The 144,179-nt window shown below is 41.8% G+C and overlaps 2 protein-coding genes across 4 annotated transcripts; both read right to left on the bottom strand.

The window, feature by feature from the left end:
- Positions 1–3,773: 3,773 nt before the first annotated feature.
- elovl6 (ELOVL fatty acid elongase 6) lies at positions 3,774–35,624 on the bottom strand. Its single transcript, XM_024383111.2, has 4 exons — positions 35,343–35,624; positions 14,578–14,709; positions 14,119–14,270; positions 3,774–5,435 (listed from the first exon to the last, which is right to left on the bottom strand). Exons 1-4 carry the CDS (start codon positions 35,423–35,425, stop codon positions 4,972–4,974), a joined length of 831 nt encoding a protein of 276 aa, XP_024238879.1. The 5' UTR covers positions 35,426–35,624; the 3' UTR covers positions 3,774–4,971.
- Positions 35,625–59,657: 24,033 nt separating this feature from the next.
- LOC112221043 (pituitary homeobox 2) lies at positions 59,658–123,031 on the bottom strand. 3 transcript variants are annotated; one of them, XM_024383109.2, is made up of 4 exons: positions 122,923–123,031; positions 66,933–67,001; positions 62,093–62,295; positions 59,658–60,836 (listed from the first exon to the last, which is right to left on the bottom strand). In XM_024383109.2, exons 2-4 carry the CDS (start codon positions 66,976–66,978, stop codon positions 60,273–60,275), a joined length of 813 nt encoding a protein of 270 aa, XP_024238877.1. In that variant the 5' UTR covers positions 66,979–67,001; positions 122,923–123,031; the 3' UTR covers positions 59,658–60,272. The 3 variants fall into 3 exon arrangements, with proteins under 3 accessions (XP_024238877.1, XP_024238876.1, XP_024238875.1); XM_024383108.2 differs by lacking the exon at positions 122,923–123,031 and adding an exon at positions 69,656–70,034; XM_024383107.2 differs by lacking the exons at positions 66,933–67,001; positions 122,923–123,031 and adding an exon at positions 63,007–63,621.
- Between the last annotated feature and the right edge of the window lie 21,148 nt (positions 123,032–144,179).

The raw sequence follows: 144,179 nt of genomic DNA, 5'->3' as shown, positions 1-144,179 counted from the left end.
AAACATATTTCAAAACATATTCATGAATGGGGCAAACTGCAGTTGCTGCATCAATTTTTGGACTTATAAATTAAAGGGCGACTGCATTTATTTATGTTTTTAAAGTGAATCACGTTTTTATTTGGCGTACCCACGGCGGCATTGCGTGTACCCCTGGAGGTATGTTCAATCTTTTGATGTTAAAGTACTGCAAAGTCTCTCTCTCTCTTATAACACTCAGACATTCCATTCTCAATACTGCAAAGGGAAGAGAGAAAATTTACAACAAATTTACAAAAAAAATATGGCAAATTGAAATCACAACTGGATGGTTTTCACAGATAGATGGGAGGGGTTGAGCGTAGCTGAAGGATGGGACTAAAAACAAACAAAAGATAACTAATGTAAAATATACTGTTCTTGTAAAATGTATATAGTATGTATAAGATGGAAGTAGGAGCCTAAGTGTTGTTGTCCATTAGTTTACTCAAATTGGGGGAGGGTGGTAGGGTTATGGGAAAATAATAACGATACCAAAAATAATAATAATAATAATAATAACAAAAAAATAAGCTATTTATGATTATTTTTGAACAATTTAATTGAAATCAATCACAGTAAGAAATGATTTGATATTGAAATAAATAAAAGAGCTGCATTGGAACTTTAAAGTATTTTTAAAAGATATTATTAATGTTACTGTCCCCACTACAACAACAAACACACTTAAATACATTTTGTCCTTGAAACATTAAATTGAAATACTGAATTCCGTTCATTCCTATGGGGAATGCTCCAACTGGGGAGTACCAATTTGGCCGCCAGTGACTTTAAAGCCTCTCATTGGGCAATACATACCATGAGCAATCCAGGGTTATAAAGACACTGAACAAAAATCTAAACATAACACGTACATTTTTGGTCGCATGTTTCATAAGCTGAAATAAATAATGTAAAACAGAAAGGAAAACGCTGCACACTGCTGCTTATGCTCCCAGGGGATTTTATTTATAACAAAGTTTTGACCATTGGGGCTTCATCAGGCGTCCATATCGTAGGTGGGGGTGGAAAGTCCTGTATATAGGGGCAGTACTCAGTGAAATAAATAATACATGATGCTATAAATGTTACATATGCACAAAAAGCTTATTTCTCTCAAATATTGTGAACAAATTTGTTTACATTCCTGGTAGTGAGCATTTCTCCTTTGCCAAGATAATCCATCTACTTGACAGATGTGGCATATAATTTGATTAAACATGATCATCACAAAGGTGTGCCTTGTGCTGGGGACAATAAAAGTTAGTTTTGTCACAACACAGTGTGCAGTTTTGTCACACAATGCCACAGATGTCTCAAGTTATGAGGGAATGTCCGATTGACATGCTGACTGCAGGAATGTCCACCAGAGATGTTGCCAGAGAATTTGATGTTTGTTTCTCTACCATAAACCGCCTCCAACATCGTTTTAGAGAATTTGGCAGTACGTTCAACCGGCCTCACAACCGCAGACCACATGTAACCACGCCAGCCCAGGACCTCCACATCTGGCTTCTTCACCTGTGGGCTCGTCTGAGACCAGCCACCCAGACAGCTGATGAAATTGAGGAATATATTTGAAATAAAGTCCTTTTGTGGGGAAAAACGTATTCGTATTGGCTGGGCCTGGCTTCCCAGTAGGTGGGTATGTCTTCCAAGTGTGAGGGCCTATGCCCTCCTGGGCCCACCCATGGCTGCGCCCCTGCCCAGTCATGTGAAATTCATAGATTAAGGCCTAATTAATTTATTTCAATTGACTGATTTCCTTATATGAACTGTAACTCAGTAAAATCTTTGAAATTGTTGCATGTTGCATTCATATTTTTGTACAGTCTTCTACATTATTGGTCTCTCCTCATGTTCACAGTAAGTATCGGTAATGTAATCCATTTCTAATGCATCTCGGGTGAAATGGTGAATTCATTCTAACTCAGTTAGTTAACTAGAGTTAGTTAACTCTAACTCATTCTCATCTTCCATAATTGTCCATAGTCCTACATATTGAAGTAATATGTTGATCCAGTTACTGCTATGTTGAAGATGCAAGATTTGTTAGACAAGCGTAAGTATACATTGAGCAGTCTGGCTGAACATACATTGACTTGATTGAATTGTTATGGCTTCATCTTCCTCACCTTACTTGAGCCTTCTCCCCGATCAAATTAGCCAATGTGGAGTAGTCTTATGCAGAGTAGGCCTATATATGAAAAGGCTGCACTGTATGATGCTGTAGGAGTGCCAGAAATGCACACCTGTACACACAACGAGACACACACACACACACACACACACACACACACACACACACACACACACACACACAATACCCTTATCTCAACATTGACCAACTCTCTAAAATGCAGTGTTTATGATAACACCAGAGATATGGCGGAATAGAAAGGATATTGAGCTTATCTGACATGAATTTGCTTATCTTAATCTCTATGATGATAGCGGCCTAATTCCACATGTATGGTATGACTGCTTATCACCCACCTACAGCTACTGACCATAATTGCAGGTTGATTCACATGTGACTATAATTGAACCAATAGCAGGGTTGATACACATGTGACTATAATTGAACCAATAGCAGGGTTGATACATATGTGACTATAATTAAACCAATAGCAGGGTTCATACATGTGATGGCCAAAGGTTACAGTGTTATGGCACCTATACAGTACCTGATTGTTGCTTGTGACACCAGTGCAGACAGATATGCTTGTTGCCATCGAGTGTTTTCATTCTCTTCAGCTGTAATGAGCAATGAAATGTTCTCACTTAGGATATAATGACATGTTTATTTTGTTATAGAATAATGCATGTTTCCAATTACTTCCATTGACATTTGTGAGAGATGCAGTTACTTCCGGATGTGATTAACAATGTTTCCTTAACCTTAGGTCATTTAGTTCCATCTAAACTTTAAATAACCTCATTTGTTTTGTACCTATGATGCATGTTTCAAGGTATGTTCTGTGTGTGAAGCTGTTTTCAGTATCCAACAGACACTAGAACCATCATCTATTATGATGCTGTGGCTTTGGATTCTCAGCCTAAACTAGCAGGTGGAATCTCTGCAATTTTTTGGTCAGACCATGCTCCAGGTATGCAACCAGTTTAGCTCTTGGTTAAAGGCCCAGTGCAGTCAAAAACATGATTTTTCTGTGTTCTATATATATTGCCACACAATGAGGTTGGAATAATACTGTGAAATTGAGAAAATTATGATAATGCAATTTGTTAATAGACTAATAAGAGAGTACCAAACCTCTCTGCCAATAACAGCTAGTTTTTAGACAGTCCTAGCAAAATTATTGTTTGAGAAATTGCTCTTTGCTAAGAAGCTATTTTAATTTAATTTGACCATTTAAATTGAAAACAATCACAGTAAGGTACTTAATTGTTACCCAGAAATTATGCGATATGAGGATAAAAATGGCTGCAATGGACCTTTAAGATGTTATGCAAAATAGATTAGGTGCAAAACCTCTCTTTCTCACACTCTCATACACATGCAGCTCTCACACACATGTGCATGCACACACGCACACCTTTTCTTCATACTGTGAATAAACTCCAATGAAATACAAGCTGCTAAGGGCTGGGGCATGATTTCCCCTTGATTTGTACTCTTCACTTTTACTGACATAAAACTAAACCACAATCACTAATTGATATGGAGTAAATGGTATATGTGATGCCAATGCCAAGACAGTCGTTGCTGAGATTAAAATAAGCAGACATGACACTGTAGGCATAATAACACTCCTTGTTTGCACGCTTGGTTCTTTAGCGACAATGATTTACATTGATACAGTGTGAATGCACAATAACATGACAGACACCATTAAAAGATACAGGTTACTTAAAGTTATAACATAGAATTTTGACAATTGCATGTTGTTTTTTTAACATAAATATGTTTTAAATTCAATACACTTCGATGTCCACTGGTCTTGAGGCATTTTTCCGTTACCGTTTCTTTCATTAAAGTCTTTGGAAATGTATAGAGTCTCGCTTTCAAATGTGGTCTGTGACTTTGTGAGGTCATTACTGGCAGGTGAACAGATCACTGTCAGACTCCGTTTCCCATCATGCCACACATTGAATCAGTGTGGTCACAAGATTCATTTTCTCCAATGGGCCTTCAGATCAGATGTTTGTATGTATAACTAAGCAACCTTCCCCTTTGATGCCTTTTGGCAGCCCATATCTGACCTTTATCAAGATCTTTATCAATAATTTTTTTTTTAATATGCATATAATATGAAAAAATTGAGGGAAACCTAAAACCTGAGAAAATATTGTGTTGCAATGATGGGTACAGAAGTTACAGTGTCATTCGCTCCATCGGCACACAAAAGTCGCACAAAAATCTACCCCTCACACACTCCCAGTGTCTAAAACGATTCAACAAAAAACAGAAAAGCAAAGGACAATGAAGAAATGACAAAAAACACCTAGATGGATTCAATCATACATTTAAGTCCCCGCATTCTTCATAAGTACCAATAGATTTCCTATTTATCAAGTAACACCTTTTCAAGTAGATGTACTTCCTTTATCAGGTAAAAAATTAACTGTCCCATTAATATGGAGAATCAAGTGGGAGCCAAAGAAACATCAGATAAAGGACACACTGACTGTTTATCGTCTTGGTAGGTAGTGCTTCCTTCCTCAGTGCAGTCTTGAGATGGCACCTCCGTCAAAGTGAAGGATTTTACATCTGCGCGTTAGTAGTATGCTCAAGCACAAATAGACAGCAGTCCCACCTTTTGTTCCCTCGTGTTCTACCCCCTCTCCCCAACCTCCCTCTTTCATTCCTCCACCCATCCGTCAAATCATTCATCCATCCATTTGCCGATAATTCTCCCCATCTCCTCAGTCCTTGGTCCTCGCATTTCGTGTCCATCAGTCTCCCTTCTATCTTTCCCTCTCAAAACGCATCTACTGGGCCTTCCTGGTGGCTGCGGCAGCGGCTTCTGCTCTAGCTGCTGCGGCCTTCTTGGTCTTGTCAATGTAGGCCTCGTGGAAGAACTGGCAGAAGAGCACAAAGTAGCTGAGGTACATAAGCGAGGACCACACAATGTTCTGCACATGAGACGGGCACTCCTGACCCTGCTGCATCCACGAGTACACCAGGTAGTTCACCACGCAGCCAACCAGCATCTGGGTGATCTGCGTAAGTGTGATGAACATGGCGAATTTCCTTGAGACCTTGAAGCCGGCCGCCCTCAGGGCGTAGTAAGAGTACATGACGGAGTGGACGAGGTAGTTCATGGTCATGAACCAGCCGCCGCCAGCCACCATGTCCTTGTAGGAGTACCAGGAGTAGAGCAGAACAGTGATGTGATGGTACCAGTGGAGGAAGATGAGCTTCTGCTTCCGCAGCACGATGAACAGGGTGTCACCTGCATGGTGGGTGTGGAGAGAGAGAGCAAGAGAGAGAGAGAATGTCAGTTACAAATGGAAAGGAACCAAAGCGCACACCTTTAAATAGCAAGTCATCAATTTCAGGTAACACTTATTTCTAGCATTAAATGCTATTTAAGCGTCATCTTCTAATAACCTCATGTTCTTGGTAAATCAATGTTAAAAGATCATGATGGCAACATTTAGGAGCGATAAGACAAAGCAAGGACCCAAATAAATATTTTCAGTGCTCATGTTTAATCAAATTTAATCACAGATAAATGCACTGTGGGTTCTCAGCATTGTTATGCTGTAGGTGTCAACATACAATAACAATATGTGTGAGCAGAGCAGTCTCCAGGGTGTATCTGTTTTAAAGCAGAGCAGTCTCCAGGGTGTATCTGTTTAAAAGCAGAGCAGTCTCCAGGTTATATCTGTTTTAAAGCAGAGCAGTCTCCAGGGTGTATCTGTTTTAAAGCAGAGCAGTCTCCAGGGTGTATCTGTTTAAAAGCAGAGCAGTCTCCAGGTTATATCTGTTTTAAAGCAGAGCAGTCTCCAGGGTGTATCTGTTTTAAAGCAGAGCAGTCTCCAGGTTATATCTGTTTTAAAGCAGAGCAGTCTCCAGGGTGTATCTGTTTAAAAGCAGAGCAGTCTCCAGGGTGTATCTGTTTTAAAGCAGAGCAGTCTCCAGGGTGTATCTGTTTTAAAGCAGAGCAGTCTCCAGGGTGTATCTGTTTAAAAGCAGAGCAGTCTCCAGGGTGTATCTGTTTTAAAGCAGAGCAGTCTCCAGGTTGTATCTGTTTTAAAGCAGAGCAGTCTCCAGGTTGTATCTGTTTTAAAGCAGAGCAGTCTCCAGGGTGTATCTGTTTTAAAGCAGAGCAGTCTCCAGGTTGTATCTGTTTTAAAGCAGAGCAGTCTCCAGGGTGTATCTGTTTTAAAAGCAGAGCAGTCTCCAGGGTGTATCTGTTTTAAAGCAGAGCAGTCTCCAGGTTGTATCTGTTTTAAAGCAGAGCAGTCTCCAGGGTGTATCTGTTTTAAAGCAGAGCAGTCTCCAGGGTGTATCTGTTTTAAAGCAGAGCAGTCTCCAGGGTGTATCTGTTTTAAAGCAGAGCAGTCTCCAGGGTGTATCTGTTTTAAAGGAGCGCAGTCTCCAGGATGTATCTGTTTTAAAGCAGAGCAGTCTCCAGGGTGTATCTGTTTTAAAGCAGAGCAGTCTCCAGGTTGTATCTGTTTAAAAGCAGCGCAGTCTCCTGGGTGTATCTCGTTTAAATCAGAGCGGTCTCCAGGGTGTATCTGTTTTAAAGCAGAGCAGTCTCCAGGGCGTATCTCAGAGCAGTCTCCAGGGTGTATCTGTTTTAAAAGCAGAGCAGTCTCCAGGGCGTATCTGTTTTAAAGCAGAGCAGTCTCCAGGGTTGTATCTGTTTTAAAGCAGAGCAGTCTCCAGGGTGTATCTGTTTTAAAGCAGAGCAGTCTCCAGGGTGTATCTGTTTTAAAGCAGAGCAGTCTCCAGGTTGTATCTGTTTAAAAGCAGAGCAGTCTCCAGGGTGTATCTGTTTTAAAGCAGAGCAGTCTCCAGGGTGTATCTGTTTTTTAAAGCAGAGCAGTCTCCAGGTTATATCTGTTTAAAAGCAGAGCAGTCTCCAGGGTGTATCTGTTTTAAAGCAGAGCAGTCTCCAGGTTGTATCTGTTTTAAAGCAGAGCAGTCTCCAGGGTGTATCTGTTTTAAAGCAGAGCAGTCTCCAGGGTGTATCTGTTTTAAAGCAGAGCAGTCTCCAGGGTGTATCTGTTTTAAAGCAGAGCAGCAGAGCAGTCTCCAGGTTGTATCTGTTTAAAAGCAGAGCAGTCTCCAGGGTGTATCTGTTTTAAAGCAGAGCAGTCTCCAGGGTGTATCTGTTTTAAAGCAGAGCATTCTCCAGGGTGTATCTGTTTTAAAGCAGAGCAGTCTCCAGGGTGTATCTGTTTAAAAGCAGAGCAGTCTCCAGGGTGCAGAGCATCTGTTTTAAAGCAGAGCAGTCTCCAGGGTGTATGTATCTGTTTAAAAAGCAGAGCAGTCTCCAGGGTGTATCTGTTTTAAAAGCAGAGCAGTCTCCAGGTTGTTTTAAAGCAGAGCAGTCAGGGTCTGTTTTAAAGCAGAGCAGTCTCCAGGGTTGTATCTGTTTTAAAGCAGAGCAGTCTCCAGGGTGTATCTGTTTTAAAGCAGAGCAGTCTCCAGGTTGTATCTGTTTAAAAGCAGAGCAGTCTCCAGGGTGTATCTGTTTTAAAGCAGAGCAGTCTCCAGGTTGTATCTGTTTTAAAGCAGAGCAGTCTCCAGGGTGTATCTGTTTTAAAGCAGAGCAGTCTCCAGGTTGTATCTGTTTAAAAGCAGAGCAGTCTCCAGGTTGTATCTATTTTAAAGCAGAGCAGTCTCCAGGTTGTATCTGTTTTAAAGCAGAGCAGTCTCCAGGGTGTATCTGTTTTAAAGCAGCAGTCTCCAGGTGTATCTGTTTTAAAGCAGAGCAGTCTCCAGGTTGTATCTGTTTTAAAAGCAGAGCAGTCTCCAGGGTGTATCTGTTTTAAAGCAGAGCAGTCTCCAGGGTGTATCTGTTTTAAAGCAGAGCAGTCTCCAGGTTGTATCTGTTTTAAAGCAGAGCAGTCTCCAGGGTGTATCTGTTTTAAAGCAGAGCAGTCTCCAGGGTGTATCTGTTTTAAAGCAGAGCAGTCTCCAGGGTGTATCTGTTTTAAAGCAGAGCAGTCTCCAGGGTGTATCTGTTTTAAAAGAGCAGCAGAGTCTCCAGTTTAAAAGTAGCAGTCTCAGAGCAGTCTCCAGGTGTATCTGTTTTAAAGCAGAGCAGTCTCCAGGTTGTATCTGTTTTAAAGCAGAGCAGTCTCCAGGGTGTATCTGTTTTAAAGCAGAGCAGGGTGTATCTGTTTTAAAGCAGAGCAGTCTCCAGGGTGTATCTGTTTTAAAGCAGAGCAGTCTCCAGGGTGTATCTGTTTTAAAGCAGAGCAGTCTCCAGGGTGTATCTGTTTTAAAGCAGAGCAGTCTCCAGGATGTATCTGTTTTAAAGCAGAGCAGTCTCCAGGGTGTATCTGTTTTAAAGCAGAGCAGTCTCCAGGTTGTATCTGTTTAAAAGCAGCGCAGTCTCCTGGGTGTATCTCGTTTAAATCAGAGCGGTCTCCAGGGTGTATCTGTTTTAAAGCAGAGCATTCTCCAGGGCGTATCTGTTTAAAAGCAGAGCAGTCTCCAGGGCATATCTGTTTTAAAGCAGAGCAGTCTCCAGGGCGTATCTGTTTTAAAGCAGAGCAGTCTCCAGGTATCTGTGTATCTGTTTTAAAGCAGAGCAGTCTCCAGGGTGTATCTGTTTTAAAGCAGAGCAGTCTCCAGGGTGTATCTGTTTTAAAGTCAGAGCTGTTTTAAAGCAGAGCAGTCTCCAGGTTGTATCTGTTTAAAAAAGCAGAGCAGTTTCCAGGGTGTATCTATTTTAAAGCAGAGCAGTCTCCAGGGTGTATCTGTTTTAAAGCAGAGCAGTCTCCAGGTTGTATCTGTTTAAAAGCAGAGCAGTCTCCAGGGTGTATCTGTTTTAAAGCAGAGCAGTCTCCAGGTTGTATCTGTTTTAAAAGCAGAGCAGTCTCCAGGGTGTATCTGTTTTAAAGCAGAGCAGTCTCCAGGGTGTATCTGTTTTAAAGCAGAGCAGTCTCCAGGGTGTATCTGTTTTAAAGCAGAGCAGTCTCCAGGGTGTATCTGTTTTAAAGCAGAGCAGTCTCCAGGGTGTATCTGTTTTAAAGCAGAGCAGTCTCCAGGGTGTATCTGTTTTAAAGCAGAGCAGTCTCCAGGGTGTATCTGTTTTAAAGCAGAGCAGTCTCCAGGGTGTATCTGTTTTAAAGCAGAGCAGTCTCCAGGGTGTATCTGTTTTAAAGCAGAGCAGTCTCCAGGTTGTATCTGTTTAAAAGCAGAGCAGTCTCCAGGTTGTATCTGTTTTAAAGCAGAGCAGTCTCCAGGTTGTATCTGTTTTAAAGCAGAGCAGTCTCCAGGGTGTATCTGTTTTAAAGCAGAGCAGTCTCCAGTGTATCTGTTTTAAAGCAGAGCAGTCTGTATCTGTATCTTTTTAAAAGCAGAGCAGTCTCCAGGGTGTATCTGTTTTAAAGCAGAGCAGTCTCCAGGGTGTATCTGTTTTAAAGCAGAGCAGTCTCCAGGGTGTATCTGTTTTAAAGCAGAGCAGTCTCCAGGGTGTATCTGTTTTAAAGCAGAGCAGTCTCCAGGGTGTATCTGTTTTAAAGCAGAGCAGTCTCCAGGTTGTATCTGTTTTAAAGCAGAGCAGTCAGATCTGCAGTCTCCAGGGTGTATCTGTTTTAAAGCAGAGCAGTCTCCAGGTTGTATCTGTTTTAAAGCAGAGCAGTCTCCAGGGTGTATCTGTTTTAAAGCAGAGCAGTCTCCAGGGTGTATCTGTTTTAAAGCAGAGCAGTCTCCAGGGTGTATCTGTTTTAAAGCAGAGCAGTCTCCAGGGTGTATCTGTTTTAAAGCAGAGCAGTCTCCAAGGAGCAGTCTCCAGGGTGTATCTGTTTTAAAGCAGAGATGTATCTGTTTTAAAGCAGAGCAGTCTCCAGGGTGTATCTGTTTTAAAGCAGAGCAGTCTCCAGGTTGTATCTGTTTAAAAGCAGAGCAGTCTCCAGGGTGTATCTGTTTTCAGAGCGGTCTCCAGGGTGTATCTGTTTTAAAGCAGAGCATTCTCCAGGGCGTATCTGTTTAAAAGCAGAGCAGTCTCCAGGGCGTATCTGTTTTAAAGCAGAGCAGTCTCCAGGGCGTATCTGTTTTAAAGCAGAGCAGTCTCCAGGGTGTATCTGTTTTAAAGCAGAGCAGTCTCCAGGGCGTATCTGTTTTAAAGCAGAGCAGTCTCCAGGTTGTATCTGTTTAAAATCAGAGCAGTTTCCAGGGTGTATCTATTTTAAAGCAGAGCAGTCTCCAGGGTGTATCTGTTTTAAAGCAGAGCAGTCTCCAGGTTATATCTGTTTAAAAGCAGAGCAGTCTCCAGGGTGTATCTGTTTTAAAGCAGAGCAGTCTCCAGGTTGTATCTGTTTTAAAGCAGAGCAGTCTCCAGGGTGTATCTGTTTTAAAGCAGAGCAGTCTCCAGGGTGTATCTGTTTTAAAGCAGAGCAGTCTCCAGGGTGTATCTGTTTTAAAGCAGAGCAGTCTCCAGGTTGTATCTGTTTAAAAGCAGAGCAGTCTCCAGGGTGTATCTGTTTTAAAGCAGAGCAGTCTCCAGGGTGTATCTGTTTTAAAGCAGAGCAGTCTCCAGGGTGTATCTGTTTTAAAGCAGAGCAGTCTCCAGGGTGTATCTGTTTAAAAGCAGAGCAGTCTCTGTTTTAAAGGAGCAGTGTATCTGTTTTAAAGCAGAGCAGTCTCCAGGTTGTATCTGTTTAAAAGCAGAGCAGTCTCCAGGGTGTATCTGTTTTAAAGCAGAGCAGTCTCCAGGTTGTATCTGTTTTAAAGCAGAGCAGTCTCCAGATTGTATCTGTTTTAAAGCAGAGCAGTCTCCAGGGTGTATCTGTTTTAAAGCAGAGCAGTCTCCAGGTTGTATCTGTTTAAAAGCAGAGCAGTCTCCAGGGTGTATCTGTTTTAAAGCAGAGCAGTCTCCAGGTTGTATCTGTTTTAAAGCAGAGCAGTCTCCAGGGTGTATCTGTTTTAAAGCAGAGCAGTCTCCAGGTTGTATCTGTTTAAAAGCAGAGCAGTCTCCAGGTTGTATCTATTTTAAAGCAGAGCAGTCTCCAGGTTGTATCTGTTTTAAAGCAGAGCAGTCTCCAGGGTGTATCTGTTTTAAAGCATAGCAGTCTCCAGAGTGTATCTGTTTTAAAGCAGAGCAGTCTCCAGGTTGTATCTTTTTAAAAGCAGAGCAGTCTCCAGGGTGTATCTGTTTTAAAGCAGAGCAGTCTCCAGGGTGTATTTGTTTTAAAGCAGAGCAGTCTCCAGGTTGTATCTGTTTAAAAGCAGAGCAGTCTCCAGGGTGTATCTGTTTTAAAGCAGAGCAGTCTCCAGGGTGTATCTGTTTAAAAGCAGAGCATTCTCCAGGGTGTATCTGTTTTAAAGCAGAGCAGTCTCCAGGGTGTATCTGTTTAAAAGCAGAGCAGTCTCCAGGGTGTATCTGTTTGAAAGCAGAGCAGTCTCCAGGTTGTATCTGTTTAAAAGCAGAGCAGTTCCAGGGTGTATCTGTTTTAAAGCAGAGCAGTCTCCAGGGTGTATCTGTTTTAAAGCAGAGCAGTCTCCAGGTTGTATCTGTTTTAAAAGCAGAGCAGTCTCCAGGGTGTATCTGTTTTAAAGCAGAGCAGTCTCCAGGGTGTATCTGTTTTAAAGCAGTCTCCAGGTATCTGTTTTAAAGCAGAGCAGTCTCCAGGGTGTATCTGTTTTAAAAGCAGAGCAGTCTCCAGGGTGTATCTGTTTTAAAGCAGAGCAGTCTCCAGGTTGTATCTGTTTTTTAAAGCAGAGCAGTCTCCAGGTTGTATCTGTTTTAAAGCAGAGCAGTCTCCAGGGTGTATCTGTTTTAAAGCAGAGCAGTCTCCAGGGTGTATCTGTTTTAAAGCAGAGCAGTCTCCAGGGCGTATCTGTTTTAAAGCAGAGCAGTCTCCAGGGTGTATCTGTTTTAAAGCAGAGCAGTCTCCAGGGTGTATCTGTTTTAAAGCAGAGCAGTCTCCAGGGTGTATCTGTTTTAAAGCAGAGCAGTCTCCAGGGTGTATCTGTTTTAAAGCAGAGCAGTCTCCAGGGTGTATCTGTTTTAAAGCAGAGCAGTCTCCAGGGTGTATCTGTTTTAAAGGAGCGCAGTCTCCAGGATGTATCTGTTTTAAAGCAGAGCAGTCTCCAGGGTGTATCTGTTTTAAAGCAGAGCAGTCTCCAGGTTGTATCTGTTTAAAAGCAGCGCAGTCTCCTGGGTGTATCTCGTTTAAATCAGAGCAGTCTCCAGGGTGTATCTGTTTTAAAGCAGAGCATTCTCCAGGGCGTATCTGTTTAAAAGCAGAGCAGTCTCCAGGGCGTATCTGTTTTAAAGCAGAGCAGTCTCCAGGGTGTATCTGTTTTAAAGCAGAGCAGTCTCCAGGGTGTATCTGTTTTAAAGCAGAGCAGTCTCCAGGGTGTATCTGTTTTAAAGCAGAGCAGTCTCCAGGTTGTATCTGTTTAAAAGCAGAGCAGTTTCCAGGGTGTATCTATTTTAAAGCAGAGCAGTCTCCAGGGTGTATCTGTTTTAAAGCAGAGCAGTCTCCAGGTTGTATCTGTTTAAAAGCAGAGCAGTCTCCAGGGTGTATCTGTTTTAAAGCAGAGCAGTCTCCAGGGTGTATCTGTTTTAAAGCAGAGCAGTCTCCAGGGTGTATCTGTTTAAAAGCTTTGGGAACATTTTTCAGCTTTGCTCTGTGAAATGGGGCCCACAGAGTACACTTACATCTGACGTCTCAGCTACAGGTTATACAGGAAAACCACCTAACATATAAATGCAATGCATTCAAGGTGACCTTACCTCTTATCATACCATACCTGACTAATTGGTGAATCCACTGCTCGACAGTGGAACACCACCAGAGAATTCAGTCTGTGTGTGAGAGTGTGTTTGTACAGCATCATTCTCTCTCTGTCTTTCTCTCTAACTCTCTCTCTCTCTATCTCTCTGTAAAATCTCTCTCTCTCTCTCTCTCTCTCTCCCATATGTGACAGCGATCAGTGTCTAGGCCAGCAGGTCTGTACTCCACCCCCCAACAAGAGAGCCAGAGCCAGGCAAGGGGTAGGGGCTTCTATCCCCCTCCCTGGGCCCCTGAGAGGGGGCTCCTGCTCTGGGCATCGTACTCAGAACTGACAGGGTGTGGAGCCCCAGTGACGGCAGGACTGGGCAATAACAAAAGGGCCAAACAGGCAGAAAATGGATTCCCAGACACAAAAAGGCCAGACTCTGGGTACGAGGGAAAGGTCACTAAAACTAGGACCGGTTGGGGTGAGATGACACACATGTCTCTGAGGTCATTGGAGGACAGAATTCCAGATTCATGCCTAAAGATCCGTGTGCCGATGCTTTCAGCCAACGGGAGCAGAGATATTTCATGGGTATTATCTCAACATACTATATGGCCAATGCCACAGTCTCATAAACCTTTCTAACCACAATGGACACTATGGACAGAAAAAAGCACATGTAAAACATATTGATATATTATAGATAAGGATAGTAGTAGTAGCAGCAGTAGTAGTAGTAATAATAGTCGTAATAGTAGTAGTAGCAGTAGTAGCAGTAGTAGTAGTAGTAATAATAGTCGTAATAGTAGTAGTAGCAGTAGTAGCAGCAGTAGTAGCAGTAGTAGCTGTGTTAGTAGTAGTAGTAATAGTAGCAGTGTTAGTAGTAGTAGTAGTAGAAGTAGTAGCAGCAGTAGTCGTAGTAGTAGTAGCAGCAGTAGTAGTAGTAGCAGCAGTAGAATCAGTAGTAGTAGCAGCAGCAGTAGCAGCAGCAGTAGTAGCAGTAGTAGCTGTGTTAGTAGTAGTAGTAGCAGTGTTAATAGTAGTAGTTGTAGTAGTAGTAGTAGTAGCAGCAGCAGTAGTAGTAGTAGTAGTAGTAGTAGTAGTAGCAGCAGTAGCATTAGTAATAGTAGTAGCAGCAGCAGCAGTAGTAGCAGCAGCAGCAGTAGTAGTAGTAGTAGCATCAGCAGTAGCAGTAGTAGAAATAATAACAGTCAACTTACCCAATTCTGGTGCTTTACTGAGCACAAAGGCGTAGGCCCAAAACTTGCTGACAGGCCCGTTGTAGAAGCTCTGATCACACACTGACTGCTTGAGCCCTTTAGTCATCAGAATGTATGTCATGTAGCTTCCAGTGCGAACAGCACCAAATATACTGGACAAGAAAGAAAGAGAAAGAGAAGGAAAGAGAGAGCGAGAGAGAGAGAATGGTGTAAGTGAAGCCCCAGGACTCTGCTATACAGTCAAGCCCCAGGACTCTGGTATAAAGTCTCTCTCCAGTCTCTCCTGCCACAGCAATGTTTGTGCAGCATTGTTGTTTGAGTGTGTAATTCTGAAAAGTGGCAGCATGACTTCTTTATTCCAAACTATCCTGACTGTTCCTTTAAGAGGAACCTAAGGCCACACAATGCTTACAGTATGTGCATTGACTGGACCAGTGTTGTAAATGTCTGCCCTCTTACCTGAACACTGCGAGGGTGAGGGACCATAACACCAGCGGTTTCCTCAGATTAAATTTCTCCCTCTGTTTCATTACATGGCGGCCGCCTAGAATGCAGGCAGCATAGAGGGCTGAGAAGAGGAAGGACTTCTTCCTGTAAAGGAAGGATGGAGTTTGGTGAACATAATCAGCACTTACAAGCGTAAAATAGTGTAAGAACAGATGGCCTAAAATATACAGTATAAAGTACACAGTATAAAATATACAGCAGCGCAACATTAGATCACTTTTGGGGTAATACGAAAGCTTCTAACAAACTTTGATTTTGGAGCAGACTACTCCATTACTTCCACACTGATCACCAGCTGATACACCGCCTGGCCAGTTGAGCTACATACTGAAGTGCTCAGCATTATCATCTGAGGGGTTGGATGCTGAGAGGCCCAAAATAAAGTGACGTTTCAAAGTTTTTGTTTGGTCCCAGTGGGCTCAGAACGAGACTTGAGGTCTAATCAATCAAATTTGGGTGGCTGATGATGCAACTTATGCAATAAATTACTATATATAACAAAGTGATGTTAACTATAAACCAAGAGGTACCCAGAATTTGGGCTCCCATATGTTATAACCAAAACCCTAAAGATAACTCCCCTTTTCCATTCTGCAACCTCAGCTTCATATGGTGACAACGGCACTATTTCTTGCTCTTTTCAGCTGACTAGGTGGGTCTACAAGAACTTAAAACCAAGAGGTGCTTTTTTTAAAACGTTGCTTCCCTGTGAAAAATGAAGAGAGGCAAAAAGAGAGCTTATTTAGGATAATAATGATATATTGAGGAAGAAAATGTGGCTTGTCATTATGCTTGAGTTTTATAACTCTATGATAGCATAGACTTTGCCTCTCAGCCTCTCTGCCATTCCCATTGGCCAGATTGGAGTTGTCTTTTCATTTGTCATCGCAATGCAGCAATATTACCTAAAATCCCATTCATACCTCTACCTACTTTTCCCTGGCCATCCTTATAAAACTGTTTAAGACCTAATTCTCAGAAGCAATATAGGGCTAAGCAAGTTCATGCCCCATTTCTTGTCAAGGCACTTCACCCCACATAACCTCTATCATCTTTCCCTGAACCAGAGGTACCTAGCATATTGGAAGTAGGGAAGTTTACATTTGGGTACTATATCTGATTCTGGTTAGATCTACTGAAAAAAATACGCAACATGCAACAATATCAACGATTTAACTCAGTTACAGTTCATATAAGGAAATCAGTCAATTGAAATAAATTAATTAGGTCCTAATCTATGGATTTCACATGAATGGGCAGGGACGTAGCCCTGGGTTGGCCTGGGAGGGTATAGACCCAACTTCTGGGGAGCCAGGCCCACCCACTGGGGAGCCAGGCCCAGCCAATCAGAAAATGTTTTTCCCCACAAAAGAGCATTATTACAGACAGAAACACTGTTCAGTTTCATCATCTGTCCAGGTGGCTGGTCTCAGACAATCCCGCAGGTGAAGAAGCCGGATGTGGAGGTCCTGGGCTGACGTGGTTACACGTGGTCTGCGGTTATGAGGCCGGTTGGATGTATTTCCAAATTCTCTAAAATGACATCGGAGGCGGCTTATGGTAGAGAAATTAACATTCAAATATTACGTAACAGCTCTGGTAGACATTCCTGTAGTCAGTATGGCAATTGCACGCTCCCTCAAAACTTGAGACATCTGTGCATTGTGTTGTGTGACAAAACTGCACATTTTAGCATGGCCTTTAATTGTCCCCTGCACAAGGTGTAATGATCACGCTGTTTAATCAGCTTCTTGATATGCCACACCTTTGAGGTAGATGGATTATCTTGGCAAAGGAGAAATGCTAATATGGACGTAAACAAATTTGTGCACAGAATTTGCGAGAAATAAGCTTTTTGTGGGTATGGAAACTTTCTGGGATATTTTATTTCAGCTCATGAGACATGTGACCAACACTTTACATGTTGCGTTTATATTTTTGCTCAGAATATTTTCCTTGAAGAAACGTAAGAAATCTTCAAAAAAGGGTCTGCAAACAAAGTAAATCTAACATTATAGAAAAGTAATAGATCCTAACTTCCTATAGTGAAACTCACTAGCTTGTGTTGACCAGAACTAACACTTCTGAACAACCTCACCAAGAACAATATCCTGAAAGAACATTACTGTTGTTGACAACGAGTATCTCCTTTGTGCAAAATGCAAATAATCAAACAGCTAGTGTGTTTGCTTGCAGGCTTGATAACTGATTGAACAAAGGACAAAGCAGTGCAGTGAAAATCCAAAGAAGCTGCTGTCACACAATGATAGCACAGTTCAGAGCGCAGAATGACATCTTTGTTCCAAAGAAAATAAACAAGGGTGAAGAATGGAGAGAGTCAGAGTAAGCACCTTATAGTGAGGCAGAGCGAATTCCAGACAAGCAACAAGCCCACATTCCTCAGACAGTCTTCACAGCCAAAAAGGTTAAAGGTCACAATGATAAACAGATTCATCAGAACAGTACAGTTAAAGCTTCAGAGATGTAGATACTAGGAAGTAGAGGACCAAGTACCCTGTTCACACCATCGAACCCAAACCAAACTGTGCTGGTTGTGATCTTTTCACGCGGTCCTATTCAGCACAGTTCCCAGCAACTATGGTGAATGCTCAACCAGGTCAGCACAGTAAAACTTGGTTTTGTTCAGCTTGGTTTGTCTCAGTAGTTTGTAAAGCCCTACAGAGTACAGTCTGAATGAGGTACAATAACATGGACCAAAACCCACTAAGGTCAGAGAAAACCTGGGGCATGGTCAAAGTTGACAAATGGGTTCGAGGGCTGTCTCTCTCCTTGCTCAATTGGGCCAGCTGTAGCTAAGCAATGCCTCCAGGAATGGGAATTCATTTGAGACGTCAGTGTGAATTCACATCATGCCTCCGTGCCTCATAATACCTGCATGTGGCAAGAGCATTCACGTCGGAGCTTCGGTTAGGGGCTGGGGGCTGAAAGTGTCTCTTGCTGCCTCTCTATACATAGGTCTAGGGGTCAGAGGTCATCACCTAGATGCTGATCTATGGTCAGTTTTGCATATTAAAGATTGACTGCCTTTAAAAAGCAATGAAACCCTTTGAAAACGGCCTATGTGGCATCAATATGAGTCAGAAACAGTTATTCCAGTGTCGAAACAGAAAAACAAACGAGCAAATCGATGAGTTCAGTGGCTCTTTAATAGTTAAGGTCATGATTGGCGGAGTATAAATTAATCCTAGATCTGTGCCTTTAAGCGACTTTTAAAAGAGAAGCTCTGTCAGGGAGGGTTATAATCAGAGATATGCAATCGTCTCTGAATGACGGCATCAGGGATGGTGGACTAATCCAAGAGATTAATCTTCACCTGAAACAAGATTTATACACAGCACTTCAATCAACTCCAAGACATTAGACTCTTGGCACTGGACTCATTTCTTCACATCTGATTTATTTGATCTTTACTCCCATCCAACAATAATGAACCACAAAGTGACCTGAGACAGGATATATTTAGATGAAAACTCAGTTTGGAGTCAGAAACCCCAGCACTGAGTGTCTGCTAAAATGTAAATGCAATGCTATTTGGAAAACCCTAACAGGAAACTACACTAGGAATGCTGTTCCTGACTAATGACGATGGCACAATGTATCAGTGGATGGAGTACTACTGTTGCAAGTACAGTAGAGCAATCAGAAGAGACTTCTCACACTCTGCACGTTCTGAAACCTTACTTTATTCTTCCAGCTGAGATTTGTTCAAAATACCTTTACAATTCAACTCAGCTTCAAGGGCAGTTTAAAGCACAGCCTAACAGTGATTCCAAATGAATAATAACTGTGAAAATAGTAAACGTCACATAGAGTAAAGGTCGAACATTGAGTGGGGACATATTTGGGACATATTTACTATACATTTTCCTTTAAAATGGAGTTGTGTCTCTTTTTCTTCATTATTATATTGTACCTCTCACATCCCTGAGAGCTATCCAACAGAGCTGCAGACTGCTCCATTTTGCCAGTCCTCATCAGCATTCGTGGAGAGCAAGCCACCTCCCATGCATTCCCTTATCACTGAGTGAGACTTGTTGGGCGGTGGCCGAGTCTGTACCAGAGCCTTTGCTGGAGCTAAGCAAACATTAGGGGCTGATCTAATGCTTTCTGATAGAGCGAGCAAAGCAGTGGCGGCCTTCCGGGGGATCTCATTCCCTCCTATGTCTGCACAATGTATCAGGTCATCCTGCCAAACAGAGCTAGCTAGTGGCTTGAACTATAAATATTATATTTAATATGGAGGTCACAGAACTAATGACTGAGCCTGGTTATAATCATAATGTAGGATTGCACAATATTGTACCTGTGTGCATTTACTTTTGGAATAATATGTCCCCTGGTTTAGGGCTTGTTTGAAAAATCATTGCAATAGGTATCTCGCTCTGTAAATATTTAACAGTGTAAGTGGCCTATTTCAGAGAGAGATTAGATAGGGAATGTGTGGACAGATCTCTAAACAAATCTTACCTGAAGGCATAACTCACACCTGATCATGAAATTGGACCATGGCAGGAACTATTTGACTCAACTTTTCTTGCAAAAGGAGTCTTTCAATATTGATGGCTGCATGCACCTTCTAATGGTTGGGCTAACCTAGTGTTAGCAGTTCACGATAACTAGGCTAGTCACACTTGTGGCCCTTTCCCTTCCCCTAGTTGTTTTGGTCAAAGCTGCTGGCTAACCTGATGTGTAACTTGGATCTGTATTAGCTGGAGCAGGAGATTTCACCCCTTACGTAACACTGACTATAAGGATGAGTGTGTGTGTGTTCGGTCTGAGAGCTGCCTTCACAGTAAAGCAACTCAGTTCAGGGTGAATGGCCTTGTCCTTTGGCTTGTTTTAGTTGTTTGTAGGTTGCACAGTAGCAGTGGAATCAGTTGTGGCGTCAAGGCTTACCCTTGAAGTACACCAAACTTTAGGTTCTGTAACAAAGTGCTACATAAGGCCAAGATATATATAGGCCCTGGATATAACAGATTAGACAGTCCGGTAAGAACCACCCTGATGCCCGATGTCCACCAGATGAATATGCGTTTTGTTTTGCTGGATGTCTATCCTGCATTTTCCGTGTTTGATGCACACGTGCTTCTCTTTTCAACTCGCTAAAAGCTAGCTAGTTGGAGTCTGTGTGTACCTCCATTTGTACCACTGCACGGTAAAAGCAACGCACGAGTTGAAAATATTGAACACATGCGGTACACAGAACTCACCGCCGCCTAGTACGGCACCCCCAATGTAGAGCTGCAGACGGCTCCATTGACAATTAATGACTTCCGCCGGGAATGCAAAGAGTTTGATGCATCTGGTGGACTTGAGGCGGGAGTCGAATTCAGTGGTGAACAGAGAACTATAAATCTAGAACTGGACATACAGCAAGAAACATAATTGTTACATCATACAAAGCCTAACACAAAAAAGTGTTACCTCTGGCGCTAGTGTTATGATACAGTTTAAAACATTTACGCCAGTGTATTCAATGGGAAGAATGAGTTTGATAATGATACATTAAAATGTGCACTGTTAGTTACACTGCCTATTTCAGTTGAGCTGATAATAACTGTACAACTAGGCAAATTATTTTGTTTGGCTCTGGTAGATAATCGTTTCAGCTTGTTAAGGGATTAAAGTGTAATGGTGAGTGGCTGGTTTATTTATAGTAGGAAGAGAATGAAAGCTTTAGAAGGTTTGAATGAGACGTATTGCATTTTGCCAAGAGTAGATCATTAGCGAATAAAAAGATGCAAGGTGAGCAGTGCAAATTAGATGTATATTTGACCTCATGGCCACTTGAGCAAATGCAAAAACACATTTCATTTGATACACTGGCAGGTTGAAAATGAATATCTGCCTCTGCAAAAGCTATTTGATGAAATACAATGGAATGACTGCTCTTTCCTCTGTCTGCATCCTGACTCTCAGCTGACACTTTGACAAGATGACAAAGTCACCCCACATCTCCCTCACTGTATCCTCCATCCAGATGTACTGCTGGGTGACAACATCAAGCCAGAGGTAGGCTCTGGGTCGATGCAGTCAGCAGCAATCACCATCATCGCATCCTATCCTTCTGGGAAAAGCAGCATGTAAAACATCCCTCCCAGTAGTCGATACCATAACTCATTGGGGACCAGCTAGCTGGCCTAACCGTTGCGAAAGGAACATTCTAACCTTTGTCAGAAAGTCACAATCAGTGACGATGTAGTATTAGCTACTGAGGGGAGAGTAAGGTTCCTTAGGAAGTTGGAATGTGATGGCAAGATAATACTGGGTATTGTCCAAAGACTAACCCTAGGAACTGCTGTAGGTCTGAAACAATTGGATGGATAAGCAATGTGCGTTGCAGTTCTTGACAGAAACCGTTGCGCCTGGTACCTACTTCCATACCCGGTTCAAAGGCACTTAAATATTTTGTCTTGCCCATTCACCCTCTGAATGGCACACATACACAATCCATGTCTCAATTGTCTCAAGGCCTAAAAATCCTTCTTTAACCTGTCTCTTCCCCTTCATCTACATTGATTGAAGTGAATTTAACAAGTGACATCTATAAGGGATCATAGCTTTCACCTGGATTCACATGGTCTGTCAATGTCATGGAAAGAGCGGGTGTTCTTAATGTTTTGTATTCTCATTGTATGTCCATGCAGTAAGCTAACATGGTATCTATCTCATCACGTTTTGTAGAGGTCTACAGCTCTTCCTTCAGAATTGCATAAAACAACTGATCCTACAATGACATGCAGTGGCCCAAGAGGATGGTGTCCGATTGCTTGGAAGTCCACTGAGGGTTTCAATGACTGAATACACTACACAACCTGAGCAACCATCACTGACTCTGAGCAATGGTGAACTTTGTGGGGGGATTGACTGGGAATGACTCAGCAGGTAAATGGAATATATGTGTACTTCAGTGTCAGGCAGCCACAGTGTGTCGGACATTAAGACCAGCCAGCTGTACTGTAAGTAGACAACATTATGGACTGATCTGTGTGTTGTTTGGTAACTTGCTGGCACAGAGCCATACACTCATACTTATACTCTTGCTTACACAAGCACACACATGCACACACACAAAGGCATACACACAGGGGCCTACACACACATAGGGGCCAAGGCCGTAACTACATATGAGGACACCGAGGACCGGACCTCTGTAATTTTTTCTAATTTAATTTTTATTATTATTTTTAAATAATACAAATATATATTTTGTACACAATCATAAAAAATATATAGATCAACATCTAAATATTGCTCCCAGCGTCAATCAGCTCAGAACGCTTATATTCTTGATCTGACTAAGTTCAAGTTGCGCCTACCTCTTTGCGAATGAGTGGATAGTGGTGTGTTTGTTATGTTCGCCTGCTTCCCCTTGATTTATCTTTAGCAGCACATTCAACACTCTCTCAAATGGCTAACTCCACCCTCTCGTGGCACAGGCCGAGGGCCATAGACATGAAATTAACTACCCTAGCACGGAGTCGGTTCAAGCAAGCAAGCAGAGAAGTTTCTGACAGTGTATTTGCGAGATGCCGGACAAAATGCAATTTTAAAACCGTCCTGCGCCTCCGCCCGTGTCTATAGACATCCTCCAAACAAACAAAAACCGGCTCTCGGAGAACAAGTGCACAACTGGTAAATAGTTGCTTATAGATGTGGCAGTCAGTCAGGTGGCTAGCTTCCGGCAGAAACTTATATTGCAGTAACGTTGAAGGGCTCCGGCTATGTATTAGCCAGCTAGGATGAAGTAAGAAGCTAACATTAAACGGAGTCTACCTCAACAGGAGTAAAAAAAGAGGCTACTAAGTTCTCATAATACCTGGCGAGGCTGAGGCAGGCTGCAATGCATTCAGGAGGAAGCAGAGGAGACATAGAGCGAGAGGAAGCAAGTAGAGAGAGAGAGAGAGAGAGGTTATTACAGTGGTTCCCAAACTTGGGGTCAGGGCCCCATGTACTAATCTGCAGGGGCAGTATTAAGTAGCTTGGATGAAAGGTGCCCAGAGTAAACCGCCTGCTCCTCAGTCCCAGTTGCTAATGTATGCATATTATTATTAGCATTGGGTAGAAAACACTCGGAAGTTTCTAAAACGGTTTGTATGATGTCTGTGAGTATAACAGAACTCATATGGCAGGCAAAAACCTGAGAAGAAATCCAAACAGGAAGTGGAAAATCTGACGTTGGTCGATTTTCAACCCAGCCCCTATTGAATACACAGTGGGATATGGATCAAGTTGCACTTCCTAGGGCTTCCACTATATGTCCACTGTCTTTAGAAACTTGAATGAGTCTTCTACTGTGTTGTGGAGCCGGATGGAAGCTGTTTGAGTCAGTTGTCTGGCAGAGAGCCAGGTCCTGGTCACGTGAATTTCACTTGATAGTGACCTGCATTCCATGGCTTCTCTACAGACATCGTAATTCTCCGGTTGGAACGTTATTGAAGATTTATGATAACAACATCCTAAAGATTGATTATATTGATTCTACAAGTTTCTTCGACCTGTAATATAACTTTTTGAAGTTTTCGTCCGACGTTCGGATGGACCTGCACGAGCGTTTTGATTTGTGTACTAAATGCGCTAACAAAAGTAGCTACTTAAATAATGGACATTATCGAACAAATCAAGCATTTATTGTGGAACTGCGATTCCTGGGAGTGCATTCTGATGAAGATCATCAAAGGTAAGGGAATATTTATAATGTTATTTCTGATTTCTGTTGACTCCAACATGGCGGATTATTTTATTTTATTTCTGAGCGCCGTCTCAGATTATTGCATGGTTTGTTTTTTCCGTAAAGTTTTTTTGAAATTTGACACAGCGGTTGCATTAAGGAGAGGTATATCTCTATTTCCATGTCTAAGAATTGTATTTTCATCAACATATATAATGAGTATTTCTGTAAAATGATGTGGCTCTCTGCAATGTCACCAGATGTTTTTGGAACTAGTGAACGTAACATGCCAATTTATACTGAGATTTTTTAAAATATGAACTTTATCAAACAAAACATACATGTATTGTGTAACATGAAGTCCTATGAGTGTCATCTGATGAAGATCATCAAAGGTTAGTGATTCTTTTAATCTCTATTTGTGCGTTTTGACAGAAAGACAAGCATGACAGAAAGACAAGAGGCAGCTGAAATTTTGCGGGTGGGGAGAGAGTGAGTGAGGGTGGAGGAGGAGGCTTGGCTTGAAGCACTGGGCATCTTGTTATGACATGCATCATTTGAATTAGGCCCACAGCATTATACCTACGGAGGAGCGGCTTCTATGGAGGAACTTTGAATGTCTTTCAACTTAAGAGTTGACTTAACGTTGGACCAGAGATAGCTAGCTAACAAACAAGCTTGTGTGGTCAGAGCAGCACCTAAATTAAAAACCTGTCTTACATTTTTGTAGTCAATAAATCCAATGTCAACTGTGATAACTATGTATCCCTAACCAGTAGCAGTGCATGGTTAAAATCACGGGGGGAGGCAAGCCAAAACAAAAGCCATATTAGAACCTGTGTTGTGATAATTGTGTTGTTTGTTCTATAACCTGTTAGTTCATATGCCTTGCCACTGTGATATATAGGATGAAGGCTGAGACAATAAGAAGACACTATGGCAGAACAAATTAAACCACACCTTTGATCACAATACTGGAGAGCAACCACTGTCCAGTGAAGTCTGCAAAGCATATTGCATGTAACAAACAGTTACATGACCTATAACATGGGCAAGCAAGCTAATGTATCCGACATTTTCGGACCACTAAATAGCTTTTAAAATAGAACCACGGAGAGTTACAGCAAGTCGCAAAGAAAACAGGAGCTGCCTCCACTATTCCAGCACCATTTCCACATTTCAACATCATCAAATCACCTATGCTCAGTCTAATACAGTGACAACTAAAATATACCAAAAACTATTTAGTCCAATCAACATAAGCTAACTATGATGTGTCTGTCCATTGTTCTGATTTGTGTCTCTGTGTGTGTGTGTGTGTGTGTGTGTGTGTGTGTGTGTGTGTGTGTGTGTGTGTGTGTGTGTGTGTGTGTGTGTGTGTGTGTGTGTGTGTGTGTGTGTGTGTGTGTGTGTGTGTGTGTGTGTGTGTGTGCAAATAGAAAAAAACATGTTGTCTCACCCTACAGGTAGAGAAACGCCAATGCCATCCTTCTCTCTTTTGTGTTGCTTAAAAGGTCTATGGCTGTCATACAGTACACATTTTTATTTTTTGTTGTCCTAGGCTACCTGGATAAAATGCGTTAGCTAGTTACATATTGAAAGGCTGGTCATGGCTCACATCAACACCATTATCCTAGAAACCCTAGACCCACTCCAATTCGCATACCACCCCAACAGATCCACGGATGACACAATCGCTATTGCACTCCACACTGCCCTTTCCCACCTGGACAATAGGAACACCTACGTGAGAATGCTGTTCATTGACTACAGCTCAGTATTCAACACCATAGTGCCCTCAAAGCTCATCACTAAGCTAAGGACCCTGGGATTAAACACCTCCCACTGCAACTAGATCCTGGACTTCCTGACGGACCGCCTCCAGGTGGTAAGGGTAGGCAACAACACAACATGGGAGCCCCTTAGGGGTGCGTGGTTAGGCCCTCCTGTACTCCCTGTTCACCCACGACTGTGTGGCCAAGCATGGCTTAAACACCAACATTAAGCTTGCAGACGACACAACAGTGGTAGGCCTGATCACCGACAACGATGAGACCTGGCAGTGTGGTGCCAGGACAACAACCTCTCCCTCAACGTGATCAAAACAAAGGAGATGATTGTGGACACGCCCCCATTCTCATCGCCGGGTCTGTGTTGGAGCAGGTTTAGAGCTGTCCACATCACCAACAAACTATCATGGTCCAAACACACCAAGACAGTTGTGAAGCAGACAGGACAATGCCTATTTCTCCTCAGGAAACTGAAAAGATTTGGCATGTGTCCTCAGATCTTCAAAAAGTTCTACAGCTGCACCATCGAGAGCATCCTGGTGGCATCAGAGGAAGGCCTTAAAAATTGCCAAAGACTCATGCCACCCAAGTCATAGACTGTTCTCTCTGCCACCGCACGGCAAGCGGTACCGTAGAGCCAAGTCTAGGTCCAAATGGCTTCTTAACAGTTTCTACCCCAAGACATAAGAATGCTAATCAAATGGCTACTTGAACTATTTGCATTGACCCCCCTCCTATTTATTCATTTCTTACGCTGCTGCGACTCGCTGCTAATTATTGATGCATAGTCACTTTACCCCTACCTATACGTATAGTTGAAGTCATACGTTTACATACACCTTAGCCAACTACATTTAAACTCAGTTTTTCACAATTCCTGACATTTAATCAGAGTAAAAATTCCCTGTCTTAGATCAGTTAGGATCACCACTTTATATTAAGAATGTGAAATGTCAGAATAATAGTAGAGAATTATTTATTTCAGCTTTTATTTATTTCATCACATTCCCAGTGGGTCAGACATTTACATACACTAAATTAGTATTTGGTCGCATTGCCTTCAAATTGTTTAACTTGGGTCAAACGTTTCGGGTAGCCTTCCACAAGCTTCCCACAATAAGTTGGGTGAATTTTGGCCCATTCCTCCTGACAGAGCTAGTGTAGCTGAGTCAGGTTTGTAGGCCTCCTTGCTCGCACACGCTTTTTCAGTTCTGCCCACACATTTTCTATATGATTGAGCTTTGTGATGGCCACTCCAATACCTTGACTTTGTTGTCCTTAAGCCATTTTGCCACAACTTTGGAAGTATGCTTGGGTCATTGTCCATTTGGAAGATCCAAGCTTTAACTTCCTGACTGATATCTTGAGATGTTGCTTCAATATATCCACATCATTTTCCTTCCTCATGATGCCATCTATTTTGTGAAGTGCACCAGTCCCTCCTGCAGCAAAGCACCCCCACAACATGATGCTGCCACCCGCATGCCTCGCGGTTGGGATGGTGTTCTTCGGCTTGCAAGCCTCCCCCTTTTTCCTCCAAACATAACGATTGTCATTATGGCCAAACAGTTCTATTTTTGTTTCATCAGACCAGAGGATATGATTTGCACTTTTCACACCAAAGTACGTTCATCTCTAGGAGACAGAACGTGTCTCCTTCCTGAGCGGTATGACAGCTGCGTGGTCCCATGGTGTTTATACATGCGTACTATTGCTTGTACAGATGAATGTGGTACCTTCAGGTGTTTGGAAATTTATCCCAAGGATGAACCAGACTTGTGGAGGTCTACAATTTGTTTTCTGAGGTTTTGGCTGATTTCTTTTGATTTTCCCATGATGTCAATCAAAGAGGCACTGAGTTTGAAGGTAGGCCTTGAAATACATCCACAGGTACACCTCCAATTGACTCAAATGATGTCAATTAGCCTATCAGAAGCTTCTAAAGCCACAGTCAACTTAGTCTATGTAAACTTCTGATCCACTGGAATTGTCATACAGTGAATTATAAGTGAAATAATCTGTCTGTAAAAAAATGTTGGAAAAATTACTTGTGTCATGCACAAAGTAGATGTCCTAACCAACTTGCCAAAACTATAGTTTGTTAACAAGAAATTTGTGGAGTGGTTGAAAAACAAATTTTAATGACTCCAACCTAAGTGTATGTAAACTTCTGACTTCAACTGTAGATATTACTTCAATTACCTTGACTAACCTGACTAACCTGTACCCCCGCACATTAGCTCGGTAACGGTACCCCCTGTATATAGCCTCGTTATTGTTACTTTATGTTTTTACTTTTGTTTATTTCGTAAATATTTTCTTAACTCTTATTTTTCTTAAAACTGCATTGTTGGTTAAGAGCTGGTAAGTAAGATTTTCACTGTAAGGTCTACACTTGTTGTATTAGGCATATGTGATAAATTAAATGTAATTTGATTTGATTTGAACTTCCATCCTCTCAGTCCAGAGGCACAATGTATGAATTTATGGTTGGATCAGAATCACCGTTATAATCACAGGCCAGAACGGAGAATTAAGTAAAAGTCCAAATCCCTATCTCCATCCATGGCTAATTTAGGAAAGGGATAATTCAAGCTAGCTAGCTAGCCACCGGAGGACAATACATCGAGATGCAAAAAATCAAGTTGTTTCTGCCAATGACATATTTCTTGCAATGTGATGTGATAGGAGTGAAGCCAAATCCAAACTGGCTTCCCTTGACACTTTTTTATGTGTGCCAGGACAATTCACAGTTGAGCTCACTAATTTAAGCTCAATGCTGATTGGCTATTATTTTATTTAAAAAATTATCAAGGGAGGCCAAATGCTCACTGGCTTCCCTTGCATTTAATGCAACAATGTCATACTCTTTTTGACCAGACAGCATCAGATAGATGGCCTACACATACAGAGACTGAGGGGAGCTATTTCGCTCACTCAGATGCTTTCTCTGGTGAGATACATTCAGCCTCTTGCAAATTGAAGACAAATTATGAAACACAGAGACACGAAATATAAATTATGATATGTTTTTTTCTATTCCATTTTTTAGGGAAGCCTGGCTTCCCTTGACAGCCATGAATACACACCACTGTCCCTAACTATCATTGAAAAAGTTAATCCATTCTTCTATAATAAAAACATCTCTCTCCCTATCTTCTGAATCACACTTGTAACATCAGTAGGCTACTGCTATGCTTTGGAAGGGGAAAGGCAGGTTGCCTAGACACACACACACTGGCAAAGATTTTCAACTGGCAGGAAGACACTGGAAGAAGTTCCTGATTGACAGAGAGAGGGCTTTGCATAGGCACTTTTTTCATATTTTGTGGGACTGGGAAAAAAATGCCCAGAACTAAAATAATGTTATTAACGGGTTTAAAATAATGGTTCTGTTCCAGAACAGTATACTGTAGATCACTTTCATTCCCGGTTCTGATTCTGTTCCTTTAAAAATTGTGTTATTTTTCAGTTTTCGGTTCTGTTACCTGAACCAGTTCCATCCTCTAGAAGAAGGTGCTCTGGTGCTATAGGGTTTGAGCCCGGAGGGAATGTGATTGTTAATAACGCTATGCTGAGCAAAAACAGTCCCTTGTTTTTTTTTTCTCTCACTGGGCAATATCAGGTTTATACTTAAGACCACACAGAGAACAAACAGCGTCCTCTATATAAACGTAAAAATATCGAGACATTTGAATGTACAATTATTTTCAGTTATAGCCACATCGTGCATTCTATTGCCACTGAACAGTGATCTCAAAGTGATCTTGTGAATGAATCTGTTTAATGTCAAACCATCATCAAAATGTCACAGTGCCACTTTGTTGACTAACTCCAAAAGAACAAGTGTCTGTTGCCAAAATGCTGTATGTGCCCAGGACTGAGATTCTTTGTTTGTTTCAACATCATTTGTCAATGTAAGTCAAAGTAAACTGTTGTTTTAAGGTTGAAATTTTAACCACAGAATTATGTCATCATGGTAACCAAATTTCAACATAGACAATACGTAAAATGTGTACCTTCATTAAAACAACATCAGATCATTATATCCACTATCAGAAAAAAAAACTATAGGCTGGGCAACACCTACTGTCGAATTCATCTATCTACAGCTACCATTTGGTCACTCATCCAGGGTTTTAACCAAGCCCTGTCCTGCTTAGTTATGATATTTGTCACTATTACAATGTGCTATTATAAGAATGTTTGTTGAGATATCTCCTCTTAAAAACTAAATAGATTCACTGTTGTTATCCAAGTCATTCCAAAGGGTAGGTTTATCAGAGCAAATGAAATGGGACAATACTTCATCTCTCATATATCATAAATGATACTATTTTAGGTCATCAACAGCTATTGTTCCAATTCAACCCAGAATTCAACTAAAATAGACAATACAATAGGTCTAGAGATTTAAGCTCTGGTTGGCTTCAAACCTCAAAATGTGGCCATGAATGTGTTACTCATTTTAAGGTTGAATGTTACTTACTGTTATTTACTGTATAACATTGATACGTTGGATTCACGTCTCCGTCTCAATCAAAAATCTAAGTTAAAGAATCGGACTAAATCCAATCAAATTTGATTTAAAGTGCATTTAACTTTTGATTTGATTCTTTTCTTTAACTTTGATTGTTGGTTGAGATGGAGACGTGAATCCAACATATCAATTATTAATTTCTTGAAAAACTGGAAATAAAGACAGACTAAGTCAGTGGCACAGATGGAACTATCCAAGCAGAAAATAAATCCCCTTTAAAATTATGATATTTGGTTGTGTTGACAGCCAAACATAATTCAATATTACTTTTGAAATCACTTCTGAAATACAATAAATAGCCTATTAACTTGTCCACAAGTTAAAGGAATACTTTGGGACTTTGACAATGAGGGCCTTTATCTACTTCCCCAGAGTCAGATGAACTAGTGGATATAATTTTTGTCTCTAGCATCCTAGTAAATATCCACAGACTTCCTAATGCTAGTTAGCATTGATGCGCAAAACTACCTCTAACCTCCTTCATAATGGACACAGACATAAAAATGGTATCCTTTAGTTCATCTGACTCTGGGGAAGTATATACAGTGCCTTCGGGAAAGTATTCAGACCCCTTCCCCTTTTCTACATTTTGTTATGTTACAGCCTTATTCTAAAATGGATTAAATAAAACATTGACATCAATCTAGCACAATACCCCATAATGACGAAGCTAAAACAGGTTTTCGAAATGTTTGCAAATGTATTAAACATTAAAAACAGAAATACCTTATTTACATAAGTATTCAGACCCTTTGCTTATGAGACTTGAAATTGAGCTCAGGTGCATCCTGTTTCTATTGATCATCCTTGGAGTGTTTTTACAACTTGATTGGAGTCCACCTGTGGTAAATTCAATTGATTGGACATGATTTGGAAAGGCACAGAACCTTCCAGGAGAATAACCATCTCAGCAGCACTCCACCAATCAGGCTTTTATGTTAGCGTGGCCAGACGGAAGCCACTCCTCAGTAAAAGGCAAATGACAGATCGCTTGGAGTTTGCCAAAAGGCACCTAAAGAACTCTCAGATAATGAGAAACAAGATTCTCTGGTCTGATGAAACCAAGATTGAACTCTTTGGCCTGAATAGCCAAGTGTCACATCTGGAGGAAACCTGGCACCATTTCTACGTTGAAGCATGGAGGCGGCAGCATCCTGCTGTGGGGATGTTTTTCAGCGGCAGGGACTGGGAGACTAGTCAGGATCCAGGGAAAGATGAACAGAGCAAAGTACAGAGAGATCCTTGATGAAAACCTGCTCCAGAGTGTTCAGGACCTCAGACTGGGTGGAATGTTCACCTTCCAGCAGGACAACGACCTTAAGTACACAGCCAAGACAACAAAGGAGTGGCTTCGGGACAAGTTTCAGAATGTCCTTGAGTGGCCCAGCCAGAGCCTGGAATTGAATGTGATCGAACATTACTGGAGAGACCTGAAAATAGCTGTGCAGTGACGCTCCCCATCCAACCTGACAGAGCTTGAGAGGATCTGCAGATAAGAATGGAAGAAAATCCCCAAATACAGGTGTGTCAAGCTTGTAAGTCATACCCAAGAATCAATCAAATGTATTTATAAAGCCCTGTTTACATCAGCCGACGTCACAAGGTGCTGTACAGAAACCCAGCCTAAAACCCCAAACAGCAAGCAATGCAGATGTAGAAGAAGACTCGAATCTGTAATTGCTGCCAAAGATGCTTCAACAAAGTACTGAGTAAAGGGTCTGAATACTTACATAAATGTGATATTTCAGTTTTATATTTTTTATAAATTTGCAAAAAAATCTAAATCCCTGTTTTTGCTTTGTCATTATGGGGTATTGCGTGTAGATTGATGAGGGGAAAAACAATTCAATCAATTTTAAAATAAGGCTGTAATGTAACAAAATGTGGAAAAAGTCAAGGGGTCTGAATACTTTCCGAATGCACTGTAAATGGCCTCATTACCAAAATTCAAAAGAATCCCTTTAACAAATGATATGTTGAGTGGAAAAATATATGGCAGCTAGACTGTATGGTCTTCAGAGATAGATGGGAGGGGTTGAGCTTAGCTGACGGGTGGGACAAAAAAAAAATATATATATATAACTAATGTCAAATATACTGTCTGTGAAATGTGTGTAGTATGTATAAGCTGGAAGTAAAAGCATAAGTATTGTTGTCCCATTTGTTTACTCCAATTAGGGGAGGGGTGGTCGGTCGGGTTAGGGGAAAATAATAAAGAAGGAAAATATATATTTTTTTAAATGTACAGTACCAGTCAAAAGTTTGGACACACCAACTCTTTCAAGGGTTTTTCTTCATTTTTACTATTTTCCACATTGTAGAATAATAGTGAAGACATCAAAACTATGCATTACACATATGGAATGATGTAGTAACCAGAAAAGTGTTAAACCAATCCAAGCCACAATCTATTTACAACCCCCCCCACACACACACACACACATATAAAAGCAAAATAGAGGAAAATAGATTATAACTCAACCACAAGTTAAAGAATGGGATGAAGCCAAGGGCTCAGATGGAACTATGCAAGCAGTAGATACATCTCCTTTAAATGTTGATATTTGGTTGCATTGTCAACAAATACAATTAAATACTACTTTTGTAATACAGAAAATAGCCTTAAATGAAGGCTCTTACAAATTAAAGTAACATTCAACCTTAAAATGAGAAACACATCCATGGCCACATTGAGGTTACTGTAACTATAAAGGTATTCTTATGTAATCATATAAAGTGTGCATGTTCAAGATAGTGTGCATAGGTTGTTGGAGGTCTGTGAAAATCTTCACAATTGCTGTAATGATCTGTGCAGAATCTTGAACGCTATTGATCACTTGCACCATGTACTTTTAATGTAATCTCAACTGCAACACAGGTCATGTGGTTGTGCTATTAGATGAACAGTGATATCAAAATTTGTTGTGTAAATAAACAAAATATCTGAAATTGTATTCCCATTTGAGTGATTGTAATCTCATTGATCAACATCGCAACCAAATATTACCCAATTATCCACCTTGAAATGACATGGTGTGCCCAGTGGGAGATTTTATAAATTCACTGAGTTTCAACCAAAAACATTTGTCCTGAGGGGGAGAGTATTTGCAGGAGCTAATGGCAAGTGAGGGTAGTTTAATGAGCTATTATGTGAGGGTAGCTATATGCTGTTTTTCAAGTTAAGCACACTGCACACTGCCCCCTGAAGCCGAAGCAGTGATTTGAAGATCAGATGCAATTTCCAGACATGCTGAGTCAACCATGACATTTTTCTCCCATTTGGATTGAACACCCCAATAGCAAAGAGCAAGCCTTGTTATAACAACGAGGCAAGGTTTGCGTAAGCTTGATTCTTTGCAGTCATTCCCAAAAGAGCTTATCATCTGTCCTCACTTTCCCCAGGGGTTTTGTCCTCGCTGGACTAAGGTGCACTTCCTCTGAGTTTGTTAGTACTGGCAGCTACAGAGGCCGTCCCTGCAACTATTTCATCACACAGTAGTCAATAGACTGCAGCAGCCTACCATTAAAACTTTCCTCTATTTCCCATTGGTATTTGGTAGGCCTCAACATACAGTAGCCCATTCAAGAAATGTGATGAGAGAGAGAGGGAGGTCACCTGCATAGTGAGAACACATGCTTCAATTGCAATGCTGTAGAGTTCGAAAGTGTTGTTTTGATTAGTACATGCATCAGAAAGTGCCATTATGGTATTTTGTTTCATTGAATAGGGCCCCAACGGTTAAAGGCAGTTGAAATGTGCCAGACAATCACCCATGAAGCAATGCATTGTTATTGTATCTGTACGGCAGAGAAAGAAACAGGTTGGTTAGCATTCAATTATGATTTTTCTCTTTAGGAGTTTAGGCTGAAGGGCTGCACCTATTTATAACTAAGTTGACTACTCTATAACATATCTCTCAAAACATGTAACATGTTCATACACCTATTGTGTAATGTCAATTTGGGTGAATATAACTAACCACTCATGAATTTGTGCAGTGGTTATTTCCTCTCAGAACCATGCGGTATGGTCTTGTCAGAGCAGACATCCCTGCTGCAGTGCAAACGCTGCCCAGAAGAGTGGGCACAGATCATGAGCTGCGATGTCATTGGCTAGCACTCTGTCAGCAGACATCATAAGATAATTTCTATTGGTCCGTTGGTAGCACCAACTTATGGGCAGCTCCTGCACAATGTTTCCACACGCTTGATTCTGAAAAGGAACACATTGGACTTCTGTAAATTGTTCCTTTTTAAAGACTGTTTAATTGCAACATAAATGTTTCTACTATTACAAATTAACACACTTCTTTTTGCTATTTCCTAGTTCTGTAGCCTACCAATAAACCAGCATGTGGCATTAGTGTAGGCTGCTGTTGCATTACAAATTAGATTTTTACCTGTCTATTGAAGGTTTTTCAACAGGTATAAATACTTTAATCATTATTTAAGTCAGCTAATAACCAATGCATAAGTGGTAACCTCCCATAGGCTATTACAATGGTAAACACAGGAGACTAATTAGACACTGATGGTCATGGATAACAGTCCATTATAAAAATGATATAAAAAACCATAATGGTGATTTATTTCCTAGACACTTACAGGTATTAGTAGGGTGTGATTTCAGAAGGAGCATAACCTGAGAATAACCTGATTATGGCCGTGCTCATCACCTGCATCATCCGGCATCAATAGGCATTACCAAGACAAGTTTTGTTAGTTTTCTATTTATTCAGTCATATATAATGATCTTACCCTGTCTTTGGTGAGCATATGTCTATGTTAAGGGTTTGGCCAGAACATGAACATATAGCCTATCCAGGCAGTGATGTTATTTTGAGTGTTTGCCTATAATTTGGTCATCTTTTCTTTAGGAATGTGTTTGTAATGGTTAGCACCTTAGATTTATAGGCTAGGAAGGGTAGAGCCACAGGCACTGGTGGCTTTGTGTCAATGAATGAACACGTTTGTTTAGTTATTCTGTCTGTTTGGCCAGAGAAACGAGACTACAGACTCCAAACCGGTATTGTGCGTATTGTAGGTCTAAATGTAATCAGTTTTTGGAGCGCAAAGGACTTGACAAAATAGTATGCTGATAAACGAAAGGTCTACCTCTGTCAACTCTCGGCATGTGGGATTTATTTCATTCATAGCGTACCGGTTGTAATACAGGGCTATTGGGCAGCGGTAAATGTAAGAGGACGGAATTATCTGGTCAGCAGACAGATAACAGTAGCGCCACATCACCTTGAATACCTGGAATCTGATGCCTAAAAATAAACATTCTACATACGCAAATCACTGAAAGTCACATCAGAAGGCAAGGAAAATGTAACGAGATGTAGCCTAATAATAGAGTGAAAGGTTCAGTTGGTAGGCTTTTCACCAATGGGCACTTTCTTGATTCATTGTAACTAATTCACAGCCAGGCCTGCATATGTTGTGAGTAGGGTAGCCTACTGTCTGTGTGCGGATGATCCTCTAGCTGCTTTATGAGAAAGATGTTATTATAGGAAAGCCTAAGCAGACCACAACATAAGCTATTTGCAAGCTTAACGTTAGCAGCATCCAGAATATGCTATTCTTATTCATTCATTTCCTGTTTCTATTAATACGAGTATGAGGAAATTGTGTCACATATACACAAACAATCCTCCCCACATCAATATGATATTTCATAGACTATATCTACCAGTTTTCTTGCATCCATCGTATGGCTTCGTCCTCGTTGAACTGTCTCTCAAATTCGTACTCTTGTAGCGCCAACACCGACATGTTCACTGTGCGCTTTCCTGTAAACGGATACAAAGTTATATTCTGATTAGGTGTTATATTTAACTGGTTTCCTCTTTATCTCTCTATCTCATCTACACTCCTTGTCTTGCATCGCTCTTGCCACTGCCAAAAACTATCAGACTGAACGCGAACGTCCGACTATATGACAGCTCGATCCGGCATAGGCCCTCTCCACCAAGGAGGTGGATTCACGGTCCTAAAGCCTGAGGTCGCCGAGTTTATTATGCAAGTAGATTGTCACTGTGATGCCTCGTTCACGTTAACCATAGGAACCCCGTTAAATTGCGCAGGATGTCATTCATTTAAATGGGGACGTCCACAACAAAGTGGAATCGCAACGCCCCCGTGCGGTTGAAGGCTCTGCTGGGAGAAGGACGGCGCACACTTAAATTTTTCCAAATTTTGCACTATCTTCAGTCCAGCCAGAGTCCGTGAAAGAACAGGAAGTGACCAACCACAGAAAAATATGAAAATGTGTGGTTTTTGGTGATGGCTATACGGGATAGCTAGCAACTTGTAAAAAATTACCCATTCGTATAGGGTACTAACGTTAGGGGGTAACTAGCCCGTTGGGTAGCCCGTTTGGGTAGTTACCAAATACGTTCTCCTCTGTGTCTTCACAACTTTTGGACATATTTCAACAAAACTATTGTGTGGTAAATGTATCCATTTTTTTTAAATTTGAAAAAGTTGTAGATATAACGTTACTCCATTTAAATTGGATCTATAATTTTAAATGTACAAGCCTTAAGATAAATAATCCTCTTGTTTAGAGAAATATTTAGATAACTTTTAAATAATGTTGGATGAGTGTTTTGGGGGCTAGTTACCCTTTTACGGTTATGAATGTTTCTACCTGTCATTTAGACAATGACTAGAACAGTTAGCGCTAGCTTATGCTAACTTGCTAGCTAGCAACTTCACTAGCAGTAAATGCTAGCCAGCTAACTAGTTAGCAAAAGCTGCTAGGAGTGCTAGCTAGCAACCTTACTACCAGATCGTCTGAGGTAAAATACATTAAAAAGATAACGTAACTTAATTTCAGTTGTAAATGACTGATAGTTTTGCAGTTAAACTTACTTTATTGAATTTTTGTTATTTTACACAGCATTTTATGTCATATAGCTAGATAGCTAGCTATGTTTTTAAGAGAGAGCTTTTAAATTGGCATATCCCCATTTTCAGTCACAGGTGGGGACTGGATTAGGTTGGAGCATTGCAGGAGGTGGGCTCATGAGTTGTGCTCCAATTTGACTGGGGATAGCTTTATTTGTGACCTATGTACAAATTAGAATCATGCAATAGCAGAGCATAAGAGAGTTTGCACATCAATGTCACACTGAATTAATGAGTTAAGTTATTGTTATTAAATGTTATATTCCAAAGTTATTAAATGTTATTAGTTATATTCCATTCCAATATTATATTCCAAATAATATATGTTTTTTTATTAATTAAAAACATCTATTGAAAACCTTTTGCTCCTGAATGTCATTTTAATGACTGCTGGGATTGAACATTTTGCATTATTCAAATAATATTTAGTGGAATTGTACATAATGGATTGTATGGAAAAGGGACAGCAAAGAAAGAACAAAAAAAATGTGCAGGTGTCACACACTGACCATAGAGAGCCATTGGGGTTCTCTATGGTGCAATAGGTCAGAGCGTGACTAGGGGGTGTTCTAGTCTTTCATTTCTATGTTGGTGTGAGTATGGTTCCCAATTGGAGGCAGCTGATGATCGTTGCCTCTAATTGGGGATCATACTTAGTATGGTCCTTTTCCCATCTGCGTTTGTGTGATATTGTTTCATTTGGTTTAGTGCTATGTGCGCTACGGATATGGGTGGATGCGAGACCCTTCCTTGGCGGGAGTCGCCAAGGAGTATAGGAGGACAGTGACGACACTGGGGTCCGCGGCCACAGAAACTGCAATATTTTTGGGGGGGGGACACAAGGGGCTGTCGGTCGAGCCGAGGAGAGAGCCAGAGGCCGTCGGGGAGTCGATGGAGCTGTTTTAGGAGGGAGATCGGAGAGAGATGTTGGTTAGGTGTATTCTGCAGCGCATTCGCCCTGAAAAGCGCCTTCCTAGCCCGCGACGTGCCACCTGTGCCACCTGTGCCGGCTCCACGCACCAGGCCTCCAGTGACCTCCCCAGCCCGGTATGTCCTGTGCCGGATCCCCACACTCGCCCTGAAGAGCGTGTCATCAGTCCCGTGCCACCTGTGCCGGCTCCACGCACCAGGCCTCCAGTGCGCCTCCCCAGCCCGGTACGTCCTGTGTCGGCTCCCCACATTCGTCCACCAGTGCGTGTGCACGGTCCGGAGAATCCATCGACGGTCTACACCCCGGAACCTCCAGCGACGGTTCACAGTCCGGAACCTCCAGCCACGGTCCACGGCCCGGAGCTTCCTGCGCCGGTGCCCAGTCCAGGCACGGCGTCCAGTCTCACTCCATGGCCGGAACCTTCTTCTGTGCCAGTGCTCAGTCCAGGCACGGCGTCCAGTCCCGCTCGATGGCCGGAGACTTCCTCTGCTCCGGTGTCGGTTCCTCGCACTCGCCCTGAAGAGAGTGTCATCAGTCCGGTGCCACCTGTGCCGGCTCCACGCACCAGGCGTTCAGCCCGGCTTCAGGGTCAGATCCGCTGTCTGAACGGGGAGGGGGTAAAACATTTTGGAGGTGTCACACACTGACCATAGAGAGCCCTTGGGGTACTCTATGGTGCAATAGGTCAGAGCTTGACTAGGGTGTGTTCTAGTCTTGAATTTCTATGTTGGTGTGAGTATGGTTCCCAATTGGAGGCAGCTGATGATCGTTGCCTCTAATTGGGGATCATACTTAGTATGGTCCTTTTCCCACCTGCATTTGTGGGATATTGTTTCGTTTTGGTTTAGTGCTATATGCGCTATGAACTGCACATTCGTTTATTATTTGTTGTTTTTTGAAGGTTCACTTTAATGAAACAGCCACCACTAACATTGAGTGGCTGCTGCCAACACACTGACTCAACTCCAGCCACTTTATTGATGGGAATTGATGTAAAATATATCACTAGCCACTTTAAACAATGCTACTTAATATAATGTTTACATACCCTACATTATTTATCTCATACTTATACGTATATACTGTACTCTATATCATCTACTGCATCTTTATGTAATACATGTATCACTAGCCACTTTAAACCACGCCACTTTGTTTACATACTCATCTCATATGTATATACTGTACTCGATACCATCTACTGCATCTTGCCTATGCCGCTCTGTACCATCACTCATTCATATATCTTTATGTACATATTCTTTATCCCTTTACACTTGTGTGTATAAGGTAGTAGTTTTGGAATTGTTAGCTAGATTACTCGTTGGTTATTACTGCATTGTCGGAACTAGAAGCACAAGCATTTCGCTACAATCGCATTAACATCTGCTAACCATGTGTATGTGACAAATAAAATTTGATTTGATTTAATAAATATGTGGAACTCTTCTCACGCTGCGCCTTGATCCGCTCATTATGTATACGACGAACGTGACAGCAGGTAAGTAAAATGACTTTACATCAAATCTCCTCATAGTGCAGATATTAAAGGTGACATGTGCAACACCCTTTCCCTCCCATATTTTATTTAAATAATAAAAATAAGACAACTACACTTAGCTTTTAAGTATTACTTACAAATTATTCTAAATAAAAGTGATTCAATGGATTTTAACACACTTGTGTGAAACCCTATGCTATAATCTTCTACCTGGGTAACTGGCACCCCCATGCATTGGGCCAGTAACCAAAAGGTTGCTGGATCCAATTCCCGAGCTGGCAAGGTACAAATCTGTTCTGCCCCTGAACAGGGCACTGTTCCCCGGGAGGCCGTCATTGTAAATAAGAATTTGTTCTTAACTGACTTGCCTGATTATGTAATAAATAAATAAATGTTCACCTAAGCATGACCTTCATCCAGATGCCACATTTTTTCCAAACTTTGCATTTTTTTTGTCAGGAATTAAACGTTGTTCTTAGGGGGGGCTAGTTACCCCTTAGTACCCTAAGTTAGTACTATTTTAATAGTAATGTTAAATAATACCCATTGGCTGTTAATCCTATTAAATTATATGACTGTTGCAACCCATTTAAATCAGTGTTGGTAATTAAGTTTGTTTATGATAATTATTAGGTGGGGTGGAGGTCGCTAGCTAGAGTAGTATCTTCAAGCTTGCCTAACGTTTAGCTAGCTAGCTTGACTTGCTACAAAGTTAGAGAAACAAGTTGAAGAAAAAGTAACTAAACAAAACATGTTTTATTGTCACCTGAGGCAATATTTTTCCCTGTCTTGAATGAAAAGGTCATATTTTACAATCTCCCAAAATAAATGCAATATCCACAGAGCATTACAGCCAGTAAATTATAACACTGCTTCCTAAGGTGTTATTCAGTCTGGCCATAATGCTCTGTGGATGTTATAATGCACTACATGAAATGCTCCACAGGTGGGTAATGACATCAGAATCCATGCAGGAGTTCTGTATTCAGGTTTGCAAGGTTTTCAACTTGTTATGCCTTTATGAAGCAGTATTATAATGCCCTGAATTAAATGCTTTACAGGGGTGTAATGACTTCAGAGACCATGCAGGAGTTCCATATTTAAGGAGTTACATTAAATGCACATGCTTGTCAGTGGTGGAAAAAGTACCTAATTGTCATACTTGAATAAAGGTAAAGATACCTTAATTGAAAATGACTCAAGTAAAGTGATTGTGACCCAGTAAAATACTACTTCAGTAAAAGTCTAAAAGTATTTGGTTTTAAATATTCTTAAGTATCAAATGTAAATGTAATTGTCAAAATATACTTAAGTGTCAAAAGTAAAAGTATAAATAATTTCAAATTCCTTTTATTAAGCAAACCATGTGGCACACTTTTCTTGTTTTTGTATTTATTTAAGGATAGCCAGTGGTACACATTTACCAACGAAGCATGTGTGTTTAGTGAATCCGCTAGATCAGTGGCAGTAGGGATGACCAGGGATGTTTTCTTGATAAGTTTGTGAATTTTCTCTTCCTGCTAAGCATTTAAAATGTAACAAGTACTTTTGGCTGTCAGGGAAAATGGATGAAATAAAAAGCACATTATTTTCTTTAGGAAGGAAGTGAAGTAAAAGTAAAAGTTGTCAAAAATATAAATAGTAAAGTAAAGTACAGACACCCATAAAAACTTCTTAAGTAGTATTTTAAAGTATTTTTACTTAAGCACTTTACACCACTAATGCTCATTAAGTGATATAGTGTCATTCCACCTTACACACGTAACTGCCTTAAGAGCCAAAACCTGAATACGGAACTCCTGCGTGGATTCCCAAGTCATTATGTGGATCATCTCATACAAGGCATTTTAACACCAATTCATGAGGCATTATAAGCTGCTGGTTCTATTCTGCTCCTGGATGTCCCCCAAATTCGCAAACTTAGAGTTAGGGCTTATTAGCTGGGTGGTAGGGTGTGGAAGGTTGCTGGCTGGAGTATCATTGTGAATTGCTCCATCAGTTTGCACCTGAATACGTGTACAGTAGGCTGTTCTTATCTGAACTTATCTCAACTATTGCAATCAAAGAGCGGTGTTTCCCAAGCCACCAGGTGGCAGATCGCCACACACACACACATTCTGTTATCCAATATGGAGTGGACTCCCACAACCTTGCCCTAGATTTGAAAGGGGTAGGTTATATCACCTGATGTAGAAATACTGTCATCCTCAGTGTGTGATAATGTGGTAATATTTCTGTCTGCACATATTGAGTCATCAGGTGTTTCTCAATATGCATACTACCATGCTCCACACGCTCATGCTCTGAGTGCATTCTCCAATTACTTTCTCTTGAGTATGTTCTTCTAAGGTCGAGAGTGTGGAGAACGCATAAAACATTACATTTGAGAAGCACTTGCACTCTTCCTACTGTATTACCTCACGCTTTACCTCCCCATTCACTGAACCTTCTCCCAGCCAAGACAATGGCAACAACATTTACACAAAGCAAATGTCTACCTAGCCAGCTAGTTAAACAGACAAAAATGACCTTAAAGTAATGTTATGCAAGGTAAACGTAAAAGAAAATGTGGGCTAGCTATTAGTAGTAGCTAGCCAGTTAGCCCTATTGACTTATTATGGGCTTGCGATCTTCAGTACGTAGGCAGGTAAGCGTTCCAAAATTAACACAGCATGTATTTATTAACGTATCAAGATAATTATAGGCAACATTTCATTCTGAAGTCGGAGTGTATTTTCTCTAGATTTAGCTTAAATAGTGTCCGCCATTGATTTGAAAACATTTTGCGTCGTTTTTTTGCATGGTAGCATCATATTTCTTAACATACTTTCAATTGAAGCTTGTATTGATACATGCTTCTAAATATATACAAATGGAGTACGCATTTGAGAAGTGCCCTCTGTGCTCTGTTTCCCATACTTTTATTTGGACTCATACTCCGACCCTCCTGTGCTCCAATCTGCGTGTTCGAAGCACGGTAGTATGCATTTTGAGAGTTACCAATCGTGTCTGTGTAACGGAGGAAGTACTGTAAACCAAGCTCGCCTGATGAATAACCTCGCCTGAGACCTGAAGACTTGCATTAGCTCCCTGAGCTAGTCCCTATGCTTTAACTCTGTGGTCTAACACAGTTCTGTGACTCATAAGGAGTCCTGGATTCAGGGTGGTGTACTGATGCACCTTCCTGTAACTGTGAAAAGAAACTCAATCAAAGCAGTAATGACTGCATGGCTGCATAAAAGTGATGACTGTTTCAGTGTATAATGTGTACCATTACATTAAGGACCCCCCACAAAGCTATATGACCCTCTGCCTGTCAGTGCCCGAGCTCATTTGTCACGTTCTGACCTTTATTTCCTTTGTTTTGTCATTATTTAGTATGGTCAGGGCGTGAGTTGGGTGGGCAGTCTATGTTTGTTTTTCTATGTTTTGGGGTATTTCTATGTTTCGGCCTAGTATGGTTCTCAATCAGAGGCAGGTGTCATTAGTTGTCTCTGATTGAGAATCATACTTAGGTAGCCTGGGTTTCACTGTGTGTTTGTGGGTGATTGTTCCTGTCTCTGTCTCTGCACCAGATAGGACTGTTTAGGTTTTCCATGTTTATTGTTTTGTAGTGTTCATGTGTACATTTACGTATTAAAAGAACCATGGACACTTACCACGCCGCATATTGGTCCTCTGATCCTTTTCGCCTCTCCTCTTCGGAAGAGGAGGAAATCCCTGACATCATTACATTAAGGACACACTACAAAGCTAGATGACCCTCTGCCTGTCAGTGCCTGAGCTCATTACATTAAGGACACCCCACAGACCTTAAATGTAACCTTTATTAAACTAGGCAAGTCAGTTAAGAACAAATTCTTATTTACAATGACAGCCTACCCCAGCCAAACCCGGACAATGCTGGGCCAATTGTGCACCGCAATATGGGACTCCCAATCACGGCCGGATGTGATACAGCCTAGATTAACATACCTCATTACATTAAGGACCCCCCACAAAGCTAGATGACCTGCCTGTCAGTGACTGAGCTCATTACATTAAGGACACCCCACAAAGCTAGATGACCCTCTGCCTGTCAGTGACTGAGCTCATTGCATTAAGGACACCCTACAAAGCTAGATGACCCTCTGTCAGTGCCTGAGCTCATTACATTAAGGACCCCCCACAAAGCTAGATGACCCTCTGCCTGTCAGTGCCTGAGCTCATTACATTAAGGACCCCTACAAAGCTAGATGACCCTCTGCCTGTCAGTGCCTGAGCTCATTACATTAAGGACCCCCTACAAAGCTAGATGACCCTCTGCCTGTCAGTGCCTGAGCTCATTACATTAAGGACCCCCCACAAAGCTTTCTACTTGGATTGTGTTTTTTTCCTTCCTTAGAGATAATACAAGTGCACATCGCTCTTTCATTTCAAGTGATCATTAAAATGTTTTTATTTTTATTTAACTAGGCAAGTCAGTTAAGAACAAATTCTTATTTACAATGACAGCCTAGGAACAGTGGGTTAACTGCCTTGTTCAGGGGCAGAACAACAGATGTCAGCTCAGGGATTTGATCTAGCAACCTTTTGGTTACTAGCCCAATGCTCAAACCACTAGGCTACCTGCCGACCAAGCTTCAGGTACAACTCAACAGGAGGATCAAAAAGGAATGAAGTTGTGTTCATTGTCCAGGGGAGGATGAACTGGTTTGGTGTGTGTGTGTCCACTTGTTTTTGTGGCCTTTGCCTCGAGGGAGTATCCAGCTTCTCTGGTCAGTCATGCCAGGCATCTGGGCCTTATTCTGCACAGCTGGGATAGGATAACCCTCAAAGGTACTCTGGGGGATAGGAAATTCATCTGGGTGTGAGAGACAGAGCGAGAGAGGATGTACATGGAGACATCAGCTAACATCTGCTCACATGAATGTATTCAGTTATTTTCTGATATCAAGAAAGGGCAAGAGAGTGCTAGAAACAGAGAGAGATGAGCGGATGTGGAGAGAGAGAGAGAGAGAGGGTAGAGAGAAACAGAAAGGCCCCTTGCCTTCTCAGCAAAAGAGAGGGAAGGAGAAAATGAATAATGTGAAGTTAAATAATACTGTATTGCTTTCCCCCTCTGCTCATTTAGCAGACACTCTTATCCAGAGTGAATAGCACATCAGCAGATTTAGTCAGCTCGGGGATTCAAACCAGCAACATTTCAGTTACTGGCCCAACACTCCTAACCGCTAGGTTACCTGCCACCCTACAGATGCTTAAGTGGACCATAGGGGAATCTACATACTGTGTGTTTGTTATGCCCTTGCATTTGTTTGTACTGGGCACCTCTTTGTGGATCCTTGAGGTGGCACTGAGGTGGAATTGTATAGAGACCGTGTAGAACCGATGATGTCATACTCAAACTGAGGTATAAATTGAAAGTCAGAGATTCAAGATTACACAGCACTCATATGTGGAGAGAGTCAGAGAGAATAGATGTGATAGGTGTTATCTACTTGTAGAATCATCTCCCGGATGTACAGAATATTGGTACAGAAAAATGTAAGTCTCGGGCCAAACAACACCCGTGCCAATATATCCTCCAAACACCGTCTTCTCAGGCATTATCACTTAAATACACTACATGGCCAAAAGTATGTTGAACATCTCATTCCAAAATCATGGGCATTAATATGGCTCGCAGTTGACGTTCCAATTCATCCCAAAGGTGTTCGACTGGGTTGAGGTCAGGACTCTATGCAGACCAGTCAAGTTCTTCCACACCGATCTCAACAAACCATTTATGTATGGACCTCGCTTTGTGCACAGGGGCATTGCCATGCTGAAACAGGAAAAGGCCTTCTCCAAACTGCTGCCACAAAGTTGGAAGGACAGAATCGTCTAGAATTTCATTGGACGCTGTAGCGTTAAGATTTCCCTTCACTGGAGCTAAGGGGCCGAGCCCGAACCATGAAAAACAGCCCCAGACCATTATTCCTCCTCCACCAAACTTTACAGTTGGCACCATGCATTGGGGCAGGTAGCATTTTTTCCTGGCATCTGCCAAACCCAGATTTGTCCTTCTTACTGCCAGATGGTCAAGCATGATTAATCACTCCCTTAGAACGCGTTTCCACTGCTCCAGAGTGAAATGGCGGCGAGTTTTACACCACGCAAGCCGACACTTGGCATTGCACATGGTGATCTTATGTTTGTGTGCAGCTGCTCGGCCATGGAAACCCATTTCATGAAGCTCCCAACGAACAGTTCTTAAGCTGACGTTGCTTCCAGAGGCAGTTTGGAACTCGTGAGTACTGCAACCGAGGACTGACCATTTTTACGCACAACGCGCTTCAGCACTCGGCGGTCCCAATCAGTGAGTTTGTGTGACCTACCACTTTGTGGCTGAGTCGTTGTTGCTCATAGATGTTTTCACTTCAATTACAGTTGACCGGGGCAGCTCTAGCAGGGCAGACATTTTACGAACTGACTTGTTGGAAAGGTGGCATCCGATGACAGTGCCAAGTTGAAAGTCACTGAGATCATCAATACGGCCATTCTACTGCCAATGTTTGTCTATGAAGATTGCATGTCTGTGTGCTCGATTTTATAACCTGTCAGCAATGGGTGTGGTTGAAATAGCCGAATGCACTAATTTGAAGGGGTGTCCACATACACTTGGCCATGTAGTGTAGTTTCTGGTGAAAATACAATCTACACAGGACCTTCTAATCAGCAGGTTTGCATGGGCGGGAGTTTTGGCTTGCCTGGTGACATCACCATGCAGTAACTGGGTTAATAGACCAATAACAAAGAGTTCCAAACCTCTCTGCCAATAACAGTTAGTTTTAAGTTTTCCCCTCCCCTCTCAGACAGTCTGAGCAAAATTCTTGCTTAATTAAGAAAAAACGTTTTGCTAACAAGTTATTTTTGCCCATTTTAAAGGAAATCTATTGCGACATTATTGTCACACAGAAACTATTTTATAGTAATATGAAAACGGTTGCATTGGGACTTTAAGCCTAGTCCAGGACTTGAAAGTGCTTTCAATTATGATTCTCTTTCAGAAAAGGCTCTTATAGGGAGCCACGGCCTGTGAATTATAAACAAATCTTTGACACTCTACAATAGGTCGCTTCTCAGCACGGCAAACCCCCGAGCTGACAAGGTACAAATCTGTCGTTCTGCCCCTGAACAGGCAGTTAACCCACTGTTCCTAGGCCATCATTCAAAATAAGAATTTGTTCTGAACTGACTTGCCTAGTAAAATAATTGCTCCTATAAGCAATCCTTTAAAGTTGTCATAAACCCTTTCTACATACAGTTACAGAAGGTACCAAAACCAACAATGCATTTCTAAGGAAATTAATCACACCATAAACCTTGACACAGGAATCCAGGGATCCGACTCCGAGGGGAAGTACAACTCCAATTGAATATCCACCTCCATCTTGCACCCTTTCATGAAAAATACACATTTTACAAAACCTTCTGTGGTGCCATTAACTATGAGGTTCACGTGAGCTATGTGGTTCAAAGTAACTATGCTGTTCACATTAAATATGCGGTTCACATGAACTATGCAGTTCACATTAACTATGCTGTTCACATTAAATATGCGGTTCACATGAACTATGCGGTTCACATTAACTATGCGGTTCACATTAACTAGGCCTGGATGGATTGATGGGGTAGCTCTTAGCTAGCTCAGTGGGGTTGCTTTTGGAAATCCTGCAGGACAGTTGAACTTCACGGCATAGGCTTTATATTAACTCCAAATGGGTGTTCTATGTGTACTTTTTGATTAGACCCCGCAATTGTGGAAGCCCTGCAAAGCTAAGCAATTCCCAACCCAGTGTGAATTCCATCCAGATCTCCATAGAAAGCTGTTATGTTCCCCAGTTTCTGTGTTGTTGTGGGTTTGTATGTGTGCATTTCAGGAAATGACTTCCTGGATTCTAAGCAGCTGATTGGTCAGCCCCATCGCAGATTGGAGCTCTGACCCCTCCCACTCATCAGGGGATACAGCTGTCTCTGCAATTACCAACTCCTTTTCCAGCTTGATAAAAGCTAGTGTTCCTGCCCCAGGGAAGAGTGTCATTTTATGTCCTGTGTTGATTTTTAGTCAGTGAAAGGTTTGTTGATGTTAGTTTGTAGCCGCTCCTTCAGAGGTATGTGTATGCCAATAGGACTTAGTGTTATTGAACTTGTTCACTTAAAGTGTTAGTAATTATTTTGTTTCATTGGTTCCCAGGGGGGGAAGGGGAACGCACCCTTGGCGTGTTTAGGCAAGAGGCCTACGGGCATACATAACTCGTAGTAGTTATTCTGTCTATGCACACTAGGTAAAACCTGGGATGGACCAGGTTTTGGTTAGTGCGCCAGGTGGTGCTAAAGGTTAGGTAAGTAGTGGGAAGGCAGGTAAGGTAGGAGAGGGGACTCTTTAATTTTTACTTTGTTTTGGATCCGTCCAGCCCCTTTTCCCCACTTTACCATGTTAAGGAATAAATCAATTCCCTGTAAACTGTATATTTCTCTGTTGTCCTTCCCCGCCCCTACGATCACATATCTTGTAACTCCACGGGGAGTTGATGTAGCGGGGTGTTGCGTTCCTTCCTCCAAGAGGTAATAAGAGTTTCAGAGTGCTTTGAGTGGTGAGCAGTGTTCATTTTCTATGTGTGCCTAGCCTATTGAATTAAGTTTAGTGAACTTATTTGATCCAGACAACACATTGAGGGCCCACAACAGTAGGTTTTGTTCAATTGCATGATGGCAACATACAAGCACAATCACACTATTGTTTAGGAGTAGACAAGTCTGTGTCTTCAAGGCAATGACTGAGAGGTATACAGTTTGTCTGCATGTTCTGTACAGTCATTGGTTTGTTCCAGTAGAGTGCCGTCTGCTGGTGATATATTAGCAGTGAACTTCAAGGAGCAGAACAGAACTATTCACTCACCTCGACAAACAGGATTCATGACATGGCCTCCCCTTCTATACTCTATATACAACCAGCTCTGTACCTCTCAATAACTCTACTCCAAGTTACATTTTAGAAATAAGGGGGACACTTTCAATGAGAAGGGGTGATCTGATGTGTGATTGAACAAAGTAAACAACAGTGATCAGTTCTAGCGTGAGCGCTTCAACCAAAATATACCAGTTGCTGTCACAGGGTTGTGCTGTGGGAAAGTGGCTATACAATCAGTTTAGTGAGGATAAAATACATTTTGCCTGACCTGTCTGCTTCAGCAACCTAAATTGCCAGAATGCAGGTCCAACCAAGTGAGGCAACCTTTTCTGTGACCATAGGCAGCACACTATTGTGACTAATTGTAAAGTAGTTTGAACATGAACACACAGAAGTTGTCATGTTACAATGTTTACAAAGAGTGTATAATGCAAATTATTGATGAGGATAAGTGGTTTAATTTCAAGCACCGTTAACTAAAATGTTTTCTAATGACCCAAACACCAAAGCTCATTGAACTTGTCATGACCATACAAACTTCTCAAATGAGCTTTACACCATTTTAATTGGTTTGACTAAATTTGCTGCCCTCTTCTGGCTAGATGTGTGCATCAACACACTGAGCATCCTCCTCGAGGACGGGGGTTGTGTGGAGCTACCCTTTTTTTAACCTTTTTTTAAGCATACAGTCCTATTAAGAATGGACATATTTGTCCCAAAATGTATTCACAGGTCCAGAAAAAGTAAGGTTGGTGAAGTCATGGAGAAGGATGAACGCGGAAAAGATGAAGGCAGGAGAAAACCGTCCAGACCAGAGTTAGCCGAAGATGCAACCGCTGAGGCCTTTTACTCCACCATAGGAGCTGAAAGGAACAAGTCAAGTCCAGCAAAAGGTCAGCAACACACTTGATTCAGGAAGGAACATGTTCATGCTAAAGAACATAGTAGACCTCAAGGGCAGCCTGCCGAGACGTCAAGAGAAAACATATTTGTTAGGCAGTTTCAGAGGCACCACGTCATATTCTCCCTCGGAGAACACCAACATATTTGATCTGTGGTTATGTGTTGGGAGTCACATCCATCTTCCATCCATCCAATCCCTTGTGTGTCTTGCCTTACCGTTCTGTCCATTCCATTAATGATCGCGGCGCCTTCCAGCCGGGATTACCGCGTCGCACACAGTGGATTTCCCACTGCGCCCGGTAATGAGCAGCGATGTTGGAATGGGACTCCCATTATGGGAGCATGCAGCAGATCGCTTTTCACCAGAGTGTATTAGAGTGAGAGCGGGTTCGGACGTGCCTTACGTATTAAGTATTATAATTGGCAAAAGGAGGGAGGTTGGAGATGGCCAGGTAGCTAATGGTTGTTTGGTTGTATGGACATAAAAAGTAATGCAATGTACATTTATACGCTTGTTATCTCAACCTGCCCGGCACATATACCCGTGCGTGGCCCTTTCACCGGTGTGCAATTTCACAGCAAACAATTGAAGGGAGTCATGTCAAACTGGCCAGTTTAGGAGAGACTGCTATTCATGGTTCAGTATTACTATAGGGTGTCAATTCAATATACCTTGTTGCACCACAAAAATGACCTTTCAGCCGCCTCAAGCCAATGTACATGCTCTAACCTGCAAAGTAGTCCAGGCCTATGTGATAATGTTAGGAAGGTTGAACTGTTTTGTTTGTGAGAAGATCAACTATCCCTTTAATGTTTGTGAGAAGATCAACTATCCCTTTAATGTTTGTCAGAAGTTGAACTCTTTTTAATGCTCACCAAGTGAGGCATGTCTTGTCTTGTCATCCTACTGTTGTTAAAGCTCTGTAATAAAGTAAGGTAACTGAGACATGGGTTGGTTGCCACAGACAGTGCTCCAGACCTGGGTCAAGTCATACATCAAATACTTGAGATGCACTTGATTATGTTTACAATGGAACTAATGGGATATATAGTCCCAAAAGCGCAATCTCCAAACTAAATTAAGCATATCTTAAATACTTTATAAAGTATTTTAAAGTCGCTTCAATATTTACTTCATCTGAACAGTTATTTGGTGGTGTTGGATATTATCTGAATTACAGAGTGGTGAAAAGCAATATAAACACCCTGTCACTTATAGGAACAGTTTAAACCTTTTTAATCCCAACATGTTTTATGGACATTTTATTTATTGAGACAAGAATCATCTTTGTGAATAACAATGTAATAATCAATGCTTGCATCTTGTCAAGACAAACCATATACATTTTAGCAACTGCATATAATGAACACTGGTACAGTAGAATGAAACTTGAACTGAAACAAACTATTTTCAATATGATTAGATTAGTCATTCAGTATTACTGGGCATCATGTTCCACTGCAGTATGAGCATGAACCACACTGTAGTGTAGAATCTAGATGAATAGAGGTAGAGGACCGTGGTGCCATGGTTCTCCCTGGTACTGTAGCAGGTGTCTGTCAGAAGACCGTAGGTCCTATAGGAGATCCCAGTAGCTTTGTCTCACTGCAGCCCCCAGTGGAAGTGGACATCCTGTGGAGATCAGGCATAGATAATGTTACCACAGATCAATATTCCTCAGTGTGTTTCCTAGATCAACTTCCTGAGATTCTACCATCTGTGACATATAGCTTGAGACAATAAGTCGCTTCTGGGTTCCAGTGCTATCCATTGGTCTCTACCCTCGCTCCTTGTTGATTACCCATGATCTACTGATCGTAAAGATCTGGGTAGGTATTTTCGTTGACATGGTCTAGTTTCTGATGATGACAATGATTTAGTTATTTTCAGATCTGCAAGGGAACACGTTTTTGGTTTGGAATTGGGCCATATAGACACTCAATACCTGCTAACCTCAAGACTGCAAAAAATGTCATATTGCGTACCATTAGAATGCACTGACTTGACATCTTACCCAGATAAATTATCTTACTGCACTGGCAGACAATTTACCTTATTTTAACCTAAAAAAGGCTTGATACAAGACTAAATATATTGATGCATTTTATGGGTAAGAGAGATCAAAACAAGTAATTTTACCTCCATTATTTCAATACTAGACTATCAATCTAGGTAAGATTGCATTTTGTTTTTAAAGCAGTACCTAGGTTGGCTTCTGGGGGCCTCAAGACAGTGAAGTGATTGTGTCTGAGTGTCTCAGCTGAAATGAGGGCCGTATTGGGTTATCTTGTCATTTCTCTCACCATTTAATTGACAGGAATAACATTAAAGGCAAACTCAAGCATTGCCAACATTATATATATAATGATTTTATTTTTTACAGTTGCTTAAAACAAGTAATTATATATTATATATATACACTTTAACTCTTAAGATGTCAACTGCTAATTTTCAGATTTACACCACATAGTCCAGTGAAATGGCTGTGTTTATCTGTTGCTGCCAAGTCATGATTTCCCTGGGGGTTAGCCTTGCAATAACCAAGTGGTGAAACACATAGCCCTCTATATTTAAATGTTTCAGGTACACCACGATAGGTGTTTGTCCTCATGTGTCTGTTTTTCAGCATAAAGTACTCCGTAGCCACTTAGTGTGGACACCAGGTGAGACCACACACACACAATAACAGTCGCTCTCCTTCACTTCATCCCTCTCCCCCTTCTCCCTAAATCCTCTAGGTTAAATCAGCTGTTTTGGTAAACCCCTCTCGTTTCAGAAGAAAGTTCTTTGTTTCTGGCTATTTTGAGCCTGTAATCAAACCCACAAATGCTGATGCTCCAGATACTCAACTAGTCTAAAGAGGGCCAGTTTTCTTGCTTCTTTAATCAGAACAACAGTTTTCAGCTGTGCTAACATAATTGCAAAAGGGTTTTCTTTTTTTACCCCCTTTGCTCCCCAATTTAGTGGTATCCAATTGTTAGTAGTTACTATCTTGTCTCATCGCTACAACTCCTGTACAGGCTCGGGAGAGACGAAGGTCGAAAGCCATGCGTCCCCCGAAACACAACCCAACCAAGCCGCACTGCTTCTTAACATAGCACGCATCCAACGCGGAAGCCAGCCACACCAATGTGTTGGAGGAAACACCGTACACCTGGCGACCCGGTTAGCATGCACTGCGCCCGGCCCGCCACAGGAGTCGCTAGTGCGCGATGAGACAAGGATATCCCTACCGGCCAAACCATCCCTAACCCGGACGACGCTAGGCCAATTGTGCTTCGCCCCATGGACCTCCCAGTAGGGGCCGGCTGCAACAGAGCCTGGGCGCGAACCCAGAGTCTCTGGTGGCACTAGACCACTGCGCCACCCGGGAAGCCCGCAAAAGGGTTTTCTAATGATCAATTAGCCTTTTAAAATTATAAACTTGGTTTAGCTAACACAATGTGCTATTGGAACACAAGCGTGATGGTTGCTGATAATGGGCCACTGTACGCCTATGTAGATATTTCATTAAAAATCAGACGTTTCCAGCTACAATAGTCATTTACAACATTAACAATGTCTAAATTGTATTTCTGATCAATTTTATGTTATTTTAATGGATAAACAAATTTGCTTTTCTTTCAAAAACAAGGACGTTTCTAAGTGACCCCAAACTTTTGAACAGTAGTGTATACACAGTGGCAAGAAAAAGTATGTGAACCCTTTGGAATTACCTGGATTTCTGCATAAATTGGTCATCGAATTGGATCTGATCTCCATCTAAGTCACAACAATAGACAAACATAGTGTGCTTAAACTAATAACACACAAATGATTGTATTTTTCTTGTCTATATTGAATACATAATTTAAACATTCCCAGTGTAGGTTGGAAACCCCTAGGCTAAAGACTTCTCCAAAAGCTAATTGGAGTCAGGAGTCAGCTCACCTGGAGTCCAATCAATGAGAAGAGATTGGAGATGTTGGTTAGAGCTGCCTTGCCTTATAAAAAACACTCACAAAATTTGATTTTGCTTTTCACAAGAAGCATTGCCTGATGTGAACCATGCCTCGAAGAAAAGAGATCTCAGAAGACCTAAGATTAAGAATCGTTGACTTGCATAAACCTGAAAAGGGTTACAAAAGTATCTCTAAAAGCCTTTATGTTCATCAGTCCACAGTAAGACAAATTGTCTATAAATGGAGAAAGTTCAGCACTGTTGCTACTCTCCCTAGGAGTGGCTGTTCTGCAAAGACGACTGCAAGAGCACAGCGCAGAATGCTCAATGAGGTTAAGACGAATCCTAGCGTGTCAGCTAAAGACTTACAGAAATCACTGGAACAAGCTAACGTCTCTGTTGACGAGTCTACAATATTTAAAAGACTAAACAAGAATGGTATTCATGGGAGGACACCACGGGAGAATCCACTGCTGTCCAACAAAAATATTGCTGCACATCTGAAGTTTGCAAAAGTGCACCGGAATCTTCCACAGCGCTACTGGCAAAATATTCTGTGGACAGATGAAACTACAGTTGAGTTGTTTGGAAGGAACATACAACACTATGTGTGGAGAAAAAAAGGCACATCACGCCAACATCAAAACCTCATCCCAACTATAAAGTATGGTGGAGGGAGCATCATGGTTTGGGGCTGCTTTTCTCCTTCAGGGCCTGAACAGCTTTCTATCATCGACGGGAAAATTAATTCCCAAGTTTATCATGACATTTTGTAGGAGAATTTTAGGCTGTCTGCCAATTGAAGCTCAACAGAAGTTTGGTGATGCAACAGGACTACGACCCAAAACACAGAAGTAAACCAACAACAGAATGGCTTCAACAGAAGAAAATATGCCTTCTGGAGTGGCCCAGTCAGAGTCCTGACCTCAACCCGAATGAGATGCTGTGGCATGACCTCAAGAGTGCAGTTCACACCAGACATCCCAAGAATATCAGATCAAATGTTATGCAGAAATCCAGGTATTTCCAAAGGGTTCACATACTTTTTCTTGCCATTGTATATATTTATTTTATGTATTTTTTGCTATAAAATGTGCCTTTTAGGAAATGTATCCTCCTACATAAGGTCAAACTTTAACCAGCATGAAAGTATGTTCTGTATCAGAATAGTTGTCAGAGACTCTTGGTGGCTGACAGTAGGGGGTAGAGGTAATAGCCATTTAGAATGTTATAGGAGGTGACGGCAGAAAGGAAAACATTGAGAAGCGATTGACGCCGTTTGGCCTGACGGCAGACTTACAGTGTAAACTAAAGGTGTCTGAACATGATGACTCACATGAGGGGGAGACTCAGGTTAACATGAAGGGACATGAAGAGGAAGATATTGGTAGTTGCAGTAGGTGGGGTGATTAGTGGATAATATGGCTCTGTGTTTGAGATCGTTTTTTTTTTTTAGGAATACCTCAAAAGGCACTATGAATGTGCTTATAATGTCTCTATATAGGGCAGCCAACAGAGACACAACAGACATATGGCATATTCAGTAAATTATAATGAATTAATGTCTTTTGCGTTTAAAAACCCCTCACGCTGTGAAGCACAGAAAGCTGCTTTAGGGAAGGACGGCTCATAATAATGGCCGGAACGGAGCAAATGGAATGGCAGTTAATATCACGAGCCAGTTCTCCCCAATTAAGGTGCCACCAACCTCCGGTGCTGTAAAGGCATAACTTGTCCCATCCACCACTAATAAACGAATGTTATCCTTTTTCTACTCATCTGAGTTGCTTAAATATGGTATGATTCCTATTGGTTTGGTCTTACCATGTTAGAACATTCCTATGACATGTTAAATAAGGCTTTCTGACTCCCCCCCAGTGAAATGGATCACAGGTCGTACAGCAACTACAGAACATCACACTGACAGAAGAAAAACACAAGGTTGGGGTTAACTTCAGGCTTTAACTCCAAATGTATAAGGTTAGGCATTCACTTAGAATGGTTAAGGTAGGGGATAGGCTTCATCTGCCCATCCGCCATTCCCGCCTACAACACACTCGCAAAACTGAAACCTACTTGAAGGTAAGAGTGCTCACTGTTACCCCTAGTGGCCTGTTTCCACATCATCTCCCGACATCCTCAGACATAGATGGACATTGATTACTGACTTGTATCACAGGTGACCTGGCTGGTCTCAAGTAGGATAGCTGATCTAGGATCAGTTCCCCCCTGTCCATGTAATTGTATTCATTGTGGTCATAAGGCACTCCTGCTCTAAGACGCTTGATACATGGTCCCATGTCACCCAAAAGACACACAGTGCACATTCCTAATAGGCTATTACCTCCCATTCCAATACATTTCTAGAAGACTACTAGAAAACTGAATAGTCAATTTAACACCACATGGTTGAAGGCAAGTCTGTTAGGAAACACAAGACTGTTTATTTATCTACTGAATCCATCCTCGGATCATATTATTTTTCTATTCAAGGCACATTAGGGCCATGGTACTGATCCTTTGAACACACTCAAGGGTGAAGCCAACATGCTCAATGTGTAGCAATCGATTTGGAGACAAAACATCAGAGTTTTTTTCTGCATCCTTTAATATAACTTCACAGAGCAGGAAGTGTGTGAGTCATGAAATTTGCCCTGGTTTTCTGCTTTCACACGCTCCAGCCGACCGGCCAGCCAGCAGCCCACGGAAACAGGACGAGAGGAGCTAGAGCTGTCCGAGTCTCACACACTTACATGCTCCCAGGCTTCACAGCACAAGCAGAAGCATATACACACACAGGCATACACAGGTGCACACACACACATAGGTGTGCACACATGCAAACATATATACACACACACACACAACAAGTGACTTTAGAACCCCTTTATTGTAAGGTTCTTACTTGTGTAATGTACAATTATTTACCACAAACAGGTTTAACAGATGTTTTATGCAAAAATGTGTTCCCACTGTAATTACACTGTCTATGCAACTACCATGTAACATGTATAGGTATTTTTCTTTCTTTCTTCATACAAACAAAGACAAGGTGACGTATACACTTAGCTATGGAAGACACCTTTGTCTGAGAGGGAATAATATAATTGTATTTCATCTTGTTATGGAGGGCCTCCGTGTGTGTGTGTGGGGGGGGTGGTTTAGAATGTGTGAGGTCAGCTCATCTGACCTCTAGCAGCGACCCCTATGCTATGATTGGTCAGAAGCCCCCCACTGACCCAGAGTGGTATGGCCAATGTGTATGTGTGTGGATTCTTGTGCTTGTGTGTGTGAGAGGCGAATAATTGGAATTGATAAGCATGAACGAGTTTGTCTGAGATTATTCAATGTGTATTCCTACTATCCAGCCAATGCAAGAGGGCTTGCCATTCTCTTTGATATTTCACTGATTATGACAATACCAATTTGCCTTGTACAGCATAATGCAATCAAATCATCAAAAGGAAGAGGTGTACATTTCCCAGGCTGAATGGGATTTGCGTTTAGGCAACGCCTCTAATGTAGGCCTGCTCAATAGTTATTTGTTTATGGCTAGCCAATTTAACGCATGAGAATGTTGAATCTGACAAAAAAAAGTAGGCATATTCTTCTCAAATAATGTCGTCAATTCCGCCATTGACAAGCCAGCCTACAATGCAACAGTGTTGAAAGTGTTAATAAATTGGTAGCTTTTGAAATACTATAATTCAACTTAACACATTGGTAAAACAAAGGATGAAAATATAAATAGTTGTTTCGATAGTTAAGACCTAATTCACCCCGTTCCCAATTCAAACGAGAAGAAACTCCATGATTCTATTGAATAATCGCCCGCCATAACCGCTTGGCGCCCACATGAAAAAATGCATTTCTATTTTGAAAACATTAATTTTTTCATTTGCATAAGATTGTTAATGTATTATATATAATAACCCACTAAGATGACCAAACCTGTGCCTGATTTGGTTGATATTTGAATACAAAATGATTTGAATAGGAAATTGCTCATGCATTTTTATCAATTTGTGCACCCGTGTATCTGAAATGAAAAATTGCAAGGGCATGTCGAGCACATTTTGCACAGAACAGAAAGACCTAAACAAGTTGACGTGCATAACAAAGTCGTTGGAAAATAGCTTTCAGAAGATCGGAGTTGCATGTAATTGGTGTGTGTAATTGGACAACAAATAGACAACATATTGGCAAAATGTCTCACATGTTTGGCACACCATGACATGAATATTGAGAGCTTGTTAATTATTTAGATTAGAAGTAACGAGTCATGCACGGATGTGTGCTCTCACTTGCTTAATTTGAATTCCCCGGGGTGGGATAGAGGTGATAGGGTCTCTGCATTTCCTGTAACTTTTCCTGACAAAATTAGACAACGAATTGAATCAGCATTCACATTATGTTTCGGGATATTTCTATTTCTGTAAAGAGTAAGCTACAATCACAGTGGAAATAAAACAACCAAGCGAGAGAAAAAAACTGCAAAAGGGAAACATCTTCAAAAAGGTAACAAATCGTTGCTTATTCTCTAAAGTCGAAGTAGTTATTAGTCTTATTGGTGCTGTTTGTGGTAGCCTAATAAACTGTGAGGTTTGACTGTACGCTTGTTTATTCCATGTGTAACTCTGTGTTGTTGTTTTTGCTCTATGTTGGCCAGGTCGTATTTGTAAATGAGAACTTGTTCTCAACTAGCATACCTGGTTAAATAAAGGTGAAATTAATTTTTTTTAAATGATTAGGCTATTAGCGAAGAAGGCCCAGCTTAGTGGAGGATAAGCTCTTGAAATAACATTGACTTCATGAAACAAGGAGTTGAGTTTACTTTTGAATGGTTGTTTACATCGCTTTAAAATGAATCTCAATAATGACAGATATCAAACCGAAGCGTTTTTAAAATTATTAAGGACGTTCGTTTTGCAGGAGGTAAAATTGAGCTGCAACCAAATAGATTGCCTTCCTACATTTTTAAAAGCATCATTTTAAATTCAAAAACGTGAAATAATTTGGTCACAAATAAAAATGTTTGAGCAAACCACTTGTGGTCAATTACCAAAAAATAAGCCTGTCAACCCTGTTATATTTTTGCAATTTATTGAAAACATTGAAATATATTTCTTACCGGGTAGTCCATGCTTAACAGAAGGAGAGGTCTGGAGTCTTGGGCTGTTTCTGGGCGAGTGAGATGTCTCCCTGAAGACTTGTCTCTTCAGGCCCTCTGTGCCCAAATGTTGATTGGGATGTGTATTGAGACGCAGACTGCATATTCGCCAGGCTGCAAGATTTATCCTTGTCAGCCTAATATTGCTCCATGTTACCGACTCCATCAAACTCGAGCGGATCTGAAATTCAAAATGTACTGCCTCCAGGTCTTTAGGAAACATTTTTAGGGGCACTCTTTTTATGGAAAAGGTTTGTTTGGTGTAGCCTAGGTGCTCCAGCTTGTGGATGACCAGTATTTCTTTCATGTTATATTTGATGAGCCTCAACGCGCATTAATATGTGCTAATAAAATAGTGATTGACTTTCGCTACAGCACAACTAAATTAGGTCAATTATTGTTTCAAACATTGTATGAGCATAATGAATAACACATTATCAAATGAACAAGGGCTCACCTGAAAATATGAAATAATTCCTCTAGGCCAAATAAACCCCCCTGCACAGTGCATTTGATTTCGAATGGAAGGCTATTTCCCTCGATATCTGCTGAAGGTTGCATTTTCCTTGTTAGCCAATGTGACCAACAGTGGTAACTCTTCCATTTTTCATCAGCGCTGTACAATGATCTCGAGCTCTGCGCTGACATTAGATCACAAGTCTCAGCCTCCTTCGTCCCCGAGCTACATACCTTTCTTTGTTTGTTCAAACTTGTGAATTATATTTTCTCGGTGCCTTGTAGTTGTTTTGATTTTCTATAAACGCATTGGTGCATTTGATAACGGACCACAGCACATAGTAAACAGGACTGTATAGACAAAACTACAATGCCGGAACGAACATGTCAACACAATGCGTAAAAGAAGGTGCATGGGCTCTCTGGAAAAAATAGTAGGCCACATTTAAAAATGTTTAATGTACTATTCAGCCAAGTATAACATTGTTATTATCGTAGTCATAGTTAGCCAATTGTTATTGATATTATGATTGGTGTTATCTTATTGAAAAGACAGATTGTTGTAGATCTGCACAACAAATATAGCAAAAGTGAAAATATTTACAATATGAACATCTACGCCCAGAACACGACGCCATAGGCCTGTCATATAGCCTATATCTCAATAGGCTAGAGAATAGTTTTGCAATAGTTAATCGTTGTGTTTATGAGAGATTTGTAGAACATTGCACAAGTCAAAATAAAAACAAGATGCTAACATTGTATTGGTATTGTTGATTATTTTGTGATATAGAATGTTATGTAAGTCTATAATCACTTTCCACTGCATCAAGAGGCGCATCTTAAACGTCCAGTGCTGCTCATTGTTTGGCTATATATAGCACTCGTGATTATTATGTGTCAGAAGGTAATGAGCTCGGGCCTTTGTTGTGTGGTCCAATTCCAGTTTGTTGATTCCAGTGTTATTTCAAGCACCAGTGATCACTCCGGGTCCTTGGCTAAAAAGCAGACATGTATTCATCAGTTAATCTGGCGGGGCATCTCGCCCTCTCCACCCGTGAATCTCCCTGCGTCTCGATTCATATGTGTATTGGAGAGGGCCATTGTTTTCGCTTTAGATTAGTAGGCCTGGTAGCTAGCATAATCGAACCCCGATAGACACACTGTCATTCCCTGCACTATAGACTCGACAAAACTCACACTAACACTTTGATCAGCACAAAAATCCTCAACAAAACGTTTTGAACAATATATTTACTTCCATTAAATAAAACACAATAGTTTATTTATTTTTTTGTTGAAAAAAAAACGAAACAAAATTCCGTACTAAATAGTATACACAGAGCAAAACCAATTTAATTTCGCAGGAACATTTGATGCGTCTTTTTATACGCAAGATTGCTACTCTAAATCGATATTCACACAGACATTTAATAATAAATTTATAATATGTTAGAAACACACAACTGGTGCGTTTAGTATGTACATTCCCTTGTTTGCAAGCAAAACATTATTCCTTTAGGGTTTTCACATGCTTTGTTACATTTTACCTTGAGAAAACTGGAGAGCAACAGCATTCGCCTCAATAAACTGGAGATGATATTTCGATATATATACAACCTTTCAGTCAATTAACGTCCAAAATTAGAAACCTCAAAATAAACAAGCGTGGAAAGTAAAGTATCATACATTCTCCACTCGCCGGTGTAGAACAAAATACTAATTAGGATAAAAATAAAAATAAAGCCTAATTACTTCCGTTTAAGTTTGAAACTCCATCGCGGGTTTCGGTGGTTTAATATTCTAGTGCCCTTCTGAAAAAAAAGAAGTAGTCTCTCGTTCCTCTGACTGGGGCTCGTGAAATTCTCAGGTATTACACTGGTCTATCCACGGCGTACTGGCACGCGCTCAGATTTGAGCCTGGATTCTGAACACTGGTGTATCCAAAACTCGAGTGCTGCTTGGCTTTCAGTCTCAGGCTTGCCAGACTGGAGTTACAAGTGTCCCTGTACACATAAGGAGGGGTCGGCGGGGCGTACGGGCAGGTTGGCGTGGGAACTCCCGAATTCAGAGAGGGGTTGCTAAGGTTGTTTAAATTATTGAGGCTGTTGAGGCTCGAACCGGGCACGCCAGTAACCGAGGACGGCACCATACTGGAAGTCATGCTCATTGAAGAGATGGAGTTGGGCGGGGAGAACATCGTCTGCGATGACAAAGGGTTGACGTTCATGGAATTGAAAAAAGGGAAGCTTTTGGTGGACAAGGAGGCCGAAGTTAGCCCTTTGGCGGCCCAGTTGTTGTATGTGTAGCTGGGGTACATGTCTTCATAGGGCTGCATAAGTCCATTGAACTGAGGACCGAAGCCGTTCTTGCATAGCTCGGCTTGCTGGTTTCTTTCCCTTTTCCTCCATTTTGCTCGCCGGTTCTTGAACCACACCTATGACAAAGACAAATATGAGTTCAGAATTGAATAATAGGCTATTAATGCAATATGAAGGCGGCCCCATGTGCTTTATTTTATAGCCAACAGGCCAACATAAGAATATTAGGACTTGTTGGCTATCCTGTGCAATTCACAAAAATGTAATTGATGGGTAGCCTAATTGGTCTGCAAGGAACCAGATGTGGTATTCATGTGTGGCCTTCAGGTGTGTCTTAAATCAAAATCAGACATACAACTGTAAATCAATTAAATTAATTTCTCACAAATTACAAATGTCGACCTTACCAATTTGCAAAATAATATAAATATACAACTCAATTATTATTGTTAACACAGGCTATGCCAAAAATCTAGTTATTCTCAAACGTTTAAATAATTTACATAATCCCCCCAAAAAACGATTGTAAAAGCGCAACGCTATTTGTGATAACAATAGTATGTTGAATTTGCAACTCTACCAGGCCTAATTGAGTCACTTTCTCTCGTGCAGAGCAATCTGGGTAGATTCCAATAGAATCCCAATACACATCCATCGTTCCTAACTGTCTTTGGACCATCTTAATGTGGTGTCTGAAGATGTGTATTCCTCCATAGGCGGAGACAAACACGTTAGTAGCTTTAGTTATACAACACGAGAATGACAAACGCAAAATACAAGCTTTGCACCTCATTCAAACGAACATAGTAACAAGATTGGTATCTGTCAGCCATTAATGTCAATAGTTCTAACAGCTAACAAGTTAATTAGCCTGTAATTATGCTTTGTTTTTCTAAAACAACTAATAACAGCCTAATCATCTAGTTATCAGCAATGTCAGATATCTAACAAAACTGTGATATTATAGCCTAAATGTAGTAAATGTGTGAAATTGCTATTTAATACATTTCCATTTTATCCACTGCAGAGATATTGACAGTAAAATCGTACTGTTGTACAGGGAAAAATATACGAGTAAAGTAGGTGGACGGCCTATCATTAGAGATTTTCTAAATAACAATGCATTATAGGCGTAGCCATCTAATGTATGGTATTTTACTATTTTGTGACATTATAACTGAGTCATATCATTGCAAAGAATAACCAGTCATGCAATTTTATTTCCCTAAGACAACATGTTCTGGAGGTGAGTAATTATGCGTGCCCAAATTCCCTGCGTAATAATTGACATCCTTGCCTCGACTCCATATATGAGTGGCACAAATAACCCGAAATTATACACATGAATGGTGTTCGTTCTCAAGGGCCTTACCCTGACGCGGGCCTCTGTGAGGTTGGTCCACACGGCTATCTCCTCTCTTGTAGACATGTCCGGATAGCGATTCCTCTGGAACGTGGCCTCCAGTTCCTGTAGCTGCTGGCTTGTGAAGTGAGTCCTCTGTCGCCGCTGCCGCTTCTTTTTAGAAGGATCATCTGAAGAGTCGTCAGTTTTGCTCTGGACCTTTGAGTCTTTCTCTGTTGAAAGAGTGAACAAAATACTAAATTAGTCATTGTTGGGTCGGTCACAGGCGTGAAGTAGCCTATCCTAGGTGGTATTATAAGAGGTATCCTCATAAAATTGGAACCCATTTTAAAACCTTTGGATCAAATGTTACTCTCATAGTTAAACTACTAATAATGTAACGATTCCTAAAGCATGTAGGCTACATGAAAATGAGTTAAAAAGCCTACAACGTGATTCCAAAACAATGTCAGTATGCACAATGGTAATACTACACAAATGGTATTTAAAAACGTTTCTAGATGTTGTAATTCATCGAATATAGGTTTACATTTAAAAAATGTAATCGTTTTATTACAATTATTACACTTACAAAAATATGCGTGAAGACATGAAACATTTCGAGAAAAATATAACTTCACCGGAGTCAAAGGTGGTTATGAAAGTAACGACAGCGTCACGTTCCCTGACACTTATGACACAAATAGATCAATTACTGGCGCAATCACAATATCTGCATAGTCAAAAAGAGAGTGATCCTCTCTCTGATATTTCCAATACCCAGACTATTTGCATACATAAACTAATAACGTCCTCGGTCTCAAACTGCTTTTGTTGAGAGAGGCTGTAGAGATACATCTTGTTTCCTATCATCAGAAAAAATGGCCATCCATCCTCAAAAATCCATGTGCTGACAGTAGTCTGCACCACGGGATGATTCTTACCTACGGACTCCGGACTGGAGGTGTCTGATACTGTGTGCACCTCTAACCGGTGTTTGGAGTCCACAGACCGCTGCAACGGCTGCAGACTAGAGGCCATTGCTAGTGCCGTGTGGTGCGTGGAGGAGAGTTTAGTCCCGGTTAGGTGGTGGTGGTGATGATGGTCCAAATTCAATGGATCCTTCATAGAGTTCATATGAATAGGATAGCGCGCAAAACTCGCTGTCAGATGCGGATTACGTTCCTTCAGTGCAAGCAAAAAAAGAGAGACGTCCGACGGATAGAGAAAAGGGGGAATCAGTGGTGTTAAGATTCACAGCAACACGTCTCCTCTGGCAAATTAATGTTTAAAAAAAGTTGTTTAAACGGCTTAAAATGTCTTTAGAATAAACCCAGCATTATTCGCGTTGGATGAAAATGCAACGGCGTTTTGATTGAAGGAAGAGCAAATATGTATCTCCGGCTGATACTGTAAACTGTGCGGAGTACCAGAGTGACAAGGGCAGGTAGGTGATATTAGATCCAGAGGCTAGGCACACTACGCCGCTCACTCTTCATTTCAGCTGTTCGCTGCGCTCTGGCTGTCCCACTGTGACTCTCTCCTACACCTTTGACGTCACCGAGAGCCCTCCCATTTGTTATACAGGCCGTCAACGTGGACATGACGGTTTGCCCAGCCAACCGGTGCGCGGAGAAATAAGAGACGACTGCCAATGTGTTTATGCGGGGTAGTGTACGGTGCTTTTTTTCTTTTTTAAAAAGCATGTAAAGAGAGACAGGAGGCACCGTGTAGTGTAGCCTACCCAAGACGAACCGAATGCCCGTTTTGCAGAATTGAACACTAACCCAACTAAGGCAATCATATCTAAAAATCAAGTCAAACGAACAGCATGATGCATTTATTTGGTCAAATTTGGCCTATTCATTGTGTTGCTAATCTTATCTTCTTCCCATTGAAGAAACGAAGCAATAAAGATGACCTGATGAACTGACCTTTCCATTAACAGTCAGCTATCTCTAAGCAAGGCGCACAAGAGCAACGCTACAGTATGTCTATGATGGGGATATGGTGATGCGCTGACCCCATGCAGGGCCCAGTTCACAGAACTGATGTTGTCACTTTCAAGTTGTTGCCCATTTCGGGACTACCAGATAAATGATGACCAGATAAATCAACCACATCAGAAGTAAAGTGACACAATCTAGTCACACATTTATCCTAATTTGTCACCAATTGGGTAAAAGTTAAATGGCCTTGGTTTAGGCAATAAGTAAACATTTCATTCTAGCTCGTCAAAATGACGCAGTTTATCTCGGTCCTTAGCCGATATCCTGTACGTTTGGACCTCTCAGCGCTTCTCAGGGAGTCGACTTGTAGTGGTTTTTAATCTGATAAGACTCATTTGCCTAAGAATTTGGTATAAGGACTTTTAATGACTTAGAGCTGATTTCCCATTGCATTTTCGCTAATTCCCGCAAGATCATGACGCGTAAAAATAAAGTAAACATATGTCCAGTATCCTAGCAGATAAATGGCCTATGCTTGGAGGATATTCTCTAATCGGGCTTTTGACAGCAGTTACATGGGACCACTATACTTCCCCTTAGGCCTTTGTGTTAATGCAAACAGCATTAAAATCTTCATTCATGCAACACTATACACAATAATTTGGAAGAAAACGTTGTCAGTCCCCACAAGTCAGATAATATATTAATGTATAATATATTATTATTTATGAATGCATTGATATTATTAATTAATAATAATAGAAATAATAATAATATCACACAAATTATGAATCATTTGAGTTGCTGTATATTTAGCCATCACGCGTCTTTTCACCCCATTCTCGTAGATATCAGGATATGGGCTACTAATACGTTATTGAGCTAATCCCGTGAAAGCCCTTGATATACACGTTATTTGCACTCTTGTGGGAGAGCTGCCCGCGGACCATGGAGGAAGGTAGCGAGAGCTGTTGAAACCAAGGGTATGATTATTCCTCCATCCTCCCTCCTTATAAAAAATAATTTCGTGTTGTGTGTTTAGCCACCCCACTGTAGGTACATATGTAGCTGGCCGATAATACATGCAATCCTTGACTGAAGATGTGAATTTAGCCTGCATGTCTTCCGGTCATCATTTATTTCTTCAGTTTATTTGAGGATTCTCGGGAATGCCTATCCATGCACCCCTGTCAGGCATATCAGGTGGATTTTATTTGTTTAAATCTCGCTGATATGCGATTAATGTGTGGTTTAATGCTTCATGATCTAAATGGTGACTCATTTTATTTGAACATGACATAGGCCTAAAGCATGCACCTGCAGTCTGCGTGTTGGCGAGTATTGATTTATGTTGACTGATTTATGTCTTTTTTAATAGGCAAAAAAAGGAATACTATTCATTTCAAAAGAAAAAAATGTAAATGGCATAACAGTCCACAGGTTTTGTGTAGGCTATGCAAGTAAGTGATTGCTCAATTATTTTCTGAAAGTAATACTAGACTTGCAGTGGATTATCGGTTTCCTCTTCTGTTTTTACCTTCAGGATGCTTTATCTCTCTTCCGCGGATTACCGCGCGCGATACGCCATAGAGGGCCATTAATTAGTAATTCAGTCAATATAAGGGAGACGACAAGGCTTTTTACATAAGATTAAGGGGACATCAGATTCCCCCATTAGTATATTCCTCCTCACGAATAAGCTTTCATTATACATTTAGTTTTCCCTGGAGTCAATCTATCAAGACCTGCATATATTAAGGCTGGTGTAAAACAGTTGAAAGGGGATCCCAATAATCAGGTCGCTCGAGTGTCTCTTCACTCCGGTGCCTACATTTGCAAGCCTCGTTGGCTCATCATTGCATTACCTCAAATAATTATGTTTTCTATTTATCTTATTACTGTTAATCAATAAGTGATCATAACGCCGTCCTTGCTCAAGTTGCTGCTATGGAGCAAAGTAGGCTCACGGGATGATGCGTGCTTTGTCACTTGATTAGATCCAATATAGCATGAACGAAAATAAAATGAGCTAAATTAAGAGTTGACAAACTGGTCATTCGTTTAGCACTTAAACAATATTCGTTTTATGTCATTCCCTGAAAACAAAATCAATTAGATCCACTCCAACATTATTGACATGGCCCAGACGAAATAAACGGTATTTTTCTTTAATGCATCTTATACTCATACGGACAATAGCAATTTTTGTTTATGTGCATATTTCTGTGTATGCATTTAAAATGCGTCATCATATTTTGGCATAGGCTAACTGATATGGGCCACAACTTGATGTAAGATACATGAATTCAGCATGGATATCCACACGAGTGCAATATCAATTACAGCTACTGTAAGTGTCAATGGGAGTCTCATAAAAATAAGAGTTCCTTATAGGCTAATTTAATAAATACAATTAGATAGCCTGTCATTCATAGGCCAAGGGTCGGCTATTAGACTACTTAATACGTCAAATGAAGAAAACAGACAACATGACAACAAAGAAAAGTAGTCCATATATAGTGTTGAGAGTAATTTGTAACCTCTGGCACGTTTAACAAAAGCTGGGTGTATGAAGATAGAATTTATGCTTAGGCCTTTTCCAGTCGCCCGCTACTGCACATCCATACCCAGCCACCAGGTGCCACTCTAAGACAGTGTAAGACCACTTTTTCCATATTAACTAGACTAAAGCGCATTTTGGCCTAGACAGGTCTCTGACATTTTGGGAACGAAGAAGTAGGCCTTTGTGACAAAAAGTGACAATTAAAGAAGATAAATGCATCGTATTTCCTGCTATGCAACGGAAACAAAACGCGAAATTATGCTGCTATAATCTCAGCATCTGTTTACTGTAGTGGGCGAAAATAATGTCACGTTGACGTGTGGTGATGGTGCGTCAAGAGTTACACATAGATACTCACCTATTTGTGCACAAGTTGATGCAAGTTTGCGGCAGTGGGAGTCCATTGTTGCAATTAGAGGAACGGCTTCTGGAAAAGAGAGGGACTGGATGTATTATGAGAATGCTGAAAATGTTGCATCGGTTACACACTACCTTGTGTGCTCCAAAGAAATCACACAATTATTATTAATTTACAGTCAATAAATTGTAGTATAGGGCCAAACACAATTTTCACCTATATGTTTTCATAATTGTTAATATATGACGCTATACACAATTTTCCTCAAGTTTCCTCACATATCCAACGTTTGAATAGGCCCCATTGCTTAAACTGCTCTTCAAATGTGAGGCCCATGCAGTCCCACAGAAAAGCAGTGCAACCGTACTCTGTGACGGGGTTGGCGTAAATTGTGCCAGGCAGCATGCAGCAGTTTGGGGCGCTGGAAGTTGAGTGAATCCGCAGTAAAATCACGGGATTAATGGCTGATTGAGATGTCTGTCGGTGGGATATTACAAAATTCATTATCGCAGCTCTATACTAACTCGATATGAAGTAACACAGATGGGATTTTATTAGACCAGACTTCCGACTGTTTGCTTATGATAATTTAAGATGGGAAATTTGCATGCAATCATGCTGTTAACCGTTTTCCCCCTTCATTATTTTTCTCTCTGGACCCGCCTGCGCGGCACGGATCTCCTACTCGCCTCACCTGCTTTATAGCATACATCTGTGATTTTATTCAAAAGGGTGAGAAATTGGAGGTTAGTTTTCCCATTGCGTGTACCTGCTAACCCTGGTTTGAGTGGAGCAGGTTCTCGTGTATTCCGCCGTAAAATGAAAGATGGGGTGTCAGGTTGCAAGGTGCAAGGTTATTGCAAATCCCTCGTGTTATCTAATCAGCGGCAGAAATACGATTTCATTCATATTTCAGCAGGCTCCCCTTAACCCCTTCTCTTTACAACTGGTTTTCAAAGAAGCCACATAGAAATATCGAAAATGTTCACTTGAATTTGAAAGTTCCTGTTTAAGTTTTGGGCGAATAAAATTACATGGACACAAAAAGGAGCAGTAGCCTTGTATGCACATAGGCCTGTGTGAGAAATGTTAGAAGTTCAATTGATCATATTAATTGGATTCGTGTTACTTAAAAAAATAAGTAATAGTTCAATTAATATTGCACGATTAGGAGGTAATGTACCTGTTTGTAGAAGTTTATTTTAACTCCAATTTAACTTGCAAGCATAGTTAATACATACTATACATTACTTTGCAAATCTCTCATTATGATAACCATTGTACTACTACTACTACTAGGCCTACTACTACTAGGTCTACTACTAGGTCTACTACTAACACTGCTACTACTACTACTACTAGGCCTACTACTACTATACTACTACTACTACTACTAGGCCTACTACTACTACTACTACTACTACTAGGTCTACTACTACTACTAGGCCTACTACTACTACAACAACAACAACTACTAATACTACTACTATTACTTCTGCTACTTCTGCTACTACTGTTGCTGCAACTACTACTATGATTACTACTGCTACTACTACCACTGCTGCTACTATTACCACTGATCCTACTCCTACTACTCCTACTACTACTACTACTACTAGTATTGCTACTACTACAACAACAACTACTACTACTAGGCCTACTACAAGGCCTACTACTACTAGTTCTACTACTACTACTACTACTACTACTACTACTATTACTACCTGCTACTACTGGTACTACTACTACTACTACTACTGCTACTGGTACTACTACTACTACCACTACTACTACTATTACTACTACTACAACAACAGCAACTACTACTACTACTACTAGGCCTACTACAAGGCCTACTACTACTAGTTCTACTACTACTACTACTACTACTACTACTACTACTGCTACTACTGGTACTAATACTACTTCTACTGCTACTACTACTGCTACTAGGCCTACTGTATTATTACCACTTATAAAAATATCGATAATAATAATAAGGTCAATTTAATTGTGTGTATTGTGACACCATTGAATGTCTAATTAGGTTTGTCCTAAATCATAACATTCGGTCTATATTCGTTGATAGCCTAGTCATACGCCTAAATGATCAGTATTGATCTATATCATCATTAATATGCCTTTTACTGGTGTAAAATATTTTGAGGGTGTTACTATAATCGACATATAATATAAATAGCCTATATTATATTTATTTCAATCGGATACATGGCCAGTTTGAGATTAAGAATGCAATCACAGCAATATACGCAACCCAACTGATGCGCAATCAGTCCATTAGCCCACAACCAATTGTTGAATCAGAAGCGATATTTGAAGGTTCGATGTATGCTTCTTTATTTCTTTGGTTTGCACAATTCCCTTCAAAAACACGAACAACCCCAGTCCAGCCTGTCTGCATTAAGAAAAAAGAAAAAACAAAAACATGTGTTTTTGCATTAGGCTAATTAGAAGCGCAAGACCATGAAGTCCAGTCCATTCCATGTTCAATTCAGTGCTAACGATACATCATTATCATCTGGCGGACTTGTAAGGTGAAACCTGCCACGAACTCACTTATCATGTCCCTTCATGTTACTGCGGTGCTGATGAAATTCACATCAGACTTTCCCAGATTACGCCGAAAAGGCTAACCCGAGGTGGAACGAATTATTTCACTTGCATTAACTCACATCTCCGCAAAGTGTAGCCTCAGCACTTACCAGTGGTCGAAGACGCCAGCGCTTTTCGTCCTTTCCTGTTTTATTCTTGTCTGGTTAAGAGGTAAATTCCACACGGATGGGTCCGCTTCTCACCTTTCAGATAAGAACCGGAGACAGCGAAATTCCAGGTCCAAAATATGAAAGTTGCTGTCTGCCTCCAGAAGGAAAAAGTCTCAGAGCTACTTAGATGTATTTTCTTCCCCGCTTATTGGATAAAAACTGAAGCCACATACGATTTTATAACCATCTAGCTAACAGTGCGATTAAAAATGGTGAAGCAGGCGCTGTCACTTCAGTAGATAATTCTCTTCTTGGATCGTCCTCAGCCTTAACAACTTTTTTTCCCCCAGACAGTCACTCAAAGAGTGGCGCATTTTTTTCTCTCACTCTTGAGTTTTGAGACAGAGCGCGTGGGTGTGTGTCTGTGTGAGTGTGTGTTCCTCAGTGGGTGTCTTTATCTGCGCCGACGTGCATGTGTAGTTAAAGACAGTATAAACTTAGAAACGCTCAATTCACAAACACAATGAAAAGTAAAATAAACGAAATGTAACAGTATTGAATAAAACCTCATTAAAACAAATAGGTTACCCTTTGTATTTTCTTGTTTTTAGGCCTTCATTAATTAAGATAATATATCAAATATGGAATTAATTCACAGTGTATGTTTGCATAAGCAAATTGGCAATGACTACATATTTTTTGACTCTATAATTCCCGTATAAAATAGCCTATACTATTTATATCTCTCAGTAAGATTAGGGCATTTGAAGCCTATGTTAATTTTTTATCACTGTTATTTCCAAGTCAACAATTTCTTTGCAGCCCACATAGGCTACAATACATTTGCTGGAAGAGAGTCTTATACATGTTGAAATTGACCAGAAACCAGTCGCTAAAGCTATATATTCATGAATTGATTACATTTACTAACCAGCATCACAACAATAAATCATAAAAGTAGACTAGAATTTAGTTGGCAGGTGCAAATATGAGAATTGTGAATGTTCATATCATGATAAAAACAAATATCTGCCATTTGATACAGATTTACAGTGTCAGTGTAAATTACCATGTCTTAAATGTTAATTGAAAACATTTATATAATGTTTTGTCAGTTTAAAGTGAAACATTTTTGCGTGAGATTTTTGGTGTAACAGAGATAAACATTTATATAAATCTAGTTAGTAGGCCTACATTTTAATTGACACGTTTTTTGTTAGACTTATCGAATATTTTCTGCAGAAGCGAACAGCTGGCTGGGATGCAAATGCACTTTATAGATCCTTAAAATACAGACTGATATTCCTTTCACATCTTAAATGAGCCAAGCAGACCGGATGTACATTTCACGTACCTAATCCTTCTTTCACATTTTTAGTCATACTCTCATTAAACAAGGAATTAATGCACACAACCACATGGGAATTTCGCGGCAAAGGGGCACTGAAGCAAAACATGCACACGACAGAGGAATTGTATATCTTATGTTTTTCCCCACATTGCCCCTTTAATTTAATGATGCGCGCAGAATACCATTACGCATACTATTTAAAACACCTTCCTAACATGTAGGCCTTATAGTCTTGTGGGTAAATTATGCATTCGACGTGCATGTCTAATGAACTATTGTAAAGATATGATTATACTGGTGCTATCATTTTCGTGTAAGCCAATCGGATTAGATCTATGGACACAGGAAATCAATTACCCTTATTTATGAGAGTTGCATCCCTGATTTTCTCTGCGTCCGGTCATAGGCATAACACATGTCTATAGCCTAGTTAAATAACAAGCACATTCGTAGGCTATTATGAATTAATACACGCGCAAGGTAGCCTGTAATGCAGATATAGGACTATATTTTCTGTTCTGCGACGCCTTATTTTAATATCAGGTCACAAAATGTTCTGAAGATGACCTATATACACCCATTATATTTGATCTCCGTGTGGGCTGTAGAATTCCTAAATCCCCCAACTCTGTTATCAAATATATCAACCTGGCATGCATCCCTTTAGTACATCACGCCCAACCCCGCCTGTCATATTAGAAGGGGGGAAAGTCTGCGACTTGAGAGTCACGTTGTTCTATAACCGCGCTTACCTTCATCTGGAGAATAAAAACGAGAGCCTGCCTTCTCTTTTTCACGAAGAAAGGTGCAAAAGAATGCATGAAGTTCAGTCAAGACTGCTTGCTGCTGGTGCTATGAAATCTTTTGCCTCGGGGGCAAACCGACGGCTTCTTTTCATTTCAAGCACTTATCGATTTGCTGTTGTCATCTTTGGCGACGCAGAAGGACACTTGAAAGAATTTCTGATGGGGCTGTGATGTGGGAAAGGAGGTGACCTGACCAAGTACGCTCTCCTGATTCTTAACGAGCACATCATCTACTTGGCACACATTCAGCTGTCGACAGCAGTACAGTTAGACTTTTCAACTTTTTACTTGTGCATACTCTAAACTTTTAGACATGACCCTCTCCCTTTCATGTTTATGGATGTATTTGTTATTCCACGATATGAATGTGTAAAAAACCAAAGAGAGGGCAAATAATATGGGATTGACTATCAGTTGCTGAACTAATCAATCAACTCCATAGTCTATTCATTGTGAATATGGTATAATAAACATTGCATTGCAAATGGAATTTGTAAAAACCTGTGTCACATGCATGTGAGTGTTTTCTTGGTTGGATTTTGATGTAGCCTACATCTACCTTTTTCTTCCTAAATGATTTATGGTTTGATGTATGTTACATTCGTAAATGCTTCATTGACTGTGTTGTGCCAGAGCAGGACAGTCCTCTCTCTCTCTCTCTCTCTCTATAGGCCTTGTTGCTGTGAGCCCAATAACTAGATTGTTATGTGCGGTGGGGGGTATAGGGGGTGAGTGATCACTGTGTATAGCACACATTTGTTATAGATCATTTATCACTGGTTCAATTATCACTCACCTGTACTACATCAGTGGAGGCTGCTGAGGGCAGGACGACTCATAATAATTTCTGTAATGGAGTCAAACTGGTTCAATTATCACTCACCTGTACTACATCAGTGGAGGCTGCTGAGGGCAGGACGACTCATAATAATGTCTGTAATGGAGTCAATGGAGTGGTATCAACCCCATCAACGACATGGTTTCCATGTGTTTGATACCACTCCATTGACTCCATTCCAGCCACTATTATGACCCGTCCTCCCCTCCGCAGCCTCCACTGATACTCATGCACCAAAATCAGAAGAGTTGAGATATTGAACTATTTGGCATTGTATCACATATCTCCCTCTATTCAGCTCCATAGTGTCATTAATATTAAGCCCCTGACACAGTGTGTTATAAGTCTATTTCGAGAACACTTTATTTCTTCTGACATGTAGGATAAATAGTTTGGCACATCCAATTATTTTTCGTATCCCAGTTTCTAGTCATTAAAGTCGAATCCAGCGTAGACCATGAGGAATCAATTAAAGTATAGTTAAATTAGACTAAAAATACCCCAAAGCAGAACGTTGTGCAAATGTTTCTCACCTCCACCAATCAAATCTCCACATCACTATTATCAATACATTCCATTCCAGGTTGACATGAACTTGTAAATTTTTCATACCATCTCCCACCCCAAAACACTGGACTATGCATGATGACATCATATGGTCCACTATCAATCTGTCTTTAAGCATAAAATCTCTCTTTCAGTTGCAGGCTTTGGTAATGTGGACGTGAAGTCGATTTCTCAGGAGTGTACGTCTGCCTGAGACACTGGTTTGCCTCGTTTTCTGCATCAGCCCTCAAACCCACATGTGATTGTCGCCTAACGTAATGTCTGGCCGGCACTCTGTGGCCATGTAATAAAATTGGGAGTCAAATGATGTTTCCAAGGCCACAAATCTTGAAACAAATCCGTTTATGTACTGCTAATATGTTAGAAAGTAATGGCTTGGAAATCAGCTTAATTTACCATCGCTACATTTGAGCGAGGAGGAAAGGGAGGGAGAAGAGAGAGAGAAATAGAAAGAGAGAGTAAGAGAGAGAAAGAGACAGAGGTAGGGAGAGAGAAAGATTAGAAATTCACTACTACAAACGTCTTCAATGGAAAAAACATGTATTTCAACTGGCCCAGCATTATTCTAAGTCAAATTAATAAGAAGAAGCTGCCTGTAAATTAACAAAATTAAAAGGGTGACTCCTGGATAGCTCTTGAGCTTGTTGAATGGCTTTCCGCCTGATCCTTGTTATATCCAAGCTGTGTCTCAACACCCAGTGGGAAAGATGCAGCATGACAGTAGGCTAGGCTATTAGTACAGTCCAGCTAAACATGAGTCTGTGGTTTGAATTTAATAGAACTGGCACATATAATGACTTACATGGTTGCTTGCACTCCCCCTTGCCTACCAACTAATGCAGTGTATATTTAAAAAGTACTCAGATGTTTGCCTATACTATCTTCTTTGTAATTATCCTAGCCTTGAGTTCCCAAAGAAAATGCGCCGCTGATGTCATGGTGGTTTTGGCCTTTGACTGCTCTAATATGAATCTCATACATTACAACGGCTTCCAATGAGAAAGGATTAGTTTGAATTAAACTTGGGCCCACGTTGACACGTGAACAAATATTCTGTTGTCATTTCTGGTCAGATTTAACAGGCATGTCTGTATTCTCATTGACTTAAGACATGACATTGCTATGGTCAGACGTGATTTAAATGTTCCAGAGAACAACAAAGAATCCCCCAGGGAAGTCAACCCACGCTCATACAGAACACAGTGCAACCTTTTTTTAATACGAGTGCCAAGATCCCACAATCAGTCTTGCAAAATATTGACGGACACATAGATAAGGGCACGTAGTATGCGGATCTTAATCACAGATGCAAGGGGACCAATAAATTGCTCAAGCAGTTCGCTGATCAATTCCACACAACCAAAAAATCTATTGCGAACTGCCACTAACCTGCCGAAGGGGAAATTGGCCAAGAATGAAATTGGTGTAATAAAAAGACCATGATACTTCCATCTTGTCAATAACATGTAAAACAGATCGGCTACACGCTAACTCCCCTGACCATGTACCTCAGGTGTATCGCAGGTCGCAATCGGAATCAGCTTAACCATAATTGGTCTACTGAGGCAGAGAGAGAGTGTGACTGTAAGGGAAAGAGTGAGAGAGATAGAGATAGATGTTGATAGTAGAAGGGGAGAAGAGATGGAGAGATATATGTTTATAGTAGAAGAGGAGAGGGGAAGAGATGGACAGATAAAGGTGGTAGATAAAGATAGAAAAAACGAGGGATAAAGAGCAAGAGGAAGAGGGAGAGTGATTGTGCTAAGGACCTGGGCCCGTTTGCATAAAACATCTTAAGTGTTTCCTTTAAAGATTTCCCTGAATAAATAATTTCCCCTTACCTAAGGAAATTTAAGGGTGCTGCATAGAGCCCCTCAAACATTTTCCTTAGGTAAGTGCATAATTTAAGAGGTTTTAGGGTAGTTTGAATGCATACTGTAGATGCGGTAAAGAGGTCAATCGATCTCAACCAAAACAATGGGGTTGCCATGGAAACACGTGGAGGAAAGTGCCATGGGGGAAAGATCCCGAGTCTTGCCATTGCCCCCCAGCAGAATTAGCCTACATGTAGGCTATTGTTTATGCGTATTTCACACTATGTTTAGGTAAACATCTGAGTATAATGCATGTATGGATGTCAACCCCAACACATGTTCATGCCATCCTTACCAATCAACTGCATTACAGGTAAACACGAATTTGATTACCGCCACCGATTTCTGTATGCTAGCTATGCTAACAAGTTTATACGAACGGGAGTAGGCATTTAGCAGTCACTTCTTCTAAAACTGACAACTTCTACATGTCTGCATTCCATTGACTCCTTCACCACATCTATGTATGGCAGAAAGAGTCTGGTTATCATGTAGATTGACTGAACATCTTGTCATAAAGATGGCATTTTGGGGGAATCGCAAAATAGAACTTCTGCATTCAAGACAGGAGAAACAAATAAATTCAGAAAATAATAAAACGTGCTTTGTTTAGTGACTTCTTCTCAACTTGTTTCTATTACTTTCTAGCACGTCAAGATATCTTAAAGAGCAAGCTAAGGTTAGCTGTGTAGCCATGGATTGTGCACCTTCCATTGTTTAGCTAAGTAGCTAGCTATCTATACACCTAGCTAGCTGGTTGATGTTTTACGATAAAGGCCTGATTGATGGAGTGCTGCAGTGATAGTGGTCCTTCTGGAAGGTTCTCCACAGAGGGAATCTGGAGCTCTGTCAGAGTGACCATCAGGTTCTTGGTCACCTCCCTGATCAAGGCTCTTCTCCCCTGATTGCTCTGTTTGGCCCGGCGGCCAGCTCTTTGGTGGTTCCAAACTTCTTCCATTTAAGAATGATAGAAGCCACTGTGTTTTTGGGGGCCTTCAATGCTGCAGACATTCCTTGGTACCCTTCCCTAGATCTGTGCCTCGACACAATCCTGTCTCTGAGCTCTTCAGACAATTCCTTCAATCTCAGAATGTTTTAAAATGTATTTAACTAGACAAGTCCGTTAAGAACAAATTCTTATTTACAATGATGGACTACACCGGCCAAACCCAGACGACCCTGGGCCAATTGTGCACCGCCCTCTGGGACTCCTGGATTCGAACCAGAGTGTCTGTAGTGACACCTCAAGCATGAGATGCAATGACTTAGACCACTGTGCCACTTGGGAGCCCAGCTCATGGCTTGGTTTTTGCTCTGACATGCACTGTCAAATGTGGGACCTTATATAAATAGGTGTGTGTCTTTCCAAATCATGTCCAATCAATTGAATTTACCACAGGTGGACTCCAATCAAGTTGTAGAAACATCTTAAAGATGATCAATGCATCTGAGCTCAATTTCGAGTCTTATAACAAAGGATCTGAATACTTATGTAAACAAGGTATTTCTGATTTTTCTTTTTAATACATTTGCATACATTTAAAAAAATCTGTCACTTTGTCATTATGTGGTATTGTGTGTAGATTGATGACCAAAATGTTTAATTTAATACATTTTCGAATAAGTCTAACGTAAAACAAATTGTGGAAAAAGGGAAGTGGTCTGAATACTTCCTGAATGCACTGTAGCGAGGTATCTTTGGTCATGTGAAAGTGGCTCATTTTTTAGCCAGGTAAATTTCTATGTCAACGAATCCTTCAGAACTAACCTACTCAGTGGCTAACTCACGGCTAACTCCACTTACCCTGAATGAAATGACTGAGCCACGAGTTGAGGAAAGATTTAATCAGTTTCCCTGCCTCTTACAAAGATTGTGCCATCATCCCCTTCATTTGAGGAAGACGACTGACTAAATATTTTATTAATCAAATGTTTATTTGTGTTAAAAAACAATGATGTTAAAATATATCAAGGACCTCAGCCACCTGAGCCACGGCTTGTTCAACCCGTTACCATCTAGAAGGCGACAGTACAAGTAAATCAAAGTTGGGACAGAGAGACTGAAAAACAGCTTCTATCTCCGGGCAGTGTTGTAGTACTCTAGACCGGTCACGGACCCCATGTTGAGTGTCTTGGTCTTGTCTCCGTGTCAGATACATTTGTACTTAGTCTCGGACAGCGAGGACTCCTAATTTCTTCCCAAGACCAGCCGAGACCAGCGGAGTAAAAAACTCAAATTAGCTTCCATTCAGTCAGCGCATAAAACCCCTTTGCCAGGCCAAATATTTATTGAAACCTTAATACAGTTTCTTAACAGCCTTTATATCTACTATAGACATGTTTGCACAGTGGTGAATCTATAGGCCTTCAATGTGTGACAGGTTAGTACAGCGGCGAACCTATAGGCCTTCAGTGTGTGACAGGTTCATGATTCTGAAAGGACAGCAACCGTAATACCATTGTGTAGGAGAGAGCACTTTATGTAAAGCACAAATGGCCAGTGGTGTAGTGGAAGCTATATGCAGGTATAAACCATCTACACACACATATTTTTCAGTGGGCATTGCCTATACTCACTTCTTAATCCCTACTGATGCGTATCAAAGTAGTGTAGTGGAGGTATACGACTTATTCATTATGTAGTACAATAAAGATATCATGCACAAAGCAGCCTACACAATTGCAAAGCATGTGAAATATATTCACATGCACGCCACGCCGCACACATAGCCTAGTTTCAGCGGAATATCTTCTGCAGGCAGCAAGAGTGCGCAGCTCTCGACTGGTTTTGGCATGGAGCAGCTCACAGAAGAATGTCATTGGTAGCCGGCTGGGTAGGAAAGACATTTAGACTTATGATATCTATCAGTAAATGCTAACTAAGGCAACAATGGGCATGCAAATCAGGCATTGAAAAAGTTTAGTCCAAAGTGTTGGTTAGTAGGCTATTTATGATCCGCAATTGTCATCATGCACTGTTTGCATCAGGGGTGTAGACATGGATGGGCCTGGGTGGACTGAGGCACACCCACTGGGGAGCCATGCCCTGACAGGCACACCCAATCAGATTGATGTTCTATAAAAGAAAAAATGTCATTTTGAGAGTGAAAATCACCTTTGGCAGCGATGACAGCTGTCATTCTTTTGGGTAAGTCTCTAAAAGCTTTGCACACCTAGATTGTACAGTATTTGCACATTAATTAAAACATTCTTCAAGCTTTGTCAAATTGGATGTTGATAATTGCTAGATAGACATTTTCAAGTCTTGCCATAGATATTCAAGCACATTTAACTGTAACTAGGCCACTCAGGAATATTCAATGTCATCTTGGTAAGCAACTCCAGTGTATATTTGGCCTTGTGTTCTAGGTTATTGTCCTGTTAAAAGATGGATTTGTCTCTCAGTGTCTGTTGGAAAGCAATCTGTACCAGGTTGTCCTCTAGGTTTTAGCCTGTGCTTAGCTCTATTACGTTTCTTTTTATCCTAAAACGCTCCCTAGTCCTTGCCGATGACAAGCATACCCATAACATGATGCGTCCACCACCATGCTTGAAAATATGAAGAGTGGTACTCAGTGATTCTAGACATAAAGCTTTGTATTCAAAACATAAAGTGCATTTCTTTGCTGCATTATTTGCTGTTTTACTTAAGTGCCTTATCGCAAACATGATTCAAGTTTTGGAATATTTCTTATTCTGTACAGGCTTCCTTCTTTTCACTCTGTCAATTAGGTTAGTATTGTGGAGTAATTACAAGGTTGTTGACCAAGCCTCAGTTTTCTCCCATCACAGCCATTAAACTCTGTAACTGCTTCAAAGTCACCATTGGCCTTATTGTGAAATCCATGAGTTGTTTTCTACCTCTTCGGCAACTAAGTTATTAAGGACACCTGTATCGTTGTAGTGATTGGGCATATTGATACACCATCTAAAGTGTAATTAATAACTACACCATGCTCAAAGTGATATTCAATGTCTGTATTTTTTTATTTTACCCATCTACCAATAGGTGTCGAGGGACCTTACATATTGTATGTGTGGGGTACAGAGAGGAGGTAGTCATTCAAAAATCATCTTAAATACTATTATTGCACACAGAGTGAGTCCTTACAACTTATTATGTGACTTGTTCTGCACATTTTTACTCCTTAACTTATTTAGGCTTGCCATAACAAAGGGGTTGAATACTTATTGAATACTTATTCATTTTTTATGAATTCATTTTAAAAAAATCCAATTTGACATTATGGGATATTGTGTGAAGGCCATTGACAACAAATCTCAATTTAATCCATTTTTTCATGCTTTAACAGAACAAAATGTGGAAAAAGTCAAGGGGGGTGAGTACTTTCTGAAGGCACTGTAGTCATTGAAAACAGGACAATTTAATAATGTTTACATCATGTTTTACTCACTTCATATGTATACTAGTTAAGGCTCATCCTATATAACTTCTACACCTTTTCTATTCATATACTGTCCATAATGTCTATATACACCATCATCTACAATACATACAGTACACACTGAGTGTACAAAACATTAGGAACACCTTCCTAATATTGAGTTGCATCCCCTTTTGCCCTCAGAACATCCTCAATTTGTTGGGGGTATGGACTCTACAAGGTGTCACAAGCATTCCACAGGGATGCTGGCCCATGTTGACTCCAATGCTTCCCTCAGTTGTGTCGAGTTGGTTTGATGTCCTTTGGGTAGTGGACCATTCTTGACACACACGGTAAACTGTTGAGCTTGAAAAAACCAGCAACATTGCAGTTCTTGACACACTGAAACTGGTGCGCCTGGCACCTACTACCATACCCTGTTCAAAGGCACTTAATATGTTGTCTTGCCCATTCACCCTCTGAATGGTATACATACACAATCCATGTCTCAATTGTCTCAAAGCTTAAAGATCCTTCTTTAACCTGTCTCCCCCCCTTCATCTACACTGATTTAAGTAAATTTAACAGGTTACATCAATAAGGGATCATAGCTTTCACCTGAATTCTCCTGGTCAGTCCATGTCATGTAAAGAGCAGGTAATCCTAGTGTTTTGTTCACTCAGTGTATATTTATATTCCAAATCAAATCAAGCCTTATTTATTCAGCACACATCAGACATGAAATGCAACACAATGTGCTTCACAGGAAAAAAAAAAATAAAACTATGAAAATTAAAGCTGAAATATTTACTACACAAACGTTAGTAGTTAAAATTCCAGTGCCAGAGGACCTGTATGTTTTGCAGTTGACCAATGGCTTTCTTGGGTAGACCAGACAGGAGAGCATTACAGTAGTCAAGCCTGCTTGTAATAAAAGCATGGATGAGTCTCTCTGTAACAGCCTGAGAGAGAAACGGATGTACCTTGGCATTGTTCCTCAGGTTGTAAAAAGCTATTTTGGTCACATGATTAGAAATTTAGTTCAGAATATAAAATAACACCTAGGTTTTATTTACCTGCTGTTTTATTTTATTGTCTGTGAATTAAAATGTGCAGCCAGATTCTCTCTCTGTGCTTTGGCTCAAACAATACATTGTAATAATACCTTTTTTAATAATGTCTGTGCTTTGGCTCAAACAATACATTTTAATAATACGTTTTAATAATGTCTGTGCTTTGGCTCAAACAATACGTTTTAATAATACGTTTTAATAATGTCTTGATTTAGCTGGAGGAAGTTATGAGCAATACAAGTATTTAAATCACTAATACAGTCTAATGATTTATTCGTGGAGCTAAAATCCTCTGGTGAAACAGAAATGTAAAGTTGTTCTTTCTGAAAACGTTGCCAAAGGGTAACATATATAAACTGTACAGGATCCAAAACCAAACCTTGTGGAACGCCACATGTGATATGTATTTTCTCTGAGTGATGTTTCTCCATGGTTGACAAAAAACTCTTGACCGGTTAAATAGGTCCTAAACCAATTTAGAACTGGACCGGAGAGGCCGGAGAAGCCATCCCACCCCTCCAGTTTACCCAGAAGGGCATAATGGTCAAAAGTGTTGAATGCAGCACTTAAATCTTAAAGGACAGAGAGCTGTTTGGCATCTATGTTGGCTCTAAGATAATTGACCACTTTAACTAAGGCTGTGCTGTGGTGGGCACGAAAACCAGACTGGAATTTTTCAAAAATACAGTTGCCACTTAAAAAATAATTTCTCAAGAATTTTGCTTAAGAATGGAAGGTTGGAAATTGGCCACAAATTGCTAAGAGCTGAAGAATCTATCTTTACCTTTCTTCAGAAGGGGTTTCACCATTGCAGATTTTAATGAAGTGTGGAAAGTGCCTGTGGACAGGGCATGATTAACAACTGCTTGCGCTTCTTTAGATATGCATTTAAAAACTGTATTGAAGAAGGTGGCACAAATCATCAAACTTCTCATTAAGTCTTGCTTGACTGATACCCAGCCTAATGTTGGTTGTATTATCTCTGAAATACGCCACAAACTTATCACATTTATATATCGAGGAAAGTTCACATACAGTTGAAGTCGGAAGTTTACATACACTTAGGTTAGAGAGATTAAAACTCGTTTTTCAACCACTCCACAAATTTCTTATTAACAAACTATAGTTTTGGCAAGTCGGTTTGGACATCTACTTTGTGCATGACACAAGTACTTTTTCCAACAATTGTTTACAGACAGATTATTTCACTTATAATTCACTGCATCACAATTCCAATGGGTCAGGAGTTCACATAGACTTGGTTGACTGTGCCTTTATGCAGCTTGAAAAATTCCAGAAGATTATGTCCCTGGCTTTAGAAGCTTCTGATAGGCTAATTGACATAATCTGAGTCAATTGGAGATGTACCTGTGGATGTATTTAAAGGCCTACCTTCAAACTCAGTGCCTCTTTGCTTGACATCATGGAAAAATCAAAAGAAATCAGCCAAGACCTCAGAAAAAAATTGAAGACCTCCACAAGTCTGGTTCATCTTTGGGAGCAATTTCCAAATGCCTGAAGGTGTCACGACATCCGCCGAAGTTGGCTCCCCTGCCTGTTCGGGCGGCGCTCGGCGGTCGTCGTCACCGGCCTACTAGCCGCCACCGATCCCTTTTTCGTTGTCTGTTTGTTTTGTCTTATTAGTTTCACCTGGGTCCTGTTGTATGTGCTTAATGGGCTTCCTTATTTAAAGTACGTGTACCCGCCCTTGTTTTGTGCAGGATTGTATTTATGTTACGTGTGTGCGTTATGTACACACAGTGCGGCAGGGTAGCCTAGTGGTTAGAGCGTTGAACTAGTAACCGGAAGGTTGCAAGTTCAAACCCCCGAGCTGACAAGGTACAAATCTGTCATTCTGCCCCTGCACAGGCAGTTAACCCACTGTTCCTAGGCCGTCATTGAAAATAAGAATTCTTAACTGGCTTCCCTAGTTAAATAAAGGTAAAAAATAAATCTAGAGATGTTTCTGGACCTGGCACCCTGTGTTTTGGGTGGTCCACATTATTGTCCGCGCCCTGTGTTTTGGGCTTGTTATTTTTTGTGCCACATTAAAGTGCACCTTTTCCCAGTGGAACTATCTACGCCTGATTCCTTCCTCACCCACCTAATCCCGCGTGACAGAAGGTACCACGTTCATCTGTACAAACAATAATACACAAGTATAAACACCATGGGACTATGCAGCCGCCATATCGCTCAGGAAGGAGATGTGTTCTGTCTCCTAGAGATCAACGTACTTTGGTGCGAAAAGTGCAAATCAATCCCAGAACAACAGCAAAGGACCTTGTGAAGATGCTGGAGGACACAGGTACAAAAGTATCTATATCCACAGTAAAAAAGAGTCCTCTATCGACATAACCTGAAAGGCCGCGCAGCAAGGAAGAAGCCACTGCTCCAAAACCGCCATAAAAAAGCCAGACTGCGGTTTACAACTGCACATGGGGACAAATATCGTACTTTTTGGAGAAATGTCCTCTGATCTGATGAAACAAAAATAGAACTGTTTGGCCTTAATGACCATCGTTATGTTTGGGGGAAAATGGGGAGGCTTGCAAGCCGAAGAACATCATCCCAACCATGAAGCACGCGGGTGGCAGCATCATGTTGTGGGGGTGCTTTGCTGCAGGAGGGACTGGTGCACTTCACAAAATAGATGGCATCATGAGGGAGGAAAATGATGTGGATATATTGAAACAACATCTCAAGACATCAGTCATGAAGTTAAAGCTTGGTCGCAAATGGGTCTACCAAATGGACAATGACCCCAAGCATACTTCCAAAGTTGTGGCAAAATGGCTTAAGGACAAAAGTCAAGGTATTGGAGTGGCCATCACAAAGCCCTGACCTCAAATCTATAGAACATTTGTGGGCAGAACTGAAAAAGCGTGTGCGAGAAAGGAGGCCTACAAACCTGACTCAGTTACACCAGCTCTGTCAGGAGGAATGGGCCAAAATTCACCCAATTTATTGTGGGAAGCTTGTGGAAGGCTACCCAAAACGTTTGACCCAAGATAAACAATTTAAAGGCAATGCTACAAATACTAATTTAGTGTATGTAAACTTCTGACCCACTGGGAATGTGATGAAATAAATAAATCCCTCTCTCAACTAATATTCTGACATTTCACATTCTTAAAATAAAGCGGTGAACCTAACTGACCTAAGACAGGGAATTTTTACTAGGATTAAATGTTAGGAATTGTGAGAAACTGAGTTTAAATGTATTTGGCTAAGGTGTATGTAAACTTCCGACTTCAACTGTAGGTTTGAGGGGGAGAAGACTTATCAGGCAATCATTGGTCGAGAAGAGCAGTCTTGAATTATTCTGATTAATAGCGATCAAGTCAGAAAAATGAGCCTGTCTGGCATTTCTAATTGCCTTGCCAATTTTTTTTTTAAAAAGCAATGGGTCTGAATACTTTCCGAATGCACTGCATATGCCATTTAGCAGACACTTTTATCCAAAGCAACTTACAGTCATGCATGCATACATTTTACATATGGCCCAGGGCCTGGTTGCGGAACACCCTTTAAGTAATATTCCCCTTATCTTTTCCCTTGAAGTTTCCTGAATTTCCTCCTTAAATTAAGTGAAAAAGTTAAGGTTAGTCCATGATGTCCCTTAAGTGCTTCATTTAGTATAGATATCATTGTAAACAGCATTTGTGGAGGTGAATGTTGCTTTCCTCTTCCCTGGTTTCAAAAGGAAAACATCCACCAGCTAGCTAGCTAGGTAGCTAAACAATGGAAGGTGCACAATCCATGGCTACAGAGCTAGCTGGCTAGTTAGCTAGCTATTCTGTAAGCTAGCTTGACATGCTAGAAAGCACTAGAAACCAGTTGAGAAAAGGGAACCTGAAGAAACTTGTTTTATTATTTTATGAAGCAATTTGTTTCTCCTGTCTTGATTGTAAAAGTTATCTTTTGGGATCTCACAAAATAAATGTGATCTCTTTGTTTAGTCAATGAATCAGGCTGTCTCCATGGTAATGAGATACTGTTTCTTTCATACATGCTTTGAAATTCCCTTAGGTAAGGTAAAATTAAAATGATTCCTTAAGGTAAACCCTTAAGAGAAAAACTTAAGATGTTTTATACATCCGGGCCCTGAAATCAGACTGTGTAGTACTGTATCATAAACATGAAGCTGTTGTCACTTTTGGCGATAGAACGCTGGTCCTGCTATCTAGACCTGAAACACATCTTATTTATCATTGTCAGTTTGTTCCAATTGAGGCAAAATTGGTCTCTGCTGCATGGTACTACTTCCCTGAATTGCTTTGTACACAGACTACTACAGTAGAACCACCAACCCTGCAATTACCAGACCCCCCATTGCCTCACACTGAAACATGCTATCCCTTGTGTTGACCAAGCATCTTCTTGCCGATGTTCTTCACTCTTACTCTCAGAGTTTATTTAAGCTATAAGGCCCGAGGAGATGTGGTATATGGCCAATATACCATGGCTAAGGACTGTTCAGTTTATAGTTAAGCAACAAGGCCTAAGGAGGTGTGGTATATGGCCAATATACCACGGCTAAGGGCTTCTACTTATGTACAACGCAACGCAGAGTGCCTGGGTACAGCCCTTAGCCGTGGTATATTGGCGATATACCATAAACCCCTGAGGTGCCTTATTGCTATTATAAACTGGTTACCAACATAATTAGAGCAGTAAAAACAAATATTTTTTCATACCTGTGGTATACTGTCTGATATCCCACGGATGTCAGCCAATCTGCATTCAGGGCTTGAACCACCCAGTTTATAAATGTAGATAAACTATGTCCTCCCATTTTCCTCAGTATTGTATTCCAATGACAGTCAATGCGATATAAATACAATAGTAAAACAGTTCATATTAACATGGGATGAACAACACATATCTACAGTATGTAGCCATGTCAACCTCTCCTCAAGCCATTTAAAGAAACACTAATCCATGGGTGAGGAACCGTCGGGGAAAGGTGTGTGTGTTGTGTGTTAGCTAGCAAGGAGGCGCCTAATCCAGTCCCTGTGTGAAACTGTTGACATTTGTGCTTTTTCCCCCTTCATTATGTGACTGAGGCTGTTTTGCGTTGGATTAGCTACAAATCTCCCATGCAGCACATTCAGCATGCCACTAGTAGTTTAACTTCATTAATAATGGATGAATAGGTTGTAATCCTCAAGCAAGGGAGCAGGAGAGGCAAGACACTAGCAGAGAGGAGAGAGTGGTAGAGGGAGTCACAGTTTTTCCCCCAACACTTTCCTGAATTGTTGATTCACTGATAACATTCCCAATGATCGTTGTCCACTTGTAATATCCAATCTCCGATCAATAACATTGTTTGGGATTTAATTTGCCGGGAACTGGAAAGGGGAAAATAAAGAGCGAGAGACTTCGGAAGTCTCGGCGGTGCATATCCCGGTGTCTTCCATTGATTGTGTTTACTCAAGCTTCTCATTGCTGACTATTACAGAGGACTGAGGCACACCCTGCCCTAACAGCAGGATAAGGGGGATTAGCATTCAACGTGTTCACAATCTCTCCACCGTCGGCATTGCTTTATATCAACATAATGGGATATACATGTGCCGTATAGCTGCCTATTGCCCTTAGGATGAGCATGATGAGTATGTAATGGGGAATCACCTCAGACTTCAGGATCTGCAATCACTTCATATCGTTTATTGAGACATGTTGTCATAGCTGGGTTGTTTGGATGCGGTTGGTTTGAGGGAAAGTCATTTGTTCTCCAACTATAGCCTTGTGGTGCTGGTGAACTGGCTGGCTTGTGGTCCATCTGCACTGGTTGCTTATTGAGGGCGTTGCTTTGTGTTGCGGCTGCTGTCTCATTTGGATGACCGTGGGTATCAAAGGGGAGAGGTCGGTAATCCTGAGGAGACTCTCCACAACCACCATCTTTAGTAACTGTCACATTCGGCCCTAATGGAATAATTCTAGTCAAAGAGAGGAGATAAAGAGAGAAAAAGAAGAACGGCTGCTTTGATGTTTTCCTAAACCTTTTCCCGGTGGAATGGCCATCTGAAGAGTTAGAGACACTGCTGTTATAGTGTCTGATGTGCTTCTTCTTCGCTCCAGTCTTCTTCTTCTCTGTCTTCTTTCTTTCTTTCTTTCTTTCTTTCTTTTATTCCTTCTTTCAAGATTGCTCTTCTTTTTGTTCAAGATTCAATCCCTTGAATGTGATTGGATTTGTATCATAATATGGTTCAACTATTGTATCACATAATTGATTGTTCAAATATTGTATCACATTATTGATTGTATATTAACTAATTAATTACTGTCTATTGATGTCTATTCCATACCTATATGTTATTTCTTTCTTTCTTTCCTTCTTTCTTTTTTTCTTTATCTTAGTAACTAAGATGAACTGTATGACAATATACCATGGGAATCCCACACAGTATCCACTAGACACCTCAGATCCCTGTCATCTATAGAGTGGAATGAGGAGTAGATTAACGTTCTTTCCCTCTATCAAATAGGTATGGACTACTTTTTAAAAGGGACAAGGGTTAAGCACCCAATGGCATAAATCTGACAGGGCAAGCTTTAACAAAGTGAATACTGTACGCTTGACAGGGGCTCCAGTACGCCTTTGATGTTTCTAAACAGCTTGAGGATTGTCAATGTCTACAATTACAAGAGCAGCCAAGTATTACCGTAGCGGATTTGGAGGGTAAACCAGCGGAATTCAAAAGTGTCAAGTGTGAAATGTCACGATACATGTATGAACTATTATTGTTTATCATTTCCATGCAAATGTTTTTCATTGAAACATTACCTTCAAATATAAATTGCGCAGGAGGTCTTGCTAATTGGCTGTGGAGAACACGTTGAGAAATGAAAGGTAGGTTGGGCCTAGTCCTGGCAGCTTTCAAGCCTCTATAAATGCCAGAGAGGTCAGTTTTCCTTGGCACATCAACAGACTTCTCACAAAAGACACAAACTTGCCATTGGAATGCATCTCATTTTGAACATGTTCCTGTCTAATCACATATCAGTAATCCTGTTTGCTCATGTCATTCTAAATGGAGCTTGATTGCACAACTTGCCCCTCACTGATGACTCGCAATAAAAATAACACCACCTCGCTTTTCAAAACAAGCCAGCTGATCCAGTGTTTGCTCATGTTCAAAAATGAAAATGACAGAAGATATGGAAGTTTGGCTTTGAATGAATTCCTATGCTGAGATAAATCAAATCTATATTTAGCAAAGAATATTGAAATTGTGACCTTGCAACAATGCCCCTATTAGGAAACAGCTCATAAGTTTCCAATACATTTTAAGTGGTATCTAACAGCGATCCATTACAATTTACCATCTACTGTCGTTAATAACATTTTTATATCAGTGAAAATTAAACACAGTGAGTGCCAAGTTGGTTATACAAAACGTCACACTAGGCATTCCTGCAAACAGTACTTCTCCAAGTTATCAAACCAGATCAGGGAGTGGAAACAACCCACTGCCCATTTCTGTGCCGTGGGTTAACATCCAATGTTATGCACACCCATTGCTGTTCCTTGGGTTAACATCCAATGTTATGCACACCCATTGCTGTGCCTTGGGTTAACATCCAATGTTATGCACACCCATTGCTGTTCCTTGGGTTAACATCCAAAGTTATGCACACCCATTGCTGTGCCCTGGGTTAACATCTAAAGTTATGCACACCCATTGCTGTGCCCTGGGTTAACATCTAATGTTATGCACACCCATTGCTGTGCCTTGCATGTATTTGCATTCAATGTTGTGCAATGCATTGTTACAGTTTGGATGTGTTATTACATTTAGGCATGAGACTATGAAATGGCATAGTAAATACCAACTGGACAGCTTTGATATGTGAGGTGCCACATTGTGACAAATAAATGTGTAATAGGGTAAGCTTAGGCATTATCGTCATTTACTTTATGGCAGATGTCTATCTCGTAAATACTGCTTAAAATAAAGTATTTCAGAGGACACCGTTAGACTGACACCTCGGTTTGCCGCAGGGTTGGTGAACCCAGCATGCCCTGGAAGCTACGGGACAACACTAGAGTTTCATTGTAACCCCCACTAGCTTGTTCCAGCCTTGATGTCCCTGTGAACACCATTTTGTTTTCCTGTTAGGACTGTAAAGCCTGAAGGAAATGGTGGTGTCTGTAAAGATGGCCACCATAGATGTTTTCCTGTCTATATACTTGCTATTGAAATACCATAGGGGTTAACACAGCTAGAACATTGGCCGCTTGATTCTTCGCTACCCTTGATGACTGTCACCTTCATCGTCTCCATTCAAGGTTGGTTACGTACGCAAAAACACACCGACAAGTTATGCTACGGGATTCCCGCAACAAACACCAATACAACTTTGTATAGACTAATTATTATAAGATAGAGTGTGTCACTAATAGATTATTACGTTACACAGTGACAAGGTTTAGTGTCATGTGGAGGGGACTGCATTTACATCGTCTCGTCTCTCCATGTTTCTCACCCTTTGGCTTCCTTCCTGGTAATGCTTCAACACGTCAATAAATCATGAAATGGTGTCCCACAGTTTCCTCGAAAATAAGCCACACCAAAGCAATAACTTTGTAACGAATGGGGACATTTCTGTGGCCACGGTCTCTATATGATGTGACTGCTAATACAGAGAAGGCTGAGTACTAAGTTACATCTGGCCCCCCTGGTTGGAGGGAAAGCCAGCCCATTGACTTGAGCTAGGCTGCCGCTTGATGTCTTGCTGCTCTCCGTGTCTACAAGTCTATGTGTCCTATTCGATGTCAGCCAAGGCCATTTGAACTCTGCGCACATTCCACCCATCTAGCGTTACAATTAATTGCAGGGCTGTCACAAACGATGTTTAGCTAACAGGAAAGACATTGGGCCTTGACACAAAGTCCCAGATTGTTGATAGATGTCATTAGAAGTGTTAAATCTTGTTCCAGGTTGTTTCACTCCCCCGCCACAACGTACTGTATGTTTCATAAGGGACACAACAACAGAGTCATGTCTGAAGACATCGGGGTTGTGTGATTCCACGGCACACTCTGAAGTTCCTTCATCCTTCAAATGGGTACACATACAGTTGCCAAATGACTCATCAATAAACATATAATGATAATTATTATCATTTGTAATATCAAATCTTATACCTTGGAATCAGACACCTAGGAATATAATCCAAAGAGCAGGGTGACTTGTGAGGAGAGAGAGGGAAGGAAGGGAGGGAGGGATTGAGGGAGGGAAGGAAGGAAAGAATTTAGGGAGGGAGGGAATTGTTAATAACTGAAGAGGTGTTTACTGAGTAGAGAAAAAAAACGTAGAGCAAAAAGTGGTGGCTGAAGCCTTTTTTCTATAATTGATAATAGCTGCTTTGATAGATCATTTAAATGAGATCATCTCTTCTCCCTATGCATATTACTTTTTTATTTTATTTTGCATGTCTGAGAGGGCAGATGTTTCTGGCTTGACAACTTTTGGCCCGTTGAGTAACTCCTTTATGCATTCTCACCCGTCTAAGTGCAATTAATAGGAAACATGACACAAAATACATTTGATTATCGTAATTATCATTATCCTCTTTCACCCCAGCTGCCAAACTTACCCTGATTTAGATTACCATCCTACCCATGCTAGATTACGGAGATGTAATTTATAGATCGGCGGGTGAGGGTTCTCTTGAGCTCCTAGATGTTCTTTACCATTCGGCCATCAGATTTGCCACCAATGCTCCTTATAGGACACATCACTGCACTCTATACTCCTCTGTAAACTGGTCATCTCTGTACACCCGTCGCAAGACCAACTGGATTATGCTTATTTATAAAACCCTCTTAGGCCTCACTCCCTCCTATCTGAGATATCTACTGCAGCCCTCATCATCCACATACAACACCCATTCTGCCAGTCACGATCTGTCAAACATCCCCAAAGCACACACATCCCTGGGTCGCTCGTCTTTTCAGTTCACTGCAGCTAGCGACTGGAACGAGCTGCAACAAACACTCAAACTGGACAGTTTTATCTTCATGGACAGTTTTATCTTCATTCAATGACTCAATCATGGACACTCTTACTGACAGTTGTGGCTGTTTTGCGTGATGTATTGTTGTCTCTACCTTCTTACCCTTTGTGCTGTTGTCTGTGCCCAATAATGTTTGTACCGTGTTTTGTGCTGCTACCATGTTGTGCTGCTGCACTTTCATATTGCTACCATGTTGTTGTCATGTTGTGAATCATTGTAAATAAGAGTTTGTTCTTAATAATTGACTTGCCTAGTTAAATAAAGGTTAAATAAAATAAATACAACATATTATTACGCCACATTGCCATTTTGACAAGTCTCAACTGCAGACAACCCTTTTTGAAAGCACCTTGTATTTGACAAGAGTTATCTGAAGTTCAGGGTGAGGAATATATGAAAGTCTCTACACTGATGTTGTGGGCCAGAATGCGGAAAGGTTATATTTCTGATAAATAGGCCTCAAGTGGTTTCCTTTAGGAAAATCTATCTGAAAGCCAGACAATGCATAGACAAACTGACTCAAGGGACTGCCTTAAATTAACCTAAAGTATACATGAATCATGACTAATGAAGGACTTGAAATTACCTAGTGATGCTCACTATCCTCTTCTACCATCAAGAGTGAGGTGCTTTTCTCATCCATGTGAGGATGGAGTTACATGGAGAAGGCTTCTACTGAAGTGTAATGGTTTACAGTAAAGTACCCTTCATAAGGGGTTTATACATGTTTTGTAAGTAGCTCATATTAGGTTCATTATTAATCCTGTAGTTATGTTTATGAGTTATACCTGTTTATAAACTAAGAATTAATAGCCTATAAACCCTTTTGAACCTTGGGTGCCTTAATATAAAGTGTTACCATGTTGGGCTATACAACAATAAAATGCACACACATGTGGTTATTCCTTACCAAAGGTGCACTTTGCAACACCTTCACATTGTTGCACAAGATTTACTGTCATGGGAACATGAGTGATGTTGGATGCTAATATATGCACAGTGTAGATGCAACTGCCATTTGTTGATAATGTGTCAGGTTGACTTTTTCTGATAGATCTGCCAGCTGAAAAGTCAAAATTGGCAATATCGTAAAAATGTATGAAAACAAAAACATCATTTTTGGTCTAAATTTAAAGTTACGGTTAGGCATTAGGGTTAGCAGTGTGGTTACAGGTAAGGTTAAGGTTAGGTTTAAAATCAGATTTTATGACTTTGTGGCTGTGGTCAGTATGGGTGAGCCACTCTGCAGAGCTGCCTCCAGTGCAAGATTAATGACAATAAATGCCAATCTACGATAATGTGCCCCTAGAATCACTTGCATTAGTGCACGCTGTGGTGTGACCACATTTGTTGAATAAAGGGGGCTATGTGATGCTTGACTGTGATGAATTTCAATGACGTTAGGCTTAGCACTGGAGCAAGGTATAAGCTAGGGGTTAATTTGACGACGCTGCTAATAAAGTTGACTAAATCTAACAAAGGTCTGCATGATGTCCAAGCGTGATTATTAAGCTTGCAGGTGTGCATTTCGGTGGCCGTGTCCAAATACCTGTACTTGCATTCTAAATAGGCATTTGGGTATGTATAAAGTGTATAGTATTAGATTAGATTTTCGCCCCAGGAGGAAATTAATTTCCACATGCTCGTACATAACATTTAGTCATAAGTCATAACATTATAAATACAGTCATATAGTCATAACATTTACGATACCAAACCAAACTCCTGACAGCAAAGGCACCGGTACCTGTGGCCAGGGGGGAGTCTTTCAAGACAGTGGTGGAGTGGGTGGTCCAGGTCAGAGGCAGTGGTGGAGTGGGTGGTCCAGGTCAGAGACAGCGGTGGAGTGGGTGGTCCAGGTCAGAGGCAGTGGTGGAGTGGGTGGTCCAGGTCAGAGGCAGTGGTGGAGTGGGTGGTCTAGGTCAGAGGCAGTGGTGGAGTGGGTGGTCCAGGTCAGAGGCAGTGGTGGAGTGGGTGGTCCAGGTCAGAGGCAGTGGTGGAGTGGGTGGTCCAGGTCAGAGGCAGTGGTGGAGTGGGTGGTCCAGGTCAGAGGCAGTGGTGGAGTGGGTGGTCCAGGTCAGAGGCAGTGGTGGAGTGGGTGGTCCAGGTCAGAGGCAGTGGTGGAGTGGGTGGTCCAGGTCAGAGGCAGTGGTGGAGTGGGTGGTCCAGGTCAGAGGCAGTGGTGGAGTGGGTGGTCCAGGTCAGAGGCAGTGGTGGAGTGGGTGGTCCAGGTCAGAGGCAGTGGTGGAGTGGGTGGTCCAGGTCAGAGGCAGTGGTGGAGTGGGTGGTCCAGGTCAGAGACAGTGGTGGAGTGGGTGGTCCAGGTCAGAGGCAGTGGTAGAGTGGGTGGTCCAGGTCAGAGGCAGTGGTGGAAAAAGTATTCAATTGTCATACTTGAGTAAAAGTAAAGATACCTTAATAGAAAATGACTCAAGTGAAAATCACCCAGTAAAATACTACTTGAGCAAAAGTCTAAAAGTAAATGGAATTGCCAAAATATACTTAAGTGTCAAAAGTATGAACCATTTAAAATTAGTTATTAAGTAATCCAGACGGCACAATTGTCTTTTTTAAATTTTTGTTGATGAATAGCCAGGGTCACAGTCCAACGCTCCAATTTACAAATGAAGCATTTGTGTTTAGTGAATCCGCCAGATCAGAGGCAGGGGATGCCAGTGATGTTCTCTTGATAAGTGTATGAATTGGACCATTTTCCTGTCAAAATGTAACGAGTACTTTTGGGTGACAGGGAAAATGTATGGAGTAAAAAATTACATAATTTTCTGTAGGAATGTAGTGAAGTAAAAGTAGGCAAAAATGTAATTAGTAAAGTAAAGTACAGATTACCCCAAAAAACAACTTAATGTCACGAACATCGTCAGGGAAATGACCGGACCAAGGTGCAGCGTGGCAAGCGTAGATGGTCCTTTAATGTTATAAATGTCGCCGACAAGACAAGCCACGCCACGCCACGCCACGCCACGCCACGCCACACCACACCACACCACACCACACCACACCACACCACACCACACCACACCACACCACACCACACCACACCACACCACACCGACCATGAAGCTTACTAGGGCTATACAGGCCACTAGCAAAGACAACTACCCACAACTAAGGTGGTAGAACAGGCTGCCTAAGTATGATTACCAATCAGAGACAATGATAGACAGCTGTCCCTGATTGAGAACCATACCTGGCCAAAACATAGAAACAGAAAACATAGAAATAAAGAAACTAGAATGCCCACCCTAGTCACACCCTGGTCTAACCAAAATAGAGAATAAAAGTCTCTCTATGGCCAGGGTGTGAGACTTAAGTAGTACTTTAAAGTATTTTTACTTAAGTACTTTATACCACTGGTCAGAGGCCTTGTGAAATTTAGAAAATTGTGTATGCTTTAAATGCCAGGATGTTATACTTGTTTTGGTTAGTATAATCTAGTAGAATTCACTGCATGCTATGCAGAATGAGAATTGTCCTTTCAGACCCTCGTGTGTTTGACAACAACTGGTAATCACAGCAATGGCCCATTAGATGACTCCTTGGGGGAGCCAAGTATGTTGATATTTGTTCCTTACTGCAGACATTTTTACTAAACAGTACGCTCTAAATAGTATAATTAGTAAACAGTATTTTGTTTTAGTAAGTAGTAGGCAAGATAGATTTAGGACATGGCCAATGTGTGCCTAAGATACATTATCACACCTTTGGGGGGGGACCATTGTTGCAGATGACCCTAATACAGTGAAAAATGAGTACTGGTCATGGAATAGAGTGAATCATCTCTATTAACAGTTATTGTGGCACCATAAATGGCCCTGTCTGTAGCCATTCAAACTCCATGTGTGAGGTGAGTTCCATAGTGTGCTTAAAGAAGGGTGCTATAGGGGCAGGACCATGATCCTAGCAGAAAGAAGTGACTATCCTCTAGTGAGTTCAAGGCCCTGCAGAGCACCCCAGTCTTAACCTCCTTTATGGTGCTTATGGGTACAACACCGGGCCTCAAGTTCAAATACCGCCAGTTCACTCAACTTCAAGAGTCTTTAGGGGAAGGAAATCCATCAACTTCTATATGACTCCATGACGGTACCGTGACAATTGAGAGCCGAGACAGTTTATAGTTACACTCAGTTACCATCACTTACTAAATTTAAACAAAACCAACAACAAGGAGGACTATTTCTAACATTAAAGACAAAGGGAGGAATAAGCTAGATTAAGATGCTCTCTGAACAATTTCCCAGTTAAAATAATAGAAAATGGCAGCCGTATCTCCTGACACCCAATTAAGTTTTCATCCAATTACAGTAGCACACAACACACACACACACAACACACAGATCCCCCAAGTTTTTCAACCCAAGGATCTAAAGAAAATTACATCTGGAAATCTGAGCAGGCACATCGTTCAACAAGACAAACTGAATGGGGGTCATAAGTACAGTTCCCCCTGTGTTGATGTGGGGGAATGTAGAAACATTGCAGGAACACTGCAGTGCAGCAGCAAGCAGGCAGGAGTTGGCACCGAAGGTGGAACCCACCGCCCAATGCTTCAGAAGGTCACAATTGGGCATTTTTTCCCCCTCGACTCTCGACATGGTGTGAATGGAGTGGAGCACTCTGGGTCGCCTGTCAGCTCTGCAGCCCAGGGCCAACAGCTTCCTGCTGACCCACTCCGTCACGGCTCCAGAGCTCCAGAGGCTGCAGCCATGCAACTCACAGTGGGACAGAACAGTGTACAGAAGTGGAGATGGCTGAGGCTTGCACCTGTTCACCTCAGCCAAACATCAAACCCTTCGTTGTCCTCCCTCCCATTGTCCCTTCCTCCATTGCTCACACCCAAGTTTCCTCAAAGTGTTCTACAAAGTTATGAACCACCATTCAAATAGATCAGGGGTAGGCAACCCTGTTCCTGGAGTGCCACAGGTACTGCAGGATTTTATTCCTGAGCTAATTGATCAGGGATTGCCTAAATTCAACACAGCTGGTCTTCTAGGTCATTTAAATCAAAAATATGAAGCTGCCTACCCCTGAAATGGATGGCGACAGACTGGGCTGTACCTGTTTAGATCTGTGATTGGAGTAATGGAAGCATATCCCTGAATCATAAGGCTCCCTACTTTGAATGGCGTATTCCAATGCCATTGGAATTCTCACCCAGTTTACATGACAGTGTGATCGCATCACTTAATGAGTGAAGTGCCATCTTCCTGCTCGGTTTGGATAAACAATTCCGCCCAAGTAGGGACATGATGGAGTGGAGACACGTCTTCCGTATTGGTTAGCACAAGGCACAATTATGATGTGCTTTGCAAAATCACCTTATTAAATTCCCCCATTTTTGTGTATTTTGGATGTTTCAAGGATTACCAGGTCATATTCTAAGGAGTGTCACTCTAATTCTAGTTGAGCCTACGAGAGCTAAATCTGAATGTGCACTTGGGATGAATATGCATCCTGTAAAGTATAGGCAGCACATATCATCTCACGCCATATAACCATGGAGACTCAAGCGTTAATCTGAGCAACAAACAGCGACTGTTGAAAGGGGGCACGGTTTGGAATTAATGGTTAAGCCTCTTTCCTGACAATTGCAATGACGCACAAATGGAAATAACATCAGAAAATCCACACCAATTTATTATTTATTGTGTCCCTATGCAGATGCCTCGCTACCAGGTGATGAAAGCCGAAGGAGATGGAGGAGATGTGAGTATATCACCTGGGACTTTGATATATCACTATCGAGACCAGTGAACTGGAAAAGACAGGATTTAATATGGTATCTGCTCCTACTAAGTCCCCACTAATTCAATAGCATTATGCTTATGATTTATTAGGCATCATCTGATTTAGCATAAACACATTTGCATGGTAAAATTCCAAGCTGTGGCACATATACTCCCAGGTGAATGAAGCTCCAGAGTTTCAAAATGGTTTGCTTGTGCTAGGAATGTGTAGACCAGACCTGGCGTCAAATTACATTTTCAATCTTTTTAATACGAAGCTGGGCTTGATTGGGCTTGCCTGGCACAGTGGAATCAATGGAATAGCCCTGATAGTCAACGCCCATTGTCCTGGCACTCCAGGAAGGCTCAAGCAAAGGCTGACAGTATATGAACGATTTATCTGTAACATGTATGAACATAAACAATGAAATACGCCCACATATTAATTGAATGACGGAACCAACTTTTCAGTGCCTTTGTTATGGCCTGTGTAGTCTCTAAGATTGCAGTAGTCTCCCTACATGAGTAGCTCCAATGTTGAGTTTATTTTGAGTGTCATCCGTACCCTTCTAGTTCGGGGGATGATGATGTCTGTTGGATGAGTGCTGGGGTCTGCTGTTGTACCACTCCCACTCGCCCCCTGTACCATTACTAACCTCGTTATCAAGGAATGTGTTTAAGTTCCTACCCATTTCCTTTAGTTCTCCCACTCTGCTATCACTTGCTGGCAGGGCACGGAGCGCTAGCTATCTCTTTATAAAGTGTTCAGGGGGAAATTAATAAACGAATCAAATGGAAATGGATTCCTCTAATCTTTTTTAATGTGTACTCTTGTCCCTCCTCTTATAGTTGTCAAGTTGTAAAAGGTACACGGAATGAGTTTCAGAGAGGCACATTTAATGGCCAGACCATCTTCTCTCCTGGAATCCATTAAGAAGTATATTAACCCCCCGAATGTCGGTCTGAGATCCTTGTGAATTTGAAACCCCAGAAGTGAGTGATTGTTTCATTGTAAATGGGGCATGAAAGTTCTTCTTTAACTTTAGTTTTTGATCTGGTCATGCTTGATTACAATTCTCCAGAGACGCTTTTCCTTCGTTGTAGGTTGCTCCTTGTGACTTGCAGCACCCTATGTCCTATTAAGGCAGTCAAACAAAACATACGCTACATGACCAAAAGTTTGTGGACACCTGCTTGTCGAACATCTCATTCCAAAATCATGGGCATTCATGGAGTTGGTCCCCCCTTTGCTGCTATAACAGCCTCCACTATTATGGAAAAGGCTTTTCACTAGGAACATTGGTGAGGGGACTTGTTTCCATTCAGCCACAAGAGCATTAGTGAGGTCGGGCACTGATGTTGGGTGATTAGTCCTATTTCACAGTCAGTGTTCCAATTCATCCCAAAGGTGTTTGATGGTGTTGAGGTCAGGGCTCTGTGCAAGCCAGTCAAGTTCTTCCACGCCGATCTCGGCAAACCATGTCTCTATGGACCTCGCTTTGTGCACAGGGGCATTGTCATGCTGAAGCAGGAAAGAGCCTTCCCCAAAGTTGGACAGCACAGAATTGTCTAGAATGTCATTGTATGTTGTAGCGTTAAGATTTCCCTTCACTGGATTTCCCTTCACAATAACAGCACTGACAGTTGACCGGGGAAGCTCTAACAGGGCAGAAATTTGACAAAATTACTTGTTGAAAAGGTGGCATCCTATGACAGTGCCACATTGAAAGTCACTGGGCTCTTCAGTACGGGCCAATCTACTGCCAATGTTTATCTATGGCGATTACATGGCTGTGTGCTCAATTTAATACACCTGTCAGCAAATGGGTGTGGCTGAAATAGGCGAATCCACTCATTTGAAGGGGTGTCCACATACATTTGGCCATGTAGTGTATCACAATCACCAGGAAAAATATAATCCGATCACTTCCAATTGTATCCTGGTTGATGTGTCAATTTCTATTTGTTGCTAGTCACAAAAAAAGAGGTCTAGTCTTTCCTTGAACAGTCACAGGAGGCTCCGTGTCAACACGGGATGTGTGTTGTGACAGGGGGATGGCTGTGTGCACAAACACAGGGCTAGTTTTTCTGGGGAGGTAACTAAAGCTGGCGTGGTGTTGACACCTCCAGCTGTCTCCAGGGTGGAATAAAGATCTGACACCAGCAACAGTATAGAGCTACAGACACCAGCTGGGCCTGGAGCCAGAGGAACAAGGAACTGTCTGTCTTCTCTCCCGTTATTCTCTCCTCTCTCCCTTCCTTCCTCCTCTCCTTTCTTTCTCTTTGGTTCCTCTCTCTTATCCCCTGCTCCTGTATCACCTACCCTATCCCCCGTTCCTATATCACCTACCCTATCCCCTGTTCCTGTCTCACCTACCCTATCCCCCATTCCTATATCACTTACCCTATCCCCTGCTCCTGTCTCACCTACCCTATCCCCTGCTCCTGTCTCACCTCCCGTATCCTCTGCTCCTGTCTCACCTCCCGTATCCCCTGCTCCTGTCTCACCTCCCGTATCCCCTGCTCCTGTCGTACCTCCTCCAAACTGCCTCTCTACTCTCCTCTGCTATTTTGTCTCCTCCTTCCCTCTGTGTTTTTCTTCAGCCTCTGCTTTCAAGTCCCTCTTCTCCTCCTCAACTCCTCCAATTCTCCAGTTCTCAAGAGACACTCACAGACTCTGCCAACTTTACTTCCCTCCTCTAACATTGCTATCAGTGACACGGTAGCTTTTTACTCCAGTGATGACTTCATTCCACTACTCCCTTGGCCAATGTGACAGACTGAGAACTTAACCAGGGTATGAGGAATAGTAATACTATCTTAATGCTATAGGCAGGCCTCTGCCAGTAGTGTTATGGAAGCGTGATATAATGCTGATAAGATATTTAAGTGTTACAAAATGGCAACCATGGGAGATATACCTACTACACCCTCAGAACAAATGTTTCCAAGCTATGTTAATTTTGGTTTGTTTATCAGCAGTAATTGTTCCTTGGTAGTTGTGACAAAATGCATCATTCCACTAGGACTGCAATCGTATACACAGCATACTGTTGCAGAAAAGTACAGAATCACTCATACGTACTGTTTATATTTTTTGCAACCTCTTCAGAAATGACTATTCCTTCAGCCTAAACCCATTTTGATAGTGAATAGAACATTAAAATTTTAATTAATATAATATACGGACCCTCCACCTCCAAATCGATCCTGCTCCAGAGTACAGGCCTCGGTGTAACGCTCATTCCTTTGATGATAAACGCGAATCCGACCATCACCCCTGGTGAGACAAAACCGCAACTCGTCAGTGAAGAGCACTTTTTGCCAGTCCTGTCTGGTCCAGCAATGGTAGGTTTGTGCCGATAGGCGACGTTGTTGCCAGTGATGTCTGGTGTCATTGCCTTACAACAGGCCTATAAGCCCTCAGTCCAGCCTCTCTCAGCCAATTGCGGACAGTCTGAGCACTGATGGAGGGATTGTGCGTTCCTGGTGTAACTCGGGCAGTTGTTGTTGCCATTCTGTATCTGTCCCGCAGTTGTGATGTTTGGATGTACCGATCCTGTGTAGGTCTTGTTACACGTGGTCTGCCATTGAGAGGAAGATCAGCTGTCTGTCCTGTCTCCCTGTAGCGCTGTGTTAGGCGTCTCACAGTACGGACATTGCAATTTATTGCACTGGCCACATCTGCAGTCCTCATGCCTCCTTGCAGCATGCCTAAGGCAAGTTCACGCAGATGAGCAGGGACCCTGGGCATCTTTCTTTTGGTGTTTTTCAGAGTCAGTAGAAAGGCCTCCTAAGTTTTCATAACTGTGACCTTAAACTGCCTACCCTCTATAAGCTGTTAATGTCTTAACGACCATTCCACAGGTGCATGTTCATTAATTGTTTATGGTTCATTGAACAAGCATGGGAAACAGTGTTTAAACCATTTACAATGAAGATCTGTGAAGTTATTTGGATTTTTACTAATTATCTTTGAAAGACAGGGTCCTGAAAAAGGGACGTTTCTTTTTTTTTGTTGAGTTTATATACAACTATATTTCTAAGTTACATTTCATGCTTGTGTAAGAAAAAAAGGTTCAATGTATAACCTTCAATGCAGACGTGAAATGCTTTGTGCATTCTTTTCCCGCAGCCGAAAGCTGCCAAAGGAAACTGGTAGAACACGGACATGTAAACATTTCAGACAGAACAAAAATGATCCTGTAGCTTTTGCAGCCTGTTAGATAGTGGCTAACAACAAAAAGAGCAACCGTTTGACACTGAAGAAAAAACTGTCAGCAAGAGCTCAATCAGTAACATTCATTTACAATTGGGCAGCGGCCTTAGGCACTGCATCTCAGTGTAAGAGGCAACACTACAGTCCCTGGTTTGAATCCAGGCTGAATCACATCCGGCCACGATTGGGAGTCCCATAGGGCGGTGCACAATTGGCCCACCGTCGTCTGGGCTTGGTCGGGGTAAGCCATCATTGTAAATAAGAATTTGTTTTTAACTGACTTGCCTAGTTAAATAAAGGTAAAAATAAAATAAAAAGCTATACTGCATGATTATAGCCAAGAAACAGAAAGAAGGAAAATACACATGCGCAGACACACAGGTACAAAAGACAATAACAGCATGTTTGTTTCTAATTGATGCCTCTCTTTAGTCAATGAGATGTAATTCATTATTGTGTACTTCAAGCATCACTGTCCCAGCAAATACATTGTCAACCATATAGTTCATTCAACCAAAATCGCAAAAAGATCAAGTTGAGGATTGAACAGAAACACATTACTAGTTGTGGAAAATGTACACAATTGTGCCATACTTGAGTAAAAGTAAAGATACCTTAATGGAAATGACTCAAGTAAAAGTGAAAGTCACCCAGTAAAATACTTCTTGAGTAAAAGCCTAAAAGTATTTGGTTTTAAATATACTGAAGTATGAAAAGTAAACGTACAAACCATTTCAAATTCTTTATATTAAGCAAACCAGACGGTACCATTTTCTTGTTCAGAAATAATTTACAAACGAAGCATGTGTGTTTAGTGAGTCTGCCAGATCAGTGGCAGTAGGGATGACCAGGGGTGTTCTCTTGCTAAGTGTGTGAATGTCAAAATGTAACGAGTACTTTTGGGTGTCAGGGAAAATGTATGGAGTAAAAAGTCTATAGGAATGTAGTGAAGTAAAATTAAAAGTTGGCAAAAAATATAAATAGTAATGTACAAATACCCCCCAAAACTACTTAAGTAGTACTTTAAAGTATTTTTACTTAAGTACTTTACCCACTGCATATTACACAGGTAGAAGGGTGTCATAAGTACCACATCATATGACATCACATGAGCAGAAATTTACACAGAGACTTTCACAGTGATGTGGCCCATGGGACCCAGTCAGTTTGCTGCAGAAGCAAGACCCAAAACTATAAAAGATCATTCTTATTTTACGAAGTTTCATTGAGAAAGTCACCAACCCAGTTTTGCTGGAATACAAATCAACCCAGAAAAGTCTAGACATGCAAGGAAAAGGGCAACATTTGCATTTTCTCTCAACTGCAGCACAGAATAGTCCAATTCATTAGCTGTCTTTTGTGGTCACCGAAACCACATATAAGAAACATCCGATCTACGAACAGAGCTTTCCACTCCATGAAGTTATCCCTCAGCTCTCTCGCTCTCTTACTTTACTCTCTGAAAGTTTTCATTATACATATAAAGGCTGAATAACTTTAATGATAAAAGTCAATAAACTTCAATTGAGGGGGTACTTTTACATTTCTTCTGCAGTAAAAGTGAAGGGCATGGCTTTGGTGAAGGCTCCAGTGATTCTGTAAGGGTGCAGAAGGGGAAGGGATTGCCTTCAGATGTCATTTGGAAGGAAAAGGCTGATGCTGTGGTAACCGAATGCAGACGAAAATAACTAGTAACAGAGAGAAAAAAGGAAAAGAATGATAATTGACTGACGTGTTTCACAATAAAATGTTGTGGTCACACAGAAGCAAGAAATTCCCAGTTTTTCCCCAAATGTTTTCCTTTCCCTGGTCTTACACACTTTTTATGGGCCCCATATCCTGCTCTATCACTGGTTGAGAACTCTGTGTCATGGTATGTATGGGGACTGACATAGGTGGAATTCCTTGCTTCTCTGATAAACACGAGTTGGATCCGTGTAGCTGGATCGCATCGTAACCTTGCCAATATCTCAGCATGCTGTTGGTCTTTCTAAGAACAAAGGGTCTATGAAAGCCCCTGCGGCAGTGCTGCCAGACACCACCCAATACGACGCCCTCTAGCCATAAAGTCACTACCTTGTTGACAGTGGACGGAAGATTGTGTAAAATAATTTCAGAACCTTTTGACCTGCTTGGGTTTTATAAGAATTAGGGAGAAGATCATTTTCATTTAAACCTTTTGGTGACAAGAAAGATGGGCCGTGGGCCAACGTTGGTGACTGATGGAGAGGGCTATCTCTTCAGCTACCTCCTAGCCCAGGGAGAGAGCGGCCCAGAGAGGTAGAAACTAAATATAGATGGCTATTTTTCACCAGGGGTGGGTGGATTACTACAAAGTGAAACAATGTACAATGTCCAGTGGGGTAACACTATGGCAACAACACATTATGACATATGCATTCATTCAGCATTTATTGTCTTGTAAGGAAACTGCATTTGAAAGTACCATGATTTACCATGTTACAATAGACCCGTTTTTGTTGATGTTGTGACAATTTATTTTTGTTGTTGTTTTACTACAGGACGTCACAAACTAGACAAAACAAACACAAAATGCTCACTATAAAAAAATATTCTGCCTCACATCCACAGGCAACTTGTATGGCGTTGTGTGGGCGAGCGGTTTGCTGATGTCAATATTGTGAACAGAGTGCTCCGTGGTGGTGGTGGTGGGATTATGGTATTGGCACACATAAACTACGGACAACAAACACAATTGCATTGTGTCGATGACAATTTGAATGCACAAACATACCGTGGTGAGATCCTGAGGCCCATTGTCATGCTATTTATTCATCCACCTCCATCACCTAATATTTCAGTATGATAAACAGCCCCATGTCGCAAGGATCTGTACACAATTCCTGAAAGCTGAACAATTCCCAGTTCTTCCATGGTCTCCATACTCACCAGACATGTCACCCATTGAGCATTTTTTGGGATGCTCTGGATTGATGTGTACGACAGCGTGTTCCAGTTCCCGCCAAAGTCCAGCAACTTTTCACAGCCATTGGAGAGGAGTGGAACAACGTTCCACAGGCCACAATCAACAGCCTAATCAAGATGTGTCGCGCTTTATGAGGCAAATGGTGGTCACACCAGATACTGACTTGTTTTCTGATCCATGCAACAACTTTTTTTTTTAAAGATATCTGTGACCAACAGATGCATTTCTGTATTCCCAGTCATGTGAAATCGATAGATTAGGGCCTAATAAATGTATTTCAATTGATGTATTTCCTTATATGAACTGTCACTCAGTAAAACCTTTGAAATTGTTGCTTGTTGCATTTATATTTTGATCCAGTATAGTAAAGATTTGACAAAATGGACAACAGACACAACAAAGTCGACAGTTCACTGGACCTAAGTTGGAGAAATTTGGAGAAAACTTGGAGAAATACTCTAGCATAACCCAACCAACGCATTCACAAAGTAAAACTCAAAACATATGGGTGATGCACTTCCTGAAATAACATTATGTAGATGACTATTTCCTTATTCATTAACCGCACCATCTGTGGCGGAACACAACTAAGTAGAAAAATAAAAACAATGTGCATATTGAGTCTAAACTGGAAGCTACTGCAACAAAGAGTGTGGCATGCTGTTTTGAAAGGAGGTCTGCACTCCTCCTGGGGTATTTTGTTGTCAGCTGGGTTTGTGTTCTTTGGAGAGCGGCCCAACAACCAGATGTTTCTCTTTGAGAAACTGAAACTGATATCTCATAAAGCAGGGCAATTTTTCAAACCCACTCCGACTGCGCCACTCAACACCCACATAGTGTTTCATTTATATAAGTGGAATGAATATGGACTTTGAGGTGATATTCTCCAGCAAAATTTAATGGGTGCTAGATTGGCATCTTTAAACTTGCTAAAAATGATCTTTCCAAGGCAAAACTCTGTGTGGGAGCATTTGGTTTCCGATTGAGAAAAATGCAAAAAACAATCAATATGATTTTAAATCGAGCAACATGTCGTTAATTCCTGTCCTTTGTTTGGTGAGCAAACACGAAAACACATTTCGGGGAGGATTTCCCCCTTTCCTTTCTCATATTGCCTTGGTGTTTTCCTCCTCTGCAATAGCAAATTAGCACCGGGGCTAGATGAGGTTTGCTCATGGACAGTTGAATAATTTCCACAGTGATGCACAGAGACAGCAAAGATCAATACCCAATGAAAAGAGGTGAAATTAAAAGACAAACAAGAAAAATGTATTGCTAGATGAGTTTGGATTGTTAAGCTTTTGGAACTTCTCACTTACGCTATTCAATGCCCTCAAGGTATGTTTGCATCCTTTCAACACTGGATGAATTTATGGATGCTATTGCGTAGACAATCTCACTGAAATAAAGCGTGTCCAGGTTCTATAAATATTGTCACAGTCAAAAATACCCCTGCCCTTCCAGGAAGTCTTTTCACTTGTTAAATCACCAAGGGCATCGGACCAAACTATCAGGACAGAGGGGAATACTATAAAGTATAATAGAGCTTCTCTCTCTTACACCAGATCATATGACACATCATACAGCATTGTTGAATACTCATTTCTGATTGGCTAGAAGGGTATTTTAGGATGGACATTACATTCATATATACGGGACAGTTGGAAACAATATAGGACACCTCTGTTGTAGTTCCAGCTGTAAATGAATTTTTACCGTTTTAAAAACTATGGATTCATTTATCAAAATGAAAATATCTTAGAATTTTTTTTCTTTAGCAACCGTGGGATAAACACCCCTGTTCTCTACATTATCTTGGAACTATTGAACCCCGCGGACCACCATTTGAACTCTGTGGACACCCATGTCGTCCATTATTTCAAAGATAATATGCAGAGTGTCTGCGTTTATCCCTTACACATCCCAATGACAAAATAGTCAAAGGTCACAACAGATGCCAGCCCCCCTCTTGAGACACAAGGAAAAAACTAAAATGCCAATAGTGACCATTTGCTTCATGGGGACCTTTTTGAATTGTCCGTATAGATCACAAAAAATGTGTGCCATTGATATCCCTGAAGCAATGTTGCACAAGTGGCTCTTATTTGCTTGTTGATTGGGCAAGGTTTCATTTCACCAACAAATCTTGTCATGGCACTATGGCATTAAAACATGACCTGACAGAACTAACTTATAGCTTTTCTAATGGATCAATCCATATGTGCGTCACAATAAATAAAGGAGGCCTTCATTTGAATATGTGCCCGAGTTATTTTTGCTACAAATGTATGTACGTCTCTGATTTCAGCACCGTTCCAACATACACATCACAACAAAGACATTTATTTCTGAAAACAGGCTTTTCTTTTTTTAGGACCTAGCTAATTTGCAGAAGGGGCATTACCTACATAATGGAGGAAAGTAATCAAGCAGCATGTGTGGGGTGAGATGGCTTACATCATGAAAGTTCCTGGTTGTTTGAACTGACCCAAGTATTTTCATAGGGATGCTTATGGTCTTGAAATTTAGCTCCCTGTCGTAATCCTTTGCATTGTTCTGTTAGTGGGGAGCTATGTCAGACACTGGATATAGGACGGCTAGAATATAGAGGGGAGGACGCTGGGAGTCAAGTGCAGTCCAAGTTCGCCTCGTGCCATTGTGTCAACGACCAGAAATGAAGAATCACCAAACAACTGGAATCGCAGGGTCAGGGGTCATGGTTTCGGGTGTCTCTTCAGCTCAACAATAACCAATCAATGTCAAGAAACAGAGCACAACTGAGACTAGCACAGCAGGGGGATGTTCAGTTTGTTGGCTTTGGAAGTGGTGGATAACAACTTGTACATGGTTGTTTAAGCTCCTGAGACTTATTAATGTGGCTACACAATACAATTTGTCAGCATTTCCCAATTTCCTCGGCTGTTGTTTCCCCTTTGAGTGACAGAGAATCCCTCGACGTGATCTGGATACAAGGCAGTATTTTCAAGCATTCTCTCTCTCTCTCTCTCTCTCAATCAATGTTGAAGTTTGTCCAAATTTTATTTTAGAAATGTGATGTGCAGACAAATGTTTGTGTTGTTTATGGTACACAGGTACTTAAGCTGTGTCCATGAGTACTATCACAATGTATTGTTGTTGACATGGTCACATTGCCACTTCCCCTCTTGTTTTTATCATTGTTTCCCAACAAAGGGCCAAAGGGTTAAATCACACATGTTGACGGCCGCTTGTAAAATCGACACACATTCTCAAGAGGTGTTCTCATATCGACATTCCCCGTTTTGTTTGTCAGTCGAAAGGGGTGTGTGGCGGTCTGGGAAATTAATTAACTCTGTAACAGGGTATCAAAGGGAGAAACCCAATATCTATGCAGGCTACAGTGGGGAACCCCACCTGTTTAGGCAGATAATGGGGGTGGTGGGGTTCTCTGTCCATAGTGTGCTTGATAGGGTTTCCATATTACCACTGCCTCCACTCCAACCCTACCAGACCAAAGCATCACAGGTGGGTCTCAAATGGCCGTCCTAGCCCCACGCCGGAACGACAGGTGGGTCTCAAATGGCCGTCCTAGCCCCACGCCGGAACGACAGGTGGGTCTCAAATGGCCGTCCTAGCCCCACGCCGGAACAACAGGTGGGTCTCAAATGGCCGTCCTAGCCCCACGCCGGAACGACAGGTGGGCCTCAAATGGCCGTCCTAGCCCCACGCCGGAACGACAGGTGGGTCTCAAATGGCCGTCCTAGCCCCACGCCGGAACGACAGGTGGGTCTCAAATGGCCGTCCTAGCCCCACGCCGGAACGACAGGTGGGTCTCAAATGGCCGTCCTAGCCCCACGCCGGAACGACAGGTGGGTCTCAAATGGCCGTCCTAGCCCCACGCCGGAACGACAGGTGGGTCTCAAATGGCCGTCCTAGCCCCACGCCGGAACGACAGGTGGGTCTCAAATGGCCGTCCTAGCCCCACGCCGGAACGACAGGTGGGTCTCAAATGGCCGTCCTAGCCCCACGCCGGAACGACAGGTGGGCCTCAAATGGCCGTCCTAGCCCAACGCCGGAACGACAGGTGGGTCTCAAATGGCCGTCCTAGCCCCACGCCGGAACGACAGGTGGGCGAGTGCATTTCCTTTTCTTTACGATGTCTGCCCTCTCCGTCTGTAACATTTGGGGAACGCAACATGAGACGTCAGAAATGCCAGCTGTAAAGAGGAGGCTAATGGAGGCGAACTTGGGGGAACTGTATACCTGAACTGTTAAGTTTATGGTTCTGGTCATTGTGACGTGATGTGGTTGGGCATTTATTAGGGAACAGAGAAAAGCTATTGGTTTGAATAAAGTGTGAGGCATAACAGAAAAACAGAAAAATAAACATCTACTTTTAAAAAAAAATCTGTGATCCAGTGTGGTCAGCCAAACACCAGCCACGCCACCTTGTTTGGAAAAGAACAAGCTCTCGTCAGTTCTCGGTTCTTGACTCAACAACCACTGTTCGACCTAAAAAGCATAGACAAACTCAGTAGCCTAATAATAATTGATAATTGGACAAATATGTGAGAAGGCTCTGTCATAACAAGGCATTTTCTACATAAAGCCCTGAGTCAATCTTCAAAGTCTACTGGGCCTAAATTAGAGCTGATTTTGAAATTGCTTTTGCAAGGCTTGGATGTAAAATTGGTTTCAGCAAGTAGGAATCTGGTCAAAGTAATGATTCATGACGGTGAAAGTGACAGAAACCAGACATCACAGACAGAGAAGTTGATGAAAGACCAAAAATTATCATGTCATCATTACTCACATGCAGTAAAACGATATAGACCAGTATTCTCAGAATGAACAAAATCTCTCCTTTAAAACCGTTGCGGTAGACAGTACTGTATCATTTAACTGAGGTATGCTTGAGTTCCGACAACTGTGTTGAATCGTACTCAAGTTCCCTTATTAATGCAAACCGTAGGATTGCTGAAGCAAGGGGAGAATAAAATGGAGAAGCCTAGTAAGTGGTAGCTGCAGTATTTGTCAGCTAAAGGGTTGGTACGTTACGCCATGGCCTCAAGACACGTGCAGGCAGCCAAAAGGCAGAAGGTACTGAACGCTTAAATGAACAGCCAAAGCCAGGTAAAGCCCCATCCAAACCACTTGGAAAATAACACTTGTGCGTTTCTACTCCCAAGTTGGGGAAAGTCCAAATGACCAGGGAACTAAGCATCTCCAAACCTACCTTAGGCCTCTTACTACTTGACTTCTTATTTTTTTATTTGACCTTTATTTAACTAGGCAAGTCGGTTAAGAACAAATTCTTATTCTCAATGACGGCCTAGGAACAGTGGGTTAACTGCCTTGTTCAGGGGCAGAACCACAGATTTTTACCTTGTCAGCTCGAGGATTCGATCTTGCAACCTTTCGATTACAACACTCTAAACACTAGGCTACCTGCCGGCCCTACCCCAGACTTTAGGTCTGGTGTAATTACAAGACAACGTTATGCCCATATAGTGGCAATACAAATGACAAAATAAATACATGTATTTTTGGGGTGTTTATATTTCAAATGAGTCCCCCGTTTCATCCTACTTGATTCTGGTGTATGGAATGCTAAGAAACCACAGCGTCAAGATTTATTTTCATTTTTTGATATGTGGAATTCTATTCATTCCTGTTGAGGCTCCTTGAGGAATCCTTTAACAAACTGGCCACCACAGTTTTTCCATTACATTTCAAAACATTTCCATAGCACCACATTTTACGTCCCATTGAACTACTGCCAAATGTTACAGGTTTATCATATACCACCCTATATGTTAACCAAATAACCGTACAAAAATTGTCATTATTCTCGCTGCTCAAGAAGCCAGCATATAGTTAGATCAAAGTTCCATCTCAAGTGGAATCTGTTCCCGTCCCATCTATCTTTAGATCTCCTTGCTAACTACCTGCTATTCTGGACTTGACTGGAGATTAGCACATTTTCCTTCTTGGAACAGAGTACAAGTAGATTTGGCAATGGGTGAACATCCATCCTTTTATTTAGAAGCTTTAAGTCCACTCCGTCTTCGAACTGGATGTGCACCTTCTATTTCTGGAGAATAGAGGCAATGGGCTTCTAAAGAGTACAGCGTGTTGACCAGGGGGTCTTTGTGTGTGTGAGTGGGTGTCTGCATGTTTGTAGGGATAGTGTGTGTGTGTGTGTGTGTGTGTGTGTGTGTGTGTGTGTGTGTGTGTGTGTGTGTGTGTGTGTGTGTGTGTGTGTGTGTGTGTGTGTGTGTGTGTGTGTGTGTGTGTGTGTGTGTGTGTGTGTGTGTGTGTGTGTGTGTGTGTGTGTGTGTGTGTGTGTGAGAGCTGTATTGTCAGCAAGACTGAAACTGTGTGACTGTAAGAGTGTCCCAGCTCCTGGCAGTAGACTCTAGAGAGCTCCCAGCTCCTTGGCTGTAGACTCTGTAAGAGATGTCCCAGCTCCTTGGCTGTAGACTCTATAAGAGATGTCCCAGCTCCTTGGCAGTAGACTCTATAAGAGATGTCCCAGCTCCTTGGCTGTAGACTCTGTAAGAGAGGTCCCAGCTCCTTGGCTGTAGACTCTGTAAGAGAGGTCCCAGCTCCTTGGCTGTAGACTCTGTAAGAGAGGTCCCAGCTCCTTGGCTGTAGACTCTATAAGAGATGTCCCAGCTCCTTGGCTGTAGACTCTATAAGAGATGTCCCAGCTCCTTGGCTGTAGACTCTATAAGAGATGTCCCAGCTCCTTGGCTGTAGACTCTGTAAGAGCGGTCCCAGCTCCTTGGCTGTAGACTCTGTTTAGACATTCACAGGGCAGCATATGGGACAGACAGCTGGAGTGGCTCAGGACTCTGAAGGTTATGATCACAGTGCTCCCCTCCCGCCCCACCATACACACATACACGGACATACTGTACACACACACACACACACACACACACACACACACACACACACACACACACACACACACACACACACACACACACACACACACACACACACACACACACACACACACACACACACACACACACACACACACACACACACACACACACACACACACACACACACACACACACACTTGTGCACACACACATATACAGACATGTAGAGAGTTTCGTCACACACACACACACACACACACACACCCCATGGCCCTCTCAGACCCCCCTAGACAGGTGGGCCATGGTTCTGGTTTCACCACCACCTTTATTCAATATAAACTCACTCCGCTAGAGGAAGGGCACGCACAAAACTCAGGGACTTCCTGCAAGAACTCTTCTCGAGTCTGGACCTGCGAGAGGCTGAACCATCTGTCCGTCAACAGGCTCTCACTCTCTCCTATTCTCCCTGACTTTTCTGGTCCCCACCTCCCCTACTCCCTTCCTCCTCCTCTCTCTTTCTTCCTCCCCCCTCCGTCCGTCTCCCTCCCTATCAGGCCAGCTGTGGTCTAGCACAAAAACAGATTTTTGGAGCGTTAACCATGATGTTCTTCCTACCCGGCGGCCGGATTTCATTTGCAGAGCACAGGGGGGCAATATCTAGGGTAATTCCTGGGGTTTAGTGTCACTGATCTTCTCACAGCTCACCTCGGGAGAGAAATTAAAGCCCAGATAAGGCCATCTCTGCTTCCATCTCCGTCTTCCTTAGGCTGACCAGGACCATTCCTCACAGCACTGTGCTGTCAGGGCTGTCTGAGATGACACTATGGTACTGCTGTCCTACTGCATGTCCACCCTCCACTGGCATTGTAATAGGTGTGATCTAATCTCTGACCCATAGAATTTACATACACACAACACGTCGATTATGCATTCACACACAACTGAATGTTCGACATAAAGGCAATAAAATAAAAGGTTTAGTACGTACTAACGGAATAACGGATCTCAGCTATACTCGAGCACCCTTACCGGATCAAATGTAATCGACGCTGACCAAATATCATTCAGTGTCATGTTTGATTTAGTTGTTATAAAGGTGTGTGTGTCCTTTAGTTAATGACACTCAAACATAAGGAATTGTTATTTTAACATATTGCAAGGACTTAAGGTTTGAGGTGATGGCTACTTACATGTGGATTTGCAGTCTCTTGTTTGTTGGGTAAAGGCCATGCAGGGAAAGCAATAAAAAAGACCAATGATTTTAGTAGAATTTTTCTCCCTTTCAAGCAGCAAACGGCTTGCCTAGTATTTAATGAAAACCTTGTCAACCAGACTTTTTAGGACTCTGGTAAATGTCATCTAGTGGAAATGGGACTTCATAAGAATCCTAATTTAATTTAAAAGCTGTTAAACTCGACAGCATCGCCTTCAAAAGGGGGGAGAGGACATATTTCTCCTGATTGTATCAATGTGATGAAACATAAATGAAATGTCAGAAGATTTATTAATTTTCTAAATTCAATCAAAATATGGCAGAGCGGAGCACTTCGAATATTGAACTGAGTATTAAAATGAAAAATGATGTTCTATTCCCCGGCGCAGGCATATACTAGCTTTAACTTGGTGGTCCTGCCAATGACATTGGTTGTCATCGCTCAAGTAGTGTGTCTGAGCTGTGCGGTGGGAGCAATTAAAACAGGAGGCCTTGTTAACCATGTGCTGTGGCTTAACACAGTAGAAAATAAAGTTACAGAATAGTGCCCAGTCATGTGCTTTATGGCCTTCTCTAAACACCATACAGGCAGCCAAGTGAATACACACACCACACACACTCACTTTACATCTCTATATAGTAGAGATCATTCCAACGGATTAAGGCTTCCACATCACACACACACACGCATGCACGCGCACACGCATGCACACACACGCACACGCATGCACACACACGCACACACCATTCCGCCAAAGCACTCGACCAACACAGCCCTGCATGTCGGGGGGCTTCAGAGTGTGAATCCAAGTTTGACTAAACCAACCATTGGCTTGCTGATTAAATGGTTAAATTATCCTAACTTTTTCTCATACTAATTTCAATCTTTTTACGCCTGGCACAGAAAAAATAAATACTTGACAGCATCAACAAGCATGCCTGTCGGTTGGTTTGACATTATAACAGCGAGCGCCTCAATGTGTTTTCAATGTGAAGGAGATACAAGGGTCTGTTTTGTGACATGCTTCCCTTTGAAATGATGTGCCAGCCTGAGGAAAACATAAACAAATGTTTACCACCAAGCACGTTCAAGTTCCCTCTGGAAAAAGCCACAGCTTCACATGAGAACCATTACTGGGAGGGAGGACTCTGAAAACCTATTTTTGGAATTAAAACTTTTCAAACCAGATCAATTCTCTAATTGGCTCCTTTCACAACATTTGCATATTGAGTTAGATTGAGGAGGTTGATTGGCTGTGGTGTCTTGAGACTGAGGTGTTCGGTGGGTGGTACAAAGACACAAACACACACACACACACACACACACATACACACACACACACACACACACACACACACACACACACACACACACACACACACACACACACACACACACACACACACACACACACACACACACACACACACACACAGTGCATGTTGGAAAGCTGCTGAAGATAAAAGCCTCTCTAGGAGAACAGAGACCGTGTTGACATACGAGGCAAAACAAACAGTCTGACTTCTAAGCTTTGACATGCCGGGTGACTGGGACCTCAGTTTCTCATGCCGGGTGACTGGGACCTCAGTTTCTCAGCTTTGTCATGCCGAGTGACTGGGACCTCAGTTTCTCAGCTTTGTCATGCCGGGTGACTGGGACCTCAGTTTCTCATGCCGAGTGACTGGGACCTCAGTTTCTCAGCTTTGTCATGCCGGGTGACCGGGACCTCAGTTTCTCGTGCCGGGTGACTGGGACCTCAGTTTCTCAGCTTTGACATGCCGGGTGACTGGGACCTCAGTTTCTCAGCTTTGTCATGCCGGGTGACTGGAACCTCAGTTTCTCAGCTTTGATATGCCGGGTGACCGGGACCTCAGTTTCTCATGCTGGGTGACTGGGACCTCAGATTCTTAGCTTTGGCATGCCGGGTGACTGGGACCTCAGGTTCTCAGCTTTGACATGCTGGGTGACTGGGACCTCAGTTTCTCGTGCCGAGTGACTGGGACCTCAGTTTCTCAGCTTTGTCATGCCGGGTGACTGGAACCTCAGTTTCTCAGCTTTGGCATGCCGGGTGACCGGGACCTCAGTTTCTCATGCCGGGTGACTGGGACCTCAGATTCTTAGCTTTGGCATGCCGGGTGACTGGGACCTCAGGTTCTCAGCTTTGGCATGCCGGGGGACTGGGACCTCAGTTTCTCAGCTTTGACATGCCGGGTGACTGGGACCTCAGGTTCTCAGCTTTGACATGCCGGGTGACTGGGACCTCAGGTTCTCAGCTTTGACATGCCGGGTGACTGGGACCTCAGGTTCTCAGCTTTGACATGCCGGGTGACTGGGACCTCAGGTTCTCAGCTTTGACATGCCGGGTGACTGGGACCTCAGGTTCTCAGCTTTCCTACTAGATGCCTATAACCTTTGTGTTTTACTAGTATTCTGTTTCTCTCTTCCTCTGTGCTTCATTGCTTCATTAACCCCCAGAGAGGGGATGAGAATGAGAATGAGAGGGGAAGACTGGGAAAGAGAGAGAAAAATGGAGAGAAAGAGAGCAAAAGAGAGTTTGCAATTAATTTAGTAGGCCTCATATTTTTGGGTAAATAATTGGCACAATTTAACACACTGACACAAACACACACACACAAACACACACTTTGTTTTCCTGAAATGGCAGGACTTTTTGGAGTGTAAAAATGTTTGACCATTAAAAACCCTGGTTTCCCTAACAAATAACCCTAATACTAACCCATAAAGTGGAACTGACAGCGTTTTAACATCTTTGCGGATATGAAACAAACAGACAATAATAATATCAATAAAAAATATCACACACACACACACACACACACACACACACACACACACACACACACACACACACACACACACACACACACACACAGAGAGAGAGTAGTGCACTGTCAACAGCTCACCTTTACATTAGCGAGCACAGCTAACTCCCCATTACAACCGCATCATAAAGAGACACAATAACTCCCCCTTTTCACCCCTCAATACGAGAGTCCTCACTTTTGCTGACAAGTCGCGACAACACAGACGTCGACGGCACCACTCAACGTTTTTCTCCTGTCTTTTTCTCCTGTCTATTCCTCCCGTCTTTCCTCCCCTCTTGTCCTCTTGCCCTCCTCCTGTCTTTTCCTCCTGTCTTTCCTCCTGTTGATCCCCCCTTTGAACCGCTGCCATGTTAAGGAAACCCAATCTATTGTTTGAAGTGAACAGACAGATTTCCTTCTAGAGATTGTCAAATACTTTGTTTAAACAGTGTGGTGCTTTGTTGAACCTATCCTAGGTGTGACTTAATAAAGATGAAGACTATAAGGTGCTGGTTGAGAATGCAAACCACATGCACAAATACGGCGCGGTGCTCAACGTGAGTGTGTGAGAGAAAACAGTAATCACATCGGTTTCCTGTGACAAACAATAACATTTGTTTTAAACCGCCGGCATTCTTCTCAGAGCGACTCTGTAGCTCCCGTGGTAATATATCCCAGACTGTCTAGATCCCTGAGTACTGGGAACTAGCTAGCTTCATAGGCTACTTCTAGGGCCAGTAGGAGGACAGATTGGGAAGCTATACGCTAAAAGGGGTTTATTTGAGAGAATTTATTTAATCACAGAATGAATACCAAACTTACAATAGACTGTGCTCATGGCCAAAGTATACAGTGATATTAATGGACAGAAACATAGTAATGATCTATGAAAAATTATTTTCGTCAGCATATAGATGCTATCTCAGATGTAGCATTAGCAACAAGTAAACCACTCTTAGACATAAAAATATCTCTCCTTGACATTGTGATCAGTTGCTGTATATAGGCCTATGTACATACACACAAAAAAAAACATTTCAAATCATTCCTCCCTCTATTTAACCAATGATGCCATGCGCAACCCACTTGGCTCTGTTTAACCTTGATCAAGAGGAAGCTAACAGGGTGTCTCATCCCTCAACGTATAGGGGCACTATGGCGATAATAGATCACACTGTTTTCATCAGAAACCTATCGGGCTATGCTTGCCTCAACTTTGGGGTTTCTGACCTAAGAGTTTCCCCCCTGTCGGGGTGATTTTACTTGGACAAATTTCTCCTCCTACTGGGGCCTCTTTACTGCAAGGGGATCCATGTCAGACACTCATCTGCCTCCCATTACACTTCCCAAATAGAAAACCTACACGGTGGATGTGTTAATGGATGAAAATGCAGCGCAGGAACATTGAGTGCCGGACTGTTAAAGAGCAACTCCCCCCGAGCCCCTTAAACTGCTGGTGCAGTCAAACCTCCGTCCTTCACCTTGCTACAATCCTACTAGCCATCTTATGGGTGTTCTTCACAGCTCGGTACATGGTGTTACCAGCAGTTATGTCACAGGACTAGCAGACAAGGCCGACACATTTACAATAAGTGAGTCACATGTTGGGAACTTTCCGTTGAATTTACATGACTTGATTCATTTCAGTTTTCCTTACAACTTTTTGTTGTTGATGGTGTAAAACCCTGTCCACCACTTACATTATGCCACTATTTTCACGCAATGAAAATATGGCACCAGATGGCAGAGTTAGCGATAAGGTATGAGAATCTACGTCTGTTGTAACATCGACTCTGTTTGGTGTACAGTAGACCTAGTCTTCCAACCCCAGCCTTTGTCCTCACATTATTAGAATGTTGGTCCCATGTCACTTTACAGAACCTCTAACACCCTGAAAGACCCCAGATTAGATCAGATTAGTTATCGGAAACAAGCGGAGGTGGGTTACCTTTCGCTAGCTGTCAGTGGTGGCGGGTGCAGGGTGCAGTGTCAGTGTGGGCAAGTGTCTCTGATGGCAACAGAGAAGGCTGGATGTTTGATACTGTTGACTGGTATGACGGGTGCCACTGTAATCCCACAGGGGATCATTCTTGACCCCAACAATTAAATATAGAAAACTCCTGCTATTCTGGTGGATGAGGACGATGGGCTGATGGGCCTTCCAAAGCAGAGTGCTACTTGTTATACTTCAATTAAAGCGCATGTTTTTGTTGAGTGGTCATCTACTTAATTAGTCTTGGACATTATAATTTGAACTGTTTTAAAAACTAGGCCTACAGCACCATGAAAAACTATGACAAAGCATATCAATCCATTTTCTCTATAAAATACTTTCATTTAGTGATTTAGTGTTATGGTGTTTTACTATAAACAAACTTCACACCTGTGCAGATGAACAATTGACATTAGGATGCGATATAGATGCTTTTCATATCCACAACTATGTCCTAAACACAGATCTTTGCCATCAAATCAAACTATAACAGGGATACCTATCAGAAAAGGCATTTTCAATAAGCAATTGAATACCCTCAGCTGTAGCGTGACCCCAGACACATGAGTCTGACCTGGTCATATGACTGAGTAATGGATTTCTAACCATTAATGAATGCTCTCGTTCATTTATTATTAATGCAATTTTCAAATACTGCAATTATACCCCCTTGATCCATTTATCTTACACATGGCAGTCCAAACCCCCCACCACCAAATTACAGTGAGGGCACAGTTGAGAAAAAAAAGGCATAGGTGGAATGAGTAGGCTAAAAGGCAATGCAACCCAGTGGTAAGGCCCGCTGACGCTACCCATAGTCTTACTCAACAACCCCCCCATCACCACCACCAGCATAAATCATAAGGTTCATTCAGTGAGCTGTCTGGTCTAACCAAAGAAAGATGTGCACCGCTAAACCTGCCAAGGCTCACTTTGATGCTGAAAAGTCAATGTCTTCTGGATGGATTATGATACCAACGAATTCAATTAGGGGAGCTAAGGATAAATTCAACATATTCTGTCTTACTGACGCATCCTTTAACAACTGCTGTGTCAAAATACGTTGACTGTTGCCAAGAGAAAACATTTGAATATGTACCACATTTTCTCTCACTTATGCACGAGATGAAGTCCAAATGAAGAAAGAAAATGGAGTAAGTATTATGGACAGGCTTTGGTCTAAATTGAATTAGTCCTTTATGAGATGACTTGCAGTAAGAAATGAAATGTCATCCTCTCCAGAGAGAGAGAGGGAGTAGAAATGTGAAACATATGAATGTGAAAGAGAGTGCGGTTCCAGCTACGCTTTTCTTATGTGCTGACTCCACTTACTAAGATGCGTCACGCATAAATCAGTGCTGTGTTGTGGGATGAGAAGCAGCGCCCCACAGAGCCTCAAAACACACACAGACACTGATTTGACTCCACAGTCTTTTGTCTTTCATTTCCCAGTGATAACTAACCCGGCATAGTATCATTGCCATCCCATGTGTTTATAATCAATAAAACATATATGTGTCATTTTAACTCCTCTGAAAGTGTCGGCGAGCTCCTCCTAATTTCCAAGAGTTTGAAATATGACGCTGAATGCTAACGTGAAATGCTGAGTGAAGTAGAGATTGTCAAGGGTTTTTAATACAGGATCTAAAACCCGGAGCTCACAGAGTTACATATCATGTTTCACCAAGGCTTGAGTAGCTCTATATGTAGAGACACAGAATCCTAACCTGCTGTGAAAGTCTGTTTTTCTTCTTCTTGGGAAGTTACACGCTCCCTGCTGCTAGACTTGATGTTGATACTCGCGACTCATCAAAGAAAATAATGTTCTGAGCAGATGCAGTGAAGTGGAATTTGCTTTTATAGTTGGCACGTTTTGAATTTTCATGGCCCATAAAGTGATACTGTCAGTTAGGATATCAGGATTTTGTCAGGTTAGTTCTCCCTTAACCTAATCAAGATGACATTCTAGCCATGGACTATCACCATCCTACATTGAAAATGGTTTCATTGTTTTAAATAGTCAAACGATTCAGAAACAAACATTTCTAGTTTTAATCACTACTGAATGATCTGACAGGTAAGGTTATTAACTCTTATATAACTGGTTAAGAATGTTACCACCAAAGCTGTGAAGCAGCCTGGGAGATATTTGGATGTCTATTTTGATAATAAGCTTTAAGTATTCCACAGTAGCACTCCGAGCATGTGTTAGAGCCTGTTAGCAGTCATATCATTATGTATTTCAGATATGGGGCAGAGAACAGGAAGTTGACAAACTGTCACTTCCTGTGTCCGTGTCTAGACCAAACTCAGCCTGGGTGGGGGTCATCACACTGCAGACACATTGCACATGTTTCTGGGTGATGATGGGTTTGAAACTATGTTATCCATCACCGGCCTTGCTAAGTCCACTGGCCTCCTGCCAATACCACATCCATTTTCAGGTCGCTGGGAAAAAAACTGATAAAATGACCAGGCTTTTTTCCCCCACAGGAGCATACATTAGAAACGTATGGAGAGATGTGAGAGTTAGACGACCTTCCACACATACTGTACTATCCTGCCCAAATAAGACAGCATCAAAAGACTTCTCTCTGCACTCAACAATGTTTCATAATTGATAAAATACTACATGGTAGACTGGCAGAATTTCAATTGAGCTGGCTTCAGTTCTGTCTGTCTGACTTTTAACCAAACAGGCCCAAAACCCCACTATTTTTCCACTGCAGTGCGAGAGATGAAAAAATCCCACCGAGACTGGGCCAAAAGTACTTTTTCATATTATAAATTAGGGAGAAGACTGGGGCTTTCAAAGCAAACCATTATGATAGTTAACATAAAACCACTTAAAAGGCCAGCTGTGGGAGTGACGTGAATAATGGTGTTTAATTTGTCTAATCTTAGCTGGAGCAGTGGGTGGTTGAGCGTGGGGGGGGGGGCTCTGCTTGGTTAGGCTGGTACCCTGCTGGCACTTAAAGAGATTGGGTTTTGCCACAGTGCGGTACAAATGCCCTAAATGGTTGGCTGGCTGTGTTGTTGTTTTTTCTGCGTGTTGTCCCCTTTCATTTGTATTTGGTCTGTTGTTCGCATACTTTGTGAATGCTATGGACATGGAAAAGCTCTTTGGAAAGTTAGTGCTCAGTTAAAAGGCTGCTGCCACTTGGCTCAAGCCAAAAGGAGCTGATTGAGGAGATGATTTCTTTTTCAAGGCCACTGTAGTTTTCTACAGCACTAAAAAATCTCTAGAAATAAATAATTGAAGAACTTGTTCATATAGTTCGGAACTATTTTCACGTGTATATGTCTCCACTTTTGTATTGCGCACAGCATAAATCTTCAATGACTTCGATTTAATATTTTTCCTTATTAGTGTATAGCTTATAAGATGTAACATATCTAATGTACGTTGTTAATAAATGTAGCCATTTATTAACAGTAGTTTTAATTTCTTACATCACATCGCATGTGGGGGCAGTATATACAATCATTTACACATTGAGAAATTTGCAAGTGTTGCAAGTGTTCATCATATACAGCTTGTGTTTTAAGTTTATACATTTCCTCAGTTTTATGTCCCAAAAGAATAGAGTGGTGTCTGAACTTCGGTATCACTATCCAGAACCAGTTTGGCAGGGCAATGCTTATGGCTGATGTTATACTGCTGATGTTATACAGCTGATGTTATACTGCTGATGTTATACAGCGGATGTTATACAGCTGATGTTATACTGCTGATGTTATACTGCTGATGTTATACTGCTGATGTTATACTGCTGATGTTATACTGCTGATGTTATACTGCTGATGTTATACAGCTGATGTTATACAGCAAATGTTTACTGCTAATGTTAAACAGCTGATGTTTACTGCTGATGTTATACAGCTGATGTTATACAGCAAATGTTATACAGCAAATGTTTACTGCTGATGTTTACTCTGATGTTATACAGCTGATGTTATACAGCTGATGTTTACTGCTGATGTTTACTGCTGATGTTTACTGCTGTTTACTGCTGATGTTTACTGCTGATGTTTACTGCTGATGTTAACTGCTGCTGTTTACTGCTGATGTTTACTGCTGATGTTTACAGCTGATGTTATACAGCTGATGTTTACTGCTGATGTTTACTGCTGATGTTATACAGCTGATGTTATACAGCAAATGTTATACAGCAAATGTTTACTGCTGATGTTTACTCTGATGTTATACAGCTGATGTTATACATCAAATGTTTACTGCTGATGTTTACTGCTGATGTTTACTGCTGATGTTTACTGCTAATGTTATACAGCTGATGTTTACTGCGGATGTTTACTGATGATGTTTACTGCTGATGTTATACAGCAAATGTTTACTGCTAATGTTAAACAGCTGATGTTTACTGCTGATGTTATACAGCTGATGTTTACTGCTGATGTTATACAGCTGATGTTTACTGCTGATGTTTACTGCTGATGTTATACAGCTGATGTTTACTGCTGATGTTTGCTGCTGATGTTTACTGCTGATGTTTACTGCTAATGTTAAACAGCTGATGTTTACAGCTGATGTTATACTGCTGATGTTATACAGCTGATGTTTACTGCTGATGTTTGCTGCTGATGTTATACAGCTGATGTTTACTGCTGATGTTTACTGCTGTTTACTGCTGATGTTATACAGCTGATGTTTACTGCTGATGTTTACTGCTGATGTTATACAGCTGATGTTTACTGCTGATGTTTACAGCTGATGTTATACAGCTGATGTTTACTGCTGATGTTTACTGCTGATGTTATACAGCTGATGTTTACTGCGGATGTTTACTGCTGATGTTTACTGCTGATGTTATACAGCTGATGTTTACTGCGGATGTTTACTGCTGATGTTTACTGCTGATGTTTACTGCTGATGTTATATAGCAGATGTTTACCCGCTGATGTTTACTGCTGATGTTATATAACGGATGTTTACTGATGTTATACAGCGGATGTTTACATCTGATGTTATACAACTTCTTTTCAACTTGACACAGTTGTATGTTGGTGTTAAAGCCAGCATTTAAAGATGGTCCTGCAGTGCAGAGAAATCGCCCGTAAATATCCCAATCACCATGCGGGGAGTGATTTGGGAAAAGCCTCTCCTTTAAGTTTTAATGGGTACACAAAGTTCTACTGTACTGTATATAGACATCCTGTATATAGACAGAACCAGACTTGTGGAGGTCTACAATCTTTTTTTCTGAGGTCTTGGTTCATTTATTTTGATTTTCCCATAATGTCAAGCAAAGAGGCACTGAGTTTGAAGGTAGGCCTTGAAATACATCCACGGGTACACCTCCAATTGACTCAAATGATGTCAGTTAGCCTATCAGAAGCTTCTAAAGCCATGATTTCTGGAATTTTCCAAGCTGTTTAAGGCACAGTCAACTTAGTGTATGTAAACTTCTGACTCACTGGAATTGTGGTACAGTGAATTATAAGTGAAATAATCTGTCTGTAAACAATTGTTGGAAAAATGACTTGTGCCGTGCACAAAGTAGATGTCCTAACCGACTTGCCAAAACTATAGTTTGGTAACAAGACATTTGTGGAGTTGTTGAAAAACTAGTTTTAATGCCTCCAACATAAGTGTATGTAAACTTCTGACTTCAACTGTATATATATCCTGTATTTAGACATCCTGGATTTAGACATCCTTAATATAGAAATCCTGAATATAGACATTCTCTATATCTACTATCCTCTATCCTGGACTATCGGAATATTAGTCCAAATGGGAACTAAAAGAGATCCAAATCAATTCAAAATCAAATCAAATCTAAATAGACATCCTGGATATTGTGTGCATCTTGTGTGCATGCAGGTCATATGGTCACCTATTGTTGTATATCATCCAAGTTTAAAACAATTAAATGCACAGTGAAGGGTTAATCATGAAAAGTATAATTGCAGTAAGCAGATGTTAGACTACACTCTTAGATGCAAATGCTGAGAACCAAGGCTCTAACCTAACAACGGTGTTTAATGGACAACTCCAACCACTGTTCAGCACTGTGGTAACCCGAACCAACATCAACACCACTAGAGGAGGGTTCAAAACCACTGTGGATGGCACCTACCCCTCCATTATTTCAAGAGGCCTTCGTTACACCCCCATCCCCTACCACCACCACCCCAGCCCAATTCTTCCTCCTCAATACCCCCTCTCCCTCCTTCAAATCAGGGCCTTCCCAGTGCCTCATTGTCCCAAAGTGAGTTTTGATTACCAGCTTAAGTCCTAAGAAGGCTTGCCTCGGTTGCCACAGCTGATCTTTTATACTAATTTAGGATTAATGCGGGGTCTGCAACACTGCCTCAACACCAACGCTGAGAAGGCCCCTGCCACACACAGCTAAACATTAATCCTCCTTAATGCGCAGAGTCAACTCTGAGTCCTTATCAGAATTTGCCTTAATCTCTGCCTAGGCTGTACAAAACTCCCTACTGCTCTATAGTACAAATGTATACACCAGGTACATGCAGAGAAATAGGAAATCCTCTTTTACCTTGGAAAAGTTGGATGAGTTGTTCTAGTTATCAGACTTGGAGTTGAGAGAAGATATTCTGTAGACAGACGGGGTGTCGACTTGAACTTTATTTTTATTACTGCTGCTGGCTATATCTTCTGACTCATCCTAACGGTCCTGATACTCACATGACAGAATATCTGACAAGGCTCTTGTCCAATCACGAGTTATGCTTCTGTTAGCTATCCAATTGTCATCTGATTTGACTTGAAGAATCTCCTTCCTCCCAGTTAACTTCTCGCCAGACTGTTTAGAACAACTTTCCCCCTGTCTTGCTCCTTTTTCCTATATTCCATCTCAGAATGCTGGGTTCTGCTCTTCTGTGGGTGCTAGTCAGTGACTGGTAGGGAACCCTCCCTTGAAGACAGCCTTGCCTGTAATCAGTGGTGTAAAGTACTTAAGTAAAAATACTTTAAAGTACTACTTAAGTAGTTTTTTGGGTATCTGTACTTTACTTTACTATTTATATTTTTGACAACTTTTATTTTTACTCCACTACATTCCTAAAGAAGATAATGTACTTTTTACTCCATACATTTTCCCTAACACGCAAAAGTACTCATTACATGTTGACAGGAAAATGGTCCAATTCACACACTCATCAAGAGAACATCCCTGGTCATCCCTATTGCCTCTGATCTGGCAGACTCACTAAACACAAATGCTTTGTTTGTAAATTATGTCGGAGTACTGGAGTGTGCCCCTGGATATCCGTAAAAATAAAATAAAAAATTGTGGCGTCTGGTATAAGGAATTTGGCTTGTTACAATATTTTGGGGCAAGGTTTGTTCACTGCTCTTTTTGTGCAACTGTGAGTGAGAGTGTCCTTCCAGTTGATCTAATCTGTTGACATTACTGTACATGTTATATATGTCTAGGGCCAGTGACCGTAGCATATGGCCTTGTGTCAATTGAGAATGGTTGAATAAGTCAGTGGTTCTCAATTCTCTCCTCAGGGACCCCCAGCTGTTCCAGAGCTAGCACACCTGATTCAACTTGTCAATTAACACAACAATAACACCTATTGGAATGTTTACACTATAAAATGGCTTAACAGAATAAAACAAACCTGTATGATTCTTCAAAATTATCTGCAAAGGGTTACGACCATAGCAGAAACCTGTTTTGGTGCTATATAGAACATATTTTTTAATGGTTCTTCATAGAACCTTAGGTAAGGGTTCTTTATAGAACCTTCACAAAAAAAGTTTTATATAGCACTAAAAAGTGATCTGCTATGGTTACAAGCCAAATAACCCTTATTTGGCACTACATAGAACCATTTGTTTTTAGTGTGTAATTGATTCACTTTGTAATTGCTAAGCTGACCTCATACAAAGAACATTCCTTGATACTCTTTAATAGAAGTTTAAAATAAATGACATGGTGCTTTATCAATGAACCATGTATGGTCTGACTCAATGTTGCATATAGGCCAGAATAGGCTTTTGCAACTACCAGCAGAAAGCCGGCTGTATGTAGCCTGATTACCATGTAATTATTTTTAGTTATTTAACCTTTATTTAACTAGGCAAGTTAGTTTTAGAACACATTCTTATTTACAATGATGCTGGCTGGTTGTGATACAGCCCAGGATCAAACCAGGGTCTGTAGTGATGCCTCTAGCACTGAGATGCAGTGCCTTAGACCGCTGCGCCACTAAGGAGACTTTAAATTATAGGCAGGTACCAGTTAGCACTTTGGTACACACTGTTTTCATCTTAAATTTTAAAAGAGTATTAGCTCGCGATACTATGCAATACTGTTACCTCCTCTTGTATTACTTTTTTTCATTACTCATTATCATTTTGATTTAGGTTCCCATGTGGCTCAGATGGTAGAGCATGGCGTTTGCAATGACAGGGTTGTGGGTTCGATTCCCATGGGGGACCAGTATGAAAATGTATGTACTCAGTACCTTAAGTTGCTCTGGATAAGAGCATCTACTAAAATGTAAATGGTGTTCCAATTTAGACAGCATGTAACTATTCTAATGGTTATACGTGGTGCTGTTTTGTTGGTGCAAATGCTAATATTGTTCTTATTGCATTTGAAATATCCTTCATCTTTCAAGTTAGTCATCCAAACATTCCCCAGACAAACATGTTCAAAGATTCATTGGAGGGGATGCCATAAGAAATGAGTATTCTTTCACTCATAATTTGTCAAATAAAACTTCAGGGTTAGCCTACGTTTTTTTACAGTATAGCAAGTCAGCCAATGTGAATGCCGGTACAGTGTTGTGAAGAAAAATGTAGTTTATCACCCAAAAGTATGTTTTATTTGAGCATTAAAGCATCACATAAAATACACATTTTCTCATATATTATGTAATGTATGAGTTCACTGCTCCTGTTTCTAGCAGGAGGGGTTACTAAGGAAAATAATAGGTTATTTCAAAGGGGGGTTGGGATTTCATAGGGAAAACGAGTGGCCGAGCCCTTTGGGTGAAAGTGCGCTACGGCGCGGCACCGAAGGGAATGCCAGAGGGCTAATCTCACTGTAACCTGAGCCCACAAACTGAACTGCTAATACGATGTGGAGCGGGGAGTCAGTGTGACTGTGTGTCGAGCGGGTCCTATGCTTGTTAAGCTGGCAAAAGTAAACACGATCAGCCTCGCAAAAAACGGGGACCGCTTAATTATAAGGTTTTAAAGTAAACGCCACGGCGGACAGTAAGCTCTTATAAAACAGAGGGCATGGAGTAGAAAAGGGTCTGGAAATGCTACGCCCATACCGGCATACTGAGGCCTTAACAGGCTCACTGTTTAAAATGACTTTCGCTTTCACACGCCACGGATTGGATAACACACGCCACTGTCTTTTTTTTGAAAGAGTCTCTGTTGGCCAGTTCTCAGCTTTAATAAACAAATCGCTCGTTCTGAGGTTGAGGGTTGGAGATTTTAATTGAACGCTTTCACATTTGGCATCAAGGACTCCATGCTCTGAAATCCATAATTCTCCAGGCAACTGTTTCTCCCACATTCAGTCTCAATCGAGTTCCTTGTAATTGTAACGGTTTTCTAGTGGTGATGAAAGAGAGTCGGACCAAACTGCAGCGTGTCGATTGCGATCCATGTTTAATATAACAAAAAAAAACACGAACTTACAAAAAACAATAAACGAAACCGAAACAGCCTATCTGGTGCAAACTAACAACGAGTACACATAGGACACTAAGGACAATCACCCACGACAAACTCAAAGAATATGGCTGCCTAAATATGGTTCCCAATCAGAGACAACGATAAGCATCTGCCTCTGATTGAGAACCACTCCAGACAGCCATAGACTTTGCTAGACAACCCACTAAGCTACAATCCCAATACCACCACCAAAACCCCAAGACAAACACACCACAATTACAAAAACCCCATGCCACACCCTGGCCTGACCAAATACATAAAGATGAACACAAAATACTTTGACCAGGGCGTGACAGAACCCCCCTAAGGTGCGGACTCCCGAACGCACCTCAAAACAATAGGGAGGGTCCGGGTGGGCGTCTGTCCATGGTGGCGGCTCCGGCGCGGGACGTGGACCCCACTCCTTTAATGTCTTAGTCCCCTCTCCCTTCGTCCCTGGATAGTCCACCCTCGCCGCCGACCATGGCCTAGTAGTCCTCACCCAGAACCCCACTGGACTGAGGAGCAGATCGGGACTGAAGGACAGCTCGGGACCGAGGCAGCTCTGGACTGAGGGGAAGCTCGGGAGTGAGAGAAAGCTCAGGAGTGAGAGAAAGCTCAGGAGTGAGAGAAAGCTCAGGAGTGAGAGAAAGCTCAGGAGTGAGAGGAAGCTCAGGAGTGAGAGGAAGCTCAGGAGTGAGAGGAAGCTCAGGAGTGAGAGGAAGCTCAGGAGTGAGAGGAAGCTCAGGAGTGAGAGGAAGCTCAGGCCGGTAAATAGATCTACCAGCTCCTGGCTGGCTGGTGGTCTCAGCAGATCCTGGCTGACTGGCAGATCCTGGCTGACTGGCAGATCTGGAAGAATCTGGTTGACTGGCAGATCTGGAAGAGTCTGGTTGACTGGCAGATCTGGAAGAGTCTGGTTGACTGGCAGATCTGGAAGGGTCTGGCTGACTGGCAGATCTGGAAGAGTCTGGCTGACTGGCAGATCTGGAAGAGTCTGGCTGACTGGCAGATCTGGAAGAGTCTGGTTGACTGGCAGATCTGGAAGAGTCTGGCTGACTGGCAGATCTGGCGGCGCTGGGCAGACTGGCAGATCTGGCGGCGCTGGGCAGACTGGCGGCGCTGGGCAGACTGGCGATGCTGGGCAGACTGGCGGCGCTGGGCAGACTGGCGGCGCTGGGCAGACTGGCGGCGCTGGGCAGACTGGCGACGCTGGGCAGACTGGCGGCGCTGGGCAGACTGGCGGTGCTGGGCAGACTGGCGGTGCTGGGCAGACTGGCGACGCTGGGCAGACTGGCGACGCTGGGCAGACTGGCGACGCTGGGCAGACTGGCGACGCTGGACAGACTGGCGGCGCTGGGCAGACTGGGGGCACTGGCGGCGCTGGGCAGACTGGCGGCACTAGCTGCCCCATATAGGCTGACAGCTCTGGCGGCTTCTTACAGACTGACCGCTCTGGCGGCTCCGTGCTGACTGGCAGCTCCTTGCAGACTGGCAGCTCCTTACAGACTGACAGCTCCGTGCAGACTGACAGCTCCGTGCAGACTGACAGCTCCGTGCAGACTGGCAGCTCCGTGCAGACTGGCAGCTCCATGCAGACTGGCAGCTCCATGCAGACTGGCTGCTCCATGCAGACTGGCTGCTCTATGCAGACTGACATCTCTGGCTGCTTCATGCAGACTGACAGCTCTGGCTGCTCCATGTAGACTGGCTGCTTCATGCAGACTGGCAGCTCGGGCTGCTTCATGTAGACTGACAGCTCTGGCTGCTCCATGCGGACTGACAGCTCTGGCTGCTCCATGTGGACTGACTGCTTCATGCAGACTGGCAGCTCGGGCTGCTTCATGTAGACTGACAGCTCTGGCTGCTCCATGCGGACTGACAGCTCTGGCTGCTCCATGCGGACTGACAGCTCTGGCTGCTCCATGCGGACTGACAGCTCTGGCTGCTCCATGCGGACTGACAGCTCTGGCTGCTCCATGCGGACTGACAGCTCTGGCTGCTCCATGCGGACTGACAGCTCTGGCTGCTCCATGCAGACTGACAGCTCTGGCTGCTCCATGTAGACTGGCTGCTTCATGCAGACTGGCAGCGCGGGCTGCTTCATGTAGACTGACAGCTCTGGCTGCTTCATGCAGACTGGCAGCTCTGGCTGCGCTGAACAGGCGGGAGACTCCGGCAGCGCTGGAGATGAGGAAAGCTCCGACAGCGCTAGATAGGCGGGAGACTTCGGCAGCGCAGGAGAGGAGAAAGGCTCCGACAGCGCTGGAGAGGCGAGGCGCACTGTAGGCCTGATGCGTGGTGCTGGTACTGGTGGTACTGGACCGAGGACACGCACAGGAAGCCTGGTGCGGGGAGCTGCTACCGGAGGGCTGGGGTGTGGAGGTGGTACTGGATAGACCGGACCGTGCAGGCGCACTGGAGCTCTTGAGCACCGAGCCTGCCCAACCTTACCTGGTTGAATGCTCCCGGTTGCCCTGCCAGTGCGGCGAGGTGGAATAGCCTGCACTGGGCTATGCAGGCGAACCGGAGACACCGAGCGCAAGGCTGGTGCCATGTAAGCCGGCCCAAGGAGACGCACTGGGGACCAGATGCGTAGAGCCGGCTTCATGGCATTTGGCTCGACGCTCAATCTAGCCCGGCCGATACGCGGAGCTGGAATATACCGAACCGGGCTGTGCACCCGCACTGGAGACACCGTGCGCTCCACAGCATAACACGGTGCCTGCCCGGTCTCTCCAGCCCCCGGTAAGCACAGGGAGTTTGCGCAGGTCTCCTACCTGGCATAGCCATACTCCCTGTAAGCCCCCAATAAATTTTTGGGGCTGACTCTCGGGCTTCCATCCGCTCTGCCGTGCTAGCTCCTCATAATGCCGCCTCTCTGCTTTTGCTGCCTCCAGCTCGGCTTTGGGGCGACAATAATCTCAGGCTCATTCCAGGGTCCTTTACCGTCCAATTCCTCCTCCCATGTCCATAACTCCAGGTGGTGCAACCTCTCCCACTGTAGCTGCTGCTGCTCCTGCTGCTGCTGCCTCTGTTGCCTCTTCTCCTGTTGCTCCTTTGGGCGGCTACACTCCCCTGGTTTAGCCCAGGGTCCTCTCCCGTCGAAGATCTCCTCCCATGACCAGAAATCCTTGGTGAGCATCTCCTTTTCGGCTGCTCCTGCCTGTTGACACGCCGCTTGGTCCGTTGGTGGTGGGTGATTCTGTAACGGTTTTCTAGTGGTGATGAAAGAGAGTCGGACCAAACTGCAGCGTGTCGATTGCGATCCATGTTTAATATAACAAAAAAAACACGAACTTACAAAAAACAATAAACGAAACCGAAACAGCCTATCTGGTGCAAACTAACAACGAGTACACATAGGACACTAAGGACAATCACCCACGACAAACTCAAAGAATATGGCTGCCTAAATATGGTTCCCAATCAGAGACAACGATAAGCATCTGCCTCTGATTGAGAACCACTCCAGACAGCCATAGACTTTGCTAGACAACCCACTAAGCTACAATCCCAATACCACCACCAAAACCCCAAGACAAACACACCACAATTACAAAAACCCCATGCCACACCCTGGCCTGACCAAATACATAAAGATGAACACAAAATACTTTGACCAGGGCGTGACAGTAATTATGGATATGAAGAGATCAATGTTCTTGGAATATTTTGTTCATATCTCTGTGGTCCAATAACTCAGTAGTATTCTTCCTGAACACAACTCTGCTCTATTCCAACTGCATATTGCCCTTCTGCATGACTCACATCCACTACATACTCTTTTCTTTCCTTTATGAGCTGTGAACTGACCACAAACCTAAGCTACCGTTCTTAACGTTGTTGTACCTCCACTTCTTTTCTCATCCTTTTCCAGTGTCCTTCTCAAGCCTCTGAGGAAGAAAGGAAAAAACTCCAAACCCAACTTTCAAACGGAAAATCCCTTAATGCAATTCCTACCTTATCTAAAACACCTACATACTGTCTCCAGTCTGCGGCCTTTGAAAGGATATTTCAGGCCTGGGATTGAGGGAAAAGCTCCCTTCAGAGACAGGGCTAGGGATGAGTTATAGGCATCTAGGAGATGGTGAATCTCAGGGGCCTTACCATGGCTTTAGCAAACAGCTCCAACTACGAGCAGGGCAGCAGCAGAAACAGACGCAGTCCCCAGCGCCCTAATAATTTGGAGAAATAAAGCAAGCCAAGTAAAAGGAAGGGAGAAACTAAGAAATATTAGACTTTAATTTCTGTCCAAGTAAAAACGCTTTATGTCTCTGTCCAAGCAAATTGTCTGTGAGGGAAACTAGACACTGGTTGAATCATTCCCCTAGTAGGGTGGAGATATACAGAGCATACTGTTACGATGTTCTGTGATTGAAGATATGTTAAGTTGAACAAAGGACAATGAGGCACATAATGCACGTATTACTATATATATATTACTTCACTGTTTCCGTTAATTAATGGGTCAAATCCTAAATTGAGAAAAATTGCTTTACTCAAACTTTTGCAGAACTCATGCATATCAACAGGACATTTGTGTAAAATGTTTAAGTTACATTCAAACATCTAAACATCTAGTCCTCATCTTATAAATCAGGACTAGACATTGTAACATCATTCATTTTTATGACGATGCCAACACCTCTAACCTACTTTCCTAAGATATCAGAACACTATTCCCATAGCTTTAGTAAAATGTTGAATTGGAAAGGTTTGGCACTGCATTCATGTCATCCTGCCCCTGTTACCCTTATTTTAGTAAGACTTTAACAGGCTGGACCGATCTGGCTCGGTAAATCATCCAGCGGAGGATAAAGTTCAAGTAGTTAAAATCAAACAGATGTCGGTTGGAGGGTAGTCTTCATGACCCATAAAAGTGTGCTCATCAAAGAGCTGAATCAATTGTTTTGAATTATTACATTGTTATCAAAAGGGATGGCATCGGCCTGTTTGCGGAGGAATAGGATCTGTTTGTGCGAAAGCAAGGGGAGTGATGCCCGAGCCCAGCGGAACCTTGGGAGAGTGTGGCGAGAGTGACGGCTGACAGGAGGAGCCAGCTGCGGGAACCGTTTGATTGACAGCTGTCACGTCTGGGTTTGTGTTTGTGTTGTGCAGTAGAGTAGACAGTGTTCTGTCTGGATCTATGCAACAAAGTCAACGCAAACATCAGTCCTCAGAAAAAGATTAAAGAAACAGGAATGTTATTTCCACAATAGTGTTGTTGAATTTCATAGAATATCATACTTGTGGTTCACTGATCATCATTGCCTATATAGGGTGTTTCCTGTGTTTCAAATTCGATTAAGTGCCTCCAAATTACATTTGGGATAAGATCAAACTCAAATTAAGATTCTGAACTGATAAACTGAAATAATGTTTACTTTTTCTGTATCATCGGGCACACGCAGGACTTTTTTCATTCAATTTTAGACCTCTTGAAGATAATTTCATTCGGGGTTGAATATTCAGTGAAAGTTCAAGTCGAGGTTAAATATTTGCCTCATTTCTTAGATCTTGTCTGCAGTGATCAGTATAAGTGACGGCCTGGACAAATCAAAGCTTTCCTTTAGTGAATATGCCCCTGAAATACTTTAATTAATGTTTTGGTGGAGGAAATAAATATTGTCTCCTTTGCCTCACCTTCCAGACAACGGATTTGCAACTGCTGTGATAATTCAGCCCTTCTGAGAAATTCACAACGAGGATAAGTTGTTTGTGAGAGGGTGCAGTTCCAATTTAAAAATGTCTGATGTGCTTGCATTTACGGCTTTCTTAATACTTACTTTTCACACATAATGTACCTCTTAACTTAACAGCAATCTAAGATATATAAACTGGATTTGTTCACTGCGATGAAATAGATTAGATACTGTAAAATCATTACCTTACAGAGACAAAGTACTGTAAGAATGAAATCAACTTATTTTTCTCTGGCTTCCATTTGTGACCTTGTTAGTCACGAAAGCATGTACATCTATCCCTCTTTAAAATTGCATATTGAAACCTTACAGCGTCACTGGGAGTTTCACCGTGACTTTTTTTATCATTTGGAAAAACATTGCATGACCTGCAACTGAAGCTAATTGAGAAGCGTCTCATATCTCTCCCTGGGCCTCCCTACTATCAAGTATACAGCTGACGGAAAAAAAGCAGCTCTCCATGAATGATGACAGCAACTGACTTATACAAGTGCAATAACGGAGGATAGTTTCATCTGTCAGTTTGCACAACCTCTGAAACGCAGCACCAATGTTCAGTCTTACAAAGGACGTCTATCATCACGGAAAATTCACACAGAAATTGTGACCTGTTTGGTAGAAATGTTGAAACAAGACTCATCTCTCCGCTAACATCTACTAACAGCTTGATCTACTGTAAGTCTTATTCTATTTCCCCACTGCAACGATCCTGGATTGTCCACTGAGTTTTGTCTTTAGTGAAGCAGAAGGTATTTTTGCGGTCAAGGAGGCCCCAGAGTGCAGTGCGCCCACTAGATTATTCTCCCAGTCACAGTGTGGGGGCAGCAGACCGGTAACCAGATAACTCCCCTCAGCAGTCATTAGGCTCTTTATAGCCTTACTTCTGAGTTTCTTACTGCCTCCTCTGGGGATCGAATATCACTGCAATATCACTCACTAATATAGCTGTGTTACTGAAGTTATATTATAACTATCAATTATTGGTATTGCTCTTTCAATAAACCCATTAAACAGTTGGGAACATTCACTAGTTTTACATTTTATTCAACTTATCCAGAGTGACATACAGGATCAATTAGGGCTAAGTGCCTTGCTCAAAGAAATATTGAAAGATTTCTCACCTAGTAGGCTTGGGGACTCAAACCAGCGACCTTTCAGTTTTTGTCCCATCACTCTTAACCACAAGGCTACCTGCCACCCATACTTTACACAAAACTAAATATAAAAAGCCATATTATGCTGTAGGGAAATCTTAACTTAGCCAGACAGGAGAAAGTAATTTCATAAACAACAGGTCACAGAGTATGAGAATTGCACCAAATAAAGAAGAATTATGTCAGGAAAAGCTGTTGTTTTTCTAAGTGAATTCCTTGCCCCTTGCAACACATGGGGTCTTTTGCAAGGCAGCTTTACTTTGAAACATACAATAGCTCCCCAAAGGATGTAATTGCAGAAGCTTGTAATTGCAAGCATAACACTAGTTCAAAACTGCCTGGGAGTTGTTAGTCAACACCCATTACCTGTGGGTGCTGCATTGTTTAACCTGTGTCACATTTCTTTAACACCCAGCAGGGTGAATAGGACTGGTGGGAGGGACCGTAAGGGTTACATATGATTGAGAATCTGCCCTAGTCTGACTTTAAGTTCATATAGGCTATATATGTTGGACATATATACGTAAATATATCCAAATTGTGAATCCAGAAGTAAACTGTAATATGGGAGTAGCCTAAATGTAAAAAAAAGAGTAATTGCATTTTCACATTGGTCACAATTTAGGTATTATAGACCCTCAACAGACGTCACAAAAGTATAGATAGCTTGCTTTGACTATATTTCTCAATACTTATTTTCCGAAGACACCTGAAGGCACTCGAAGACAACAATAGACACCTGAAGACATCCTCCAGATGTGTAATTTGTTGATGCGCGCTCCTCCTAGATAGGCACGTGTTAAGACAGTAGTGGTCATCATAAGACTCCTGCACCACTGACTCCATGAGCGGGCCAACCGTACGCGGGGAACTCAGTTGAGATTAGTTGATATTTCACATTGACATTTAGCAGTTACCGGTGACGCTCGGCAGAGAGGAGAGCGGAAAAGGACAGCCGACCTTCATATCTGCCAGAGGCTACACACCTAATGAACAGTGTGGGTTCTCCACTGGACGTCTCAGTTATTGATACTGTACGGTCGGTCGAAGATAGCTCTAGTTTTTCTTCCCGGGTTCTGACATCAGCGGCGTAGCATGGTAGTGTTTACATACTGTATTTCTCCGTGTTTGCACTGTGGAAGGGGGCCATGGTGGAATTTTTTTATTGACTCTGCTAATGTTTAGTGGGTAAGCAGCAACACAGCCTCTGGTTGCTGATGAAATGATGACAAAAGAGCTGTGGGTACACCCGTGTGTGACTGTGGCCAACAGACAATAACAGCCAATGACTGACTGATGTAGTGGTGGAGGAAAGGATGACTGACGGCTGCACAAGCATTATTGTGTTGGATAATGCTTCACAAAAGACACTCTACGAGATGATTTTTGTTGCACTTGATTTAGCTCGCCCAGCATGCTGCAAAGGCAGAGACTTCGCTATTGAAACCATGGCCCGATCCCTAGGGTGTAATTTCAGCTAAACTTTGTGAATGGCAAAGTGATGGGGGGGGGGTTTACCACATTTCTACACAATTAAAAAAACATTCAAATGCTATTTGGAGAACAGCAAATCAAGCAAAATTGACTCCAGCCATTATCACATTGGCTGCTGTAGCTTCATTCACATCAGTCGTTAGGGGATTTAACAGTCTACAAACACGTGGTACAGCAAATAGCTGCTACCCACTAGCTCAGCAATTGGATTAATACTCTAGTTTAGTTTCATGTCAAGTCAAACAGCAGTTAAACCACATGACCAAAAGTATGTGGACACCTGCTCGTTAAAAATCTCTTTCCAAAATCATGGGCATTAATATGGCAAACCATTTCTGTATGGACCTAGCTTTGTGCACTGTGTCATTGTCCTGCTGAAACAGGAAAGTGCCTTCCCCAAACTGTTGCCACTAAGTTGGTATCACAGAATCATCTAGAATGTATGCTGAACGATAAGATTTCCCTTCACTGGAACTAAGTGGCCTAGCCTAAACCATGAAAAACAGCCCCAGACCATTATTCCACCACCATCAAACTTTACATATGGCACTATGCTTTGGGGCAGGTAGCGTTCTCCTGGCATCTGCCAAACCGAAATTCATCACTCCAGAATGTGTTTCCACTTACACCACTCCAGCCGACGCTTGGCATTGCGCATGGTGATCTTAGGCTTGTGTGTGGCTGCTCGGCCATGAAAACCCATTTTGTGAAGTTCCCGACGAACAGTTCTTGTGCTGACATTGCTTCCAGAGGCAGTTTGGAACTCGGGAGTGAGTGTTGAAACCGAGAACAGAAGATTTTTACACGCTACGCACTTCAGCACTCGGCGGTCCCAATCTGTGAGCTTGTGGGGCCTACCACGTCCTGGCTTAGACGTTTCCACTTTACAATAACACCACTTACAGTTGACTGGGGCAAGTCTAGCAGGGCAGAATCGTGAAGAACTAACTTGTTGGAAAGGTGGCATTCCATAACGGTGCCACGTTGAAAGTCCCTGAGCTCTTCAGTAAGGCCATTCTACTGCCAATATTCGTCCGTGGAGATTGCATGGCTGTGTGCTTGATTTTATACACCTGTCAGCAACGGGTGTGGCTGAAAAAGCCAAATCCATTCATTTGAAGTGGTGTCCACACACTTTTGTATATATAGTGTACCTAGCCATGCCATCGACTACAGCCATCTTTGCCTCTGCACTGTTTTGAGAGAAACGTTGCGCTGTTCTCTGCAGTTGCATGGATGCACTCTCAGCCATATCTCAGTCAGTGCTTTCAGAAAGCTGGGCAAATAGCCTGCCTGTCAGCTCTGAGCTGTACGCATGGTCCTAAAAGCCAGCGTGTTAATCCTGATTTGCCTTTTAATCAGGATTGGAATGATTTTAGTAGCCTATTTGAAACTGTTGGTGTTGAGCTGGGGTATTGCAACTGCAGGGCCGTGCACAGAACTTTCAGACGGCAGGTGCTCAAACTGACCCCTCACCCAACCCCCTGCAACCCCACCCCCAGCTAAAAAATGGCCACTTTCATTATTCATATATCTCAATCTTCAAAACATACTGACGGCCTCTGTAGCAAAACAATATATATTTTGTGGACTATTTATTTCTGCAACAACACACTCATTATCACAAATTGTAAGCAAATGAGTTACAGTGCCTCCTAAAGACGTGATTGACATCTGGAAAAGAGGGTGGGCTATCAGCTGATCATTCATGTTGATGATTGTTGAAAATCTGCTAGCTAGCTAGCTTGATTTATTTTGGATTCATCCTCAATGCTCTTAAATAATCTTCATAATATAATCTTCAAACTAAAGCTAAATGACTGGCTGGCTGGCTATTGGCTTGTGTAGATATTTTAGTATATGGTGGTTAGATAGAGTCTAGACTACCTGTGTCGCTGCTGCTGACTGAAGAAGGGGTGGAGTTGGGTCGGAGTGAGGGTCGTTGATGCAGCCGCTCCTCTGTCTTTCTGCCTCTCTCTGCTGCTCTTATCAGCCAACCAGACCGAATTTTGATGATGATGTAAATCAAGTGTTATCAAGTGTAAATCAAATGTTGTGCTGCTATGGCAGTACTGTTCATATTTAAACTAGGTAGCTAGCTACACACATTCGACCGGTCCCACCACTTGGTGACTGGGATGGCAACGGGGCAGGTAGGAGAGCAACGGGGCAGGTGGGAGAGCAACAAGGCAGTTGGGATGGCAATGCGGGAGGAAGGATGACAACAGGGAAGTTGGGAGGGCAATGGGGCAGGTGGGAGGGCAACAGGGCAGTTGGGATGACAATGGCGCAGTAAGGATGGCAACGGGGCAGGTGAGAGGGCAAAGGGGCAGGTGCTGGGCACAGGTTGACTCCTGTCTGTGCATGTGCCTGGGTTGCCATACCCAATTGACCCATTGATGCTCCCCTATCCATGGCACTATGCTTTCAATACTCTTTTGGGGGGGGTTTCAGAAATAATTGGACATTCAAATGTTAACCCACTGGCAGTTAACCCACTGTTCCTAGGCCGTCATTGAAAATAAGAATTTGTTCTTAACTGACTTGCCTAGTTAAATAAAGATAAAATAAAATATAAAAATGAGGCCTGCAAGTACATGTTTTGTGTTCACTGAATAAATAACCTGTAACGGTTGTCTTGGGTGGAAGAAGGAGAGGACCAAAGCGCAGCATGGTTAGTGTTCATCTTTTTAATAATAAACAAAACAACAACCGAAACAGTTCTATCTGGTGCAGACACACAGAGACTGAAAATAAACACCCACAAAACACAAAGGAAAACAGGCTACCTAAATATGGTTCTCAATCAGGGACAACGATAGACAGCTGCCTCTGATTGAGAACCATATCAGGCCAAACACAGAAATAGAAAATATAGAAATACTAACAGACTTCCCACCCCAACTCACGCCCAGACCATACTAAATAAAGACAAAACAAAGGAATAAAGGTCAGAACGTGACAGAACCGTTTTAATCACTACATGCAAGAGTTGCCCTACTCCACTACGGGCTTATTTTAGCTCTACCTTTCCACACGGTCATTTCTTTGGGTTACAGAGGGACATACTTGCCTCATTACATTTTTCGTACCTGTGATGGTACTTGGTCCACAGTGAAGCCAACATAATACTTTCCATGTCTCCGATCTTTCAGATAACGTGGATAGTACAGTCCACAAAGCTAGTGTCTCTGTCGCTCGACAGCAGAATTACAAGCCAGTTGAAGTGAGATCGTTCAACGGATCTCAGCCAACCTCCCTTTCTATTAAAGGATTTACCTAGCAGAGACTGCAGGATATTTCTGCATGATTCTAATGTATATGGTGCGAGTGAACTGTAGCATTAAGCCAGTAAGTTGAACGATTTTGTCTCCAAGAGTGTCCAGGTATGTTAATGTTGTCACGCCCTGACCGTAGAGATCTTTTTATTCACTATGGTTGGTTGGTCAGGGTGTGACTCGGGTGGGAAACTCTATGTTCTTTGCTTCTATGTTTTGGCCGGTATGGTTCTCAATCAGGGACAGCTGTCTATCGTTGTCTCTGATTGGGAATCATACTTAGGCAGCCTTTTGTCCTTTTGTATCTGTGGGTAGTTGTCTTTGTTAGTGGCAGTATAGCCTATGTAAGCCTCATGGTCGTTTCCTTGTTCTGTCTTTTGTTGGTGACATTTATCAAATAAAATAAATGTACGCTCACCATGCTGCACCTTGGTCCGGTCATTTCCATGACGACATCGATCGTGACAAATGTAGGACTGTACACCCCTGTCTCTTTCACAGCTTCAATGGAGAGGCAGCACAATATGGATATTTTAGTTCACCTTAACTGATAATAACTAGGTAACTTGTGAGCTTTTTAGAATGAAAGCCATACCTGAGTATTTTCCTAGCTGGCCAGTGTTGGCCTGTCTGTCTGTCTGTCTCTAGTTCATGGCTGATAGACTCTAATTTTAAATCAGACACCATTCCCTATGATTGAAAATACTCTGACCCCTGCCCTTGGCCAATGACCTTCATTCTCTATGCCTCCTCTCCCCTGTTCTGTACAATAAACTAGACAACCAATTTGGTTTCTATTAGATAGTTTACCTGAGTTCTTCAGACACTATTGATCTATTTTGTTTCTTTGAGCTCTGTTAACCAACCAGTGTTATTGACTCAGCAGAGGTGTCTTTCAAAAACAGAGGCCTTCAAAGAATTAGAGTTTTGGTAGACTTTCAACATGTACAGTGTTGGATGTTGAACAAAGAAATGATCAGTGGTATGAATTGTGCAATGTTAGATCACCTTTGAGTAGGTTCCATGATTAGCTTACAGACCCTCAAAAAATAAACCTCAATCCGTCATGGTTGGTTATATGGTTGATGACATTACAAGCAATGAGTATGGACTTCCATGGAATTTAAATGGATATCTCTTGACCACAAGTTAGAACTAAATAAACACTTTATCTAGTAGTGCCTTTACCCTAGTACTGCTTCAGTCATTTTTACTGTCAAAGCTCATGCCAGATATTCCCAAGGAGGGTTCATTTCATGGTAAAAGTTAATTTCTCCGCTAGAGATGGCGGCATCCTGAGTCCTGACCTTTCTCATATGACCAGTAATGACTAGATGGCAGCCACCTCCCTGGCACTTCCCAGATCACTATCCAGATCACTGTTAGCATTTATAAGGCCATGCCCTCTTATAAAAGTGTATTAATACACCAGAACCAGAACATTCAGTGACATTTTACAGCCAGAGAAATCTGTAAAACTCACATTACAACAACACCACAATTGAATCAAGTGTAATTCAGGGATGCTTACATTTACTCTTAATTCAGAATGAGCTGATTGGTTATTATTCTTCCCACTGTCATGCATAGGTGGTCACAGAGAGACAGTTACACCTGTGCCTAAATACCAGTGGCAGCAAAATACATTTAGAAAGGATGCGAAAAAATACAGCACATTTCTTAAAAACATCAACACAGTGGTCAAGTTAGACTGACATAAGTGATTGGGACACATACATCATGGTGTTTATGTGGGCCAATGACAGCCATTTTCGGATGCTTTGCCCCTTGTGATGTCATTCCCTTTGGATTTGATTGGTCAGCAAAGTTTCCACAGGAACTCATGGAATGTCCTGGCCACTGTGGTAGACCTATGTTTTGGGCCAGTACCTAGTACCAGCTAAGGTTTGGCAAATGGAGCTCAGATTTTACAGCCATTTAATTTAAGAAGATAATCCAAAAGCAAGCATAAATGTATCATATGGAAAATTGTTTAAATATAATGAATAGTGGCAGAATAATACTCTGAATCTGAACGTTTTGTAATGTCAACTCCAAATCATTTTCAGCTTCTTTATAATGCATTATTAAGAGACATGTGCTGTATTTTTTGGATATTGTATCTTGACTGACTGACCTTATAAATTCAAACCCAGGCCAGCAAACTGATACTGAATTACCAATCTGCGAGAATATCATCCCCGGCTCACTTATTTCCATGTTCTGCAGGACATTCTGAGGTGGAAAAAAAAGAAGATGTAAATGAATTTAGCCATTTTCTTCAAGTTAGCATTCAGCAACGTCTGTTTACATTAAATGTCAGGCTAACATGACTAAATATTACCCTCTCTCACCAACCCCTATTGCACGTTCCTCCTTATTATTACTACAATGGTGGTTTCACCTTTTCATTTGAATCATTCCCGTAGATATTAAACTGCACATGCAGCTGGGGGCTATATAGCATAGGACTTACTGAGGGATTTGCATCTTCCTGTCAGCAGTTCAAATCTCTGTCTTCACAGATCAAATTATCATAACCACCATCGGGCAGAACTGCACTATGAAAATACGGCACAGAGAAATAAAAAGGCTGTCAGCGATTCCCATCGTGTGGAAGTATGGTCGTTTTACTCGGTGGTAAAGCCTGGGATGTTGTTCTGGTTCTCACGCCTGTGTACGGCTGTGTCCTAGCAAGATACAGTTATTGTGGACAAGGTTGCTAGACAACTCAGTGTATTTAATTGAAGTGACGCCTGACGTATGACATTTCACAAGAGGTAGAAAAATGATAAGGGTTTCAGATGGTGCTGGGTTGAAAATGACTGGTGTTCATGTTGACACTACACTGCAAATGTAATCCGAACACATTGTTTAAGACATAAAAGCAGAAACATGCTATGCTGCATTTTTATTTTAGTTTATATACAATACTTTGTTTAATAAAACAATTGTAAAATATAATCTACACTAGCAGATGTAAGGCCTATATGGAGGCTTCCATGCAAAACTTGAGGGGCCATTGAATTTTTCATACTGGTGAACTTTCACCTATGACCTAAGCATTATTTACCAAACTTAATACATCATCAAGGAGTCTACATACCATCGTGTGACTGGCTGTGATGCTATAACGCTGAAAGTAGATGAAGATGACGCGGAGGAACCCGAGAAAGTCTATAAAAGATGAAACTTGTATTATTATTTATTTTATTTTGGATAAGCTGAGAGCGGCTGAGGCAGGTCAGCACAATCTACAAATAGTTTGGCACCTCAGGCACCTATATACCATCCAGGGGAGGGCAAACACACACACATACAGGGGTACCAGGATATATTTCCTGACCTTAAACCAGGGCCAGGCTAGTGTGGGAAAAAAACACTTTCTTTCCTTTCTCTCCGGAACAGGTCAAATCCTCTGCTAGGCGCCTCAGGCTATTTTTCCACTCCTCTTTTTCAGAACACCTTCCTACCAATTGAGCAAAATCCCAGTCAGTAGAAAAAAAATAGAACTACTCTTCTGTTTCCACTTCAGAGTTTGTTCTCCAGGGCTGAAATAATTAAGATCAATATATATGAAAGTTCAAGATGTTTTTTTGAAGTTGGTTCATTGCGAGGTAATTAAAGTGTGGAGCAGATTGTGTGTGAGCCTCTTCAGATTGGGCTCTCTGCATTGACATAGCATTCGCTCTGCAATGGCCAGCTCACTAGCCCCACATTTCAGACATGCTAATTGTTCCCCCCTCCATTTTGTATCTGCCCCCCCTACACTGTAATGAGAGACATTCAGAGCCTGACACGAAGGTTTGATGTTTGTGCGCCAATTATTGGAAAATTAGACACACACACACACACACACACACACACATTTTATTTCTGAAATATATTTAGTTTGCATCTTTCAAATATTTTAGCTTTTATATTGAAAATTATTGAACAATATTTTCAACATAGACATTAAAAGTATATTTAAAAAACGATTTAATTTTCCTGCACTTTTCTTTCCTCAATATTATTTTTTGCATCACAGCATTTATTAACAAGGATTAAAACAATAATTTCCTTTCCATTTTTACAAATAAAAGTTTGACATGAGGTTACAGAACACACTAATTTCTTCCAGTAAATATCAATGTTTTCTGACTCTGATCCCATACTTAGATATACCGTGCTTTCAGAAAGTATTCACACCCCTTTACTTTTTCCACATTTTGTTGTCTTACAGTTAGATTCAAATGATCTACACAAAATACCCCATAATGTCAAAGTGGAATTGTGTTTGTAGAACATTTTAGAAATTAATAAATCAAATTAAGCTGAAATGTCTTGAGTCAATAAGTATTCAACCCCTTTGTTATGGCAAGCCTAAATAAGTTCAGGAGTAAAAATGTGCTTAACAAGTCATATTATAAGTGGCGTGGACTCTGTGTGCAGTAATCGTGGTTAACATGATTTTTGAATGACTACCCTACCTCTGTGTCCCACACCTACAATTATCTGTATAGTCCCTATGCTCAAAGCATATGTGGGGCTAGTGGGGCGACAGGGTACCCTAGTGGTTAGAGCGTTGGACTCGTAACCGGAAGGTTGCAAGTTCAAACCCCCGAGCTGGCAAGGTACAAATCTGTCGTTCTGCCCCTGAACAGGCAGTTAACCCACTGTTCCTAGGCCGTCATTGAAAATAAGAATTTGTTCTTAACTGACTTGCCTAGTTAAATAAAGGTACAATTATTATTATTTTTTTTAAATATCCCTTTGAGCATCATAAAGTTATGAATTAGGCTTTGGACGGTGTATCAATACACCCAGTCACTACAAAGATACAAATGGCCAACTCCTTCCTAACTCAGTTGCCAGATAGGAAGGAAACTGCTCAGGGATTTCACTGTGAGGCCAATGGTGACTTTAAAACCGTTACAGAGTGTAATGGTTGTGATAAGAGAAAACTGAGAATGGATCAACAACATTGTAGTTACTCCACAATACAATGATAGCGTGAAAAGAAGGAAGCCTGTACAGAATAAAAATATTCCAAAGCATGCATCTTGTGTGGCAAAGAAAGGAGCTTTTTGACCTCAATACAAAGTGTTATGTTTGGGGCAAATCCAATGCATCACATTACTGAATACCTATTTTCAAGCATGGTGGTAGCTGATTCATGTTATCGACTAGCACTAGGGAGTTTTTTAGGATAAAAATAAATTAAATACAGCTAGCTACAGTATGAGCACAGGCAAAATCCTAGAGGAAAACCTGGTTCAGTCTGCTTACCAATAGAAGATTGGGAAATGAATTCACCTTTCAGCAGAATCATAACTTAAAACACAAGGCCAAATCTACACTGGAGTTGCTTACCAAGATGACAGTGAAATGTTCCTGAGTGATCTAGTTACAATTTTGACTTAAATTGGCATGAGAAACTATGGCAAGACTTGAAAATGGCTGACTAGCAACGATCAACAATCAACTTGACAGAGCTAGAAGAATATCTTAAAGAATAATCGTCAAATATTGTACAATACAGATGTGTAAAGTGCTTAGAGACTTTACCCAGAAAGACAGCTGTAATTGCCGCCAAAGGTGATTCGATGTAATGACTCAGGGGTGTGATCATGTAAATGAGATATGTCTGTATTTAATTTCCCCAAAATGTGCAAACGTTTCTAAAAACAGGTTTTCACTTTGTCGTTATGGGGTATTGTGTGCAGATGGGTGAATGTTTAAAAAAAAAAATCAATTTGGCATTCAGGCTGTAAAACAACTAAATGTGAGGGGGTATGAATACTTTCTGTGAGACACACAACGTATGGAGCAAAACAACTGGTGAATTCCCCTGATACAAAAAAATATGGAAAGGATTGTGGGGTCAATAGTAAGGGAAAATGAAATATATGGCTACTTCTCTTTCAGACTCAGTCAAGAGTTGTTTATATAAAAATTGCAAAGTATCCAGAAATCATTTGAAATGATTGTGTTTTCCATTTCTCCCTAACACAATTTTCCTACACCCAATCTCATGTAGTTAGGATGCACTATGTTGTATTTTCATGAATTGAAATTCCTCCTGAAATGTGTTGTCTCAAGTAGCACTGGGTGCCATGCATCTCCCCATTACTAGTACCATTATAGTACTAGTAAACCTGTTCTCTGAACCATGGCATGTGAGAAAACATTCTCTCTGCACTACACAGTTTAGAATGGCATAAGTCCATTACACTGGAGAAGACCCCCCCCCTCCCTCCCTGTAGAGGTCACCTTGGCGTCTACATCACTCCCTTCCCCATCTATACCCACTTACTGTAGTATACAGATGCACAGGGATCCCCCCAGGGGCCATCAGAAGATAAACAGAGGATGGTTGAAAAGATGTGTGAGAGAATCGGAGAGATGGAGAGAGGGAGGAGAGAAAACGTACATCTTACTGATGCAATGGAGGATTTATGGAGGAGCTCTATCCCATGGGTTCTGGTGGAGGGTTGC

Source organism: Oncorhynchus tshawytscha, linkage group LG21 (genome assembly GCF_018296145.1).
Source record: "Oncorhynchus tshawytscha isolate Ot180627B linkage group LG21, Otsh_v2.0, whole genome shotgun sequence".
NCBI classification, from domain to species: Eukaryota; Metazoa; Chordata; class Actinopteri; order Salmoniformes; family Salmonidae; genus Oncorhynchus; species Oncorhynchus tshawytscha.
Note: the sequence above shows the minus strand (reverse complement) of the source record. Positions and strands in the feature narration are given on the sequence as shown.

Coding starts and splice junctions, on each gene's coding strand:
- LOC112221043 (XM_024383107.2), bottom strand. CDS start 63,199: ATGAACTCTATGAAGGATCCATTGAATTTGGACCATCATCACCACCAC. Junction 62,296..63,006: donor CTCCAGTCCGGAGTCCGTAG/GTAAGAATCATC, acceptor CTCTTTCAACAG/AGAAAGACTCAAAGGTCCAG. Junction 60,837..62,092: donor TCACAGAGGCCCGCGTCAGG/GTAAGGCCCTTG, acceptor TCTTTGTCATAG/GTGTGGTTCAAGAACCGGCG.
- elovl6 (XM_024383111.2), bottom strand. CDS start 35,425: ATGTCGGTGTTGGCGCTACAAGAGTACGAATTTGAGAGACAGTTCAAC. Junction 14,710..35,342: donor CGATGGATGCAAGAAAACTG/GTAGATATAGTC, acceptor CTTCCTTTACAG/GAAGAAGTCCTTCCTCTTCT. Junction 5,436..14,118: donor CAGTAAAGCACCAGAATTGG/GTAAGTTGACTG, acceptor CCCACCATGCAG/GTGACACCCTGTTCATCGTG.